Consider the following 116804-nt stretch of genomic DNA (forward strand, 5'->3'; position numbering starts at 1 on the left):
ACAGCAAGCTATTCCGAAGGTCAATATCATCAGGAAAAGAGACGATAATAAACCTTAAAAATATATAATTGTATTAACATTTTCCACAATGCAATCCAGAGGCATCTGAAAAACACCCCAGACACACTGATGAGGCCTTTGTGGACCATTTTCCACTGCTACTTTGGTAATTAAATGTAAAATTGATTAGCTTCATCCTTTACCTCAATTAAATCCAGTGATCTTGTTAATAAGGCAGCTGTGCTGGAGGACAAACCACCGAAATACCAATAAGCTTTGGTACATATCCTGTGTTTGTGCCAAAAAAAAGGAATCCTGCTGGTTTGTGTGAGAAAGGTGCAAATGAAGGATATGAAAAGAATAAGTCAGCTTGACTGCTGTAGTTTAGTGAGTGTTGTGTGGCCGCATCATAAAATCACAAAGGTCATGAAGTTCAAAGTGATACAGTGAGGGAAAAAATTATTTGAACCCCAGCTGATTTTGTAAGTTTGCCCACTAACAAAGAAATGATCAGTCTATAATTTCAATGGTAGGTGTATTTGAACAGTGAGACACAACAATGACAAAAAAAATCCAGAAAAATGCGTTTCAAAAAGAGTTATAAATTAATTTGCATTTCCACGAAGGAAAGAAGTATTTGATCCCTTCGAAAAACGTGCTTTAGTACTTGGTGGCAAAACCTTTGTTGGCAATCACAGAGGTCAGCCGTTTCTTGTAGTTGGCCACAAGGTTTGCACACATCTCAGGGGGGATTTTGGCCCACTCCTCTTTGCAGATCCTCTCCAATGTTTGGCAACTCGAACCTTCAGCTCCCTCCACGGATTTTCTATGGGATTAAGGTCTGGAGACTGACTAGGCCACTCCATGACCTTAATATGCTTCTTCTTGAGCCAGTGATTTGTTGCCTTAGCCGTGTGTTTTGGATCATTGTCATGCTGGAGTACCCAACCACGACCCTTTTCAATGCCCTGACTGAGGGAAGGAGGTTCTCACCCAACATTTGACGGTACATGGCCCCATCCATCCTCCCTTTGATGCGGTGCAATTGTCCTGTCCCCTTGGCAGAAAAACACCCCCAAAGCATAATGTTTCCACCTCCATATTTGACAGTGGGGATGGTGTTTTTGGAGTCATAGGCAGCCTTCCTCCTCCTCCAAACACAGCGAGTTGAGTTGATGCCAAAGAGCTCGATTTTGGTCTTATCTGACCACAACACTTTCACCCAGTCTTCCTCTGAATCAGTCAGATGTTCAGTGGCAAACTTCAAACGGGCCTGTAGATGGGCTTTCTTGAGCAGGGGGACCTTGCGGGCACAGCAGGATTTCAGTCCTTCACGGCGTAGTGTGTTACCAACTGTTTTTTTGGTGACTATGGTCCCAGCTGCCTTGAGGTCATTGACAAGTTCCTCCCGAGTGGTTCTTGGCTGATTCCTCACCGTTCTCATTATCATTGAAACTCCACGAGGTGAGATCTTGCATGGAGCTCCAGACCAAGGGAGATTGGCAGTTAATTTATGTTTCTTCCATTTGCGAATAATTGCACCAACTGTTGTCACCTTCTCACCCAGCTGCTTGGCGATGGTCTTGTAGCCCATTCCAGCCTTGTGTAGGTCCACAATCTTGTCCCTGACATCCTTGGAAAGCTCTTTGGTCTTGGCCATGGTGAAGAGTTTGGAATCTGGATTGATTGATTGCTTCTGTGGACAGGTCTCTTTTATACAGGTAACGAGCTGAGAGGGCTGCCAATGTCAGCTCGTCACCTGTATAAGATCCACCTGGGAGCTAGAGATCTTGCTGACGGATAGGGGATCAAATACTTATTTCCTTCATGGAAATGCAAATTAATTTATAACTCTTTTTGAAACGCATTTTTCTGGATTTTTTTTGTCATTGTTGTGTCTCACTGTTCAAATAAACCTACCATTGAAATTATAGCCTGATCATTTCTTTGTTAGTGGGCAAACTTACAAAATCAGCTGGGGTTCAAATAATTTTTTCCCTCACTGTATTTGTCAAGAATAGATGCAGCCATCGTTTTTAACAGTCAGCCTTGAGGCCCCACGAGAGGTCAAAACCATACTGCATGTCCCGCTCAACAGTCTACAAATGTAAATCTGTTCTTTTTAGGTTGCAGGAGAGATACTACATGACAGCCAGACACTGACACTGCATATACTGACCCAGAGGAGGACCATGAGAAAGGGGCCTCATGACAGATGACAGAAAACTGTGAGTCAGAGCAAAGGCAAGACATGAGCAAACACTCACTGCTGCAGGAACTGAGTATGTCACATACTGTTATTTGACATAAATAGTGGACAGTTATATTATTGCTGGTGTTTTATAGTCCGAGCTTTAGTCTGTCATGCAAACAAGGAATTTGATCATCTGTGATACGTTTAGTAGCCTCCTACTCCATTTCCTGTCAGGTTGCATCTAGTTTGACATGTAGTTGGATTTTTGTTGTCTGTTATTTTTGTCAAGGTTAAATTAACGTGCTGCTGACTTCTTCCAGTGATACAAGTCTCATCACCCCAGAGCAACCATGAAACTATCATCACCAACACAGCGGGAAGTGTCCTTTTGCAGTGCATCATTCCCCAGGACAATTTTCTGCAACTCTCACCAGGACCGAATCGCACAGAGTTTGTTAACTAAGGGGGAAATTGAATGATTTGCACTTCACAAAGTTTTACAGGCAGCTGTGTGCCACACTTTGACGTTATATCAGAGAATATGGTTGATTCTGGTCACAATAAAAGGCCTTTTCCACTGAATAATACAATAACACACTAATAAAACAATTGATTACAAGATATCCTTTTTCTTTTCTTTTTTTAAATAGAGTGTGTTTTGCACTGCATCTGAAAAATAAAAGTAATTTACTATCAGTTTGAAATAAAATCCTCTGGTGTCAGTTGTCAGTCTCTTGAGAGAGTTGGACACATATCGCTCGATGATTTCAATTCAGTCTGAGAGCCTCGCTATAGGTAATCTCCTCCTCACTCTTTTCTATTTGCCATCCAACACTATCTCAGCTGCAACCTGCAATATAGCCTCAAAATGAGAATAACTTTGAATGCAAAAGTGTTGCTGCTGCTAGGTAATCAACACAATAATACAGTAATTTATAGATACAACACCTATTTCCTGTTTGATTTTATAATCAAACGTTGCCTTGTCATTGAATGTAGTTGTATTGTTCAGTATGTGGGTGGAAGAATGTGTTTTGAAGTGAGCCCTGGATTTATTCTGAATCTATGCTATGGGTTTTAGGTGAATTTCTGATCTACGTGCTAACGTATGTGCATCTGTGTGGACCTATTAAGTATTTAGCCTACAGCCTACTGTTAAAGGTGCTGCAGCAAAAAGTTGAAACCAAACAGGACTTTAAGGTCTTCTGTGTCAATAAATAGCTCATTCAGATTCATCTTTACTTCTCTGGAACTGCAACATTTGAAAATACCTGCTTTGCCTGAGCAAGGATGGCTTACCCAACAGATGCAAACAGGAGCCATCCCGTTTACCAAATAGTTATTTGAACTACCTAAAACTGTCTATTTTAGGGTCTTTTAAATAAAGCATAAATTAAAGAAATTAGATAAAACTGAGTTTTCCCTCTCTCAGGACGACTCGTTTCTCTGTTCATGTCAAAATTAAATTAACTTATGTTATATGTTTAAACAGGAACAAAATGTAGTTCCACTCTCATGCAGTCTCAGGTAATAAAAAGTTATGTTATGCCATCTAGTGGTCAACAGTGATACTATTATTTTACTACTACTACTACTACTACTACTACTACTACTACTACTACTACTACTACTACTACCATTGATACTGTTATAATTACTATCATTGTTACTGTTACTACTACTAATCACTTTTCCCACATAGAATCCAGTTACAATCTGCAAAAATTTCAAATTTAAATTGCGTTAAAAAAGCCCAAGATCAATATAAGAACACAAGAGTGAAATTATGGATAGATGAACTTTAATATTAACATTTCTATGAGCAAATTAACCCTACATTCCCCTCAACTGGACCCAGCATCTGGTGCTCTTCCACACAGGGAATGGCAATCATGATCGTTGCTTCTGTGAAAAGTTTAACATACACACGATGACCAAATACTTGGCATCTAGGTCTATATTCCTGTAGCTTGTTTGCTACGTATCAGACAAACCAACAGACGAGCAAACAACGGGGCGGCCATTTGTTCAGGCTGTGTGCCTGGAAAGTTCAGTCTGAGTTGTGCCACTCCACCTGATAATGTTAACAGACAGGATTAACGTCAGAAGGCATTTCTTTGTTTTCTTTTCTCCTGGGATCCTCTCTTCTATGCCATGTAAAAAAACAAATAGAAACAGTAGACGAAGTGCATGAGCAGCAGACTGGTGGAGAACAGGTGGGCATAGAGATCTACTCTAAAACCACAGTGCCACCTGCTGCCTCCAGGGCTGCTTTAAGTTGCTCTGCCTCTTCTTTGGATACATTGGCCCGGATTTCTTGAGGAAGAGACTCCACTAGTTTCTTAGCCTGATGTAAGATGGACAGAGAAAATAAATAAGTTATTACAGCAGCAGCTTTTTGTGGGGCAATAACTGGTATAGATACTCAGCATTTGCCTTTTTTTCTGCACTCTAATGATGAGACTTACCTGCACCAGATTCAAGCCCTGCATGCAGTTCTTCACTTCCTTTATGAGTTTTACTTTTTCAGCAGCCTTCAATTCTGTCAATTTTACTGTGAAGTGAGTCTTCTCTTTTTTGATTGGTGCCTCCTCCTCTTCTGCGGCCTAATTTCACACAGTAGAAAAATAAATGAATGCAAATGTGTTAGAAGGTTTTGTCTACAACTATTAAATAGGATACTTCGGGGTATGAAAATTACGTGTTGTAGCAGATGGGGTTACACTTAAAGGTGTTTAAGTTACACCTTGCACTGCCCATTTTCTTGACTCTTTTCTTAAAAAAATAAAAATAAAAACTGTGAAATATATTCACCTGAGCTGCAGGTACAGCTGATGCAGCCATTGGCATCATTCCAACACTCTGAATGTTCAGAGTTTTCTAAAAACCACAAACAAAGACAATCACTCAACATGATAACACAGATGGATCTGTCACAGTGTGTGCTGGTTTTTTTTTTTTTAATTCCACAAACCTTGAGGAGCTCATTGAGGTCTGACACCTCTAACAGAGTTAGGCTGGATATGTCATTGACGAGCTGTTGGATTTTGGGGGAATACTGTTTAGGTGCGCCATCCAATGGAGGGGTTGCAATGACATCCGTGTGTGCAGGTGGACTTGTCGTAATAAGTCTAAGCGCGCACAAGGACGGTGTCTGCCGCTGGAGCTGTTGCCTGGAAAATGGAACAGTTAATTGACTGTGTTTGGTAATTAACACTGGTCCTCGTAGGCCAGGACACAAACCCTCATATAAACAGTTTTACACAGAGTGTAGATTCTGCTACATCTGACATCTTATGTCACAATGTGCCTTTACTGATTTAAATCACTGATCATATTTTACTCCACCACTTAATTTAATTCTTACTATAACTAGCATTACCATTTAGTTAGTTTGTTGGTAGCTGGATTTGGGGTTCAGGGTTTCAATCCTCATCTCCACTGGCAGACATGCCAGACAAGAACTACAAAGTCTATTTAAGTGATGCATATACATACATAGGGGCTGAACTGTGGTGTGGTTAGCAACTAGAAGGACCTCAGTTTGAATCGACCAGTCAGCCTACATGAATTTCCTCTGGGTAAATAATAATAATAATAATAATAATAATAATAATAATAATAATATTGCTAATGATACTTTATTGGTCGCCTAGGGGAAATTGTGCCTGGCAGCTGTGTTGCATTCAATGATGTACCAGTGTTGTACAGTGAGCAGCCATTGCTATCAGTTCAGGCAGTATGCTAACCTTAACCTTCAAACCTTGTTCATATTAGTGGCCACAACTCACTGTTCATCTGTACACTGCTATTCTACGTTCATCTGATGGTTATCTGACCAGCAAATACATAAATTTCAAGTTTCATCAGTCTGACCTTGGGTATAAGAGGGAAAACTGCTTAACGACACAAAGCATGAATTAACTGGTGCATGAGGTATTTACAACCCGAGTTAAAAACCGGAATAAGAGTTTCTTTAAACTAATTCAGTGTGCACAAGAATCAACGAGTTAAAGTCTATTAAATCACAGTAGTAGCTACATTACCTGCCGGCTAAAGTTACCAAGCTAGCGTTAGCTCACCTTCTTGAAACAAAGGCTTAAAACACGACTCGACTAACTGCAGACTAAACAGACCTTCAGTATTTGGACGAGCTACGGAGTTGACGGTATGTCTGTTTAGAAAAACACCGGCATTAGCCACCGTCTGTGTGTCTGCCCTTGACGAAGCAGACGATCCGACAGTGATGCACCGACACCGCTGCTCCGACGTTACGTGCCTGACTGTCCGCTGCTCGCCGACATTACTCACCGGTGTGTGGTCGCTGCAGCCCGCAGCGCGGTCCAGAGGCAGCGTCTGGTGCAGTACATGCTAATGTTAACTAACGCGGTTTATCCCGGTGTCCCTATAAAAGACAAAGCCCGTTTATCACAGCCAGGTCTCCTTCCTGCCGCTCTGCCTCAAAAGCACATGGAGTCCTCTCGACTCCTGACCTACCCACAATACACTGCGTGAACTGTTACAAACCCTACGGGTGCCCATAAAGGACATAAAAAATAAATCTGTCATATGGGAAGGGAGGATAGTAGTGGTGGAAGCTACATAGGACAAAAAATAAATAAAATTAAGGATTAAAATGTAAACACTAGAGTGCCTTGAGATGATATCTGTTGTGATTTGGCGCCATATAAATAAAATAAATTTGAATTGAATTTAAAGATGAAGATGAAGATTCACCAATAGTATGATATAAGTAAAAAAAGTTTGCAGTAAAATGTATTTTTGTTTTGTTAATATTAAAGCATCTATGTTTAAGATCAACAACTCGTTATTATTTTTAATTTTATCATGCAGTTATTTGTTTATTTATTGTTTTCCATATAGTTTTATCCATATAGCCTTTTATCTCTGACGAAACTGTAATTATGGTGACCTACAGAACTATTACACGTTGATCCGCCTCTGCAAAAGAGAGCTTGTCATGACTTTTTGAGAAAACAAGCTTTGCACAAAAAGGACATTCTATTTTGATAATGATATACTCATGCATTCTAATGCATCTAATCTTCTTGGGAAACAATATATCTGTCATACCAAATAATTATGTTTTATGAAATCCCCCTTTAACCACTCAAGTTTTAAATGTCTATAAAATTTGTAATATAGATTTATATACTGTCATGCTTTTGTTTGTCCACCAATCCCTTCTCCATACCAGCTTCTGACACTTTATTGCTCAGTCACTTTGGGCCCTCACTTAAATGGTTCTATGTGTTATGATAGCACACATTATGGTATGAAAATACTGTAAAATTCAAATGTAGTATCTGACATGATCTCTCTCTGTCTGTCTCTCTGTTTTGACTGGTTGAGTGTACTATCTGCTTCTTGCCAGTGTTTGACACTGGGGAGGAGCACATATGGAATCCTATTAACAGGTAATCTCTGCACCCATCTGCTGTTACAGTCACCCACTTCATCCATCTTCCACCAATATGCCATTTCCCCACTGGACTCTGTCAACCTGCACAAGTGAAGGTAAGAGACATCCTGTGAAAGAGAAAAATAAATGCACAGCAGGCAGCACAATGTGAGAGGATGACATGTTTTTCCGCTTCTCTTCCTCAGACCATGCTGCTTTCTCCCCAAGCCGAGAGGAACTGGGAGGGTCTATGTGCCGTGCTTGAAGATGTGTTGCAGGACCAGTCCCACAGGCATCTGTTTGCCTTAGAACTGGGCTCTGGAACGGGGCAACATGTCATACGATTTGCCCAGAAGATGCCCTTTGTCACCTGGCAGCCATCAGACATCAAAGAAGAGTCTCTGGACAGGTTTGTGTCTTACAGACACTATTTGCCAGTGGTTACTCTGTTTTGTGTGAATCAGATACATTCAACAATCTCTCAGTGTTCCTAATCAGAAGAGGGTCCTAGAATAGTGATACTGTCATTTGTGTATTAGACACCAGTCTCACTGGTGAGTGGAGAGAAAAAATAACATTGCATATGCATGACTTGTTTACAGCATCAAGGCATACATTGCTGCAACCAATGCAAAGACAGTGCTGCAACCTGTCCACCTGGATGCCAGTGAACTGTGGGAGAAATGGGCCGGCCTTTCTCGTAACTCATGTGACGTTATTGTTGCAATTAACTTACTGCACTACAGCTCTTTCAAAACAGCAAAGGTACACTTGGTCATCTAATAACAGTTGAAGAAATTTGTATTTGAGAAATAAGCTTACTCTTTAGTCCTTTTCTTTTGTTCCTAATTTTCTAAGGGTGTTTTCAGTGGAGCAGGTCAGCTCCTCAGACAAAATGGCCTTTTGATAATATACGGGGTATGTGGTTTCACATTTTATTGTGCATATAGAAATTTCCTCATGTAAATGTGACTTGCAAAATCATAGCTCAACATGCTTTAAAAGAAGACACCTTTCCATGTAAAATATGTTCCAGGTATATGCCATTAATGGCACCATTACGCCAAGTTGTAATGAACAACTGGATGCAGAGCTTCGAAAAATGTGAGCATTTTCAGTGAAGTGCTATGAGAACAGAATACATCTGCTGCAGATCAGCTGGTAGGATCTTAATAGAGTCACTTGTCTAATGTTGTGATACAGGAATCCAGACTGGGGCCTTCCAGACATCGATGTGCTGAGGCAACTGGCCTATGGTAACGGGATGCGTATGGAGAGGATGGTGAGTCACATACAGTTAATGAGATGATTTGTACTAATGATTATTTACCTATAATGCTTTTGTTTCACTTCCAGATTGAGATGGAGGAATACTATAGATGCCTGATCTTCAGAAAACTTTAAAGAAGTCCAACTACACAAAGGAGAAAAACAAACTCATTTGTATTTTCCATAGCCCAGTTAATATGGAATACTTTATTTCCACAAATAAAGGCTGTCAAATCACAGACCTTAGTCTTCTCAACCTCTGTAGAAGGATACAGGAAAAAAATAAAGCACATTGACAATAAGAACCAGATATTTATTAAATATATTTTTAAAATTACTTTAAAGTCAGACAGATCAGTATGATGGAATAAAGAACTTCACAGATGGCAACTGAAAGTTTACAGAAATTACTGACTGAGTGTAATACATACATGCAGTACATCCTGTTCGTTCTGCAAGCATTTCCACATTTCTGGAAAGCCAAGTACACTTAAGAAAAGACTGCCCACCTGTACTTAATATGTAGATGTCCTCCTGTGACAGATTACAAGCAAATGCACATGTGACTTTTTGCAGTAAGTTAAGGTCATATGCTTCTTTCAGTCTTGTTATGGTACTTTATGTTTGGCAACGCATGTCAGTCTTAAAAGGAGTTCAGGATGCTATTAGAGTTGCTAGACTGTGTTAGCGTGTATATGTTATGATTACTACTGAAGTTGTGTCATGTTTTAATCTATGAAGGTATGTTTAGTGAAGATTCCACAACCACCCAACTAATAATCTAAAACTCTTCCCAGAATGTACAATCCCTGCCACATGTTTTATGTTATCTCAGAAACTACATTAAGGACACTCAATAATCAAAATATTGCATAACAAATAAATGCCAAAACATGACTCTAGTCTGTGGGAAAAGGGATGGAACCAAAAACTACGACTGGAATGTCAAACTGTGGACCTGATGTGACTTGGCGACATTAGTTACAGGATTTTGACTGTGCTTTCTCTCCCAAGACATTATTCTTTATCCATACACCCACGACCTCTTAAACAGCACGAACAGATGTCTCTCGATCACTTCTCAAACTGTTATATTGAAATAATTCACTTACATTCCAGAAAATAATTAAAATTGAACATGCAAATTTCGCTTTAGAAAAATATGAGATAAAGGATGGTTATGTCTTCTTCCCTCCTGATTACTATCATATTCTTTTATTCTTTTTAACTTTAATACCACTGACTATTTCTGAGTTCTTCATTTAATTAAGGAAATACTAGATACATATCGGCTGGAAAGAGGGAGAAAGAGGCTTGAAGGGTCTTAGTTATGGTGTGCTCTCGCACAGCTTCACCCCGCATTCCCATATTTTGCTGGGGGAGAGGCAAGGAGAGCAACAGTTCTGCAACATCATCACAATATTTCACATTGCCACAACATCACAGCAAGGTGGAAGGTAAGAGGGAGGCATGTGTGTTTGTAGAGGGCATCAGAGTCCAAAGGGTGGGGATGGGGGACCAAATGAAGAGAGAGGGTGTAGTGTGTTAAACCCTGCAGCTGACAGCTTTCAGTCAAAGGAAATGAGCTGTGCCTCTGCGCTACCCGGCACAGCCTGAGGGGCCTGCTGCTGTGGCTGTTGCTGCTGCTGTGGGGCACCAGGGGGAGCCACCTAGCAACAAGGAAATGAGCAAGCCAAATAGTATCCTTAGTGAGGATTGAAATAACATGGTGCAGATGAAAGTAAAAATTGTTAGTTGCCATAAAGTTAATGATCAGTGATTAGCAAAGTATTAGGCTGGCATACAACTTATCTAATTTTACCACAGTATGTTGGATACGTACAGGAAGACATAATAATAACTCACCTGCTGGTACATCGGCTGCTGGCCTGGCATGTACGGCTGTTGGGGGGGCATATTGGGGTCCTGTCCTGGCAATGCTGAAATCATGTTCTGCATGTTATATGGTTGGTAGCCCATGTAAGTCATACCATTACTGGGGGCAGCCTGGGACATTGGAGGCATACTCTGCGCCTGAGAGACCACATTCTGCACAGAACAGTGGCAAATGTTACCGGGACAGTTCTTTATAATCAAACAATCAGACACTATAGTGATCAGAAACTGAAGGCGTCAATCAGACCTGGTAGCCTTGTGTGGGTGTGGGCTGATAGTTAGAGTAGGGTGGACTAGTAGTAGGTGGGGCCTGACCGGGCGGAGCTGCAGGTTGCCCATTCGTGCCTGCAGCCTGGTACATGTAAGCATTAACCATATTGGGATCTAGAGAAAAAGAACAAAGTCAGTGACAAGGAGGAGCACAGTGTTTTCATGACTGAATGTAACGACTACTAGACATCTTCCTCTTGTTGACCTCACCTGTAGCAGTGCCAGGCATGGCCTGGTACTGTGCTGGTGCAGTCTGACCTGGTTGGCTCATATAGATGTTATGCATAGGTGAACCCTCCACAGAACCAGCAGGGCTAAAGGTGCCTGGGTAGCTGGGTGGTGCACCAGGCTGATACACCACACCTCCGGCCACGTTAGGAGGCAAAGACTGCATCTGTGTAACAGCACGCATTTATTGAACAACATTTATTCCAGATGACTTCATGAAGACATAATGTGGAGTCTGATTTTAATTTTATTTAACTGGCAACATTAGTAAAAGAAATTCACTGCTGACTGAAATCACAAAGCACATAGTTATTCCTATACTGCAGTGATTCTGAATCGCATAGCCCAAGTTTCTTCAGCTTTATATGGCACTAAGTGAGTTTACCAATGTGCTACTCTCTCAATCAATCACCTATCCAGGTTTCAGTTGTGACGGGAATGAAAAAACAGTGACATCTGGCCAAAGGTTTCACAGACCTCAAATGAGACTGGGACTGCTGCTGCTTGAGATCCGAACATCTGGTTTCACTAGTTAAACTGTTTTTATGCATTACCTATTAACATATTTTAGTGCTGTGCAGAGAGGGAACTCGTGATATTTTATCGAGGGAATTCACAAACTAGTGTTGTTGGGATTATTTTAGCTTGACAGCTATACCTGGGCATAGGGCAGAGAGAATGCAGGCATCTGAGCTCTCATCTGGATTGTGTGCTTCTGCTGCTCCAGGCGCATCTGCCTCTCCTTCTCCTGCTCCTGGAGGCGCTGAATGGCCAGCTGTCTTTGCATCTCCAGGTATTCCTGCAGTTCAAAAGACAAATACTCACGAGCACTGTAATAGATATGAATCAACAGTTGCATTTTAATTGGAGAGCCTCATTTGATTACCTGTTTCTTCTGCCTCATGATCTCCAGTTTTTGTGCCAACTGGATCTGTCTCTGCCTCTCTGCTTCTTCTGCAGCACGGCGCAGCTTCTCTCTGTGTTCATCACGGAGAGCATTCAGAGCTGCTCGAGCATCACGCACCTGAGCCAATTTGTCCTGCAGTCCTTCATAGTACACTTCCAACAAAATACACAGCATGATAGTTGGATACAGAGACAGACAGATTTTTGACAGACATATGTCCCACGTACACTGGAACAGTTAACACTCACATCGCTTCTCATCGAGCTGGTTGAGAATGTCCAACAGCTGTGGATGCATGTTATTGATGGATTGGAAGAGGGAAAGCACAGCACTGTCATTGGTGATGCTGCGGCCACGCATGTGGTTGCTCTTCATGCGGTTAAGGAAAGTGGTGACTGCATTTTGCAGAGCCTTCAGAAACTGTTCATGGTTCTCCTCTGATTCACCATTCTGGTACTGCTGCTGAAGATGGGAATGACACAGAATCAAGAGAGTCACTTGTGGTTCAGGTCCAACTAGAAATAGAAAATCTTCATCTTATCTATCGATTTACTTTAAGCACAAGGTTTCAACACACCTCCACTATGCTGACTGGTTGGACAGGAACATGACTTTCAACAGGCTGATTAATCGCTGGAAGAGACTCAGCCAGGGGAACAGGGGCAGGGGCTGATGGGGTGGGACTTTTGCGAGCCTCCTCCTGTTTCTTCTCCCAGTATGTTCTGTTGAGATAACGGGCCAGCTGGAAAATGGGGACATATGAGTATTCTGAGTGTGATGCAGCATTTCCATTAATTGCCAATAATATAGAGGAAAGAGTAAAAACATAATAATTTAAAAAAAAAACAAAGTACCTCAGGGTCATCTTCAGCTGAAGGAGCAGAGGAATTCTATAGAGAACAAACATAACATATTTATTAGTCAGTAACAGAAGAAATTAAAATTATTTGTGAAATAAAATTAAATCCATTTCATGTTGTCTGAATGATTTAAGCATGTTGGGCTGTGTAAATAATTAATTTTGCCAAAGAAAACTCTTACCACAGGGGAAGTGTAGAGAGTGCTGACTGGTGGTGCTGAGGAAGTCACCGGGGTAGGATCAGCCTTGGGATACACTGGATACGAGTTCTTCTGCCTCTGCAATAAACATACTGCTATTAGCTGAAAAACTACAGCTGTTAGTTAGACTTCTCTATAAACAACCTATAAAAATATTTAAAAAAATTATAATGAGCTCTGTAACCCACCATCCGCTCTTTCTCCTCAGCCTCACTTTGGGAAAGGGCAATGGCCAGCTGCAGCTCCTCCTCCTCCTGCAGTGCTGCCTCATCTCTCTTGGGAGGCATCTTGTGAGTGAGAATAGCAATGTAAGCTTGAATGCAAACAGGAAAAACAGTAGGAAAAGGAAACCAAGAAAACAAAACCACAATTTGAAAAAAATGCTAAACTTCTAATACAGAGCAGGGCCAGGGCAAAAGCATAGTTTTCATTTGAGGAAGATTTTATATATTTGTCTCTCTTCTACATATTTATTTCAATTACAGCTAATAAATGAATTGGAAATGAATCACTTCAGCTATCTCATTTACCTACCTATAGTTTCTGAACAATTACCTGTGACTGCTGGGACAGTGGGCTGGTCAGGTACTCAGGAGGCAATTCAGCAGACCCTGTTGAGGGGGCTTTCCCCTCAGCTTTCCTAAGTGGAGGAGAAAGGGAGGGGTGGCTGGTGAGGTAGAGGGATCAGGGAAAACAGACAACTTTGTAAATGAGAAGGAGAACATGCTTTCTGAAACATCAAGAATGACAAAAAACAGAACAATATAATAAAACGTCCATAAAGTGCACATCTGTCAACTCTGCAAGATCCTCTAAATCAGGAATGACCAATCCTGGTCCTTGAGGGCCACTGTCCTGTGTGTTTTCCAACTATTCCTGCCCTACCCACTGCTTATTACCTGGCTCAACAGTATTCAGCCAGTCAGAAGCTGTAAGTGAGAGGATGGTTGGAAAACAAGACAGTGGCCCTGAAGGACCCCCTCCCCCCCAATCTAAATGGTTGCTTAAAGTTTTAAATCTAAAGCCAAATTTGGATCTGCATTTAAACATACAAACTAATCCAAAAACAAACAAATGCAGTGAATGTTAGCCCTTCTACCAACAACCTGTAGAAACTGACATTTGTATTATAGCTCCATTTAAACTACATCATCAAAATTTAGAACACTGCCCACAGTAGTGTTCCTAAGTAATGTTGATTTATAGATATGTATATTGCATATAAACACTCCATAAGAAGCATTTACTTCAGGTTCCCATATATTGTGTACCAAATTTGCTAAAATTCTACACTACTTTGGGACAGATACGGTGGTACTCTTCTGAGCCAACACAATTCACACTCTTCACTGGACTCACTTGTTTAGCAGCTCAAAGCAGGGCTCACACACACGCACTTCCTTTTCAATGCCAAACTTCGGAATGGTGGAGTACTTTGACGAACACTTGCCGCAGAAAATCTGTCCACAGGCTCGACAGTGGTGCTGGAAAAACAAGAAGATCACGTGTTCACATACAGTACTCAGACTCTACACACACAGACTCTACAGACTCTACACACACACACACACAGGAAGGAAACCATAAAACTAAAAAGTGCCCTAGTTTCAAGAAAGCTCAACCTACTTTTCTTGTCATGACTCCAAACTGGACTCTGCACCGGTGGCACTCCTCAGCATCAACCCAGTCTGGGGCCTAGACAAAGCACACATCAAATCATATGATATGACACAATAAAAATCACTGAAACTAATTACTACTCAGTAAAGAAGTCTAATGGTGACACCAGCATCTAATTATGTGGTGTGCATTTACCATACAACTCAAGCTGATTCTGATAACACACGTAAAACTAAGCTCTACTTTAGTAAATCAGGCAAAACAAAATATCTCACTCTCTCAGCGGCAAACATGGCATCGCTCTCCTTGAACTCAGGAAACACATGACCTGAGAAATAGAAATACAAACATTTGTTTAGCACACAAGCTATTAAATACATGTATTTATTGAGATTGTATTACATTCTTACTTCCCATTATGTATTACAAAAACTCCTAGTAACATATAAACATTATAACATTTAACATGACCCAGACCAAGGTAAACAGATTGAAATTAATTAAATACATTAATTAAAAATACATTAATTAATTTAAAGAATTTAATTTGATTACTGATTTAATGAGACGCTGAGGTTTCTTTCAAAAGAAAATGTATTTATTAAAAAATAAAACACAGCTCCTGTGATTTTGTGAACGTACCTTCTACTTTCATTATTTGGTAAGTGTCTTGAACCACTTTGTATTTGGGCTCATTGCGGAATGCATGAGCCCAGGCCTGGATCAGGTAAAGGATCTTGTTTCTGACATTTGGTTCCGTCTGTTTCTAGTGGAAAAAGCGCAAACCACAGTTAAAAAAACAAACAAAACAAAAAAAAAGTCTCTTCACATCTTTAAACCATCCCTGTTTTTATCTTCCTCTGTGCTGTGACAAAACATTGGTGCAACTGAGCAAACTGAACTCTACAAGTTGTGCCTGATGACGAGATTTGAGGGGGGGGAACTCCCCTGTTTGATCTGAAGAAAAAAAATCCTCCTGTCACAAGACAATGACATCATCAGGAAGTGGAAACTAACATGGACTGTTCCTGTGTCACATGGTGCAGGAATGAGCCAATCAAATATTGCTAACTCATACTGTAATACAACCAGATTAGTTCTGGAGTTAGAAGACAGGGAAAGGTAAAAATGCTTTCAGCCAAAATGGTTATATGTAAGTATAAGAGGTTAAAAGTATTATTATATCCAAACTTAACACTATGTATTTACACAAAGATGGCTAGAGGATCATATGTAACTACATAGACAACGATGACCTGATGACAAATGAAACAGTTTCAGTCAGGTTATTAACCTAAAAGTGCCAAACATTCACTTTCATTCAACTTAAATAAAAAGGTTTGTTGAATTATCCCTTTTTCATATAATTGTAAACTGAATACCGAGTTTTGGCTTGGTTTTTGGTTTTGGAAGACTGGGTTTCAAACATATTTGAAGCGGTTCCTCTGTGCTTTCAGATGTGGAAGTGAACATGATTAAATTTATTTTTTATTTATAGAAGATGAAATACCTGATCAATTAAACATTTAATAATTAGATTAAACAGATCAGATCTATATGTGTTAGAACTGCTTGAGTCAAACTTTTTTTTGCTTCAAAATAAATTTGTAGCACTGACTATAATTAAAGGTCAGATTTTATGCTGTGCCGTTTCTGTCTCTGTAAATGAAAAAGAACCAAGTGTTAAGCTCAAGATATGAATCAAATGAATGTCACCTTGAATAGCTCTTTCAGCTCCTCCATAGTTTGTTTACTCGCCACTTCATCATGGACTGTCTGGCCACAGTTCTTTACCACTGACTCCAAGACCTGAAGGGTGAGGCCACATTATTGTTCACTACGTGAAAACGTCATAGACATTTTACAAAGCAGTTTTCTTCACATAACTGTGATGCCACACACAGACAGCAACAGACTTCGAGTTGAAACAGTTTCGGATTACATATTTTAACTTTTTTTCCGCAAACGAGTCATAATTAACAACATCTCACCTCAAGTGCATACAGGGCCACATGTGGATTTTTGTCATTCAGCTTCTTCTTAATGGCTCCAATAGCATACTTAGCTCTGCAAGGAAAAAAAATTATTGCTTGATAGGATGCTTATAATTTAAGTCGCCAAAGTATAGTTGATTGATTTCTGCATTTGAAAACAAAAGCTCAAATTAGACAGCTGAATATGAATGCATCACTCACTGTGTGTCTCCTTGTCGAATGAGATCACAGATCTGTAGAATGGATTCCCAGTCAGTCTCCAGCAGCAGCTGACTTGTGGCTTTATCTGCAATTAGAACAAATTATTGCATATATATATATATATATATATATATATATATATATATATATATATATATATATATATATATATATATATATATATATATATTGTCTGATATCTATCACAGCATATTTGCTACAGTACACAAACATGTCAAACAGAATAGTTTTAATTTTAATCACTGAATATAGACTTGCTTTATGTAAGTGTTTTAAGTGCTTCAGTTCTTTAATCTGCCCAAGAGAACAGCGCCATTCATGACCCATTAGGTAGAGGATTTTTTCCCCCTGTGCTCCACTGTGCCTGTAGGTTACTTGATTGCTGCTTAAAATGTCAAACAGCAGCTCAGAGCAGGTGCCACTAACTAATGTTTATGTCATATTAACATTAATCACAGAGCAGGTAAAGTTAGTAGGCTGTTAATGTGTAAATACAAGCACATAACCCACAATCAAGGGGGACTTTTTCTGCTATGCACAGGTCTACTGGTTTATTGGGAAGTATGTAAGGATTCTGTTGATTTCATGCTTTCAAGCAGTGGTGCTTCTTCTCTGAGAAGTGTTTTCTTTCTTGGTTTCAAATGATGACACAAAACGTTACACAACATTTGTGGTAAAGATAGCTAGATAGATAGTATTGTCACTGTAACTTGTACAACAAAATTTTAAGTGTCATCGGGAACTGTGTGGTTCTACTAGGCGGAAGAGAGGGAAGCCAACAATCTTCTGAGCTGTTTTGTTTTTTAAATACACTATGAGACTAGATATTCCCACAATATTGTCTCATTACACATCACTTACTACTCATCTGATCCTTATTGTAGTGCGAGATGTGATTTTACTGAGTTAGCCAACTGTCCACTGATCCTTCAAAGCTCCAACTTCACTTAATTTGACTAACTGTATATTCAGAAATGTGGAAATACTAAGTAGCATTGTTACAAAGTCAACTTAGACCACAAAGACCTTAAGGAGGGTTTTTGCTTTGTACTTAATCTTAAGGCAGCATGTTACCAAATGTCTGCGGTTCATATTAACACATCAATGTGTAGAAAGTGCTACAAACTCGTGGTTTGTGGGATGACAACTGTTTCTTAGCCCGGGGCCCCAGGTAGGCTACTGGCATACTTTACTGATCCCCTTTTGGAGAAATCTGTGTCAATTGGAAATACAAGACTCATTTTCAACGTGATTAAACAAACTATGCATACAACCTGCTATGGTACAACCTGCCATCGTCAATTCTGTGGACTGTATTTAAACACAGCAGCTTCTGGAGGAGACAGTGTAGCTAACAGCTAACTAGTTTAGCTATGTTAGTTTATTTTAGTCTAGCAGCTATAAAACAACTTGTTGTTGACTTTAAAAAAACTTAAAAACACAGCCAGCCATAAATAATAATGCTGTGGTTTGCTGTTTTAGTTGCCATGTCATGTCATCCGTGTTACGATAATATTATTGTTGCTGGTGTCAATCACTAACTAACGTTAGCTAACTAACTAACGTTTGTGTTATAGCGTTAGCTAATCTCACAGGTTTAGCTTGACTAACATCACAAAAACAACACAGACAGAACAAGGGCAACGCAGCTTTGAATACCAATAGCGGGTGGATATGATCGTATTCGCTACTTAGCTTTAGACAGTAGCTACATTTAGGGACCCAGTCTGGGGCCTCGACACAATAGCAGCGAGTTTGTTAGCAGGCTAACTGTAACGTTAGCCGGCCCGAGAGCCACAGCCCCAGCGTCTGTCAAAACAATACGCTGGAAACATCGCACTTTGACTCATAGTTGGCTAATAAGCTACCGACTTCTAAATGTGCTGATAACTTACCCAGAAGCCTCTCAAATGTACCTCCACCTTTTCCCATGTTAGATTCAAAGTGTCACGGTCGCTGTCGGAGCGTTTTGTTTTGTCACGGTGGATATTTTCACCGACTACGTTAGCCTGTTAGCTTCTCTGCTGTCCACGGAGCACAGCTGGAGCTCCTACTTCCCACTTCCGCCACTGAATCTGCAACACGCGCAGGTTTTTCTCCATCTAGCGACCGATTCATGAAACGACAAGTTGAGAGAAGTAACAAAGGTGGAACACAGTTTTAGAGCCAATATTTTTACTTCAGTACTTCTTGTACTTCTAATAAATACCATAGGGAAATTTTGTGATAATTAACAAGGCTAGATTACTAACTGATCAACACTGTCCAGGGGTTTTATACTGTCCCAACCTCAGGTTTACTCCATATCATTAGGGGCTACATCATTTTCTTTGGCCACCAAACATAAGGTACCATAACACATTATTTTGATGATGAAATCACATGTCACAATGATATAACTGTCATTCGCATGACATTCATATGATATTTTGTAATGTAAAATGTCCACATCTGTTTATTGTTAATATGTTTTCTAACCGACTTAAAGCCAAACACTGTACCGATTATTTATAATGTAAATAGTTCAGTCATCTCGCTCCATGTTTCCCATTGCATTTGTACATTCAAATAGTTCAGACTGTCTTACTGTATTCACAGCATTTCTCTAGTAACGTTGGTAAAAGCCTGCTTAGGTCATGTATGAGTCACTACCTGGCACTTGGAACACTAATACCCATTGTTATTGTGTTGCTGTAATGCTCCATAAAGTGGCATTGTGTTACTCTGTCCACTGCTGCTTCACACACAAAAAGACAACATGATGGAGCCATGCATGACTTCACAACTATGGTCTAATCTATTGTTTACATCAGATTGATAACACATTGAAAGTCTTTAAATTCTATTTTATTTCAATTCAATGTCATATGATTTATTTTCAGTTGTGATATCCAAGAGAGGTGATGGGAATGAACATTATTGCCCATTGTGACTAATAAGTGCTTAGAGTCCATCTGTGCTAGTGTGTTTGTGTTAACTGCAAGAATATCAAATTACATTGTGAAAGTTTGATAATAGAAAGATATATTTTCTTTTTCCCTGGAACAGAGTAGCTGAGACAGGAAACAAGAGATAGAAAATAATAGATAGAGGACCACACACACACACACACACACACACACACACACACACACACAGACAACTCAACAATATGGCACCACCAGCAAATGTACGCACATCTCTATTGTTCTATTGTTCTTCTCAGCAGAATCCATGGTGGTGTTTATATAAATGAGCCAAACAAAGATTTTCCTTTTAAAACTTCTCTTTCTTCTTCTTTCAGCTGCTCTGGCGAACAGTCCAACCATTAAGATTTTTTAAAGCTCTTTTAAATTTGTACACGTAAAATTGTGGACACACAAATTCCTTCAATTGAAGATTCGGAGAATCAAAAAACTTTATTGTATTTTTCACTGACAGACACAGAAAGAAAATGTTATGTGAGGATATCAGATATGAATAAGTTCAGTTTTTCCTAAACAGCCTCCTGTGGCTTTTCAAAGAAAAAGGCATAGGCACAGGAACAACATTAAATATAAAATAATTACAAGGAGCAACATCAAGAGGACAAAAAACAGGTTTATCATTGTTTGGGGTGGAGTTGTGGGACATGAGACATTTTGGAAATTTAGACATAACCTTTAACTTGTGTGGCAGGTCCCCTACGAGGACTACTTTCTCCACTGCTGAAGGTGGGTGACCCTGGGATGCCAGGGGGACTTGACCCAGCATAAAGCAGAGACCCTCCAATGAGGAGCAAGGCTGAAGCCCCCCAGCCGATGTACAGGGCCGGACCAAGCTCACGCTTGTGTGGAGCTGCCACATGTGGGTCATAAAAATCCCTGATGATGGAGTGGGCAGTCCAGCAGATGGGCACAAGGTAGAGAAACCCTGCAATGGCAAAAAGAGCTCCAGAGATGCGAGCAATACGTGCTTTGAGGCTGTTTATGCCAATGCACTTAGTGCACTTGACTCCTAGGACCCCCATAGCCAGAGCTAGGCCACAGAGCAGAATGGAGAAGACAGTGAGGCCCCGGGCAGCTTGCATGTCACTGGGAAGAGCCAACAAGCTGTCGTACACCTTACACTGGATCTGACCTGTGCTCTGCACAATGCAATTCATCCAAAGGCCCTCCCAAATGATCTGAGCTGTCACTATGTTGTTACCAATGAAGGCAGTGACCCTCCACAGGGGGATGGCACAGACTACTAATCCACCCACCCAGCCCACAATAGACAGGATCAGGCCCAGTAACTGCATGCCCGTGGTTGCCATGGTGGAAAGTGTTTTGTAAATCTGATGGATTTGTCTTGATCAGTCTGGACCAGAGGGTACACTTATATCCCCACAAAGAAAAGCTGAAAGTACTGGAAATGTTGTGCTCCACTATTGAATCTTCAGTCTCTGGGTCGATGATGTTGAGGAATTCAGGTTAGGTTGTGCAGGGACAGGTCTCCTGAAATTCTGAGAAATAAGTAAAGTCAATCAATAAATCAATCAATCACTCAATCACATTATTAACATACAAATGAAGCACAATTTACAGATACAAATATGTCCATATACTGTTACGTCTAACAATATACACATACAGTAATGCAATAAAGTATGAAAAGATTAATGGAGACTATATTTATCATAAATATTTGAAGAAAGAAGCGCTGGCCCATGTTTAGTGGATTCCAGTGAGAACCACAGAGAATAGCCTTGTTTGACACAGCTGTGGGTGTCCAGCTACGCCTTGCTGGGTGAGTGGATTATCTCAGAAAAACATGAGGAGACAACACAAGCAGCTTTCATGAAGGCTTTTAGAGTGGGCCAGGAGGACCTGCTTCATCTATTTATCACAGCTCTCAGTATCCACATTTTTACCAGTTCTGTGAACCAAACTCTCCCTGCAGATGATCGGTCGAGAGACATTGGTAAATGTCAAAGAGATAGGAAGTGGCTGTTACATTTTCACTTTAGCTGTTACGTGTTTGAGGAGATAATAAGATATTTGATATAAGTAACTGCTTTGCAAGTGGGTAGATAACAATCATATGAATTCTTAAACTAGAACAACAAGTCCAATCAGCCCGTTAGACTGTTACAAAGACCCCCAGATCTGTACCTTAACCTTGCTACAACTAAGACCATGTGGAAAGTTGAAATAATACTAGAGATAATGTTATGAGGCAAGATCAACTGACAAGAGCCTATACATCTACCTCTAACACAGAAACTACTAAGAAGAAATATTAAATTGTGATATATAATTATTATTATCAGCATTCTTTATTTTTCCATCAGATTTCTAACCTCCACAGTCATGTTAATAATGAATATTATTAGGCTTTTTACCTGAAATGAAGTATGTTGGGCTCCTCTGCCACAGGTTAGTGTTACTGGTCCTTTGCTTGTGTAGATAAGCTGTGTGTGACTGGAGTTGTGAATGACGGTCCAGAGACTTCAGTTCAGTCCACAAGAAGGCTGGTGGGCGAAGGAGCCTCGGTCTCAGAGCTTAGGTGAACTTCAGTAATGAGCGTTGATCAGCTTCGACACCCGGGACTGGGATAGAGATGGGGTTGCCCTCGGAGAAGCCAGCACAAGTCTGTGTGGCAGTGGGCAGAAGCATGCACTTGTGTGCACGGCGGTGTCAGTGTGTGAATGCGTGAATGTGTTTGAGTGTGTCTCCCAGTGCCTGGTGTATGAGCACAATGCCCTGCTGTTTTGTGGTGCCCTCCCTACCCGCTCCTCATCAACCTCTGTCACAGCCCTGCAGCCTTTACCATCCATCCAACTCAGCCACACATTTTCTCTTTTTTGACCCTGGCTCACTTGTTCATTTATGAGAGCCTACTCTTTTCTTCTCCTTTTCAGTCTGTTTATTGGTTTCATTGAAGTTTTCAAGTGTGGCAACTTTGTCCTTATGCAACCTTTTGTTCATTGTTCTGGCAGGGAAAATGTTGTCCATTCATTGCCAATTGATTATAACATTGAAAAATATATTTATCACAGTGGATACATATCAGAAAGATAATCATTTGCAACTGTATTTATACTGTAGATTTTTAAATGCTGGATTGGCAGTGATGTTCAGATGCTGCAAAAACTGGAAGAGATTATCAATGGAGCAGCATTTTTGCCACCGTGCAGGCGACCAGGACTGAAGAATGGATGGAGCCTGTCATTGAATGTTTCTGTGAAGGTGTAAATGTGAACTCCGGATTCTGCACAGTAGAAGGAAACACGGCCTTCTGTGTAGTCCACAAACACACCCACCTTCCTGGGTCTCTGCTGCAGAGCCAACAGGGTGACGGGAGATGTGTTGGCAATGTACTGGCCCCCAGCCTTCAGGCTTAAAGTCCAGAAACCGTTAGCAGGGCAGACAGTGAACTTGCCCTTCCTGTTTATGGACTGTCTGACAACACCCAGGTTCCACTCAATCTTCTCCCCGACTTCCACCTCCCAGTAACACCTTCCACTGTCAAGAGTTTCTTTGGCCAGCACGTTGGCCACACGGTCAAACCGCTTAGGGTGGTCTGGTACCTCCTGAAGCTTGTCTGTATGTCTCACTTGCTTTCTGTCATCTGAGACAGACAGGAAAGGATGTGCTGTCTTAGCACTCAAGTTGACATCCACTAAGACAGAGGGAGAAGAAGTGTTGAATAAAGGGTCAGACATCATCGACAGAGGTGTGAAGAGAAGAGATTAAACTTTTACTTCAAGATTCCCCTTGCTTTTCTGATATCCTTTTATTTTCGTATACACCTGCAGCCTTACCTGTGTATTTCTCTATTCTCTTAAGTTCTGTTAAAAAAAAGAGCAGCCACTGTCACTGTAAGTACATTTATTGTAAAATGCCAATTTAATACATAAAAATGTGTAATACTCACCAGATTTTGAGAGCCTGTTGACTTCTAACTTGATCTTTTCCATTATGTCTGACAATGCTTGTCTAGTGACGCCAACACAAGGGTCGGTTTCTACAGTAACCTTGGACCAGTCCTTCATCTCAGAAGGGCAAATGTTGGAAACAGCGCTCTACATGACATCAACAAAGACACAAATATTTTATTAATCATTGATTTAGTGCTTCATAATCCCCGTCGTCGTCAGTAGGTGCTTACCAAATCAACTTGCTTTGTGTCGTCACTTTGATCCGCGTTTGCAGGAATCTGCGGATCAGATTCGGTGATCTCTTTCCTCAACTCGTGGATCTCCTGTTTGAGCTCTTTCACCAGTGTTTCTACTCTCTTCTCTTCCACTCTCTGTCTCTCCTCAATCGCTGTAATTACAGCTTTGTGATTCTTCTCCATTGCAAGTACCAGGGCCGAGAAGACTTTTTGGCTCTCTCGCACCTCTTTGAGGTAAAAGTTCTGGTTGGATGTCATCATCATCGTTCATCAGTAAACATTTTCAAGAATGAACATAGATTTGTATAGAATCTGTTTTATAGGAATTTTCAACATACCTTTTGAAGCTCGAGAGAATTTTTCAACCTTTCTATCTTCTGAAGCCTTTCTTGAATCATTTGCTGAACATCTACAACCTGCACATGTGCAATGGAGTTACAAGCATACATATATGTGCTGGATTTATTCCTTGTCACATTAAGTCACATATGAATGAACAACAAATGCGATAAAGTACCATGTCCTCAATAGGTGGTTTCTCTGGCCGAGTCTTCCTATAGTTCTCAGAGACATCTGCCAGAATGCGGTTGACACTGAGGTCAGGCCTGTCAGTAAACACCCTCTTACAGTGGGGGCAGTATTTGGACTGGTGTCGCTCCCAGTAGCGGCTCAGGCAGCACAAGCAGAAGCTGTGTCCACATGGTATTGTCACTGGGTTGGTGAAGATGTTTCTACAGAGTGAGCACAAGAAGTGCTTCTCAGGGAGAAGGCTGATGGTAGAGGCCATGCTGTGAAAATACCCAAAGAGTGATGTCAGTGTACAAGTGGTGTTTTTCTGTTACCTCTGTGTCTCAGCAGTGTTTTATTTAACTGGTATATCTGATAACAGAGCGTCTAAACCTTTTTTTTAAGGAAAAAAATAATGATATAGAAGAAGATTATTATATATAATTTTTTGTCATATGTGGTAAAGTTGGAGCTAGTTATATTTATATTTATTTATATATTTTTGTTATTTTGTATACAGGAAAGAAAATCTTTGATATTATATATTACAAATTCTAATTAATTCATATTCCCTCTCACATGTAGTAGAGAAGAAATGCAAAGTACCTGTAGTAATGAAATGCTACCAATAAGTTGTGTAGACATTGACAAATGATGATAAATGCAGCGTAATAAATTAAATCTAAAACATTTACACAGAACACACAACACATATTTTCAGCCAAGCACTCAGACTCTCAGGAATGGGACATTATGTTCTTAAACACAGTGACATTCTTTCCATAATATGATACAGGATGTGTGTATTTCCTACACAGTAACATTAATTTGGTGGGTGAAAGCTCCCCACATGAAGCCTAGTCTCCTGTTTTATTTTCTGACACAATGTTTTCTCTTTGACATTGTCACAGATGTCAGACTTGAAAAGAACTTATTTGTGATCAAGGACGAACAGACTAACAGAGAATGGCGGCAGCGGAGTAAAAGATGTGATGCAAATATGTGGTCAAACAGGTAGCAGCCAGATGGTTTATTACGTCATCAGAGAGCTACTACTCAACATGAAAAAACGTCTAATGAAAAACTGAAACCACTAAAATCTACTAAAATAACTCCCGAGTTTTGACTCTGTCGTATTCTGACCTTCATGTAGGAAAGAATCTGAGATTATGTAACAGGCTCATAATTGAACCAGGGGTTAGATTTAGGCCTGATAGTCAGAACATACGTAGTTTTGTCATAAATCAAATAGAAACTACTATAAAGAGGATCAAAATGTGGAGAGTCTTACCTTTACCTGCTGAACTTGTCTGGGTAGCACTGCAGTCAGCCAGCACTGCCTCTCTTTACGGTTTCATGTAATAACACGAGGAGACTGCTAATGGTTTACACTCAACAGGTGCACTAAGGTGTGTTTGCCCTGTTTGAGAAAAGGGCTGTGCTTCAGACAATGACACTCTCAGTTGAGACTCCACCCTGAATGTTATCTGAGCTGCACTTTAACCAACCAACAGCAGGGTATCAGGAAATGTTGGATTTGGTCAGCAAATGAAAGCAAGACAAACAGCGATCATGCTGTCGCAAATTTATTTAAATTGTATCAATTTACAGTTAAACATTAATGTAAAGGAACTTGTGCCTTCATGTGTCTGATCTGGTATCAAGCCAACAGAAAAGCGACATAAGCAACATTTAAGAACAAAGATCACATGCATTTTTCTTTCTCCTCATCATACTACACAACTTTCATGTTCGAGGAGTAGCAAAGAAACGATTGATAAAGATTGAGTTAAAGTTGAGTCTGGCAGGTGGGGCCACTCTGTTCTCCATATGCTTTATAGCCACCTGGGCTGTTCCGCCTGCTGATCCTCCAACTGCACCACCTATGATCCCATAAAGAACCATCCCCCCTGGCCCCTCAATAGACCCAACCAGTACTCCCATGACAGCTCCCACAACTAAACCAGTCCCCAGCCCTCTGGCCAGGGAAGTTCTGAGCCAGCCATTGTCCATCTCTGCTTTGGCTCTGATCTCAGCACCGACGTTGGCAGTGTAAGCGTCTTTCCTGTAATACAGTTCATCTGCTAGGTACTGCTTTTCCATCTCAGTCCATACCTTTTCGATCTCTGCTGCTCTCTGCTTCCTGAGTCTCTTTTCCTCCTTCTTCACGCTGTCTTCGGCTTTCTGGAAGGTTCTGCTAGAGAAGGAGCTCCCTCCTAATGAGGCCACCATCCACTCTATCTTTTGCAGCAGCTCTCTGTCTCGGTCCCGGGAGCAATCTCTCCAGTTCTTGTTGAAAAAGTGAAAGCGTCCACCATACTTTTCGATCAGTTCTCTCAGGTGCCAGTTGGTCTGCACCCTGTCTTCAAGGGCGGCTTCATCCAGATTTCCTTCACAGGCCAGAAGAACCATGCAGTGCTTTAAACAGTGTCTTCCAAACCGCTCCTTCATCAGTTTGGCCGTTCTCATGTCATTTGGGGAGATTTTCTCGATGTCAAAAGCAGCAAGAAAAGCATGGGGACCTGGGATACATAAGCACTTAGACCTTCTCAGCTCCATTTTCCTCTTGGCTCGAGATATATCTTTGTCATAGATGTTTGGTCCATTGATAAGAGCCACTCGCCTACCAGCCAGCTCTCCAGTACTCTTCCTGCTGCCAGAGATGCTGGTGACGTCTTTTGAAAACTCTTCCCTCCCAAGTATGGCATTGGTTAGCAGAAACTGAGAAGGTCCACTGCTACCAACCATCATGAGCCTCAGTTCTGTAGTAGAGCCTGTGATAACAATAAGTTCAGTCCAATTAGAAAAAGAAATAATTTTAACTGAGTGCAAAAGGGAAATGTGCACTGGTTACAGCACATGTATCATGATTTATATTTACTTCACACACTTACCCATCATGTTATACATAGGAGGGACAAAATGATTAAAACTGCCAAGATATCATCCATAAAACTGTCAAGATATCATCCATAAAACTGTCAAGATATCCCCAAAATCTGTAGGATTCTTCGAAGACAGACAGAAATACTACCCATTTCTGCCTCAGCTAACAAAAAAAGTCATTTTAATGTAATATTTGTTTAGCTTACCTTTCTTCCTTTTATCCATCTGACAGATTTGCAGCACCAATCAACTATTAATTTGGATTCTCACAAAGATTTCTAGCTTCTGTCTGGACTGAATGCATTATCATACCTCAACTGTTACTGTAAACACATCTCTATTCCTTTCCCTAATCTCTCTCTCTCTCTCTCTCTGTTTTTCTCTCTCTGCAATGATGAGGTAATTGAGCATCAGATTAAATACTGAGTGGAAAATGTCCTCAGGGTTGGAATTCGGTGGAGGCGCATTCACATTTATTGACATTTTTAATGAAATACTAAGATTATTTACATAGTAAAATACTGTGTGAATGAATATGACAAATTTTCCCATGTAAATCTAAACAAAAGAGAATTTTACTGACTAAACTTAGTTGATTTGTTTCACTGTAACAGTACATATTCATATTTATTGTCATTTGAATATTTTAAATGGGATTGCACAAGGTCACTTCACTGTCGACCCACTAGACATCGTTTTTGCTGGGGTTAAAGAAAATCAATCATTCATTAAATTAGTTTGATCCTGTGTGAGTGGAGCACAAATTTAAGTTCTAAATATAGACTGCTGTCATTATGTGCTGTTGCTGCAACAGCAAATATCACTGTTTACCTATATCATATACCTGGTCATATGTTACTGAGTATCATAAAAAGACCATGAGAAATACCTTGCATTCAGTAGTAGTAGTTTAGATAAACTGAAAACTTTTCTGATACACATAATACATCTAATATTTGACATAAGCAAACTGAAAAATGTTAGATTATAACAATAAAAAAAATCTGTTTTATGCAAATTGTTTAAGGCAATTCTCTAATTAGCCTTAAAGTAACTGTTTATATTAATTTAAAGCACTGATTGACTTTTTTTTACTGTTTCAATTATTTTTTATTTTGTATATACCCAGAGGGACTTCAAGAGTCCTGTAAGCTGCCATAAGAGACAGTAATAGCTACTTGATATCATAATTTTCTGTGTTTTATTTCTCACGGTTATCATATGAGTTGTAAATACATTTAAATCAAATATTAGGAAGACAGCGCCTCCTTGTGGTCAAATCGTTTAACACAAGAGGAAATGACGTTTCTGCATTTCCTGCATGAAGCGACATGAAAGCTGCTGGAAACACGCTGAAACTGTGTAAACAGACAAAGTGACCTGATGCTGCTTTGTCGCTTCTTTGGTCACACTGTCGACATGCAAATGCTGATACAGGTTTTCCGCTGTGATTAAATGATGGGCAACACCGACACTTAGTGAGGGAGTCAAACTAATGCTGCCCCCACAATGATCCGACGCACATCTCTCCCAGTCAGACGCGTCCTCTTTCCCAGTCTGCGCCGCTTCTCTGGGGGAGAAATAGCTGAAGATAATGAATGTGCAGACTCTGCAGACCTCACACAGCAGGCGTCCCTCTATGTGCATGTGAGCTGGCTTTTTTTTTTTTTTTTTTTTTTGCAGTATTCCTATGCAGAGATAAATGCATATCCAAGAACTGACTTATATCTGCTTTTCAGTGAAGATTTATTCTTTTTAAATGCCAACACAATGTCATGTGTAGAAGGTTTATGTTTTCATCACCTCCTCCATTCCCCAGTGGCCCTACTGTCTGAGGAGGTGTTCCTACTGCAACTTTAACAAGTACATACCCAGAGAGAACAATAACCACATCATGACCGAGTGCCTTCAGCGGGAGACTGAGACGTTGCTACGCCTCAGTCAGGTATCCAGGTACGGTGAGATGTAATTATTCAATATCGTCTGCAGTTTTCAGCGCGCGCCTTCAATAATCTCCTGTGTTTCCATTTGCAGCATCACTTCAGTATTTTTTGGTGGTGGGACTCCCAGTCTGGCTCACCCCTCAACAATTGCTGTGATCCTCGAAACAGTTTCCAGGCGGGTGAATCTATCAGATAAGGTCGAGGTTACACTTGAGGTCAACCCCACTGCATTAGGAATGTCAACGTTAGAGGACTTTTGCCAAGCTGGAGTGAACCGTTTCTCCATTGGGGTCCAGGTATATAAAATAATATTAGACCATCTAAAGAATGCATCATGTACTTTGCAGCTTTCACTCCCCCCCCCATCACTTTTTCAATCTCTCAGTCTTTGCAGGATGACGACTTGATGTTTCTGGGAAGAGACCACAATTCTCATCAGGCTTTAGAAACTATTGCAGAGGCTCAGAGGCTGTGTCCTGGGAGGGTGTCAGTGGATGTCATGTTCGGACGTCCCAGACAGACGGTTGAATCGTGGGAGACTGAGTTGACTGAGTTGTTGAGGGTCTGTGATGACCACGTGTCTTTGTACCAGCTGACAATGGAGCGAGGGACCCAGCTGTTTAAAAAAGTGCAGCAAGGGGAAGTGAGTATGCCCACTGATGACGTGACAGCAGAGATGTACCAGTGTGCCAGGGGGACTCTGCGCCAGCATGGCTTTCTGCAGTATGAGGTGTCAAACTTTGCAAGACATGTAAGCACAGTAACCGTTTACTCATTCTCCTGCTCACTTTAGGAGACAGTGATTCTTTATTAACATTAGACATTTATTTGAATGCAGGAATTCAACTAACATTTAATGGTGGCTGAAGGCTATCTTTTCAAATGAATTGCTTCATTCAGCCAAAAGTTCAAGCAATCTCCAGATACTCAGTTTAAATGACTGAAAAGCATCAAATCTTCTCTTCTGAGAGGCTGAAATGTTCAAAATAAAAAATATTGAACAGTGAATCAGTCAAAAATATTCGGAATACTAAAGGTGATTAATAAGGCATAAAAATAATTACTAGGCAATTACCGGGAAACATTGTTTCCATAGAAACATAGAAATAGAAGACAAATGAATGAATGAGAAATTATTCAAGTTCACAAATAATGAACGGCACATTTACACAGATACATTTATTCACGTCTACAGCCATGCCATCAACAGTATCAGGCTGTATTTAAACATGGTGGTGCTTTGAACTAAATGCTAACAGCAGCTACTGTCATACCCACAAAATCCATGCTAATGTTTACCGATAACGGTTACCAACTTGAGATGTTTCAGCCTGGACCGAGGTGGTGACCCAACCAACGAAAACAGTGAGCGTGTTAAACATTAAACCTGCTATGCTTTGGCACGCACCACTACATTACATGTTAGCTCATAACAGTAGACAAACTACGCAGTCATCTTTCTTTGAGTTAAGTCAAAGTTAATATGGTTGGATGTGTGCTGCTGATTTGATTTGGTGACGACATCACAATAAAACATTTCTCTTTCTCGTCTCTAGAATGCAGTGAGTCATCACAACCTGAGCTACTGGAGAGGAAGACAGTACATCGGTGTTGGCCCGGGTGATTTAATCTCTACATATAAAGCAGTGACCATGAATGTTGTACTTGTGGTTTAGTTAATTGCAATATTTTTCGTCTGGAACAGGAGCGCACGGGCGGTTTGTCCCTCTCGGGGAGGGAGGTGTCCTTCGCGAGGCCCGAACCCAGACTTTGGAGCCTGATGTGTGGATTCGTGAGGTCCAACAGAGGGGACATGGGACACGGAGGAGGATTCCCCTCCGCCATCTTGAACTGTGAGCTGTTCCACTTAGGCGTTGTGTCCTGTAATGGGCATATTTAGTTATTTCACAGCTCCGAATCTCAATCCACAAATTCTACACCCATGCGATACGTCACAGTTATGTATTAGCCAGTCCACAGAGTGTAATCTAACATAATGTGAGAAACACTGTGTTCACTCTACATGTGCTTGTTCTTTCAAACATTCTGTCCTCACGAAACTCTATCATCACTTGTCCATTTAGCTCGTGTGCACAGTCTGTTCTGACCTTGTCGTTATCAAGTCCTCTAGTCACCGTGAAGTTGTGGCATGAATGGTGTTTGTTTGGCAGATTGGAGGAGGTGTTGGTGATGGGGATGAGAATGACTGAGGGCATCAATCACAAGGTGAGGTGCACACGGTAGTGAGCACATTCTATTCTATTCAGCACAGTTTATTCATCATCAGTTAAGGCGATGTTCAATATTGAGTGCATTTTATGCACTGTGATAATATTGTTTGTGTTGTATCTAACAGCACTGGGAGTTGTTTAGTCCTCAGCTGTGCCTCCATGAAATCTTCGGTGCATCTATTGATGTCCAAGAGTTGCTACGGAGAGGACAGCTAATTCTTGATGACAGGTGATTGTCAGGACTTTGGTGCAAATGTTCGCTGGCGACAAAGATGTTCTCCTGTATAGAACTGCAAATAACATTTATTTTCATCATTATCATGAGTAGATTTGGTGATTTGTTAATAAACTATCAGTAAATAGGAGGAAATGTCCTTTATATTGACCCACATCGCACGCAAAGATTTGCCATCAGTCAAATATTTAATTTCTGAAACTCATTTTGTATTTTGTATTAGAGGTCTGCGCTGCTCCTGGAGTGGACTGGCCTTACTGGACAGCATACTGCCCGCTCTGCTGGTAGAGCTGGAAGCACAAATCGTTCAGAGATCCCAACACAGCGCTGACAAACAGACGGAGACAACCATCATCCCACGATGACAGCAGTGTTTGGTAGAGTAGCTGGCTGACAGAAGGACTGATACTCCATTGAACATGTCTTATTTACGTTTAGTGCTATTTAAATCCTTTATTTAAGCCTCTGCCATTTATATTTTATCATTATCATAACCTTAGTGACGTTCATTTCTCCTCTTTGTTACTTTTACCTTTAGCCCAAAGCACTGCAACCTGAAAAGTGTTCTTCTCTTCTCCTGTCTCTTATCTCAGCCCTAATTATAACAATCATATCAAATTAAAAACCAGGCTCCCCAGGCTTTTTATGTTATATTGTCTCTGGCAATAATAATAGCAAGATTGCAATACTGTCATAATTAAATAATTGCCTTCACACTGCTATGCATGAGACATCTTTACGCACTGTTTTGTATTTATGGCCACATTAAGTCATCTAAAGTGTTTCTCTTACTAAATTTAACTCGACCACTCTTCTGTGAGTGTCACTTTAATCGCCTCTGCTCTCTCTCCATGGTGCTGATTTCCCAGTCATGATGTCTCTCTCCTCTCGCCCACCCCTTCAATAAACCGAATGATGCTGTGACTCTGTGCTTCCTCCAAATACCGTGGTGATACATGAGTGTGTCGAGTGCTGGAGCTGAGTAACTGGCGTTGTAACACCTCGGTCCTAGATGGAAATCACAGCGTCGTGGGCGTTCAGTAGTATTAATAATAAAAATAATCGTGTCTGATATAAGGAGACGTGTAAGGTCGCTGTTTGAGTCATCTCCTGGCGTAGCTGAGCTCCCTCCCACACACGTATGGTCAGTTTTTTTTTGCATCATCATTAGAAAACAGTTGATTGCTTACGTTCATGAGCATCTACCGGTATCTGTCTGTCTCCTGTTTCTTGAATGAACCATTGTACGAATCTGAGATCAGGCTAAATGAAGCCATCAATTTGATTGCTTGAAAAAATCCAAAATACACATATGACAATTAGAAATAGTCGGTTTTTAATCACATAATAATATAATACAGTTACATACAAAAACAATTTATGAACGCACCGGTCCAGCCAGGTGCCGCAGAGTATAACTCCTTACATGATACGACATTGCAGCATACTGCTGCAATTGGTTTTGTCGAGAAGGCTCACAATTCATTGAATCTGACACTTCTCGGGTTTGTTGCGTTTGGTGCTTGATCCAAGCACCAGCCGCAGGTCGCTGGTGAAGCTCGGGCGACGCGCCAAGGGGTCCACGGCGGCACAGGGCGCGCCGTGCGTCCTGCTGCCTCTCCTGCCGCGCTGGTCGATGCACAACGACTGGTAGGTGAGGAGCGACACGATCTGATGCCGCGACGGAGTGGTTTCGTCGGGCAGTCCGCCCAGAGATGCCACAGCTCTGAACATGTCTTCCAGTCCGGCACCGTCTTTAGCCGAGGTTTCGAAGTACGGGACACCCTCGCCCAGGATTTCTGTCACCTCGGACCGTCTGACGACTCTCTGCGCGCCCAAGTCCGCTTTGTTCCCGCACGTCACGACTGACAGTCCGGCGGGATTTTTTAATTTGACTAACTTTGCCTTAGCAGTTCTGATCTCATTCAACAGTCCACAGACCTCACTGAAAGAGTCTCTGTCGTCTAAACTGAAGACAAGCAGAAAGATGTCACCTGGGAAAGAAAAAAGAGCACGGATTATTATTGAAACAGTGAAAAGTCTTTGGTGTACTGTAAAGGGACTGCAGTAATAAAGAGTATACTAATACTAAGATATACAGAATAACCACACCAGCTCACCTGTCAGGATGGATAACCTCCGTTTTGCTGGGAAGTCCCGCTCACTCGCGGCGTCCAGAAGATCAATCTGATACGCCTCGCCTCCAATATGGAACAACTTTCTGTGGAAGTCCTCGATCGTGGGCTCGTATTGCTCTTGAAAGTCTCTGCCCAAGAACCGCCGGAGGATGTTGGTTTTCCCTACTTTGGGTGCGCCAAGCACAACTATTCGGTGACAGTTCCTGGGCTTGGTCAGACCCATCTCGAGCAGATCCACGGACCTTTTTGGAAGTCGATCATTCGATACGTGCCGTTTGCCAGAACTCGCTGATCTACTTGCAACCACTCTTTTATCCTGTTGTCTCCAGCGGCCTTTAACAGTTTTGATGATGCCCAAACCTGTCTTCGATAAGCTTGAGACACTGGGATGCTGGAGCACTGTGTTGCTATGCAGGACGGGGTGCGTAACGCGCGATTGGCGATGCCCGGCGACAGAGTTGAACATCTCGAAGATGCCATCAACGGGAAGGTAGAGCTTCTCAGTTGTGTTCATCTCCGTGTTCTTTCACAGAGAGGTTAGATCTAAAAACTCACCAATCCAGTTTCTTCCCCATGTGTGCTCCGCGAAACGGTGCCGGTGTCTCTTATACACCCACACCGTGCGCAGCTCCTGCGTCACATCGCATCCTGAGAACACTTTCCTATTATAGAGGCAGAAGCAGAAGAGATCTCAGTTTAAGTGAAGAAACGAGCTCTAGAACAGTCTGGAAAAAACGCAGAGTCTAGTTTATACCTGGTATGGTGCAACCAAATGTATTTGAAACGTATTCCCAATCTTTTTAATGTTCTCCTCCGACATAAACCATCTTACAACTCTTACATCTGATCTGTTTACACCTAATTAAGCATGCCATTCTATTTTAGCACCACACATGCACTTTGTTTTGATATAGTTCTTCAAATGACAACTCTTTAGGCAGAAACTAATCATTTCTGTTGATGTCTGATCAAGTCAGTCATCAGGAGGATTTCATTAATTGGGTTCTGTCTCCTCTTTGCAAGCTGTCATATGCTGTGTCCTGTTGCTTTCATACTTTTTTATGTTCATATAGCCCTCACACTGTGCTTTCATAGTCAAAGTCACTTACAAAAACATGCCTGCACCTGCTAACATCACTGTGGATTTTGCCCTTTTGTTTTTCAGGTCAGTCAGTGCATTGTTTTCTGTGGTGATCACGACTTGCTCTGAGTGTTAGACACACATCCCTCTCTCTCCCTCTCTCTCTCTTTCTCTTTCTATGATTCATAAACCGTGATAAGTCCTCTGCAGTACTACCAGCTTCAGTTACAGTGATTTACTGTTATTTTTCTCAAAATCACATTCCAAGATTTTATAGGAACATTATAAGCCCATAAATCAAAACTTTTCTTTGTAGGCAAACATTTCCTCAGTGGATGCAGGTACATTTATAGATGGAGAGATTTACCAAAGGAACAGAGTGAAGCTGTCATACCCATACACTGATGTATTATTACAGTCTGTGTTCATGCATTTCATGACTGTAAGCTGCTGAACTGATTATTAATATCCTAGCAGCACTCTGTCACTTCATTGCACCAGTGAGGCTATGCTACAAAACTGCGGCTTGTTCTCCATTAAACCATCCTTTTCACAAACCAAGGCCACTCTGAAAGGACAGCCCACATAACAGTTTTTTCTTAGAAACCTGAAGACTGGGGTGGACAAGGACAGGCGGATTGCAATTTAACCAATTGCTTTCAGCGCTGCAGCTACAAGAAAGAAAGAAAGAAAAACATGCTGTGATGAAAAATTGTCCTTGAATTGAAATTTCACATTATGTATAGAAGACACACATTTTGTGCTTCTAACTTCTAACTTTCGAAACCTGAAAGTTTGTCTTGACAAAGACAAAGTAGAGCCAATTCAATGTGCTGCTGCTACTGAAATGTACCCCGCCGTCAGGCACAGTCATGTATCACTATTATTAATATTATCATGAAGTACCACCACTCTCACGTCATTCGGGACTAATGACAGTCAGTCGTGTAAGCACTTTCAGTTGCTCACACCCTGGCTACGTGAGCAAATATAGAAACCATTTTAGGCCCCATCACCATCCCATTAAATAATCACACACTGTGGCATCATCTTGTGACTCATGGTTTACCGAAACAACCAAAATACAGCTTGACATCTAATCCAGTCACCTGTTTGATTCCATGGGTAGATTTATACATCACTTAACACAAGTGTAATATGTAACTTATTATATGGAACCAGCAACTGGTCTCTGTGTATTTACAACGCCACACAGATGTGATAAGAACTGTTTGTTTTTTCTGTTTAGTGCTGCACAGAAATAACAGAAGCACTGCATTTACAGTAACGGTCACTAATGTGGACTGTCTCTGTCACTTGCTACTTATAAATATTAAATATTGCTGTTCTTTTGTTAAGGGCTAAATGATTTAGGGCCAAAATACATTTCTGATCTGCTGCCAGGTTATGAAACACTTTGACTTCTCAGATCATCTGAGGTGTAGCCTCTTTTTGGAGATTCAAAACAAAACAAAAAAGGAGCATTTGTTTAAGTTATGTGTCATATACCTAAAATAAACTCCCAGAAAACCTGAGTTCTTTAAAATTAGGGCTTAAGATTTTTCTGTTTGAACTGCTGCTGCACTGTTCTGTGGTATCTTATTCTGTTTGAGCAAAATTTTAAAATGCAATTTCACTTTTTTTAAGTAATATACTATGTACAGCATTTTATATTGTCCTTAATTTTAAATGTTTTTTTTTTTTATTTCTTTTTATATTTTATTTAAAGGACTTTTCATTGGCCTTGCTGATGGACGCTGACCTCACCTCCTGCCCTGTCCACTTTTAAAAATGTTATAGAGAAAGTGTAAACTCATTTGCCAGGAAATAGCTGCATAATTAGGCACTGATGTAATTCTATGATCAGCAGAAGAGGAAATAAATGATTTTCACAGAGGGGATAGCACAACACGACAAACCCATAGAGGGCGCCAAAGAGGAGCAGGTGCCATGCAAGAAAATTAAAGGATCAGGTCGTCAATTTTACACAAACCAGTTCATAAACAAATATATGTCATGACACGACCAACACAGCAGCATGTGGTACAGATATCCCCACAACGACAGCATTTCATTTTCTACTGATGCTCTTGGACACACAGCCCAAATCAGGTTTTAGATACACACATAGTAGGCTACTTGCACTTTATCTGGAAGTTGAGTCATGGCACTTAAAGTTGTTAATGGGATAAATTCATTGTTTGTTTTAGTGTTTTCTTGCTTTGGACAATAAGAAACGTGGAAAATCACCAGCCGTATCCTTTAAAGGTTTAGAGTCAATCTTCTTGAATTGACATAAAGTGATCTTACTTTTTGAAGCATCAACCTGCTTTCTGATGTTCTGCCTCTCTCACCTAAACACACACACTCACTTATAAGAAGTCCGATTTCCTCTCCAACGCAACCTCACCAATGTCAGTGGTAGGCTGGTGTTATTTATCAGTCCTCTCTCCTCCCCCTCTGTTTTCCCAAGACCTTGCCTGCATGTCTCCTCTGCGCTGACCTCATCAGGCCTTTGTTGGGAAACAAAGCATGCGGGCATCTGTTTTCAAGAAAAATAAAGACGTATAGGGTGCTGAGAGAGTGAGAGAGAGAGAGAGAGAGGGAGGAGGAGGAGGGCTCAAGGAGGTAAATGTGACCAGGGAGAGGTGAATGAAAATGAAACAGAGAGCTGCAACAAGCAAATGAACACCTCCACAATCCGACTTCAAGAAATCCCCCCTCCTTACAGCCAAGTTTTACTCTGTTGAAGTTTTTTATATCTGTACACTTTAGCCTTTCTGTCCTCTCTAAGACTCATGCCTTTGTTGTTTCAAGGTGGAGCTGGTATTTCCTGTATATCCTGCTCAGTCAGCCAGCCTCTGGCCCGCTTGCTCTCTCATGCTGTGTCTCTCATAGTTCTCATTATTCAATCATCATCATGATATCAGATCAGCCCATACTTTGAAATACAACTTGGAATTATTTGAGACTGCTCTGGACCATTCACTAAATCCAAGATTTAGGCCCCAGATGATGCATTAGGATGTGCCTTTAGACAACATCCCCATTAGTGGTGATAAATAAATAAAGAGCAACGATGAAGCTGCTGAAAAGGAAATGTGGCTCTGCGTAGAAGTCCTCTGGGATAACGTGCTCACTCTCACTCTGCAGGGAGTGTTACAGCATACCCTTTCTATAAAGGGAATAATGGCTGTTGTGGTGAGTATCACATTATCAGATACATCTTTGAGCTCCCATTGCAGAACTGTAATATCATAATTCCTGCAGTATTAAAATTTGTATGTTAATTGCAGTGATTTTGTTTTTTGCTTTCTTTTTGCGCAGTGATCTCACAGATATGATGCATTGATCAAAAGTATCTGAACAAAAGCTGGAGGCTGCCCTTAACAACGCGTTTTCCACCGACACCACACAATCTGTAATTGCTATGTTTTGCGCCTCCACTTTGTAAACCTGCGTGTGACCCCCTCTGTGCGCCCTGAGCCACCTGCTCCAGTCAGCACGGATGCGTTTCCATCAGGCAGGGAAAGGAAAGGGTTAAAATCTGACTCCGCATGCACCGGACAGGCCTCCCTCCCTCCCTCCTCTTCTCCTCTCTCTCTCTCTCTCTCTGAATGTGTGTGTGTGTGTGTGTGTGTGTGTGTTTAGGGGGCCGTACCATCTGCAAGCTGAGATCTGGGATTTTTTAACACACACTCAACTTAGTTTGCCAACAAATGAGCACCGCCTCAGTTTGAATTGTGGATTCATTCTGCACACACATCGTCCTCCTCGGATGTTTTTCCCCCTGCTGTGTTATAAATATCGCCTTTGTTTTTTGTTTTTTTTTCCATGAGTTCTCGTCTGTAGCCGAAAGCTACGGGTCGGGATATGTCGAGAGTCGGAGGCGTTGCTTCCTCCACCCAAAGCCTCTCCAAGTTGGGACCCCAGCGACGCGCTATGACATGAAGGTAAGGGAAAGTGGAGGCGGCGGACTGTGTCCTTGTGGTTCACACCTATTCCTGAGGGCTCGGTTTGAAACTTTGAAAGTCGGAATCATAGCTGAGTCACGGCTACAGACTTCACCTACCGGACCGGCCAACCCTTTTTTTTTTTTTTTTTTTTGACGCAACTTGCATGATAATGGGCCCGGTCGTCCTCGTTTGGGACAAAAAGGACATGCCAAAGAAATAAGTTCGATCAAAAACCCAGGGTGATTAAATGGCTTTCAGACATATGTAGGACATAATAAAATCGAGCTTGTAGGCCTGATCTGGGACTATTTTTCACTTTGCTTCCTACAAGTAGTGATCATCAGGGTCTGGGAATGATCTGCTCGTTTAATTAACCTTGTGTGAGTATATGTGTGAAGTGGTGAGGAGAGCACCTCCATCCCATCCCTTATTCGTGTGATCACAATTTGTTTGTGTAGATATACAGATTGTCACAAAATGTATGTATCCTCATTATGAGCATGAGAGTAATGGAGGCACCTACATCCGAATCACAAATCTGGCCAGACAAACTTTTGAATCTCCCCTTTACAGCACTGCTCTCTCTGTCATTAGCCTGATTAGGACCCCTGTCCCCTTTTAACAACTCCCATTCACAGAGAGTCCCAGTAAAAGTGCACATTAACTGACTTTCCCTCAGACATGAGTAATCCCAAGAATCAGGAAGCAGCAGGACATGATGTGACTAAATGGCAAACTAGGCTGGCACTGGTCACCAATTCAGATTTAACCTTTGGTTAGCTGTGCCGCAAACATTTTGCCTCCCACCACCACTCAACAGTTCGCTTGTAGTAGTGTTACAGAATAAGAAGCTCTCTCATAGCATGGGAAAAATTGCAGGCCAACCTAGTTCAGCCACCTTTTTTGCATAGTTTGACCAAAGATTGCTGAGGTTTTTCACAGTTAAAGACTAAAATGCTTTTAGTTTATTAGTTTATGTAGTAAACAGCGATGTCATATTCAATATTTCACTGCCTCAAGGGGTCGATACAAAGCATTTTAAAGCCCATCTTTCTCATCTTCCATCCCTTCCTATGTTTTGGCTATGCTTACTTGACTCTAAAGTGAAGGAATTGATCGCCTTTACCTTCACCCGTCTCCCTGCTTTGTTAAATAGAGGAGGCAGATTGAGGAGTGACACATTATTAGTTAAACTGATTTTGCTGCCTTGACTACATAAGATAAAGGAGTCTAAATGTCCTGGGCAAAGTGTTGGATAGCATATCGTACATTAGCTTGCATCAGTGAAATCAAATTAAAAAGCTATTAGGGATTTTTGTTTAATTACTGTAGATTTGTTTATTATATGGATTTACATGTTTTGTTACAGTTTTGTGAGTCCTCAGATTCTTTAAAGTCCTATCTGCTGCTGTGGTTTACTCAGGTTAGGAAAACAGGGGAGGTGGAGCCCCTCCTGTTTCTGATATCGGTGACTTACACATTACTACACCAGCAGGTTGTTGTCCTTAGGTTTGGAAGTAATACTTGCTTTTCAGGAAAGGAAAAATATTTTACATTAAAGTAATTCCTGTGTTGTTGCTTACTTAGGAACAATGCACTCTATGCTCTATAACAGATCTCAGGGAAAACTGAGTTAAGGTGTTGTGTTTCACATTGCTTGGAGGTGCTGAGTCGTTCCGCTATCCTTCACAACTACACAACACAGTTACTGAGGAAAATAGTGTGTGAGACGTGGGATGTAGTCACTATTAGAATTTACATATACAACATGCAGTAACACCAATAACAATACTGAGGATGTGGTGTATTTCTTATATGGGTCAAAGTTAATGAATTAATAATGAACTAAATTCATGTTTTAGACTAATAAACCATGTGCAGGTTCGGATATTTCTGTACATCTAATACGTTCGTTGTATTCATTTCCAGCAGCAATACATTTGTGGACATCATTGAGGTTGTCAAGGGAAGGGCGACTTCATCACATTATTCTTTAGAACTGATCTCAAAACAAGCCACGCTGCATAAGGTGACGCCGTGGGTTAGCCTGCTGTTAGACCTGCATCCTTTGGCACCTGTAAAACTCCACATGCCATCATGCAGACCTCATCACTCCGCCGCCAGATGAAAAACATGGTCAACAACTATACAGAGGCTGAGATCAAAGTCAGAGAGGCCACTTCCAATGACCCCTGGGGACCTCCCAGCTCCCTCATGTCTGAAATCGCAGACCTGACCTTCAATGTAGTGGCTTTCACTGAGGTTATGGGTATGATCTGGAAGCGGCTCAATGATCATGGTAAAAACTGGCGCCATGTTTATAAGGCACTGACGCTGCTGGACTACCTGATCAAAACAGGCTCTGAGCGTGTGGCCAGGGAGTGCCGGGAGAATATATACACCATACAGACACTGAGAGACTTCCAGTACATAGATCGGGATGGACGTGACCAGGGCATCAATGTCCGAGAGAAAGCCAAGCAGCTGGTGGCTCTGTTAAGGGATGAGGACAAGCTGAAGAAAGAGAGAAGCCAGGCACTGAAGACCAAAACACGCATGGCGGGGGTCACCAGTAGCTTAGGCTCTGGATCCCTGCCTCCTCCATACCCAGGAAGCCGCACTAGCCAGTCCAGTTCAGCAGGAGTCTTTGTGGATGATTCCACCAGGTGTAGAAGCTCTCCATCTTCATTTCACTGTGAGTAACTGGGACATCTCGCACATGCCAATAAACTGTGACATAATTTTACAAATCTTTTATGGAAGTGTTTCAATTGTTTTGGTCATGTGTCTGTCAGATACAATGAAATGAGTTCTTATGGATGATGAAAGTAACAGAATAATAGTGGTCCATGACTTTTCAATTTATCAATCACCTATGACTTTTCATTGTGTCAGAAAACCAAAAAAAGTCATTATGGAGACGCTGTCATTTACATAATTGTCTTCTCTGTAGCTAACATCAATCAAGCCTCACTGGTGACTTCTCACCAATGTAGATGCTATTTTATAACAAGCAGCACATTTACCATGCAAGCCTGGATGACTATGAATTGCTTGGTCACTGGGTTTTACCAGGAAGTGTTTCAGTTTTGAGCTCTATTGACAGTTGGGCATCTGCATTCCTTACATTCTGCAGTTTACAGTCACGTCAGCTAAACTGGATTTACAAAGGGACGAGGCCCTGTTTGCTCTCGAGCCAATCTAAGGTGAAACCACAACTGTATGCCAAATTTAAATATGCAATCTTGGTTATCCTCACACACTCACACAGGTGGGTTAGAGCATGTGAGGTTAATGATTTATTAACTACAGTAAAGAGTTCAAACTTGCATCAAATAGCCGTATTTAGCATTTGCTAATAATGATTGACTAAATTTGAGTTTGGTGTGTTGTGGTCCACGTATGTGTAATAGCAGTTCATTTTTGTTTTTTGCAATACTGCATAACAGCTTTGCTTCTTCCCACCCATCCTCTGGGTGAGTTAAACTAAAATAAAAGGAGGATAGTAGTTGTCTCTTGGATATTCCAGGAAATTGGTGCATGGTTGGTGTGGACACAATGCTGGTGGATGGTGTGGGTGGGGGTCAGGAGGTTGGCAGCAGCCAATTGCCACTAAGCATTCCAGTTCAGATGGAGAATATTGAGGGGCACCAGAGTGGAAACAATTGGTTTCTGAGACCTGACTTTTGCCAATGTGTGGCCTGCCGCCCTGTTTTATATCTTTGACCCACAGTCTGGCACCCACAGTGGTATACTGCCAGCTCCTACACTTCCCACCCCCAACCCCTCCTGCAAACCTGGACCTGAATCCTGGATCACACCCAGAGCATTCGGGGTAATAAGGTGGGCCCCACTCCAAACCATCCATTTCTCCCTCCCTCTACCTCCCTAACTCTGCACACAGGCGCACCATTGTTCTTAGTGCAGGCAGAATTAGGCAGACCCTGGCAAGCAATGCCAGCAAATGCCCTTAACAACAGGCAATGAAAGAAATTAACATGCAAAAGAAGTGTCAGATTTTTTTATGACCTTCAGCCCCAGGTTTTTTTTTTTTTCCCTTTCCCTTTCCCTTCTCTATTTACATTTCCTAATGTTTATGGATGCATTCTTCTGCTTTAATTTCCTTGATCAACCCCCTTCTGCCCTCCCTTCTGCTCTTCCTCATTCCCTATAGCCTCCTCTTCTTCTCCTCGACTTGCTCCAGACCTGGAGCAAGCTCGGCCCGCAACCAGTGGAGAAGAGGAGCTGCAGCTGCAGCTGGCCTTGGCTATGAGCCGAGAAGAAAGTGAAAAGGTACCTCTAAAAGAGTTAACACACACACACTCTTAGCAAAAAGCTTTTGTCCTTACAGCACATGTGCCTGACAGAAAGAGGCTTCTTAGTGGCCCTGTGGCTGACATGTTATATGATAATTTTGTGGTAAATCATTAAATGCTTGGACACTGCCATGGTGATGAAGCAGTCCTTTTGCCTCTACTAGGCTATCGTTTCCCAGAAGCCATCGCTGAAAGTGATATGATCGATTCAGTCTCTGATCTGGTCAATGATGACTCTCTGATCAATCAGTGTGAGTGACACTGAAGAGTGAGGACACTGAGTGAAAGAGTCAGGACCCAGATAAACATCCCCAGCCTTCCCTAGTCTCCATTACAAGGGCAGCTGTTGCCCTCTGTGACATCTGCTTGGCTAATAAGAGAAAATATTATTGCATAACTATTTCTACTTCAGTAATCAAACAAATCAGATGTGATTTTGATGATGACATTGAAATCCATATATTAGATCTCTGCATTACTATTTTTGAATCAGTTCAAATCATTGTCAAATCCTTCTCTTAAAGAATCACTTCAACAAAGTCAAGCGTAATTTTACCTTTCCCCTTGACTAGTCGTCCTTCTAATACCTCCTGCTTGACCCTAGCCACCTCCCCAAGTGGATTTTGATGAACAGACCCAACTCCAGATCGCTATGAGTCTCAGCAAGGAGGAGGCCCAGAAGGTATAAGTACGCTGGGACCAGGGATGACCCCTCTTTTTCATTCTTTGCCCTACAGCACATCTCATGTTGCTCTGTACACTAAAACCAACATCACAGCCAGTCTCCATCCTTCGAAGAAAAAACTGCATGTCCTACGCACTCATTCACCTTTCTAGATTTGATATGTGGCCTCCCCGAGTCACTTTTGAACAGCAAAAAGACATGCAGCTTTCTTCAGCAACTAATCAAACAAGGCTTCATTCTTCTGTTCCACCAACTGTTAAGGCTCTCTTCTTAGACAGTATAAGGAGATACTCAGCTCAGACACTCTGACCTCTTCTGATGCTGTGCCATGGTGTGGTGTGACCCCTTTACTGTGCTTGGGACCTCTATAGAGTTTGCATGCTGTGTATTTTGAGAATGCCCAAGCATTTCTTTCACTTTTGTTGATCAAATCCTCATTGCTATTCATTGCTCGGTTGACACCTCCACAGCCAGTCCAGCGCCCTGCACCTGCCACAGTGGATATGGATGAAGAAACCCAGCTCCAGTTAGCCCTGTCTCTCAGCAAAGAGGAGCACCAGCAGGTACTGTTCCTAAGGGTCACTGGGTCCACTTGGATGATTATCTTCCACTATATAATGTTTAACCCCTTTCCACATCTTCTATTTCCTTGGCTTAGTGTTTAGAAGTTGTATTTCCAAATGTCTGTTATAATATCTCTGGAAACCACTGTAATCTACCACTGTTTTACTGTCTCATCCTCATACTATGTCTTTGTCCTCCCTTTTTTTTCTCTGATTATGCTAATATGTTGTAGCACAATAGAACTGCTTTGTTAGCCACAATGATGCTCTGCAGTTTCTTCTCTTTCAACAGAGAATTTTCTGGTTTGCACCTATTGTACACATCTACCACTGGGTCATATGTTGCCTAGGAAAAATACAAAGTGCTCTTGTGTCTGTGTGCTGCAACCAAGTCATGTATATAGTATGATCTGACAATATGTTAATTTTGCCAGAAGCTGTCATGCCTAAAGGCATCCATGTGTCTGTTTCTGTTGACAGGAGCAACTCAGTCGGCAAGGAGATGAGTCAATGCTGCAAAAAGCTTTGGAGGAGAGCAAACGTGAAATGGAGGCTAAAGGCGGGGTATGTAATATATGTCAATGGGGCTGATGAAATATAATCAGTTTGAAACAGAATTTATCGACCACGGATTAAAACCAAGCCGATCAACCAACTCAGTTGAAGAAATACAGTAGCAAGAAAAAGTATGTGAACCTTTTGGAATTTTGTTGTTTTCTGCATTCATTTGTCATAAGACATGATCTGATTTCGTCTAACTCAAGAGTATTACCTAATATACTGTGACTAAAATAATTAGAACAAAAAAATTTGAATCTTCCATGTCTTTATTGAGAACAACCATAATAACCTCATAGTGTGAGTGGAAAAAAGATGTGAGCCCTAGGAATTAATAACTGGTTGACTCCCCCCTCCCCCCCCCCCCCGGCAGCAATAACCTCAACCAGGCACTTCCTGTAGCTGTGAATCAGACCTGCACATTGTTCAGGAGGAATTTTAGCCCATTCTTCCTGCAGACCTGCTTTAGCTCATATTCTTTGGACATCTCATGTCTGTGGTTCTCTTCAACTCGTTCCAGAGCATCTCTATTGGGTTGAGGACTGGCCTCTGACTTAGCCACTCCATCAGGCGGATTTTGTTTTTCTGAAGCCATTCTGTTGTGTGTTTTGGGTCATTGTCCTGTAGCATCACCCAACTTCTACAGAGTTTCAGCTGATGTACAAACACTCTCTCGTTATGCTGAAGATAAACTTGGGAATTCATCATCATGATGTTTCCTCCACTATACTTTACAGTTGGGATGTTGTTTTCATGATGATACGAGTGCCATTTTTATGCCAGATGTAGTGCTGTGTGTTCTTTCCAAATAGTTCAATATATTTTGATCAATCCACAACATTTTACCAGTACTACTGTGTAGTGTCAATGTGCTCTTTGGCAAACTTCAGGCGTGCAGCAATGTTGTTTTTAGTAAGCAGCAGCTTCCTTCGTGGTGTCCTGCTATAAACACCCTGCTTGTTCAGTGTTTTACCTACTGTAGAGTCATGAACAGCCAGTTCCAATGGCGCCTTCAAATGTTTGGCTGTCAAACGGGGTTCTTTCTTTACCTCATTGACGGTGTTTGTTGTGCTCTTAGGGTCATTTTGATGGGCCAGTCAGTCGAAGTAGCTCTTGTCCACATCTCCAAACTAATCTTCTTAACTTTTGTTAACATCTGGTTCCAATTAACTTTTTTTGAGGTCATTATTTGCACTGAAGTTTTTTTTTATTTGTTCTTAATAAAGACATGAAATATCAGATGTTTTTTGTGTTATTACTTTAGGCACATTGTATTTGTTAATACTCTTGACTTGGATGAAGATCAGATCACATTTTATGACAAAATAATGCAGAAAACCATGAAATTCAAGAGGTTCACATACTTTTTGTCACTTGCTACTGTATAGTAAACGCTCATTTCTTTCTTGTTGATTTGGTCAGACTTCCTTCATAGACCTGGTAGACGTTTTTGCATTGCCTTCCCACCTGCATCCTAGTGAGCATCACTGGAATAATACTTCACGCCAGGCAGCAGCTAGCCAGCAGGGCGCAGACTCCTGGGACTCCTTGGGTGAGCCTTGAGTTAGCTTACATCACAAAATCAGGGAATGTTTAGGCACAAGTTCAAAATTATATGTAGTAAATTTTACCAACTTTAAACAATGTTCATTCATTGAGAACAGAAATATTTATTGATAAATTTTCTTTCCTGAATTTATTTGAAATGAAGGGACACCTTTTTCATATGTACAATACATTTTGGTTTACTCAAATATGCTATGATAAGCTTACTCCTTTCTGTTTGCCATCTCTGTTATTAAAGAAGACAGCAACATCACCTCAAGAGTAGATCCTCCCTGGATGGCTCCCCCAACCTCCAACAGCCCTCCCCCACCATGGGAGCCCCCATCTGACCCCTGGCATGTCCCATCTAACAGTGTCTCCGATGCCACAGGTCGTTTATGGGCCCTACCTGCCAAAACATGTGAGCAACTATGTGCATACATGCACAGTAAAAGATAAATAGGGAAAACCACCAATATTGTTAATAAAATATTTTAATATCATTTAATTAAATTGGATTTTCATTTATTTCTACCCTCTTCAGGTGTTGATCCATTCTCAGCTCCATCTGAGAGAACAACACACAAGGGAGCTGTCAAGGAACAGTCTCCCAGAGCTGGAAGCCCATCAGGTGAACAACATTTTCCCTTACTACACCACCATTTTGTGTATTTCACATGCTTACACTTGGAACTCTCTCTCTTACCTTTTAGATGGGGATCTGTTTGATGAGGCAATGGATGGAGGTCATATCAATGGCAGAGGGGAGGGCAGTCCTGAGCCCTTTGACCTGTCACATCTAGGGGAAAGCTTGGGTGTCCCCAGTCCTCGTACATGCCGGACGCCTGAGGCATTCCTAGGCCCCGCAGCAGCTTCCTTAGTAAACCTGGAGAACTTGATCCCTGCAAATTCATCAGCGAAGACCACAAACCCCTTTTTATCAGGTATTAATTGTGTTGTTGACACTATGAAACAACAAAAAAGTAGGGGCACTAATACTGCAACTCTAGATTTAAATCAGCTTTTTAAATTTATTCTACAGTATATGTTACACAGATTGGTAATACACTTGCAAATGTGGACTTTTTAAAGACTCCTTTTATTGTTAGCTAAACCTTGGGAATGTATTTACATTGTTCTGTCTGCTTCTAACTGTAGTGATTCACTTACAGAAACATTGAGCAGTCTAAATGTTAACTGAGAAATGATAAATACAACTTGAGTAATTGGTAAATTATGGCGTTTTTGTTTCTTTCTGCACAGGCCTGAGTGCTCCTTCAGCCACCAATCCTTTTCAGGGTGAGCAGCCCAAACTAACTCTGAATCAAATGGGCTCAAGCTCCACTGGTTTTGCTCCTCCTGCCACCTCTCTTCCATACAGTGCTTCCTTGCCCCTGCCTATGAACCATCAGCCTGCCAGCCTTCCCTCGTCACTGACTCACCCCACCCAGCCTGGTCTGGACCTGCCTGGGAACCTCCCTGAGCCCTTGTTGCCCTTCTCATCAGCCAACACTCAGGGACCACAGGCTACACAGAGCAGTCAGAACCCGTTCTTATGAGGACCAACTGAACTTGATAAAATTGCTTAGAAAAAGGGGAATACCATTAGCTTATGCTCTTGAAATATGCCTCTAACTACAGATCAAACTGCAGCCCCAATGACTTGTATAGAAAGTCTTCTTAGTTGTTTTTATATTGTGCTTAAATCCATGCAAGCTAGTTCTGCTTTTCAGTGTCCTGTTCCTTGTCACTGTATGTAGGAACAAGGATAAAAGAGATAACACCTTTTTATCAGAACATATTATGTAAAATGTCTTTAAGGCCATAATGTATTACTAATTGACTTGTGTGGCAAATCTACTCAAAAGCACAGTTTGATATGATAATGTTTCCTCTCTACTTCTTCACAAACATAAAACCCAGGCAAATGTGTTACTTTTCAGTACACCAACAACTCTGCTCACTGTGACATAGTCCAGTTCCTGAAACACGACAAATAAATAATAAATAAACAGATTTCTAACTGGCAGGTTTGGCAAGACCTGTCCAATGTTAAAATGTTACTTCATGAACAGACACAGTTAACTTTGTGGAGCTTCTGTTGAACCAGAACGGATGAGAAACATATGCATACGCATTGTGCATATGCATACTTTTACTATGGTGAAAGGAATTGCTGCAGTTAGCTGAATCAAATTAGTTTGGGAAGACTATACCTGCTTAAAAATTCACTGTAACAATAATAGAATAATGTATGAATCAAGTTTTATTCATTGCTTATAAACCATTGACTGTCATGAAATATATGTTTATAATTATAACATTGCTTCATTCTTCAGCTGGTTGTAATGCTTTGCAAAATATAATTTATCTTAACAACAGTACATTTGGTATGAAATCATCATAAAACAGGCACACACCCAGTCCCACATTAAGTATGTATTGTGCACCTCATGCCCTCTGGTGGTAATAATTTGTTGCTGCTATGCTTCATGCCTCACAGTAATCAGTTTTGCAGTCCAAGCTCTTCTAGCTATTGTGTGTCCTAATTTACTACTAGTTACTTTAGAGCTTACTTTATTTCACAAAGACATTACTTATAGTTACATTTCTCCATTGGCAGAAATCCCTGCAATTCACTGTTTCTGAACTGTCTGAAATATACTTAGTGTAAGTCATCAATATAAGATGCGTTTCAGCATATAAATGGATATCCATTCAACCAGTCCATCCCACATGTTAACACTGCTATAAATACTTCTTCCTTTATCCCATTAAGTCACTACACTTTTATGGCACCAAAGATGCTGTATTACGAGCTTTCTTGTCATATGTCTTTTCCCTTTTTCAGTGAATCAAAATGGTAACATTCTTTGTGCAGTGAAAATACTGACATCTGATGTAAAAAAGCTTGAATCACTATTCAAGCAGAATATTTTTCAGGAACAAAAGGATGAGAGATCATTTGATTGGGATGGATTCCAGCCAGCTGAGCACCTCCTGAAGTCCCTGTCCAGAACGGGCACTTAGTTCCAGTGTTGTGATTGGCTGAGTAGCAGATGCAATGATGTCATCCATTCTGAACAGTGATTTTATCTCTACAAGACTCATAGTGCACGGCATATCTCTGGAAAACAATGGAATAAGAAAATACACAGTGGTTAATATTGTGTTGATGCTGCTGACTGTCACATCTTTGATGTATGACAAGTGAATATTGGGAATGATGTGTATGCTTATAGTCTCACGTCTTGTTGAAGAGAATAAGCACACTGGCACTGCGCAGAGGCTCAGCAGAGAGTACTGACAGCAGCTGGATGCAGGAGGAGGACACCTGAGCAATGTTGGCTGAGTCCACCATAAACTAAAACAAACAGAAAACTACAGTATTTAGCAAATCATTCCAACAGTTAACGTATTATCTTCCATCAGATTCTGCAAACATGGAACTTGTATATAAAAACATACAATGACGGAGGAGCAGTCACTGAAGTAACTGGGCCATATAGGGCCCATACAGCCTCCAAGCTCTCTCACTGTCACCTTCCTCTTCTTCAGTGTCAGATCAGTCAAGTTGGTTCCTACCTGTGGAGACATGAGACGTCCAGTTCAAACCCTACAAAATACAGCACTATTAAAAAATAACGTTCATTATTACTTACTGTAGGCAGAGTAGAAGGAGATGCACCCAGCTCACCAAAGTCATGCAAACATAGCTGTAAATAACATCTGTTATGAAAAAAAAAAAACTCCTCGGGATGCAGTACTTTGAGTTTATCTTATTATCATAAAATACCTCAGTGTATTACATTAACAATCTATATGGTCTACAATCTAATTTATACTTTATATGTTTAATATTCACTGACATATACTCGTATTTAGCTGTATGTTATGTTTACTAATGCTGCTATTAGCTCGACGGGCTACGCTAACTATTTAGCTAACGCTAGCCACTTATGAGACACTTCCAGTTTACAGCGCTTTTTCTGGTTTTAATCCGTTCAAATCTATCAGCTGGACACAAAGGATATTTTGTAATCGTTTCAGCAACAACGTTTTTCCGACTCCAGTTGCTCCAAGAAGTAAACACATTTCATTTCTGCTCATTTTGCTGGTAGCGAAGCGTGTGAAGCAGCCTCATTTCGCACCATGGCGACGGTCATGTGACCGTAGTAAGTCGCTGTGATACGACAACGTAGAAGTCAATCACTCTAGTCTTGTTTTTGATTGGTTAACACTCCGCCCACATGTATGAAGCGGAAGAATAACAGGATCACCATCATAACACAAGGGCTGTGGTTGGCTCAGACAACGCAACACATCAAAACGCCCCCAAACTTCAGGAGACTAAAGTTGCACGGCCTTGCTGCACCACTATATTTATCTGTCTTTAGGAAATTAACAATGGAGGCTAAATTAAAGAAGGAGTTGGGGACAACCATGCTAAAATCAACTGGTCACACAGGAGTTGGATGTATTAGCGAAGGCCAGAGCTACGATACTGACACTGGAAGAGTGTTTGTGAAGATAAATCACAAGAGTGAGGTATTGGCCATCAGCTATTTTAATTCACTACAGTGGCCTATATTTATTTCATCTCCATATTAGCTGATTTTGTGGACGTGTTGACGCAGCTCACGTTACAAGATAAGATAAGATAAGATAAGATAAGATAAGATAAGAAAACCTTTATTAGTCCCACAATGGGGAAATTGCATTTTTACAACAGCTTAAATACTAGAGTGTCAGAAAGACAGTCTGACCAAAGGAGACGAAAGACTAAACTGGCACAGTCTGAGATAAATAGGCTATGAAACCTGACAGTATAAACAGTTCAGTAATAAATAAAATATATACATGTAAGTACAGTATATGTAGCAGTGTGAGTATGTACAGTATATGGATATTACTGGAATATGGATATTACTGGAACTACTACTACAACCTCTTATATGTGTCACATAGTGTTGATCCGTGCTGGTACACTTGTTTAACAACCCCTTTACTTTTGTGTTCAGGCCAAATTAATGTTTGACGGTGAGATGGCCGGTTTGGAAGCACTTTTAAAGACAGAAACTGTTAAAGTCCCGAAGCCCGTGAAGGTGATTGAGCTTGATACAGGGGGGTGCGTATTTGTGACGGAACATCTTGACATGAGAGGTCTTAATAAGTAAGTAGTACTGTGTCAATGCCACTTTGTTCACACTAGACTGAAGGGCAACATGGATATATGGTCATGTCTAATATGAGGCTAATTGTTCTTCTTTAATTATTTATTTTATTTCCAAACACAATGTGCAGGTATTCACAGCGTCTAGGGGAGCAGCTTGCAGATCTGCATCTTCACAACAAGAAACAGTTGGAAAAATTAAATAAAGAGCAGCAGACAGTGGGTAATACACCTTAACCTTGCTTTAATACACGCTATTAAGGATACATGCACACAAATCTTTTATGCAGTCCCCATTACTGGTGAAACAGAATAACGGTTCACACACACACACACACACACACACACAAAGAAAAAGCCAGAGTTGTTTGATTGATTTATATGTACAGTATAACTTATTTGACTGTATATAGGAAAAGGAGCTGGACAGGCAGAGGCTCCTGTTGTTGAAAAATATGGCTTCAGTGTAACTACATGCTGTGGATATCTACCACAGGTAACAAAGTATATGTATCTTTACACTGGAACTTTATTGTAGTGTAGTACATTTGTCTTTAATATATTACAATCACTCTTACCAGCAGTGTCGTGGTAACCTTCTTTTTTAAAATCTTATTTCCCCAGAAAAATGAGTGGCAGGATGACTGGTTGATGTTTTACTCCCAGCAGAGGCTGCAACATCAGATTAACATGATGGAGAAATCTTATGGAGACAGAGAGGCCAGAGAACTATGGGCCAAGCTACAGGTGCACCCTGCTTTTGATGTCATCAGAAACAAAACTTACTTAACGCACTTCTATATGGCATTAATGATCTGACTGTGTCTATTATTTATAGCTGAAGATCCCTCAGTTTTTCACAGATGTGGTGATAGTCCCTGCTCTCCTCCATGGAGACTTATGGGGAGGCAATGTAGCAGAGTGTGCAGAAGGCCCAGTCATCTTTGACCCTTCTTCCTTCTATGGCCATTCAGAGTTTGAGCTGGCTATAGCAGGGATGTTCGGAGGCTTCAACAGCTCGTTTTACTCTGCTTACCATGAGAAGATTCCTAAAGCACCAGGTTTTGCAAAACGAAATCAGCTTTACCAACTCTATCACTACCTAAATAACTGGAACCACTTCGGTGGTGGTTACAGAGGCTCATCAGTAAGGATTATGAAGGACCTGCTGAAATAATTGCACTTACTGGACTCTTGCAGAAGTCTTTACAGTCTTAAACTAAAGTCAAGGATTTTGTCTAAACACACAGTGGCAAGTGGTTTCTGCATTATTTTGACATAAAACGTTATATGATCTTCATCTAAGTCAGTATTAGATGATAGATTCCCAAATTTAAAAAAAAATCTTCAGGATAATGTGAGATTGTCTGTACATCAGGTGAAACTTAGTAAAAGTTGGGAGATGCTACAGGACAATGACCCAAAACACCAGAGCATGTCCACAACAGAATGGCTTCAGAAAAACAAAACACAGCTTTTGGAGTGGCCAAGTCAAAGCCCAGACCTCAACCCAACAGAGAAGCCATGGAACGACTTGAAGAGAGCAACACACACGAGAACACAGCTAAAATAGAGCTATAAATAAATTCCTCCTAAACAATGTGCAGGACTGATCCACAGTTACAGGAAGCACCTTACTCTATCTTGTTAATATTCATGACTTGAAGATCAGATCATGTTATCATCAAATTAATGCCGAAAACAACAACATTTCTAAATGTTCACATACCTTTCCATGCCACTGTATAATGTTAACTTGACTTAGTAGCTAATTATTGCAGGGACTAAATATAGTACGTTGTATTTTCTATTGGTTTGTATAGAAAATACAGAATCAACATAAAAATCAAGTCTGCCTAATGAGCTCCATCTACACTAACCTTATTTCATGATTTAAGGGCATGTGTGGAGATATAGACAGATTTCAGATAAATACAGCTCCAAGAAGTAAACACATTTCATTTCTGCTCATTTTGCTGGTAGCGAAGCGTGTGAAGCAGCCTCATTTCGCGCCATGGCGACGGTCATGTGACCGTAGTAAGTCGCTGTGATACGACAACGTAGAAGTCAATCACTCTAGTCTTGTTTTTGATTGGTTAACACTCCGCCCACATGTATGAAGCGGAAGAATAACAGGATCACCATCATAACACAAGGGCTGTGGTTGGCTCAGACAACGCAACACATCAAAACGCCCCCAAACTTCAGGAAACTAAAGTTGCACGGCCTTGCTGCACCACTATATTTATCTGTCTTTAGGAAATTAACAATGGAGGCTAAATTAAAGAAGGAGTTGGGGACAACCATGCTAAAATCAACTGGTCACTCAGGAGGTGGATGTATTAGCGAAGGCCAGAGCTACGATACTGACACTGGAAGAGTGTTTGTGAAGATAAATCACAAGAGTGAGGTATTGGCCATCATTTCAACTATTTCACTTCACGACACTTGCCTGTGTTTATTTGATATTTGGATCAGCATATTAGCTGTTTTCGTGGATGGAAAAACACGAGTCTGTTCACGTGTGATCTGTTGAAGCAGCTAACGTCAAAACCTCTTACAGTATATGTGTCACATAGTGTTGATCCGTGCTGGTACACTTGTTTAACAACCCCTTACTTTTGTGTATTCAGGCCAAATTAATGTTTGACGGTGAGATGGCCGGTTTGGAAGCAATTTTAAAGACAGAAACTGTTAAAGTCCCGAAGCCCGTGAAGGTGATTGAGCTTGATACAGGGGGGTGCGTATTTGTGATGGAACATGTCGACATGAGAGGTCTTAATAAGTAAGTAGTACTGTGTCAATGCCACTGTGAGCACACTAGACTGAAGGGCAACATTTATATATGGTCATGTCTAATATAAGGCTAATTGTTCTTCTTTAATTATTTCCAAACACAATGTGCAGGTATTCACAGCGTCTAGGGGAGCAGCTTGCAGATCTGCATCTTCACAACAAGAAACAGTTGGAAAAATTAAATAAAGAGCAGCAGACAGTGGGTAATACACCTTAACCTTGCTTTAATACACGCTATGAAGGATACATGCACACAAATCTTTTATGCAGTCCCCATCAATGGTGAAACAAAGACACACACACACACAAAATAAAAGCCTTAGTTGTTTGATTGATTAATATGTACAGTATAACTTATTTGACTGTATTTAGGAAAAGGAGCTGGACAGGCAGAGGCTCCTGTTGTTGAAAAATATGGCTTCAGTGTAACTACATGCTGTGGATATCTACCACAGGTAACAAAGTATATGTATCTTTACACTGGAACATTATTGTAGTGTAGTACATTTGTCTTCACTATATTGCAATCATATAAAACTTTCTTTTTTATGTCATCTCCCCAGAAAAATGAGTGGCAGGATGACTGGTTGATGTTTTACTCCCAGCAGAGGCTACAGCATCAGATTAATATGATGGAGAAATCTTATGGAGACAGAGAGGCCAGAGAACTATGGGCCAAGCTACAGGTGCACCCTGCTTTTGATGTCATCAGAAACAAAACTTACTTAACGCACTTCTATACGGCATTAATGATCTGACTGTGTCTGTTATTTATAGCTGAAGATCCCTCAGTTTTTCACAGATGTGGTGATAGTCCCTGCTCTCCTCCATGGAGACTTATGGGGAGGCAATGTAGCAGAGTGTGCAGAAGGCCCAGTCATCTTTGACCCTTCTTCCTTCTATGGCCATTCAGAGTTTGAGCTGGCTATAGCAGGGATGTTCGGAGGCTTCAACAGCTCGTTTTACTCTGCTTACCATGAGAAGATTCCTAAAGCACCAGGTTTTGCAAAACGACATCAGCTTTACCAACTCTATCACTACCTAAATCACTGGAACCACTTCGGTGGTGGTTACAGAGGCTCATCAGTAAGGATTATGAAGGACCTGCTGAAATAATTGCACTTAATGGACTCTTGCAGAAATCTTTACAGTCTTAAATTGAAGTTAAGGATTTTGTCTAAACACACAGTGGGAAGTGGTTTCTGCATTATTTTGACATAAAACGTTATATGATCTTCATCTAAGTCAGTATTAGATGATAGATTCCCAAATTTAAAAAAAAATCTTCAGGATAATGTGAGATTGTCTGTACATCAGGTGAAACTTAGTAAAAGTTAGGAGATGCTACAGGACAATGAACCAACACACCAGAGCATGTCCACAACAGAATGGCTTCAGAAAAACAAAACACAGCTTTTGGAGTGGGCAAGTCAAAGCCCAGACCTCAACCCGAAAGAAAGGCTAGGGAACGACTTGAAGAGAGCCACACACATTAGAATGATAGAAAATAGACAGAGCTAAAGCAGTTCTGCAGGAAAAATTGACTAAAATTCCTCCTGAACAATGTGCAGGTCTGATCCAAAGCAACAGGAAGCGCCTGACTGAGTTTACTACCTATTGTTAGAACTCTTGACTTAGATGAAGATCAGATCCTGTTTTATGAGAAATGCCGAAAACAACTAAATTCCTAAAGGTTCACATACTTTTCCTTGCCATACTATAGTGTTAACTTTGCTAAACTTAGCTAATAATTGCAGGGACTAAATATAGAATGTTGTAATTTTCATTGAACAACAATACTAAGAAGTTTGATGAGTTTCTTGGTACACTACAAACATGCCTGTGTTTCACTGGCACCTGAATTAATTATACAACTGCAAAAAGAAAGTTAGATGTTTATTCAGTACAACCATCTCTATTATAATAGCTTGACTCCTGAAGACTGGCAAACTACTGTACATAAATTGCAAAATGTTGCAGTACATCAATTGATACGTTACAATATTGCTGTCAACTGGCTAACTGACAATAAATTCTGGGATGATCCAGTGCATAGTGTGTGTATGTGTTTTCTTTCTTTCTTTCTTTCTTTTTTTTTGACAAAATAGAGCTCAGTTATATTAATAGGCTTATTTGTGCACATATATTATTGTGCCACCCACAAACAGGAACATATAAATAAAAGAAAAATAGATAAAAATAAATACTAATTGACAAAAACAAAGACGCTGGAAAATGCGTATTGTATGCCAATAGTTACATATATTTGGTATACTGTTAGTAAACTTGTGATTTTTAATACATTATGATATCATCATCCTCCATTGTTTATTATGAATCGCTGTCGTGACGTATCACGTGGTATGCTATACACGGAAACCTTCTCGCTTACCGTACTTACCGGGGCGGGGCGCGAATTCAATGACTACACATTTTGCTAGAGCATCATAACAGAGAAGAAATAAGAAATTGTTTGGTTAATTCAACTTAACGTTTTAAGTTTAATGATTTGCTGATCACGTCTGTGTCGTAGATATATGGTAAAAAAAAAAATCGTCTCCTGTGCTATATTTCTTTATTCCTGGTTATTTTGCTAGGCATAAATGCTAACGTTTGCTAGCTAACTTAACTGGTCCATAAAATAACGTCATAACAACAAAAGCAGATTAACGCTGCCCTTAGACCCTACGGCAACTAAGACACTCTTCGTAGGCTAATTAAATGGCCTTAACCGAGACAGAGAATGGACTTTCCGGAGGTGAAGAAGGCGAATCGGACGTTATTGTCAACACTTGTGTCCTGGGAGGCTTCAGTGAGAGCAGCGAGACCCGAGCTCTGCTCTCCAGCCTGCCGGAAGTTCACGGGGCCGCGGCGACAAGCGAGTCCACCACACAGAGGTTCTTGGGTGAGTCATCTGCACATTAACGACAAATCAGTCATTAAATAAGAGATTTTTATTGGTGGTGTGATAGGGTTCTTTTAGCTCTAACTCTGTCTTTTCTCTACCCCACAGTCATAATGAACAGATACCAAGAGCAGCCTCATCTGCTGGACCCACATCTAGGTACATTACTATTAGAATCCAGTAGCGTGGAGTCATTTGGAGAATACCTTCATAATAAAAACAAAACCTCTCTCTTTAATTTTTCGAATTTGTGTCAGAATGGATGATGGACATATTACTGGATTTTGTGAGGAGTGAACAATCGCCCCCTTCACTGGTTCATATGAGCTTCAGGTTTCTCTACATCATCTGTAAGGTTGGTAAAGCAGAGAACCAGCATGTCAAAAACCATCAAGCTGCAATCATGCTGAAATCATCAACAATTCATATTTGTTGTGTGCGTGTGTCTGTAATTGGCAATCCTTCTTGGTGACACAGGTTCCGTGATGTTTGTGTTTATTTATTTTTTTCTGACTAGGTAAGAGGCCATAAAATCTTCCTGCAGCTTCTACCTCATGAGGTGGCAGATGTCCAACCAGTTCTAGACCTGCTGTCCAGACAGGATCCCAAAGACTCTGAGGTGAGACTTGTGTCACTTCTCCGGGCTAATAATTGGCACATAATCTTTGAGGTTGTCTTTACTAGTAGAATGTTTCCCTCATTCCAGACATGGGAAACTCGGTACATGCTGTTGCTGTGGCTGTCCATGACCTGCCTCATACCCTTTGACCTTTCTCGTCTGGATGGTAATCTGGAGTCAGATGGTAGCAAACCCAGAGAGCCCATTATGGACCGCATTCTAGAAATTGCAAAGGCAGGTTTCAGGGCTTGTGTATTTTTTGTATTTTGTTCAACTTCAATTCAATGATTTGACATGTTATTACACAGTATAAATAACAGTTGTTTGTTTTTTTTTCCAGTCTTACCTGGTCGTCAGTGACACTCCCAGAGATGCTGCATCTGTACTGGTTTCAAAGTAAGAGCACAAACCCAATGTAGATTATTATTTTGTATTTTCAGTACTGTATTTCATACCACAAACAGTAATGCTCTTAAAAACAAGTTTCAGTATTGCAGTTGCCTTTTACACACACTACTCCCTTTTATGCCATCTGTTAGAAACCCTGGTTTTTAATAAAGCATTATATTAAACACTAAGGTGCAGAATGTCATCACCACAATTTATGATTTATTATTTATTAAAATTTTTAATTTCCAAATATCAACAGTGCACAATGTAGTCCTCCTGTTTTACAGCTCTTTTATTAAGAAAACAATATTGTCCATAATAATGTAATATTTTGTATTGTGTGTCACAAGCAGTGCTCAAACCATTAGGATAATAGGTAGTTTGAAGATAGGAAGTGCAATGAAAACAATTATAAATGTAAAGTGGTTTAAACCAAAATATTGTACATTTTGTACCTCCACCATCATCTTGCTCTGTGCACTAAATGTATGAATTGCACATAGAAGATCTACATTAGACTGTAGACTGTAGAGTTACATTGTGTAACAATATTAATTATGCACTGTAATTACTTATCTTGTCAAGAGAGGGCGAAATTGTTCTGTCTTCACAGGTGTGCACCTGTTTATCCATTTTAACATTTAGCTGCTGTCTTCTCTCATTGTGCATGACCTTACAGGTTTATGACACGCCCCGATGTGAAACAGAAGCGCCTTGGAGACTTTTTGGACTGGAGCCTCACCACTATATCCCAGACCAATGTCCAGTCAATGAGAGATATTATGGTGCTGGATGGTGCTCTACAGTCTCTGGTAAATGCAGACAGTGATACGGCAAAACATTAAATCCTTGTGGTGGATAGGGGTTAGCGGAGCATTCTGACCCATCTGTGGCTTGAGATCCTCATATGTAGCAAGTTGTAATGCACTGTGTGTCCTTGACACCTATCGTTTATGGCCTGTATTAAATTATTATCATGCTGACCACTTTCCACCACAACACTCAATTTGATTAGATTTGATTTTGTGGCTCTCAGGGACCATGTTGTTGCGTTCACACCTGTTTCACCAAAGTAGGTGTGCTCTGCTGTATTAAAACCTGTTGAAGATAGTTTACAAGAGCTGACATGACTGGTATGCTTTACACAATACCTGTGGTTTTGGCAGGTGTGTAATGCACCTGCTGCATGTGTGGGATTTGCAGCTTCATGTGACCTGTGTCAGTCTAATCCACTGCTTTAAGCTAAACGGTTCTTTAGCGAACTAAAATGTGGTTGAGGGTATTTAGTTCCAGTGAATTTCACTCTCTCTGCATGATGCCCTTCACATTAAACCTGTTCTCATTGCAGCTTTTTATTAAGAATTGGGGATGGGAGGTTTAAATCACATCCTGTCAGCTAACGTAGTGTATTGCAGCCCTCAAGCAAGAACATTACATTCTTGTCTTTGGCACATAAACTTACTTAACATGTTTAGAAAGCTTGCCTTTGTTCTTGATGTTATATGAAACTGGTCTCCTGCCTATGTGGTGCTTAGGGCATTCAAAACTAGCTTTGTGTGTTCAGTCAACAAGCCCACAGGTCTTTTTTTGGGTGTAGATTGAAGGTGTGCTATGAAAAAAGGATTCAACGGCAAAAGAAAACCAATTTGAAATTACTTACAGAGAGCCATGTGTATTTTTTTGGACTTTGCTTGTGAAATGCATATTTCAAAATGTGTGATGCGTTGCCAAATGTTACCACTCTCACTTGTCTTGTTGCAGCATCTTAGATTGAATTGGTCAACTTATTTGTTTCCTGCAGGCAAAGCTTTTCAAACACGGAAAACGAAATGATCTTCTACAGTATGGTGGGTTTTCTTTTTAAATGTAATATCTATCTTCAGTAAAGCAATGGATGAATATTACATTAATATGTATTTAATTCTGATGAGTTGGTCTTGCAGGCTGCTTAACCAGAAAGCAGCAACTCAGCTTGCCACAGCCTGACTGTAATATATAATTGGATCTGTAATATAATTTAGAATAGATAATGGCAGCAGGGTGACATAGTCTTCAGTACTTCTTGACTATAGGACATATTAGAGTATGTCCTTGTCATTTGCCTGTGGTCACAGTGGTATTTATGTTCACAAGTCAATATCTCATGCCAGTGGGCAGATATTTAAATAGGTCAGGTCTCATTTCAATAGCACAGTAACAGAGCCTTCAGATGAATGAATGTCATCTCTGTGTGTTTAGTCATAGCCAGCATAGTGAGAATAGTTTCCAGTCAAAGGGCATTGCAAACTTGCAGAAATGTGTTTCATAGCCTCTAGCCAGGTATCTCACACATTATGTATATTTCTGTGTGTACTTATTCCTTTATTTATTTCTATAATTAAATTGTACTTTTACAATATGTAATAACTCTTATTATTTTTTTCTTCATGTATCGAACAGCTCCTACAATTCTGCAGTGTCTGGAGAAGAAACATTTGTTTGAGAGCAGCCAGGCCATGCTGAGGAAGCTTGGTGTCAAGCTGATCCAGAGGCTGGGCCTCACCTTTCTGAAGCCACGTCTGGCTAGTTGGAGGTCAGACATGTTGCCATCCAATATCCAGACTTAAAAAAACGTGTCAATACTGAAATGAAGTGATTCCCACAACCAGTTAGGACTTTGCATTTAGTAGCTTGATATCAGGCGTTTTCATATCATAGGCGTAACTATCATGTCATATTTTGTTGTTCTCAGTTAGACCTAGTTGTGTCACACAGCAGTGCAGAGCTTTTTGTCATAATAAAATGTTTATGTGCATGTATTCAGGTACCAGAGAGGCAGCCGCTCCTTAGCAGCAAACCTTTCCATGTCCCAACCTACTACAGCGACTGATGCTGTGACTCCTGAAGCTGAGACACAAGAACAGGAGGAAGACTATGATATACCTGAAGAAGTAGAGACTGTCATTGGTCAGTTTCAGCACCCAGTCAGTGTAATACATTTCAGAATATTGCAATACCCGTACTCAGGACATAACATTTGAATGTCTTTTTTTACAGAGTATCTGCTGGTGGGACTAAAAGATAAGGAAACAATTGTGCGCTGGTCTGCAGCAAAAGGGTAACAGTCTGTCCTTATATCATTTAGCAAACCTCTGCTGTTGATAACAAGTCATCCTTGTTGCTACATGTCTTGCATTTACTTATGTCAAATACACCTCCTCTGAAAGTGTATGTGTTACAGTATTTGTGTATGTTATTTTAAAATTTCAGCATTGGGAGGGTGACTGGGAGGCTTCCCAAGGAGCTGGCAGATGATGTTGTTGAATCAGTGATGGACTGCTTCAGGTAGGTTCATGCTGCGGGCATACTGGCTCTGTCTATCAATCACACTAAGCTTTTTTTAAATGTAGTTTTTAGTTTTTTTTCTCAAAATACCCGTCTTACAGGGACAGTCACATAGTGCAACATGTTACAGTATGTTACAATGTGTTTTGACTTGTACTGTATGTGTTTTTTTTTCTAAGCTTCCAGGAAACAGACAATGCTTGGCATGGAGGCTGCCTGGCACTGGCTGAACTGGGTAGGAGAGGCTTGCTGCTGCCTTCCAGATTGCCAGATGGTATGTATTCACAAGTTCATGCTGAAATACTTATAGGATTGGGCTATTGTAAGCAGGTCAGGTTTTGTTATTTCTTTATTCAGCGTATTTACATTTACAGTATATTACATCACCTTCAATTTTTTAAAATTTCTACATTACAAAAACTGTTCCTGGTAGAATAATAAAATCTTTCAGTGCTTAACATTTCAACATTATTGTTCAATTTAATCTTTTTAAGTTGAGGCTTGCATGCATGGCGCTTTTTTATCAAATATAAAACTATTAACAGGGTTCAGTTTTTAGCAGCAACGAAGCCTTCTCCTCAAAAGCCGTCCTGGTGCTTTTGCTCTCTTGTTTGGTTTATGGCAGTTATTTTCAGCCTGGCCACTGCTTGCTCTTTTCAAACCCTTTGACCTGGTGTGCTTGGTTTTCTCTGGAGAGCCAGGACTTGTAGCGTCCGATGAATCCTTTGGAGGCCTGTCTGCAGTGCTGAGGTCACATGAAGAAGCAACAGAGCTTGCAATAGCCAGCTGACAGAGTGCCAGTGCTGCGGTCTGCCTCTGGTCACATGGTTCTTCATCCGGCTCGATGTCTGCTTTTTGCTGAAGAGCTTCTGCAGTGCTGCTGTGGGAGGCACGAAGACTGAGATTCAGAGGCAGCTCATCCCCCGTTAATTTATTTGTGTCTGAGCACATCGGTCTGTGGTCTGAGGGACTTTTTCCTTTGTCCTTGTTTCTAGTTGAGAGGTTGAGGGGGGCCAGGTGTTCCGTGCTGTCCTCATCAACGTGTTTTGTTGTTTCAGGACATGGCTCCGTAACAGGGACGGATGAACATATGCTGCTCTCACCTGATCTGAAACAGAACAAAGCAAAAACTTAAAGGACTGGCACTCATTACTGCAAATATAGCATATTGTAGCTCCATTAACCCAACAAATAAACCTATTTGATTTAAACAAATTGATGAAAAATAACAAATAAGAAAATGTGTTTACTTACCCTGTATCTGCATGCAGAGACTCTTCCTGTCTTAGGTCACTTTTGATGGGTTGCACAGCGGCATGTGTGGGTCGCATTTGGGTGGTTGTCTGTAACTCACCCATGTTGGTGTAATGTGGGGCTTCTGTCTCTCTCTGGATGCTGTGTGCTTGACTGGGTCTGTCAGGGGATCCCAAGGCTGAACAGCCCTCTATAGGGCTTAGCCTGGTTGCTTTGTCTCCACTTTGCCCATTGTTGCTCTGCTCTTGTGTGGATGTGTTGAGAGTGGTGCGTGGATGCATGTACACGTCATAGTCTTTGGGGCCAAGGTTCTGGCCATATAAATCCAAAGGAATATATCGGGGTCCTGTAATTGGCATTGAGAGCTCATGTGGCCTGTACAGGGTATAATGCAGAGGAGGGCCTGGGTGAATAGGGTGGCAGTATCTGTATGTGTATGGTGGAAAGAGAGTATGCGGCGGGGTAAGGGGTTGTGGTACCACAGGCCTCTGGGGATCCAGAAACTCTGGCCGGAAAGAAGAAGAGTTTGGCTGGTGATTTCCTGGGAGGTAGTATGACGGATAAAGCGGCCGGTCTGGCAGGAGATAAGGAGAGTATTCAGGAACCATGGGAGGGGGGAATGGTTTTAAAGGAATGGATGGTGAAATTGTGCCCCATGGAAAGCTTGGGTGGTTGAAAGTGGGAGCAGGAGTTTGCGAATCCTCTGAATGCTGCTCGGATGGCTTAAAGGCTTCTGCTCCGTCACGGTTGGGTGTGACAGGAGAGAAGGCAGATGGGCGTGGCAGAGTCTTGGCCTCATTGCCCTCCCCGTTCTCTCCCTCTGTATCTGTATTGGGTTTGGTCTCACTCTGGCTGTCCTTATTGACCGGGCTTTCACACCCAACGTCTACTTCTTCTGTGTCATCCCGGCTCTCAGCTTTGTTTTCCTCAGCTTCCTGTTGCCTTGGTGTGTTGTTCCCAACTTCTGGTACGGGGCTCGGACAATCCTTAGATTTGACAGGGATTCCCTTCGTTACAGCCTTTACCTGTCTGGCTGTTTGCCCATTTTTCTGTGACACCAGGGAGATTGAGTTTTTACATAAGTTGTACTTCATGTGGTTGAAGAGATGGGACTTTTCATTGCAAGTGAAAGGACACTGGAAACACTGATACTTGAAGGGCTTGCCTGGCGGTCGGGGAATGTAGTGTGGCCGTTTTGGCTTGCGTTCCTGAATAGTCTCCATCTTGATTTTAATATGTGTTTTCTAAAAGAAAAATACAGCAAATTATAGTTGAACAGTTAGTAGTTGTTCAGCTTTTCTTGGGTAATGTTACACTATAGCATGTAAGAGCAACTCGTGTATCATGGTGTGCTTTGTACCAGATTCACTGAGTAAAGTCACTGAGGCTAATAGTGTTGTCTAACTGGTTCGGGAGTTTTTCTAGCAGTGTTTCTTTAGCTGCTTGCCTGCAAAATCTCTAGGAACACAAAAGCCAGCACCCTTAGGCTAATGTATTTCTGTAAGTGTTCATCAAAACTGTGAAAAAGTTAAATATGTAAAAATGTACCTGTGTGTTTGCATAGGTGTATTTGTGTCTTAGTGTGGTTTTGGTTGATTGGCATTAGCCGACAAACATCTTTTCTTATCTTGCCTGTTCACCTGTCTATCACTCCGCTCATCTCTTCTGTAAAGTCAGAGCGCCGTTAAGGCACAAGGTGGGCAGGTGTTGGGCAACTAGGCACTTACTAACACAGCCCTGGAGGGCATGCAGAGACTTGCTTTCACTCCCAACCTTACTAAACTCAGTGCTGTCGGCGTGGGAACCACCTGCTTCCCATGGCTACACCTGCAGGATGCACTCATCTTTTGATGAGCTAATGCGGTCTGGAGATTCAGTATGAGAAATAATACTTGATTCATCTTATGCGCATCAGTAACTGAAATGAAACATCACCTAAAGCTGTGAGTTAAGGGTTGTTGGGCGCTGCTTCGAAGAACCTGCTTGTCATGCACTGTCGCAAGAAGTTGTCACTCAAGTTTCTGTCCAACTGCAGTAGCATGCAAAGCCACTCCCTTCTTAAGAATTGAAATTGACTCGAAAATGCTTTTTTTTAACATTTTCATTATTTAATATAAAAGCCTTTTAATTTTTCTAATATTCTTTGTAAAACAGTTGCATTAAGACTGAATGACTAATGACTGAAAACAGGGGATGGACATGTTATTTACAGGCCAGTCTGTGTTTTTTGTCAAAATATCTTCTTTAGTGATCAGGTACTTTCAGTGTTATAGCTGTAACTAAAATCTGTAAGTAATAACTTTTCCTCTCTTGGGAGAGACGACAGGTAAAAGACAGCTTGTACCAAGCCTACAAACTACTGAACGAACCAGTCTTTTAAACCAGTCTTTCTCAAAAATGCAGAAAGGCTTAGCGATGTAAATAACGAAAAGTAATTTAACACCATGTTCTTATTAATGAAGGAAAGAAGTAAAAAGAAAAATTTACCTGCTCTGGTTCTAGCAACAGCGTCTCTTCCTATTCGGCTTGCATAGATCCACTCCACACTCCACAGCCAGCGTTGGTGTCTTGTCACGATGTTGGCTGCAATCCGTACTCAGAATGTGATGGTGCATGTGTGTGCCGTATTTGGTGATGTTAGTTGTGTGGTAAGGTGTTGTCTCTGTAGTGGGTGGAGCTTAAGCCTAAACAGCAGCGCCCTCAGGCAACATCGATGTACCTGATATTAGTCAAGCCTCAAGCGATGATTTACATGTTGGGTTGGGGTGGGGGCTTTTAGTCCTTCCTTCTTCCTGCTTCATATCTGTCTGTTGTGGAAATGACCACAAGAACTCATTCTACAGCCACTGTGGGAAAAAAAAAGCATAAAGTTTCATCTGAAGTTCAGTGACACACTGGCAGGACCAGCGTTGCATTTGCATTTTAGCAGCTACTTTCATGCTGCTTTCATTGAGTTTCATCCCACTTCTCTCATGTGAGTTTAAAGAAGATAATACAGACTTGTAATAATGAGTTATCATTGTTTGTCATCACTGTTTGTCTTGCAGTGGGAAAGAAAAAATTAGTAAGAAGCTGGATTGCATTCAGTTTGGCTACAAAATTCCTGAACTGTAAACTTCCATTACCTCGCGCTGCACGTAATATTATGGAGGATTATTGGAGTTTTAAAAACAGCCATTTATATTTCTGCCATAGATTCTCTTTAAATGCATGCCAAATGAAGGTATACAGTATATTTAACTTTAAATGTGTATAATACAGTATTGCTACAGATAACATTTGTCTTATCTGTCAATCTTATTAATGTTTAGCTGTTTTGTTTTTTGTTTTTTCTTGGGGCAGACCTCTCATTTCATTCTGTTGTTTTCTTGCAGTTGTGCCACTCATCATCAAGTCCCTCACCTATGAGGAAAAGAGGGGAGCCTGCAGTGTTGGTTCCAATGTGCGTGACGCAGCCTGCTATGTGTGTTGGTCTTTTGCCAGGGCTTATGAACCCAAAGAGCTGGAGCCTTTTGTCTCTCAGATAGCCAGGTACCTCTCCTCTCGTTTCCCGTCCCATCATAATTATAGGTTATTGAAAACCACACCAATTTTATGTATCATGACTGTGTCAAGGTTATAAGGCTGAGTCAGTTCTTGATAATTACTAATTTCACCTGTAATAATATAATATTATCTTGTATTACTTTGACAGTTGTTGTATTTAGATGCTTTACTTTGTCCACGATATTTATATTGATAAGGCCAAATAGACTATTTAAGAGAAATGCATCTTTGCATTTTTTTTAGCTTGCATCACATTGTGAATTTGCATAAAAGGTGCATAGTTTGCCTCTAAGGAGCTGTTTACTGCCTCAAACCAGTTTTTCTGTGCTACATCAATCTTGGGTGGCCCCACACACCCAACAGATATCTGTGTGCTTTTCATGTCTCTACACATTAAAATAGGCTGAAGTACATCCATATATCCTAATCATTCAGATACACTGTATGCCAAGACAATGGCATCAAAAAGAAATCAAATTTAAGACAACTGCTTCAGAGGTGATTAATTGTAATGGTGTTTATGTATGACGATCATTACATATAATCACTTCCCTGTTATGTTAATTGTCATCAGAAACTTTCACAGCTTCTATACGCAGCTTATGCAATAAAGTCTAAAGGCTTTAATATAAAACAGATTAGAGTGCCAGTATGAGAATCACAAAGTAACCTTGAAAGTAATGGGTAAGGTGACGTACAGTATGCTCAGTCTTTGTCAACAGTAACGGTTTCCTCCTCCTTGGATCTATCTTCTCAGTGTGCATGTAGAGACCTGTGGCCTCTGACTGTGCAGACCAGCTCTGCAGTGTCAGTTTGAACCCCTGCAACTACCATTATCATCATCAGTCGCGACAACACCCTCCCTTTTTCTAGCCTACAGGATTGCCAGGTTTCGCCTGTTGCTGTAGGTTTCGGTCCCCGTTTGGCAGCAGTGCTCAGACAAGCTGGTTCCTGCTCTGTTCACAGCTTGATGGCATTAACAGAAATCACACTTTTGGGAATATTGGACTTGTGGCCACACACATATACATAGAGTTGTATCTGTGCGTACACAGTTGCATTCACATACATAGACTACTTATTAGTGTAGCAGCCTCACACATCTTTCGCAGTATCCTTTAGGCCAATATCCAGTGTACAATCAGGAGCCCTCAGGGCAAGGCCAGTTAGTAAAGTCAAATTAGAGCAGTTAGTAAAGCTCCAGGCCTGACTCTTTTTATTTGTAGAGAGGGAACATGGGTGGAGACAAAAGCAGACTAAAGCAGTTAGTCTCAGGCTGTCAGCAGTGAGTGGTTTGGCTTCAACACAGCTACCCCTATTGAGCCTTTACTGATCCTACTATCCGTGAGGGATGTTCAGGTCGAAACACAATCACACACATATTCTGGTTGGGTCTATCTGCTGTGAAATAAATTGTATGTTAATATGTGTTAGTTTTTCCAAGCTGCAGAAAGATTTGAAAAAGAAAAGCATCACACACAACAAGAACAGTGGACTTGAGAATTGTCAAAAAAGTGTCAAAAAACAACAACAAAAAACAAAGAAGCATGCTTGTTTTTTTTTCTGTTTTTTTTACTTTACTAAAAAGCCTTAAACCTTATATTCTAAGATTATGGAAAACGCTTTGCTTCATATGTTCTTTAGTATGTTTATAGACAGACAGAACAGTTCTAGGTACGTCTTTTAATGTGACTCCGCACTTTCTCTCTGCAGTGCTCTGCTGATCACAGCAGTCTTCGATCGAAATGTCAACTGCCGCAGAGCTGCCTCTGTAAGTTCACCGATTATCATCCTATGATCACTTGACTGAGAGATATACACTTACATGACTAAAGGTCTTTTTTGTCTTATTTCGTCCCAGGCCGCCTTCCAGGAGAATGTTGGCAGACAGGTTTGTGACAGCAGCACTGACTACATCTACATTGTGACTAACTGAATTACTGTGATTTGAAGTTTATTTGCTGCCAAATGCCCATGCCTTGCTCAAACTTGCCTTGTTAGTGAGAACTTTTGAAGCAAAGAAACTGCCTCTGAGTATGACTCTAGGGCACCAGCAATCACCCAGTTTCTCCCAGTTTTGTAATATTAAATCTCTCATAAAAACTGAGGTCATTACTAACCAAATAATCTATTTCCCATCTCAAAACCTTTTGCTCAGAGTTGAACTGTTTGTGTATTTATTATTTAGTCCACTGAAAATGTCTTAGCTGCTTGATGCTTTTTTGTGTCTCAATAGGGGACATTTCCTCATGGTATTGACATATTAACTGCAGCAGATTACTATGCTGTTGGGAATCTCAACAACTGCTATCTGAACATTAGGTAAGAAACAGTGGATTCACATTGTCAGTTCTTAAGAGCTTGTCCACACTGTTGCATTCACACACTTGGAGATAAAGCAGCTGAACATTGGTCACACAGCACGACAACAAAAAGACTGATGGCATAAAAGAGAGGAGTTAAATGCCACTGACTTTTCGTGTAGTCATCGAGAATTGACTTAAATGCTTAGGTGTGTACAGTACACTTACTAGAGAAACCTAAACACGTAAGCTTGCCACAGATAGAGTCCCATCCTCCCTCACTGACACACACAGATTTCAGTTGTGTCAATTATACGCACAAATATTTTAGGTCCAAAATCAAGTCCAACATCATGGCTGAGCTTGTGGCCAAATTAAATCCTGTCATTGTCCCACTAGTTGAAAAAAAATTATACAGTGGCAAAAAGAGTATACAAGCCTTGTCATAGAATGTGATCCCATTTTCATCTAAGTCAAGAGCATTGACAAATATAATGTGCCTAAAATAATAATACCAAAAAAAAAATCATGATATTTTATCTTTCTTGAATAAAAACTTCATAGTGCTTTTGGAAAAACTATGTGAACTCTTGAAATTAATATGTTGTTGAAAATCCACTTTATATATATTAAACTAATAAGAAGACTAAATTAAGGTGATGCTAGCATCTGACTCCAGTTAGCTTTTCTGAGGTCATTATTCCAAGGGTTCACTTACTTTTTCAACTAGCACTATGTCGTTTTTATGGTTGTTCTCAATGAACACATGAAAGATCAGAATTGGTTTGTGTTATTCTTTTAGGCACATCATAGTTGTTAATACTCTTGACCTAGATGACGTTCTGATAAAGTTTTATGACAAACTAATGCAGAAACGTATGAAAATTCCACATACTATTTTTGCCACTGTAAATTTGGTCAATTTAACGTTGTGTGTCATGTGTCATTACATGATTTTTGGTTATTAAAAGTGCCCAGAAATGTGCAGTTTTTGAAGAAAAACAACCAGATAGTTCTAAATATTACGTAGTTTGTCAATGGTAGTGTTGGACTAAATCTTTAAATCTCTTTAAAATACTGATTTTGACAATAGCACCTTAATATGTAGCTTGAAGCTCCTAAATATGTAATATATAATATTTTCCTAATCTATATTTAAATCCTGGATAGGTATGGGCTCCACAAAGTTGCTTGAGTAACATGCTCTGTTTATATTATACTGTGATTTTGTATCCGTATAGTCCCCCGACACATTAGTAATGAAACGTGTCCATCAAAACCAACAAAGAAAAGCTCAAATTGTCACCTTTGGCGGAAATGTGTTACCTGTATAACAGCAAAAATAAAGAAGGAAGTTAGCCTCTGGATATTACTGACTATAGAACTGCAAATAAGGAGATGGTATAAAAATGCATATATACTGTAAATACTGTACATAGGTACGTCAGAGCTGGTGTTTATTCTCTTTTTTTTGTTGTTGTCCTTACAGTGTTTATATAGCGAGTTTTCCAGAGTACACTAAGGCCATCATAGACCATTTAGTAGTCATGAAGATCAACCACTGGGATGGGTAGGTACTACTATTTTCCTGCTCATATAATGCCAGTAAATATGAAGTGCAGCCCTGTTAATATGTGTTAAACAGTATATATATTGTGTATATATATATATATATATATATATATATATATATATATATATATATTTTTTTTTTTTTTTTTTTTTTTTTTTTTTTTTTTGCAGTGTTATCCGAGAGCTTGCCACTAAAGCTCTTCACAACATGACTCCTCAAGCACCTGATTATATGGCAACAACAGGTAAAAAATATCACTTGACCACTTCCTCGGGTAATGTGGAACTTTCAAGAGACAAATGTCTTTTGGAAATAGACATTAAATAAATATTATTGATGAGCAGATATACCCTCCTCTTTCTTCCATGTTGGTTACAGTCCTGCCGCAGCTGTTGCCAGTAGCAGTAGGTATGGACCTCCATGGTCGCCACGGAGCCATTCTGGCATGTGCAGAGATAACGCATGCTCTGTACAAACTGGGTGTTCAGACCAACAGGTAAGGCAAGAAGAGGCAGCTCTATTCATACAGTACTTTTCAAACAGAAAGGTTACATTGAAAACAATTAGGACCAAATAAGATAATAATAAGAAGGTGAAAAAGACTAAATACAATACATCAAATAAAACACAAGTAGACGAATATAATGGAAAGCCAGAAACAAATATACAGGACAGTTACAGTGCAACAATAAGTTGTAATTTACACCTAATGCAACAGGGGAGTTCTTAGTTCAGATTGAGACGTGGTTATTATCATGGCTAAATGGTCAGACGTCAGAACTATGTACAATATTTTGATATTAGTCAATGTACTCATTTCCTCTTGCTCCAGCTGAATAAGATAACGTTTTTTAACCTGTCAGTTAGCTCGTTGTAGCTTATTATACCTACAGTAACTATAGTGCTTTATGTTCTTGTGTTTGTCCTGCAGGTCTGTGGTGGACATTGTTTCTCCAGAATGCGTGGATGCACTAAAAAACATTCACATGACGGTAAGTGAACCTTCAAGAGTAAACCTGTTGCTTTTTACTGAATTGTGTTTAAAATGTCCACTGTTGCTGATTTTCTGTTTATGGACGCATTTGCAGCTCCATGACAGAAAACAGTACAGGTACGCAGAACCTATCAATTTAACTTTCACGTATTAGTGTAATAGTAAGAAATATTTAATAATAATAATAAAACATTTTTAGCATTATATTAAAATTATGTTTTTATGTCTAGGGGTTTTGGTGGAGAACTAATGAGGCCTGCAGGTAAGAAAATACATGTAATGTTTTTTAATGGCACTATTAAGGACATTGCTCTTTCTCCGAATACAGTAGGTATTGATTAATTGTGTCTTTTTTTTCAACAGTGTGTGGTCTCATTGAAAAACTGTCCCTCTCCAAAATGCCTTTTAAGAATGACTCTGTCATTAGTAAGTTATTATTTTAAAGTGTCTGTAATACTTTTCATTTCAGTCAGCATCAGAGTCAAAGGTTATCTAATGTTGCGCCATTGTGTTTCAGCTGGCTGGCAGTGGCTTATTGACGACACCATAAAAACTCTTTATCTCATTTCTAGTGGAGCAAAGGATAGCATGATGGTAAGCCTAATATTTCATAAGCTAATGGCATGAATCAAGGATAATTTAATTTCTCCTTTTTACTTGCCAAGTAAATTCTAAAAGTGGCTGCTCTTCAGAAGAAGACCTACCTCTTGAGAAAGTACTGCTCTCAAATTAGAAGGACTGCATGTTAGTAATAACAGTCACTGATCTTCCTTCTGTTTCTGCAGTTTGCAGTGGTGTCAGCTTTGTCTGCTTTATGTGAGGAGTACTACCAGGTCCAGCCAGGCCAGGCTGACTCACAGATGCAAGGCAGGTTGCATATAGTCTTCCTTTTTTTTCATTAGTTATGCTGTATATCTTAATTTGAAATTAATGTCCACATTTCGCTATCTGTGTCCACATGTGTAGATGTCCTGGTATCTCAGTACATCGAAGGGCTGAAGAGTCCACAGATGCTCACTCGTTGTGGATCTGCTCTTGCCCTTGGTTGCCTGCCACAATTTATGATCCATAACAAACTGAAGCAGGTGGGTTTAAAGTGTGTGTACATTTTCAATCCGTTTGACAACTCACTTTCTCAGTGTTTAGGACTTAATTGGTGGTGTATCTGTGTGTATTTGTTAGATCCTCCAAGGCCTCCAGCAGATGTGCGCTGTCAGCCAGAGAGAAGGGAATTTTACAGAGGCAAGGAGAGATGCAGTCACAGCCATTTCTCAGTGAGTGTTTATGGACATCTTAAGTTTCCCATATTGACTTTCAATGTATATTTAATGATTCAGACTTTGTGTCTTAAAGGCCCTTCTGCTCTTCTCTTTGTCTCGCCTGTCTGCTAGTCTATAATGCTAAAATAAACATTCGACTCACTGTACCTGCAGGACCTGAACGACGTGTCCATGCATCTGTTTCTCTAAAAAGAAACAAATGGGCAAAATCTTATTGAATCTCATTTCACCAGTCTGTGTGATATCTTCCTTATTGGCCCTTTGAGTATTATTAACTATTTGATTTTTTTTTTTTTTTGTTCTCCATCAGAGTATGTGTAAAGGCAGGTGTTTGTGCCCAAGGCTCCCCAGACTCTGTTGTGTGCTCGGAGAATGTAGCTGAGGTGTATGGCACCCTGCTTGAAAGCATAAATGACTTCACAACAGACAGCAGAGGGGACGTAGGGGCCTGGTGAGTTCATGTTCTCATTAATATACATATGTATATATACAAAGTTGCGGCCCACAAACGCACACATGATGGTTTAATTTGCCTTAGAGATTAGGAATGGTTTCTTGTCTGTGGGCTTTGGCGTTTTCTGTCCCTTCACCTAGGGACACAAAGACTATGACATGCATGCCTGTTTCACTGCTAGCCTCGGGCCATGCTTACTGACACTCTAGGAATGTCACCGGGCTTCTCACTTGTCCTCAGAACATGGGATGGGCTGCTTTTTTTTTCAGACTGCAGTAGTCTTTATCTTTACATCATTAGTTCCTTTGAATCTGTCTCCTCCTTGTTTTTGACATTTTGATCACTCCTGTCCAGACCACATCCACTCAGGGCCACATTTGAATCTCATTTTCTTTTCATTAGAACATAATTGGTCTAAACTAATAAACCGTTCAACGAAAATGGTTGACATTAGGCCAATAACCAAGAATTCCTCTGCTCGTCTTTGTGCAGCTGTGGGTGTGACTTTTGAATGAATGCCCTGATTAACATTTCACATAAACAAACTGTGCCCTGCAGTCATGGGGCTAATTTGACTATAAAACTGCCAAATCCAGCGATGTTGTGTGTCTTTTGCCAACTTATTTTTGTATTTGTTTGTACTGTATGCGTCATTCATCAAGTGCATAAGAAGTTTATTTTCAGTGAGTTTCTAATTTAATCAAGCAAAACCACAATGCCCCCGGAGTGTAAAGTAGGTTCAAGTCTATGTCATTGCAAATACAAAGTCTAAACTCTATCCGTCACTTTGCCCAGGGTGAGAGAAGCAGCAATGACTAGTCTGATGGACGTGACTACACTGGTAGCTGCCAGTGCTCCAGACATTCTTTCACCAGACATGTGAGTATGAATCTTAAAATCCACATTACACTAACTTGGTAAACAACAGTTGGTCTCAGACGTGTTATATTTTTGTGGGCTTGGTCACTTTAATATCTCAAACTGTAGCTACAATACCTAAGCAAACTAAGGTAAGTTTTGTAAAGTTGCATCCTGGATGGATTTCATAAGACCAAAACATTTTTTTGTTAATTCCTGCTCTTCTCTGTACAGAGTGAAGTGTTTGATGTGCTGCCTGGCCCAGCAGGCAGCAGAGAAGATTGACCGCTACAGAGCCCACGCTGGCAAGATCCTGCTTTGCCTCCTTCATAGCACAGAGCCTGCAATACCTCACATCCCCCACAAAGAGGAGCTGCTGGCCATTTTTCCTGTGTAAGTTACTCCTGCCCGCAACTTGGAGTTCATCCAGCAGCATTACAGAGCTGTAACAATTGCAGTGATTCTAACCTGTTTGTTTTTGTGTGTGTGGTGGATAAGTAAAAAGCTAGAGGTGGGACATTTGATGTACAATAACTTAATATTTATTCATCTTTGACTTCAGTTCCTATGTCTTTCAGCGAGACCACAACCAGTCTGAACTGGAATGCTCCATCCCAGGCTTTCCAGTATATCACCCAGCTGCTGGGTCTGCCTCAGTATCAGTACCACACCCTGCTGGGCGTGACTGTGTCTGTGGGAGGCATCACTGAGTCCACCGTAGGTCATGACTCATATACCATGGGTTTTGCAGTTGTTAGACAGTCTGTGATAACAAGCACGGACATTCTGCTGTCACCTCGCAGTGTCCTTAAGCCTAACAAAGATGCTCAGTTTTCTTTTACTTTGTCACCTGTGCTAATACTTTTTTTTTAGGTAGGTAGAAGTGATTAAGGACATACTTCATGGAGTTTAAGGAGAAATATGGTTTATATTAACATTTTAAGAATATTGTAAAAGAAAAATAACTTTTTTGGACAGCAATGTGCTGCTTTCATTTTTTTATGCAATATCAATGATGAGGCAAAGTCAACTCTTGGTTGTCATTAGTTAGGGTCAACGTGGACCAACAGGGGGAGCTATGTGTCAAATGTAGCCTGACTTTAACATTTTTTATATATAAATATCAAAGATATCACCAGGGTGTGTTACATTGACTTATCTCCACCCTGTCCCTGCTTGCAACACTGGCAGTAATGTGAGCTTCGAGCATCGATCCAAATTTCAGATCCAGAAAATTTGATCTGACTAGTTCCTCTTGAAACTGGCAAGTTAGAATTTTCCATCAGTTGCATCTTTGTATTGCAGCACTGAATAACAGCTTAAAAGGATGTCTGCTGCTTTCCACTCCTGACCTTAAGTTCAACATCACTTGTGAGCCTCAGCTGGGGCCCCAATCTGGGCTTGATCAAGTATTCCTCCTTTCCAATCTGTAAAAAAAAAAAGGTTGTGTCTGCTAAGATTTGTGATGGTTAGGTTATTTTTAACTTTTAGCATTATTCGATATAATAAAGAAAAATAGATTTAAAGCCTGTAATAACAGCAATGACTCAGTAAAGCTGAATTCATCTGCCAATGAAGGCTGTAAACATATTCCCTTGGAGATGATCTGGCTCTCGTCTTGCTTTTACCTCCTGCTCTTCCAGCATTTCTTTGCCACAGATACATCCGCAGAGACTGGATAGAGTGATATGTTTGTACAGGGTTGGATGCAGGAAACCGAGCCAAGACTGCATCAGTACATGGGCCAAGATTACCATTCTCACACCACAGGCACACATTCACACAGGCCAGAGAAAGATGCAGCATCCACTGACTTTCCAGGAATCGCCTCGAACACTAGCCTCAACACAGTGATAGCATTCAGTACGACCCTGCGAAAAGTTTCTCCAACATCTGTACCACTGACCTCTAAATAATAGAAATAACCTTTAACCACGAAAACACGACAAAACAATGCATTTAGGCATTGATGATGAAATCAGACATGAAGTTTCCATGTCACTTTATCTATAGCATTGCTGTGGTGTTACACATGTCAATGTTTGTCACTTGCTTTCCTGCAGTCTGATAATATCGTCATACTTGTTTAGCAAGGCCCCTATAGATTCACACTTATTCACTTCTAAGGAAATGCCACTTTTTATATTCCTTGTAGTTAAACTAGTTATTTGCTTGCAGAGTACACAATTTAACAACATGGCAGTGCCCTCATACAAGAAATCATAAACCTTTTGCAAATCTTTGCACCTTGCTACACTAGTAATTAACCAGGTCTACAGTGGTTGTGTGTAAACAATCATAGCTAGCGCACAGCCTTTTTTTCTGTGTGTGTGTGTTTTGGTGTACTCTATGTTTATTGCTGCTCTCTGCTGCTTCTGTTCAGGTGCATTTTTCTTCCCAGTCATTGTTTGACTATCTTAAAGGGATCCAGAGCAATAGTGCTGCTCTGACGCAGTTTGGAGATACATTGCTGAGGATTTTTAAAGACAATCTTCGCAATGACAGGTACATACACACACAAGCACACACACACACACACACACACACACATGCCTTTGCTACATTTATTCCATGAGATTATGAATATGAAGAATAATGACTTAAGACAAAAACTTTAAAATGGCACATTCTTTTAGGGTGTCCATCCCTTTCCTTAAGATGCTCAACCAGATGCTGGCTAACAGCTGCTTTGAAATATTCACCACGCAAGAGAAGTAAGTGTTGCAACAGCTTTGTAGAAAAAAAAATAGGAGATAATATCTGTGAGGGCTATAATTTTTCTCTTTGTTTTCTAAGTCATCAGTTCTGTGTGGATCTTCTGACTCTTTGCAAAGAGTTCAAGAAGTCCAAAGATATTTCCAAGCTACGTGGCTGTATAGCTGTGTAAGTTTTTATCCATTCAACAAATATACAAATAATATACTGTACCGAGGCAGAAGAACCCACCCATGTTGACTGTGCTGAGTGTTGTTTCCCAGCTTCTGTGGACTGATCCAGTTCCCTGGTGAAGTGAGGAAAAAGGTTTTATCCCAGCTGCTGATACTACTCTGTCATTCCTTTCCTGTGGTAAGTTCACAGTACAGGAATACCCATAACCCATCCTGAGTTATTTAAAAAATGCAGCACTCTGGTTCATGGTAAAATGAAAATGCCAGTAAGATTTCTCTTTGGCCTGCTCGAATTTCCAGTAACATTTTTGTAATTTTCAGCTGTTTGTAGCCATGCCTGTGAGTTGACTCTGAAATTGGCATCCAGAATGACCCAGTCGGAGATATCTCAGTATTAAATACATATTAGATTAATCGCCCTAAAATGTTGTAGAAATATTGTAGAAATATGAAATATTAACAGTTCTATACCAGCAGTGGGTTGACAACACTCAACAGAAAATAACCGAACTGTTCCTGTCTTAAACCTGTAGCTAAGAAAAACCACAGCAAGCGAGATGTATGAGATGCTTCTAACCTACGATGATGTCGTAGATCCAGAGGTGTTGGATGATGTCATGACCCTACTAAGTGATACTAATTGGTTAGTGGTCCCATTGGTTGCAGTTATAAAACAGTCTGTAATAGTAACATTTATTCACTGTGTATGTGAAATGTTGTCTGTCTCAGGGAGGATGATCTTAACACAGTCCGGTCGCAAAGGAATCAGCTTTGTGATTTGCTGGGAGTCGCAAGGCCACAGGTTGTCGTGAAGGTAACCATTAAATTGACATTTATTATAGCTTCATTACCTTATTGGCTTTATTTAATCATAACCACGCTCTTTCATCAACAGAAAGCTGTCATCTAGTATCTGTGTAAACCAGCAGAAAATGATGAAGGTGGACACAATCCTTTAGAGATTTAGGAACTGCTCTCCTGAAGGCGGTCCTGTATCACTTGGTCTTTCCATCTGCCAAAAACATCACATGCAATGAGTCACAATCTGACGATGTTATATGATAATAAATGAACAGAAACAATCGTTTCCTTTACCCCTGTCCTGTTATTACTTTTTGACAGATGCTGCACATTAGAAACAGACTGTTTTAAACATAAACATTCAGCACACTGTAAGTCACTTGTATTTACTTTATTAGCAGTGTTTTGCTCTTGTGGTTTTTTTCCTGATGAAGGTCTGAGGACTGCAACACTATTAATAAAGTGAAAAATTGTAACTATAAACACATCTTTAAAGCTTTCCTTTTAGTTTTCTGTGTATATCACCTTTCTCACGTCACACTCTAGTTGGAAGTGGTTTTGATACAGTTGTTTACTAGTGACCTGGAACAAAAAAGACTGGTGAAACCGAAACTACAGTTTGCGAACGCTCCAGGGAAACGGTTGACATTTAGACACTCAAACCGTGAAACGCCACTGGGTCCTTGCTTCCCTTCGAGTCCAATGCAGACCTACTTTTTCTGCATCACTGGAGGTGTGAGGGGCTGGAGGAGTCCCAGGCCTGATAGTGGAGCCTCCCTGGTTTCCTGTGGAACAGAACCCGTTGTGTCACCACCAGTTCAGGCTTTGTCATTAGAGTCTGATAGTGTCTGCATTGTGCTTCCTCGTCACACACTGACAAAGCTGCAATTGTTGCATTATTTTAGAATGAGGTGGTTTCCGATTGTTCATCCCACATTGCAATAAGTTCCTAGGCTAGTAATCATTAAAATGCACTACATTCTTTCTGTAATATGATTGATTTAACTAGATTCATACTTTCACATGGAAGCTGAAACTAATTTGATCCTCATAAAACTGGGTAGAAAATATCTCTGTAATTTTTATCCCATATGTTTTGGCTCTTTTAATTCTCTGTGTGTGTGATGCCACATCGTGAGTAAGATCTGACCATCGTTGCCACACTTTTTTTTTTTTTTCCCCCTGCTTTTTTTCCGGTTATCTTTTAACAGTCAGTAATTATGAAGCCATTGGCTTTCATTCATACAGCTTTGAAGTGGGTCTCCACTAGCCTTTCATTTTAATGATAAATAATATTGGATGTTAACATACACCATCAGTCACAACTTTAAATCCACCTGGTGGTTTTGTTGCATGGGTTCTCTGGCCATTCTGTCACTACAGAGGCCTCATACGCAGCAAGCTGCAATGCACTGTGTTCTGACACCTGTGTGTCATGACCAACATTACATTTTTCCCATGATGAGAATCGTCGTATTGCTGTCCTGTCTCATAACTGCTGACTTTGTGTCTCTGACAAGTGGCTTTTCTAGCCTCTCACAACTCTCAGTAACAAGGCCACATTCAGCCTTGCCCTCCATGGGTTTTGTTAAATTTGTCGTAGTAGCTCAATATTGCTGCAGCCCATAATACGACTTTAATTAATTCTCAGCCAGATGGAAATTCCTGTAGTTGCTAATGAAAGAAATGATGTGTTTCTCCCGAGGTGGATTGATGGTAAAGCGAGCAGCTTTGCTACAGTGCTCAGGGTGGAGAGGAATGCTAATAATTCTTAAAGGCTTACAGTTTGCCACCAGTAGCCATGGCAATTCTTCACATACAATGGTGGCCTTTTAGAGAAGTGGCGAGGGGAGGGGGGGGCTGTTCCCTCATTGACTCAATTGGTGTGATATTAGGAAAGACCTTCTTGCACTTTCCACTGTTGTGGTTATTATGATTAAGTGGTGCCCATGCAGTTTGCCTGAGTTAAGAGTTATGGATGGGAGAGGGTGATAGGGTTTTGTGACAATCAGATTCATATAAAGCATGATTGGGTTTTCTACAGCACCGGTAGTGCACTGCAGTAATGTTGTTTGTGTGTCTCTATCCAAGCGTCCTTGTGAACTCAAATAAATTGTACGTACATGTACTTGTTGCATGATCTCTCACAGATCATTGCAGCATTTTCCTATTATACAGCACGTTAGAGAACTTTCAGAGCTCATGATTTTGATTATGGTTCGTCCTTGTTTTGTGAGTCATGAAGACAACGTGACTGTTTGTGCAGTTTTACCATTAAATCTGGCGTCGTTATAGAGACAACAGTGTGTTTCTAATTTTTCTCATGATCCACTCATTGGTATCAAGCATCACAGAAGCTCTCCTAATCAAAATCACTTCCCCTTTCGCAATCAGTAACTCAACTGTGGTGGACACAGAGGCAAGTGTTCAACTAACTGCCCTTATGATAACCCTTTGTTCTTTCATAGCTTTTTCTCTAGCTGTAGAGATGTTGTATATATGTGGGTTAAAAGCAGTTACAGCTCATCTAAACACACAATGGACAAAATACAGAAAGACTAAAATATTCAATGCTTTTATATGAAAAGTGGACTTTTGTGTAGCAGTTGTGCTATGATGGACAATATTGGTAAACACTGTGGTATATGTAAGTTATATTCCACTGATGATATAAATGTTGTAATTTAAGTAAATTTATAACCACAGATAAGAGAAATAATTTATATTTTCATTTATATAGATCATATATGAACAGTTATACTTGCACAATATAAATCCATTGTGCAGTGGATTTCTCAGTTGAACCCCCTTATAAAGGTGCTACACTTCAGCGTGTATATGTTCTATATACTGAAGTTTTTGCTGTATTGTCAGTATGGCCAAGCCCTAAGATGGAGCTGTTGTCTGCACACACAGTTTATTATTCCCAGGTGTTAGTCCTGCTGGGATTTCCTGAGTATGGCCTGGACACCTGGTGTAACAGCAACAACCTTCCTCCAGCTTGTTAGTTGGGTTCATTAGTGCAGCTCAGGCCTTAATTGCCCCCAATTTATGGAGTGGAGGCCCTGTTGAGCAGCTGTTACAACTAGATTTGCTAGACTACTTACATCCCTCCAAATGTGACTTGAACATATTATTATAAATTACTGACTGAGTTTTAAGCTGAAGCTAGTTTGAAGTTTGAAGCTATAGCAGAAAAACACTAATTTATATAGTGTGTTGATTGACAGTGGTCAGTGGAAGCTGTCCCAAACCCATATGTAATGTTTATATAAAGGCAGCAGCACACATTTTATGTGCTTGGACATGTCTTGCTCCACAATCAATGGTTAAGTAAAACACTCTGGGCACAGCCTCTGCTGAAAAAGAGGTTGAAAAGAAAAGCAATATACACAGTACTGCAATTTATGTACATCATGCATCTACAACTATAACAAAAGCTTAAAAATTTTGGATTTGGAGAAAACTAAGTTTAGGTAGGATCGACTGAATATGATAATTATATGACTGATAGAAATAGCAGAAGTGCTATAATTATGAATATGACAGCTGATGTGGGCTCCCTTCAGGAAACCACAGTCTTTATAAGTTTCCAAAGAGCCATAATCAGCAGCACACCAGGCATGCGCTCTCTGCCTAGGAAATTACTATGTTGTTTGGAATTATAGTCATTTGGAATTGGGGGCAGCTGGATATGTTTGGGTATATGGGTTAATTGCTCAGCCTGTGTCATTTTATAGACCACAGGTTAATGGGCAGTGTGTTTTTATATCGGCAGCACACAGATAATTTAGCTAATTGAATGGAGAGGTCATATTTATGTGTTGACCTCTGTAACTTTGTTACTATGCATTGTGAGGATTCTGAGTATGTCTTGTTTTCACCATTTCCCTAAAGGCATTTGCCAACATTACAACAATATTCAAGTAGTTTCTGCAAATCTGGCAACGTTAATTAGACCTATCAAACAGATTCCTGGGCTCATGTTTTCAGAGGACTGTTCTGGTCAGAGAGTAGCCAGCCTCCAATTAGCTTTCCTTCCTTATCACTGTTGTCTTGGAAGAGTCTGACAGCTGTTATCAGCTCTAGCACCTCCCAGATTCCTCATTCGCTATTCAGTATTTAGCATTATCATGCGCCTATAATTTATGTTCCCAGCGCATTGGTGTGTACTTGTACTTGTGTGCACGTGCACATGTGCATTATCGATCTGACCTGCGAGGGACACGTGCGCTTGTGTTATTGAGCAAGGGAGCAGGAGGGGAGGTTGTCAGCCCGCCGCTCTGTTTGGGTTAAAATAATATCAAGAGGCCTGCTGAGTTCCTTCTGGCCTTCTGGGAAATGTCTTCCTCCGTACTGTGTCTGATGAAAGAAGCTCGGGCTGCTTACTTAACATCGCTCTGGGTTGTTAAGGTCTTTCTGTCAGATAAGGTTCGTTGTTATTTTCTTCTCAGTAGTCTGGTTAGGCTGATAATAAGACTAAATTTAGCCTTAAAAATACACACTTTTTATTATGCCTCCTTAAATCTCTTTGCATTTTTTTATGAAATGTGTTGCTTTCTTTCTATTCTTTTGCCAATCCATCTCATCTCTTATTCGGATACTATCCTCATACGTCTTTGGTCGTGGAGCGTGCAGTTAGTTTCAGTCTCGGTCCAGTTAAGATGTACCTCCTCTTCCTGTCATCACTCTGGCCTCAGATGAACCTCAGAATGTCTCAAGATTATGTTTGTGAGCCTGTGTGCTGCTGCTGTGTGTAAATCTGTGCTCAGAGAGTGACTTCATGGAGACAGCTCAGACGTCAGGGGTCTGACTCGCCTCTTGCCTGGATGTTGGCCAGAATGAGCTCATCCGTGACAGTAAGTCCAGCTGCTCAGTCGTGGGAGTGCTGTTCTTTCTCGACCTCTGCATGGTGCCACGAACCCAGGAGCAGGCTAGTGTGAGGATGGGGGTTAGTGTGAGTGTGACACCATTCCCAGAAGCTCCGGCAGGGACTGACCACTGGCAGCCTGCCGCCCTCTCGGCGCCTGCTAAGCAACACGGCCTCAGCCCTCCGATGTTCCCTACAGAGAGGCCCAGTTTGATCTGGACGCACGCCAGCGCTGAGCAGTGGGGGCATGGTCAGGTCAACTCTCAGGGGTGGTCCTATAGTCTGCGTGTGTGAACATATTTGTATGTGTGATGTATTTGGAGCCATAATGATCAGCTTGTGTTTTGTTTATGTGTGATTCTATTATTTTTGCTTCAGCGTTAAGCCTTCGGGCGGTTAGATCTCCCTGTCTTTGTTGCGCTCCCACTGTGTCTTGGGAATAGAGAGGAGGACAGCACATAAACGATTATGGTTCCAATTCATTCATCTATTTCTATGAAGATAAATGCTGATGAGCTTCTGGTCCTGGGGGAAAGTTGTTTTAGTAAGTGGACAGAGAAATTTGCTAGTTTCAGCATACTGCGAGTCTTGGAGTGGAGACTTTTACTATCAGTAATATCAGCTTGAGTTGAAGATCTCTGGAGCATATAAAATATCCCAGAAAGATAGCCCTAGGGGGGAGGATAGCTCTACTGAGCTGTGTGCAATTCTGTCAGTGAGATTATTCTGTCACTCTTGGCTAACACAGTCAATCTGGTTTCAATCTGTGGCAAAGCACATGAGCATTGGGGCAGCCAAAGGTCAGAACCTGAGAAGGACTCATATCTCTTTGCTCGCTCTCCTCTCATCCTCCCGCTCCTGATCTCGTGTTCCCCCCGTGGACACCTCCTCCAACCCCGCACCCGCGCCTACCCGAGTTCAGCATTTGGAATCCATTATCCAAGCCAGCCAGAGTTTTCTGATAATTAAAAGGAGACTCTGTCCAACGTTCCCTCTCAGATTAACGGCGGTTCCATGGGATCAGCCAGGGGGGAGGGCAAACACAGCAGGGAATCAGGTGAGACTCCAGGGTCTTTTGGGAGATTTATTTAATTTAACGCATTTATTTATGGAGATTAAGGGTGGAGAAGAGGTGTTGTTCTGGGGAGCAATGTCGAGTAGCACAGGGCCGTGGTTCGCAAAAAAAAAACAAAAAAAAGAAAGAAAGAAAATGAAAAGCCACCAGAAACATCTGTCCCATAGCATACGTCCTATTCTGGGTCTTTGGGTCAGCTCTGGAACCAGTTGGATCAGGTCACAATGTTTTTTCAGGGGGCACTGTGATTGCAGCTTGTTGCTACACTATCATCAAACCAACCTACCAGAAGTGCACTTGGTCCAACTGTGTCCATTCCACATCTGTGAAACTATATTTGACAGTGCTGGCTTTTAAGTTTTAGATCTTGGCTTAAAACAGGTATTTATATATAATTATCTTCTTCACAGTTGATAAAAATCAGTAGTTAGTTTTGTTTGCAATCTGAATCAACATGAAATCTCTGTTCAAATACAATTAATCAGCTAAATTAATTCATCAATAATGTCAACTACAGTCAATGGGAAGAAGTTATGCTGAAGAAGCACTGGCCAGATGCAACAGAAGAGATATCGCAACTAATGCCATGTCAGTTATGATGATTTTAAAAACATATAGATGAATCAGATAGCACCAGTTCGCAGGAACGGCGTCAGTTTCAGGTTATATGAGTCATACGTTTTTCCATATCTGTGAGGAGATCTGTTGGCCTAAAGCGTGTGGTCACAGATTACTATTGTGCAGCACATGGAGCAACACAGAGTTTGCACAAACCTTTCTGATCAGAATTAAAGGTTAGCAATTAGCATTGTGAACTAAGTCATAGGGAGTCACTAGTTTGTGGTTGGAGCATGTGATGAGGCTGCAGCACTAAGTGTACTAATGACACTGCAGCAAAGGTTGGTCTCTTAAGGGCAGTTTAATAACCGTGTCTTGAACTTATCATGTGCACACAGATGGGCATTTCATAACTGCAAGGCCCGAAGATCATCACACGACTCTCAAATCAGATGATATGGTGGCTTATAAACTCTTTTTGTCTTTCGTTGGCAGCTTCTTCACAGTTTTATTCTGCAGTCATATGATGCAAGAGTCTGCCACCAGAGTTCTGCGAGGTAATTTTTCAATATGCATTTTGCTTAATTCCGCTGCATCCTGGTTATGGAGTGATATGTGTGTTTTTGAGGTTTTGAAGCCGTTGCTTTTAACAGTGGTAAAGTCACGCAGTTTCAGAATTAGTGAAATGTTTTCGAAAAGAAGCATGTTCATGGACGTCAAGAGCACATCAAGGCCATTTATAGGCCAAATTGTTTTTGTGGTTAGGGTGCATCCGTTACACCATGCTATTAGAGGTAGCAAAACTCAAATCTGACTTAAAAGCTGACCTCAGTCTGATGTCAGTCCTTTTCACAGATCAATAATTTTATTTGTTTGTCTGTATAAGAAGCGTTTTAACATCTGAAATGTGGTTGTGGCCAGTCTTGTTTGGTTAACCCCAGTGAGACAGATCAGTGTCTTGCTGTCATTGTAGGAATTGCCTTGTCTTTTAGCAGCAGTCCAAATTACAAGCTGGAATCTGCAACCTACAGGTGGTTGAAGTAAATGCTGTTTATGCAGCGTAATCTGTGCATCCTTTGAAATCTTTCAGCTGTTCATGCCTAATTTCCAACCAACCTCCAGTGAACACACTAACCAGACCTGTCCATCTGGGCCAGATGGGTGTTAACATGAAAAATATCACCCTCGTGACAGCCTCACCATCACTCACAATTGTGAATAGAGTAACCAAACATGTTTAACACGTGTAAACCAGCACTGTGAACTGGATGTTTGGAGATACTGAGCCAATCGTAACATTAATTTCAAAGCCTCTGCCTCTTCTGTTGTTGGAATCTACACATTAAAGGACACTGTGTGTGTGTACAAGCACGTGCGCATGTGTTTGTGTTGACATTCAGATGTAAGGAATGTCTTTGAAATACAGTAGAAAACCACATGTTGGCAATGCAAGACTTTTTGCAGGGGAGAGGGGCCCCTGACTGAGTGATGCCATGCCTCTCTCCCCCACATGGCAGGCCCGCTGCTGTGGCGATGGGTCGACCATCAGCCTAATAACAAGCTGCTGCTATGCTCCAGTCAGAGGAACACAGCCCTCCACGCAGGCCAGCCGCCCTCCTCTCAGTTTCTCTATTTTAGGAGCCAAGCCGAGGGGGGTGGAATTACACTTCAATATACTTAATCATTTCCATCAGTGATGTGGGATACGGAGCAGGGACTGAACTTTTTCTGCCACATGGGCTGTTTCCATGAAGCACATTCACTATCCACATTAATACTCTTATCCCAAACAGTTTAGCGGAGATCACCACACAACAAGCATTCGCAACCAAAAGCCTTTGAAAACGTCTGTGATTTACGTCACTCATGCTTTAACCCGCTAAGAGTGGTGCAGCATGTGCAAACTAATTCTAGTGCTGAGGAAAGAGAGGAGAGGGCGGAGATTTGGGATGAGTAGATGGAGGAAAAAAAAGGACAGTGGATGCGGTTGCAGTGGTCTACCAGCAACTGTCATCCTAAATGAGTGACTCAGCTCGAGGATGTGGCTTTTGACATAGTGTAAAGGAAGTGTGCGCATGGCACTAAACTGATTAACTGTTCATCAAAAACTTCCCTGTGCGTTGAAATGCACATTAAAGCACTATTGATGGTTATATTTGCTTTTCCCTTGTTCTTTGCGACCCCCACAATTTTCCTCTGAGGCTATTCTGACAGATAACCAAGAATAAATAAAAGATGTAAGATTCTCCCTTTGAAACGGTCATCCCTCTTGTCCTCTCATCTATGTGGTTAAGGAGGGGCAAAGGAAGGAAAAAGTGTGCGCAGGAGCACAGGCGAGCATGCACGCTGTTGGGAAGATCACAAAGACTTTGGCGGGGAGGGAGGCTTGTGATGTGGCAGCCTGCTCACACACATGGCCGCCATCCTCTGTCTCTGGTTGGCAACAGTGGAGTACGGCTCACCAGAAAGCCCCTGCCGTACCGCATGACACAAAAGGTACTTTAAAGACTGTGGTCGATGTGTTTTATCACTACCCCGGGGTTGTTGCCACTGCCCTGGAGTAAGATGAGACATGACAAAGTGAATGTGAGTGCGTTACGTGGAACTTAGATCGAGATCTCCAAGTCTGACGTATTAAATGGCACTGTTGTATCACAAGATGGAAAACAAGGCCAAATGATTCTTAGATCACAAGGTGGGGGTGAATGGTTCCATGAATAGAAGAAGGGACTATTACTGCACATGTAAAATGATCTACAGTATTACATGAGGTGAAAACAAGCACAATCCCAATCATGACAAGCCTTTAAAATGAACTTTTTTTTATCTTTGAAGTGCTCTAGGGGTATTTAAGCCAACCCACAGGTTTGGTTCCATTGACAAAAAGCCAGTGGGATTTTTCCGTTGGCAGTGGTGATGTTTAATCTTCCCAACAACCTCTATAGTCTCATTTTGCCACCTGTTAACTGTTTTTTTAAAAACATACAAACTAAAGAAAATCATGAGTAGGATATTTAGTGATGTATTTTAAACCATTAAATAAAACATGAAAATGTTAACAAAAAAATATAAAAAATGCTCTAATAGTTATCAGGATTATCTGACGTGCACAAATGTTAGCTGCTTATCGAGTTTTTGAACTTTCTATTATGACATATGAGGCTTTAAAAAACACTTAAATTCACTGGAATCTCATTAGAGTCCAGTTCGTTTCACATTGTCAGCAACAAATATATTGATTTATTTATTAAAGAACAGTTTGACTGTATTTTATTAGATTATTCAGTAGCTAAAAGTAAAATAAAAACAGTTGAAGTAGTAATTAAATAACTTTAGCTATTTAAATTATTTGCCAAAAGCAATGGACATATGGAAAAAATCTTACCGAGGTCATTTGTAAGTTTAATCAGAAGCATTTAAAATGAATGGGTGTGTCATTAACATCGAGTTTAGAGTAGATGTCCCCTGAGGAGCAGTAGCCATAATATGACTCTGCTGTTTACAGTCTGTTATGGCCTTGGACTCATCCCTTCGTCACCGACTCCTTCCATCAAATCCTTTATTTATTAAACAGCCCCACCACCTGCCTGTGAAAGAGGAATGTGTGTGCTGTCAGGGCCGAAGAACCGCTACTGCGGATGCCAGTTTCTGTCTCCGTTTTAAAGGAGACAGGAGAGGGAGAGGCAGTGAAAGGTTAACCGCTGGACTGCTGCGGTTAAAGGCCTGCCTTACCGGACTGTGCAGCCTGCTGGTTCTCTCATTAGCCGGCGTCTTTTTCCTTCCAAAATCATACTTTCCCCCTCATTCCGTTGCAATGTGCCAGTGGGTTATTGCCTGGAATACTGAAATAGCCTGTGTCTTGTTTTATTTGTCAGGCATTCAGTGAGAATTCCCCCTCCAACCCACAGCTGGCTCAGGAATGTCCTGTGACTCCCCTCTCAAGTCTCCACTCACTTCATCACCTCCCTATCCCCTCACTCTTTAGTTTTCCCTTTCTCCCGCACTCTGCACATTTTATCTCTTTCCCTCATTGTGTCCCACCCTGGCTGCTCGTCTTTTCGGGGATGGTAGTCAGGAAGGGCCTGACATGGGGAAAAGAGTCGATCAGTCCCGTTCAGTTCAAAGTTCACAAAGTGCTTGATGCAAACACAAAGAGATAGGATCACATATGGCTAAATTGGATTTGCTTACTGCGTCTCCGTTGCTTGCTTTTATTATTTCTCTCTGTCCCTGGTGCTTTTCTTTTGTAGCTGTGTCCCATTATGAAACTGTTTTCTTCTCTATATGTCTTCTCTGCATGTTAATGCCCAAAATGTGTAGCCTTAAATAAAGTTTAACACACATATGCTAATTAGAAGTGTGCCAAATCATACCATCCACAATAATACGTTTACTTTTTTACATTTTCAAAAGTATCAAATATGAGTGTATCAGATACAGAATGACGCGTGATGCGTTTACACTTGCTAGCACACATTTTTCCCCAGGTTGATTTGTCCCACGAAGTACACCATTTCATTTTAAAATCAAGTCTAAAGCCTGAAGCAGACTGAAAATGGGACTAACATAAAAGTGCCGTCGTAGAAATCGTTCCCTTTTCACCTTGGATTAGTTTCTTTCAGAGAGTTTGTGCTGTGTATCTTTTCAAAAAAGAAAAGAAAGAAAGGAAAGAGGTCTTTCCTGTCACCATACAGTTAAAATCCGTGAGCCAGTCAGCATTCTCTCTGGAGGAGAAATCAAATTGCATTTATGTATACGCAGATTTCCAGTAACCAGGTTTACATTTAAACGCCTTTCCCTGATTACTTGAGAAAGCTGCTTTTTCTGAGTAACCTGAAGTGTTACTCAGTGCTTGTACGCACAGTCTCTGTCAGTACTTTGTGGAAAAAAGGGGATGGAAAATGTCCTTGATTTTTTTGCACTATTAATTCTGCTGCCTGCAAGTTGCAATCACCAACGAAAAGTTACATCTTTCTAAATCATTATTATAAATCATATATAAATCAATATTTATATATCATTATCACAGATTTCTGGTTAAATATCGTGTAATTTTAAGGATATCGTTCACCCCTAACGTATGCATGTTTGTACAATGATGTGTATCATACAATGACGTTAGAAGGCAGTTTTTCATCCAGCCTTTTCAGATCAGACTGTTTCCGATGACATGTTGGATTTAGGCCCTATTTGGTTATTGTTTTAGAGCTATTTTCATCTCCACTTCCCCTTGAGAGAAATAGTTGGTTTTTTAGCTCACGAATACTTCGCTGCTCAGTACTCCCCAGGTAGTTGCTATTTTTGTCTACCTTTACAGCCAAGCACTGTAAAGTTGCAGGCCAGAAATCCAGAAATGCTCCCTTCTTTTTCTTTATGGTTTTACACTTTTGTTACAAGCACGCTTAATTTAACATACAATAAAGAACAATGTTTAAATATGCATTTAACGGCAAAAGATATCCCCCCAAAAAATCTGCCTCGAGTACGATTTGTCACGAACCGTTCATCCAGAGGAATGTCTCAGGAGATGTATGGCAGCCTGGTTTGCTGTAAATCCTCCATAGTAAACTATTTTGTCTGTTCAAATAAATACCTTTGACATGTCACAGAAGCAAGCGCTTGCTCCTTGGCAAGCTACCTGCATTCATCTCTGCAGAATGCAGCAGCTGGTCTATTAAGACTAAGAGATTACTCATGGGGGTGATACTCAGCAAGTTTCGCTGTTATGAACTACAACCAAAACCTGTGACCCCGTCTGTTTCCAATGAGTTATAGTATAGGACTGCAGTCTCCTTCATTTTCCACTTCTCACATGGGAAACAAATGCATCGTTGTTTGGGACACAGAGACTGCAGTAGATGGAGGTTTATGGATGGGGTTAGGTCAATGTTAAGGTGGTTATGTGAATGCGTTCTTGTCTTCTGAACATACAGCGTCTGAGTGAGTAGTCGTCGTTGCTATATTGTGAATTTCAGACCCGTTTTTCAATGTTTTTTTTTTCCTACCTCTTGTTTCTCAGCTGTTGAAAAAAAAAAGTCTGTCATGCAATAGCATCTTTCAGAGCCCACAACTACACCCACTGTTTCCAGCCCTCTTTCAGCTCAGCCTGAACCAAAAATGAGTCATCTCTATGTAAAGAAATTCCTCAGAATGGTTTACAATTCCTCCACAGAAAATCACTTAATACAATTATGAATGGACCCCTCCAGTAAATAAAGGGTGCTTGTGAGCTTTTGTGGACTCTTGGTATTCCAGCTCCCATCACTATGCCATGAATCCATTGTTCAGCCCTCTGTCTCCCAAATAAAACAGCAGAGAAGACCGGCATGAATAACACTGCATCTAATGCCTCATGAAATATACATTGGGTGCTATGCTTTCAGAGTGATCTGCAAAGCTTTCTTGCACATCATCCTCCATGATTCATATGTGTTCTGCTTTTGAGAGAGAGAGAGAGAGAGAGAGAGAGAGAGAAAAGGCTTGCAGCCGATCTGCGGAGGTGGAAGCACTTGTTGATGCTGAAGCTAAAGTGAACCAGATGTAGAGGATGGGATACGCTGCGTTGCTCTGCACTGAGGTCATATGTGGGCCTTGTTTTGGCAGTGATGCACAATGTTGCACACTCACGCTGGTGTAAACTTTGAAGACAAAAAAGGAAGTGTTTTGTGCAGGTGTGGAAAAAAAAATTTCCCTTCCTGTGAATGTGTTGAGCGATCTCAAAGCAGAAAGCGTGAAAAACTGAAAGAAGATGATTTGATGTTTTTGAAATTGAGCTCAGTGAGGTACATACTTGACATCGGAAGCTGCTTAGTCTTTTGGCAGAGACACTGGCACATTTCTGTTCCATATTCTGAGAAATATTTAGTTTGAGTTTAATGCAGTCCTGCCAGCTAAAGCCTTCACTGTGTTAAACCTGCCAATCATAAAGCACCACTCGTTTAATAATTACGAAGTATATCTAAATTTCTTATTCATAAATTGCTCTCTCCACTTGTTAAATAGAAGAAGAGTTTAAATTTCTTTGTATCTATATGATCCCAGACAGATACATGGAACCAGGTCGCCACTGCAGCAAGGCTTTATTCCTCCATGCTCTCCATGAGGAAAGAGGTAAACACAAGACCTAGAGTTCAGAACAAGACATCCAGCGGGGTTCGAGCTGCCCTAACTTGCCTTATGCATACATATGAGTCAATGTATAAACACAGCACACACACACACAACACAGACTGGAATGTCAAGATGACAAATAGTATGTCTGGCTTGAGACTCACAGTTCCTACTTTTTCGTATGCAAATGCTGTTTTGGGTGAGCTTTGCATATTTAACGTTTCCAAATGCGTCTGCAGAGATTTTGGCACATGGGATGCTCTGGTGGTTTGTACACTAAACATTAACCCTTAACATTAGGTTAAAGCCTTGGATTGCTTCAAAAATAAGAAATAATATGTAAAATGTTAGTTATTATTTAGCTGATACCATTATTTGTACCCATGACCTGACTGTACATACTGTAAATCAAACAGTAAAGAGTTGTGGAGGATTTGTTTGCACCTTTCCACAAAAACAAGCTATTTACATGGAGAAAAGAAGTCCCTCTGCTGTTTGCTATCATCCTGTGTACTACGCTGTACAGACAAAGAGAACGAGAGCTTCAAAGATGCGCTGCTGGTTACTATTATTGTTGTCCAGACCATTTTAATTTGTTGAACAAATTTTTATGTTTTGTTCAGTCAAAGATCAAAAGAAATGTCTGATTTAGCATTTCTTTTTTTTTTTTTATTCATTTTCTTTTTCAATTTTGTCTGTTTCTAGTTATTTTGTGGTTTTACTGACTTCAACTGTCTTTTAAAAGAGAAAAGAAAAAAAAGCTCCAAAAAATAACCATCACTTTTTTAATTTAGTTACAAGACAGTAAAATGGATTTCCTGACATTTCTCCTCTGTTTTACACGTTTGCTGTTTTCCTGTGCTACACATACCGTTGTCATTTGTTTTTGTTTTTGGGGATTTAAGTAGCGAATCATTCCCCAGTCAGCAGGGATGCAAATTCACATCCTCAAGGTAACTCGTAACAAACCCAGAGTCTACTGTGTCTCTCGAGCAGCCTGTCTGGCACTCTTCTATGCTTGGCCTGTTGTTTGGTATGTAGGGAATTGCCGAGAGAAGAAAGTAGGTGAAGAGCTGGTGGCTGCATCGTATGAGATGAATACACACAGGTTTGTAACGCTCAGTGAAAATGAGCACAAAATGCAAGACAGCAAGTCATGACTGGAAAGTGTCCTGTGGTCACACTGTACTCAATTAATCTTTTAACTTATATAGGGTATTAAATAACCTTTTACTATATATGGTAGTTATTTGGTAGCATAAAAGGTTGGAGAAGAAAAAAGCTTTAGACAGCATCAGACTTTAGTATGTAAGGACATGGCCATTTTTCTGGAGGTAGCATGTGAATTCGATTCATATCAGATTTGCTAGGACATCATTTAAAACTGGTCTAACAAAATAAAAGGCTTTAAGTCAGTTGACAAAAAAAAGAAAGTTTGCCATATTCACAAAATAGCATCCTCTTATCGAATTCTTCGCACGTCTAGTTCCCAGTGAACAACGTGCAGGTTCATTCTTAGACTCATAGAAGGGGGCCCTCGCTGTCCTAGTGCATTGTTGGAGGCCGCAGGCATGCTTGAACACATCAGCCGAGGATCAGATTGCTTTTGTTGGGCCGGTCCCAGGTCCATGCTGCTCCTCATGACATCAAAGGACCATGTCAGTGTGTGTTAGCGAAGATGAGAAGCGGCACAAGCGCAGCTCGGCCGAGTGTGATCAACAGGGGTCACGGTGCACCCGAAGGACAACGCTGTGTTGTCTTAGCAGGCGAGAGAGTCACACAGCTCTGACAAAACACCCAAGCACAGGAGCTGAGGTACTGTGCAGTACAAGAGGGAGCCATTTATACTGTGTGCAGCACTGTGGGGCAGTTGGATATGCAGGTGATGATTCGGGTTAGGTAGAGATAAATGGGAGGTGGAAAGGGACATTGTCGAGGCATGAGAACCTGTCTGCATATAGACTAATGGGAAACTTACCGTACAAAGGGGTCAAACGAGACAAAACAATTATGAGAACTGCGGGAGGCGGCTCCAATGTGAGGCAGAGCCAGCTTCATCTCCTGTACAGGCCACTGTACTGAATATATGTTCAACATTCAGGGATTTGATAAGAGTTACAATAGGACAGAGGTGAAGCAGGTTGGGAGAGGATGGTGGAGGTCAGAAGTCACCACACAGGAGGAAAAACATCCTCCCTCATACTCCCAAAAATCACATCCCCTGATGCTGTTGCAGCCTGATCTGAACATCCTCTCCCCGGTGCAAACACAGCAACTCTTCCTACATACCTAGTTTGTTACGAATAACATGGCACAGAACAGCAAAAACACTGTAAAAATGTTTGGATTGTGATGTCTGACAGAAATGTCTGTTATGTTTGAGGGTATTTACACACTGTGTAGATGAAGAGCAGGGGGACAGGAGGATGACATGCTTGTATGATATTTTTATAAGTTGTTGTTGCTGTGGCGTGAAAACCACTCCACTCTAAAACTAAACCGCTCGGTGATTTTCATCCAAAAGAATGATTACATGTTCTTGCGTTAATTGAAGAGACTACTATGAACTAGCGGCTTTAAAAACAAACTGAACGGGATCAAAAAAACACAGCAGCCGAGCTAAAAATATAATCATTTTTGGTATTTGTCTTTTTTTTTTAAGTTGCTTTCTTGGAGGTGTGGGGGTTTTTAGCCCACAGTCACACATCAAAGACCTGAACACAGATAGTCCTTACATGTTTTTCTCAGCGCTCTTCACAGGGATTGGACGACTCTCTGTGCAGACTGCAGGTATTGTCAGTCAGACAGAGGCTGCAACCAGTTTTTGTTTGAGGTGACAACACCTCGTGCACAGAGAGAGAGAGGTGTTTTATCGGCAGGTGTGACTCCTGACCTGCCTCTGTCAACACATCAAGGCCCGACGTCTTAACTCGGGCATGGGGGGACATGCTGCACCGCCACAGGCTTTGTCTGCTCACCTGCTCACATGGATACAATATCCACTTTAAAGAGCAGCAGCAGTGCCCACTCAACTGTTCTCAACTCTCCGGCTCTTGTAAGCTGTTTATTCTTTGACAAGTTAAACGCCACAGAAAATGCTGCAAACGATTGAACATTAAGTGCGTAATCTCTCACAGAGATATGACACACAGTTGTGTAGCGGGCCGCCCTGTCGTGAGTAATGAGGAGGAGACTGATCGTAAATGACTTGTTGATCTTCAGTTGAATTTTTTTTTTTTTCACTGGAGATGATGTCAAAGCCCAGACATCTATTGGCAACACACCAGTGAATTTCCTTAATTTATTTTCTGGACAGCGAGCTTAATCTTTACACAATGATAACATTCCTGGCAAACCTCCTGGAAGACACATACACGCGCCTGCACACTTTCATTCAACCGGCAGATGATTCCAGATGTTTCCTAAACGGATGAAAGTCAGGGAAGCTCCTCACAGACCTGCTCTAGACTCAACTAAGAGCTGGAAGCTGACAAGCCACCCAGGCTTCCATACTGTTTCCTCCTGACTGGCCACTCCCAGCCGCAGGCCTGTAGTAGTGATTTATCTCTCCAGGATGTGGCAGGCGCGTGGGGAGGACGAGGGGGCTGACATCCCTATCATTAAATACAAAGGCCCATGATAAGAGACAGAGAAAGAATAAAATAAACAGAGCCAAAAAGAGAAGCCCGGTGTCAGAGAATTTAGTCGTACTCATTTCAGCATGTTTATTTCTTTAGCATTTGATTGGCCTGATTTTTTTGGCAATATCACCCCAGTGGAAAAATAATTACTCATTTGGGGCTTCAGATTGGCAGCAAAGAATTATTAAACTTCTCCAGTGAGCTGTTCTTTCGTCACAGATCACTGATCCACATTGTGGACATTGAAAGTTATTAAATCCGTCACTCCTGCCCCGCGGATGCTTGTGGTCTGGACGTTGGCTTACACAGACACACGTGAAAATACAAACAGGAGCTTATTCAGGCTCCAGCCACAGACTCAGGTGCGCGAGCCACCCACGTTTTTCTTTATTATATCTGATTAATACAACATCACTGAAAGCCACAGGCCCCTCAAAATGTCACTGAGAGTCAAAAGTGGGTGTGTTTTTCACCTGAATAGGAAGATTGTAACAATTATGGTGTTACCACAGGACATACAATGGTCCCATTGTACCATGTACAATTCCCCTGGCTGCTACTGGATCCGAGGCTTGGTGAAAAGAGAGCGGGACAGGGTTGAGGTGCAGAGCGAACCCACTGCTGAATTGCTGGCTTTGTTTGGAGACATATCCTGGGATTTTGATCATACAGTTGAAATGACTAGGGCTCAAAGCTGCTTAGCTTTGCTTGTGGTCTGGGCTGCGCGACGCGTCATACACATGTGCAAGCACGTTTAATCTTGCCGTCGACACTGTTGACATCTCCTTACTTTGGCAAACAGTCCCACGTTTAGTTCCAGGAACACGATGCAGTTAAACAACATCACAAATAGTTTACAATACATATTATATCATGGAAACTGTGTAAATATGTATATATATATATATATAGATATATATATATCAAAATGAATGTGTGTAATTGGTCGTCATTCACAGCTGCTCATTCAGCTGTCTGTACACCTGCACCTGCGTAGACGCATGTCTCATCATGACGAAGTCTTCTATGTTTCAACAGGTGTCTAACACAATAACATGAACTCCTTTACGTGAGGGTATATTCAGCAAATGGGTACACGCATTGTGTAACAGCATATCTTCAAGAAATATATATTTATCTATACATATATATACACTATACTATATATATACACTATACTATATATATACTGTATATATATGTGTGTGTGTGTGTGTGTGTGTATCTGTTTCCACATGCAGCTTCATAAGACCTTTGACTTGCTGAAGTGTGTCTACACAGTCAGGCATGTGACCCTGGGAGTGTGTGTGGCGTGTGCCAGCCTTCAGTAAATGGGACAGTGCTCTAGATGTGTGTGTCTCCGTCAGAAATACAAACCGGCCGGACGACTTACTGATCCAACCCTGTAGTGCTGTGTGTTTGTGTGCGTCAGGCGCCGAGCTACTTAGCTGGGCTAAGCTATGCAGGCAAACACTGAAGTAGAGTGCAGAGAAGCACAAAGCACCCTCCATCCCTGACTCGGAGGATACCTCAACTGATCCCACAGCTGATTTGGCAGCGACGCTCAATCACATCAACCACTTTCAGTGCCATCTAGGTTACTCAATATAAAGGTTTTCTCTGCATTCAACACCAGCTGCTTAAACCTGAAATATTCTTTGGATGTGGACAGGGCCTTTCATCATCTTCTCAAACTCATGTGAGTTCCCTAATCGGTGATTTCATCCACTGTATATACATTTTTTAAAAAATGACTAGACTATCCTTCTGTACACCTCAGAAACTAGTAGTACTTGGAGGCCATTTCCATCAAAGCTCTCTGGATACTTGCTCAAAATGGCTCTTCATTTCACCACAGCCTCTGTTGGCAGAGTGCCTGGCATGACCTCAGGCTGAACGTAGAAGATACAGACCTAACAGGTTATATGTGTGTTGCTCCATGTTCTTTATTGCAGTCGTGCTTCATGTCTTGGCATGCCCTCATTGTTTTTTCTTACGTGAGACCACAAAAACAAAAAGAGATTTGAGTGTTTAGCAATCACTTGGCACCGAGCTGCACTAAGCTGTGTACTTGTTTTTCTTACATGTTCCTCATTAGATCGATGGTCCCTTTACAGCGCACCGAAGAACAACAAGATGATGAGAAGTAGTAATGGTATACCCTGGGACAACCAGCGATTCTAACAAAACATACGTGCATGTGTGTGTGTATTCTTTCCACACTGTTCATTTAAGTACCTTAAATGAACAGTACCAGTCCTTTAAAACATGACTGAAAGACTGAAGGTTTCAGTGTTTTGGTGAGGTAATGATTAAACATCTGCCCCAGAGTCCAGGGAGACCAAATTAAATAAGTTAGTGAAACCTAATTTAATATTCTGCACTTTAACTCAAGTTCAGAGCTGACAGCAGACAAATGATAACTTTTGGTGACACAGAACATACTTCACGGTATGTGTTAGACGTTTGTGTAGGTACAATTTCAACATTTGATTTGAAGTAGATTAATAGTCATTATGAAACCACATGTGCACCAATGTTACATAGGAGATGGTATTGCAAGATAAACACCAACAAAAGCTGTGATGTAAAAAATAAGGTGAGAAAAAAAAGAGGGTCTTGTGGAGCGAAATTAAGAAGCGACAGATGAGGTGTGTATCACCGCCACATCCGACCACAGTAATGTCAGAAGTGTGGGTCTTCAAATCCGCTTCTCTGCTTATGAAGAATGACATCCATTCAGGGAGGTGCCAGAGGATCTTAGAGGCCCCTCTATATCAGCACTTTAAGATTCAGACCACTGGGTAACAATTTCCATAAAGAGGCATCATGTTTGGTTTATGCAAAGATTTGACTGATTTGTTTTTGTTCTAGTTTGTTGGTTGGTTCTTCAGGCAAATCATGTGCTAATATAAACCTCTGCATGTGGATGGACACAATAGGCGAACTGTTCTCCTCTCCTGCATTTCCTTTCCTCGATTTCTCTCATTGTGTAAACACATGAGTCTGCTAATGCACTGAAGAGAGCTGTGCCTGAAATTGTTTATACACAGTGTATGTTTTCATATTTTTATATAAAAAATTCATGAAACCATCTGACTGCTATTAAACAGGTTGAAACTTTTCCAATGCCATGGCAGGATTTTTCACTTGTTTCATGGAAATAAGCTCTTAAAACTCGACTAAACTGCTCAGTAGAATGAAGCCAAATAGACAAAAATGAAAATAAAATCACAACCTCAATCATCACTTGAAAAACAAATTCCTGGAGCTTGATCTGCACTGGCAGATTGCAGCTTCTCTGATTGAACACAGACAAAACCCCCCTCAATGTTAAAATTCCATTAAAAAGAATCTGTTTTGCAAACTCTACTTTTTGAAAAGTGCAGCACAGAGACTGGCACAGCATATAAATATCGTATCGTTGAATATCAGATAGTAATTCGTTTAAATGTTCTACTGCAATGTTCGAGAGAGTCTGATCCAGAGCATTGCGCAAAATGATGCCAAGTTAGATACAAGGGGCTGATCTCCCTGTGTGAGCACAGAACTTGAGAATCAACAAAGGACCGCGCTCCCGCTTCTCCCCCCCCGCCACCACAGTCTGTGAGTCTATCACGGCTGTCACCCAGCATAAGTGAGTCTAATGGCTGAGGCTTTTTGTGTGTAGCATCCTGCGCTGATCGAGCAAACTGAAGAATGAGTACACCCATCAAGGAAAGTCTCATGTCTTAGGGCCATGAAGGAGAAGGAGGGATGGGGGCCAAAGCACTTTCTCCACAGGAACCCTTGGGATTTAAATCACTGAGGCTAATCTGGAGAGCGGAAGTTGTCATAGAAAAAGGGTTTTTTCCTTCAGAGTCAGATTGTACTTGAATAGTTGTCCCTGTCTTCCTCTATCCTGCAATGTTACGTTCTTTATGCTTGGTTGCTGATTTGCTAATCTCTGCGCCCCACAACCACCTGGATCTGCAGGCCTAATCCATATGTGATCTCTGAAATTCCAAAAAGGCTGACCAGAGTTGAGTTCACTTTTATTGTGCAGCTTTCATAAGAGTTGTCCACCTGCCAGAGGGTGAGCGCCCCGTCAAAATGAGCTCTGACCCAAATTCTTCTTACGAGCCCTCGGTGCTGCAGTTTCTCAGGTTTCTGTGTACTGCTGAGAGCGGGATACGAAGGAGCTGATAGCGTGGTGTGGAGAACAGCTTGAAGGCATCAAGGGCTGATTCGGCATGGACGTGAGCATGTTGCTGTGTCGAGGCCTTGGAAATATCTAATCTCCTCTGTCACCCCTCACAGGCCTGCTACAGATACGGCACAAGGATCACAACCATGACATTTTCAGCCTTTATGCACTGGAGTCTTTTTTTCCACAGTATTTTAATGTGCACCATCAGGGCTGAAACAAAAAACAGGCTTTGTCTTCATGGCCTTCCAAAACTTCAGGGAATTTTGAGTGAGATGCACCAGTTGCTGCATACTTCAAATATGTCACTTTCCTCCCATATATTTTCACACTGACTGGATGTATAGACATTACTACTACAAAGTCCAGAAGTGACGACTGACACATGGGGGCTGCAGACCAGGAATGTACACAATGATCATCACCATGTTGTTTAAACAGGAGAGAAATACTGACAAAGTAATGCAAGGTGATACAAACACCATGTCTGTCTTCAGACGTGGCTGGCACTTCGAAATGACAGGGCTCTTGTTTACTAAGAGGAATGTGGACACGGGTTTGAGCTCAGCTGCATTTCTGACAGTCTGGAAAGTAGCCAGAGAGGGATGATGACAGGCGGACGGCCTCCCGATGGTATCAGCACCCAGCAATCTGCTTACGCATACCACAAGGTATCGGACATGCTTGTATGACTTCAGTTCACACTTTATCTGCACAAGATAGCAGGCCAAATGACACAGGACATGGGACGAGCTCTGAGAAAGAGTAGCAGTATTTGGTATTCATCAAACTAGTCCGATGGGAAGATTGTGGAAAATGTTTTCACTGACTAACCTATGTTGAAATATAGACCAACCCTGGATCCTTGTTTTTGCCACAGTGAAAAAACTAATGAGGAAATAGAATTAAACGAAGAGGTGACAGAGAGGACAATGACTAGTACACACTCACACACACTCACACACACTCACACATAAATAAAAGTCACATCCTGTCAGCAGCCTCATCTACTTTATGACTGCTTTTTCACCTGGGGGCTACCTCCGGGCATAAAAGTGAATCACACTCAGCAAGAGTTTGGGACAACAGGGCTGACAAAACAGCCCCTTCCCCCGAAACTCCACTGCCCTCCCCACACACCCCAAACCCCTTTAACTCCACTTGTTTTCTACTCAACTGTCACAAGCTACATAACACATATTTACCAAACACACCTAATCCTCTAATTTGAACTGTACCCGACTGCTTCACCATTCAGTGTCAGGGTTCCTCTGCCAATTTTTCAATCTAACACCAACATCAGGAGCGCACCTTATGATTAACTGTCTGTTTTCCAGTCTCCTGTTATCTGTCACTGATTTCTTTCTTTCCTCTCCTCCCCCGCCGCTCATGTTCCACACTCCCCTCCCACTACCAGTGAAACTTCTGACAGGTGGAGGGTGAGAGCTAAACCTGCTTCCTTTAAGCTGCAATAAGAGAGAAAAGAAAACTGTTGCAGCAAGTGATCAAGCAACTGGAATAACAAGATGTGAACAAATGCACTCCTAGTTGCGTAACTTGCAGCCACTCGAACTGGGTTTCAACTACTGGGCAAAAGCTACTTATAATCTAATTTTCATGATATCTCAAAATGATGAGAACATATTTCAGGTTTAAAAGTAAAAAAAAAACTTGAGCATCATCAATGTTGTTTTCTAATGACAGTTTTGAATATGTATTCATTCAAGAATAAAGAAAATAAATCATAACAATCCCAGTATGCATATAAAATACAATTAATCTCCCTTTATACAGTTGATTTTGCCTGGTATCCATTAACTTATTGCACTTTTCACATACACTAGTTTTCTCTAAGGCCTATAAACAGACTGTAATGACTAAAAATTTGTAAAATCCTCCTTTAAATATATATCAAGGACTCAGAACACAAGATGTGTAATTCACAGACATCATTAAGAAGCTCTTACTGGTGTAGCTCTGGTGTAACAGTGCAGGTGTTATTGTGGTGGCTCCGTCAGACATCGTGTCCAAACACGCCTTGCGGTTCTGTTACCTCATCAACTCACAGACAGTCTGCAGTAAGGCAAGGACAACTCAGTAACCGGGGCACACACACACACACACACACACACACCAGCCAGGCTTCTAATCCAGATTACACAAACAATACCAAAAAGTTGCTCAATGCACATGTCTGGAAAATGGATGAGAGTTTGTACGGTTTTATCAGCGAGGGGGATATATCTGGAGTTTGTGGCTCCCTTTGGCGGCATGCGACCCAAGCCAGGACATGTACAGTACCGTGCATGTCAGGTCAGTAATCCACACATGCCGATCACAAACCAGCCACAAGCAATTCCAAGTCCCAAGAAACCAGAGAAGAAAAGTAGCAGTTACAAACTCCTCTGGTTTTCCTCGTCAGACGGGTTTCTTTCCCATGCCAAGCACCATCCACTCATAAAACATCTTGTTTCATAAGAAATGTTGATTAAGATCTATTGGAGTGACGAGCATTTTATGTTTACAGATGCATTCGGTGGTAACGGTGCAGCAACAAGAGAGTTACTGCAACTTTTTGGTGCACTCGTAAACAGAAGCGACATGTAAACAGTGAAGTTCTCTGGGACTTGTCTAAAGTTATAGATCGACGGTCAAACTAAAGTAAAGTCGGACGCTCTGATATGACTCTTTGACCTGAGAACTGTCTGGAATCCATGGCTTGTGTCTTTGTGCTGTGGTTTAACAGAATCCCACTCATTTTATAAAGGAGCTATTGCAGAATAAATTTTAAATCATGCAGCCACTGTGACATTATTCACAATTTAAGCATAAAACCACCAATATTTAACATAAAACAACATCGGAATTTGTGTTAAATTACTACCACTAATAACTTTCATTCTTGCGTTTTTGATGTGGGTTTTCTTGTCTGACCAAGAAATCAGCTGAACGTAAATAGTAATAAATATGCCCCAAGATGTTAGTACAATACTGCCACTTTCTGTGCCCCCCTACAAATGAATGAATCATATGACTACATACAGCAAATCAATTGTGGTTTTATGGCAATTGCTAATGTACTGTTTATAACACATAACACAAACAAGCATCACTTTTTCGCCCTTAAATGTCAGTATTTTGTGCAGTTGCTGAATAATATTTCACAGCGCAGTGAAAAAGAGCAAAATTAACATGATTACAAGTTCTTATGATGAAGTGATCATAAAGTAATTTTTTAGATTGGTACAATCATGCAAAGCGTTCAGTTATTATTATTACTCTTATTATTATTAGTAGTAGTATTAGTAGTAGTAGTAGTAGAAGTAGAAGTAGTAATTGTGGAAATATTTCTTTGCCATATTTGTCACCTTTATAAGTTTGTCAAACTACTGGGATCCTGATTTGTGTGTTTATCCAACTAATTCAATACTATTTAAAGTATATTTTTTTCTTAGTGGAGTGCTTGTATTTTGTCTTTTAACTAGATTTTAGAGTATATAGTACTTCAACTTGAGTAAATAATTTGAAGTGGTACTGGCACTTGTAATATAATATTTTACGGCAAGTACTTGTACTTGAGCACTGAGTTTTGTTTTCTGCCACCTGTGGTCACATTAGTGTTTGTGAACACATTAAATAGTGAATTTCATCACTGACCTCTCTATAGAAGGCTACTGACGAAATTACACTTCGAACAACACCTCACGCGAATGTTTTAGTAGCATGCCGTGAGACACTCGGAGTTCGGAGCCGCGGCTGGGCACCTGAAGGCAGCACCGTGCTGTGGCTGGGCTGTGACGTGGAGAGCGATCAGAGCTGCAGAGACGCAGTCGGAGCTGAACTCACTCCACAGTTGACGGAGATCTGTCAGCATCGTGCGCCTCCACCGACTTTGAATAAGCGCTTTTATCCGGCTGAAGCTTCCGGGGAGCAGCACGGAGCGGACCGGGGGCACATGGAAACGACATGTAGCTGGAGACACGGCGCTGCGTTTGTGGATTTTCACCGCGTTTCACTCGCAAAGTGAGCGGCGACATAAACATGCTGAGCCCGATCCCGGCCTCCCTGCTGCCTCTTCTCCTCATCTGTCGGATTTCTCTGTGCCAGTACTCCAGCGACCTGTGCAGCTGGAAGGGCAGGTGAGGTTCAATATCAGCTTGAAAAAAAAAAAAAAAAAAATCAGATTAAAAAAAGAGTTGTTTAATACAGTTTGATAAAGAAGAGAGTAACGTGAAGGAAGAGCCAGTCATAATAAAGTAGAGCAATAAAAACTGCACGGATTCAGTCTGTTTATGATGGTATTTCACTGACAAATACATCAGTCTGATAGAAACAGATTTATTAATGACACATACTGCACGACTGAGCAAAAACATTCACAAATGTACCATTATGTGGAATGTTTTGACCTTTGGGGCTTAAATTGAAACTGAATTATACATTAAAATATAATTTGTTACTTTATTTAATGATCACATATAGGTTGAAAACCTGAGATGGCTTCGTTACTTTCATATATAATTTTAAATACGTGTGTCTCAGGGTTAAAAATGCTGAAATACTCCAATCCGCAATTGTTGTAATCCTAAGAGCTTAAAATATTTTTACCATTTTCTTCAACAGATTCTTAAAACCTCAGGCATCACATGCTGGAAAGTTTTTAGCTCCCATCAAACATCTGCTGGAAACTGTTTTGCACTTGAGAAGCTGTGCCTCAAATAGTGTGGTTTTGTTTTTCATCCTCCGCTCAGGAGGGGTAGGCGATATTCAGGACTTTGAGCTCTCAACCAATAATCTGTTGTTCATTAGCGAGACTCTTGACTAATCTCCTTTAATTGCATGCAGAAGTGATGAAGTTAGAAAGGACTTAATTAGAGGCATGCTGAGTAGAGCCTGGTTATGGGGCTTGGGCTGCATATGCTCCGCATGTGCCATGGGTTACTTTAGATCTATGGCAAATTTGAATTTCAGCATCTCATTTTCAGGAAACTGGGCGTTTCTTCTCCGGAGTCAAACCACTAGCTTGGCATGCACATCCTGGTTGACTGCTGATGGCTTACTGCCTCTGGCTTTGCCACAGAATGACTGACAGACTGGATTTTTCAAACCCTGACCAGGCATTAAGTTCTGGAGGGAGTCATTTGGTCATGCTGGCGCCAGAGTCCGAAGTGCTGCCCGGACAAGTCTCTTCCAGTCTCTTTGGTGGCTTGAAAGCAAGGGGAGGTTCAGTGCGTGACCTGCATTTGCACTTGCATGCAGCAGGCCCGGCTACTGTTGCTGCTGTTGTCTGCCCAGAAGCCCCTGTGTCCCTCTATTCATCCACTTCTGCTCCCAAACTCTTCCCAAAGGCATCATGCCAGTGGTGCATTTTGCCAAAGCTGTGGGAGAAACAATGTGGTGAGGGGAGTGTGTGTTGGAGCTGAGGTCATTTCGGCAGCTTTGGCTCGTGACTGGTCATGCAGCCAGTCTTGCGCACAGACAGCCCTTAATGCTTTAGAAGGAATGCGGTCTAACGTCCTCAAAGTCCGTCAGAGGTCCTCACCTTGGTCACTTCATTCAGTTTTTTACAGTACGTTTTTTGCTGTATTGAAAGGAAAAGAGTTCAACATTGGTTTAAAACTCATCTCTACAAACACGGCTTTCATTCTGTGTTTTTTGTAGGTCGACAAAAAAAACAACAACTTGACAATGATACTTTAAGGCGTCCATAGCTGATCTCTGCTCACCTCTTTCTGTTTCTTTTCCTCCAGTGGTCTGACCCATGAGGGCCATGCCAGGGATGTGGAGCAGGTGTACCTGCGTTGCTCCCAAGGTTACCTGGAGTGGCTCTATCCCACGGGGGCCATCATCGTCAACCTCCGACCCAACACGGTCTCTCCTGCTGCCGCCCGCCTCTCTGTCTGCATCAAACCTTCCACAGAGTCCAGTGGCACCAACATCTACCTGGACCGTAACGGCAAGCTGCGGTTACTGCTGCGTGAGCAGGACCAGGCTCGGGGCAAAGTGCACTGCTTTAGCATCCAGGAGGGCTCGCTCTTCATCGAGACCATCCCACACATGGATATCAGCCGGAGGATCACGGCGTTCCAGTACGAGCTAGTCAGCGACAGGCTGGGAGCAGAGGCTTACTCACAGGGTGGTAAGATGCTCTCCTTTGTACGTCTTCTGTAAGGTAGTATTAGTGGTAAACCTGTAGATAATTACCTTGTATTTAGTCTAAGTAGCTATTATAAAGGTCCGCAGGCTTGCTCATGAATGATTCCCTCCAGGACTGGGTTCCTTTGTGCTTTGTCCCTGTGCTGTGTGCTGTGCACTAAATGCAGCCATCTACTGGTGGAAACATTTATTAAGTTGGGCTCTAATAGTAGGAAACTTACCATTTGCTCCAGCTTTGAATATGGAAATGCTAACAATGAAGCCAAAGTCCATTTTTCTGGTAGAACAGTGTGTACATTTTGGGTTTGGGAAGAACATATTTCTTCTAAAACTTAAACGTTCACTGTGACTTTCAAAACCCGAAACCTTTTAATGCTTTAAAATTCAAATCATTTCACAACTATCCACACATGCCTTGAGAATGATACACAGCTCTGAACTGTTTTTTTATGGCTTAATGTGTGGAGGGGCACAGCCAAGCACAGGCCCTCCATTGAAAAACAGCCATCTATTTTCATGCTGCGTACCTGCCAAACCTGCACAGTTTCCAGCTGTGCAACTGTGCAAGCAACTGTTTTTTTTCCCACCTCAAGCAAAATATGAGCAGTATCGGGACCACATCTGTTTTTACGGCTCTCCAGGTTCACATATCCACATCCTGCGTCATCATCTGGCGCAGTTGGGAGAGAGGGGAAGGGAGAGAGTTAAATGCAGACGGGAGTGAGCGTGGACTTGTTTTGACCACATTAGTGCGCTCTGCCCAGCCCTGTAGTTTAATCTGGTGCTGTGATGTGGTGTGAGATATCGCAAGGGGTGATTCACAAAGACAGTGGTCTTGTGTCATCTGAAGGGTGGACTGGTGGATTGATTGCCCCTTTGCTTCGTCTCATCTTTGCTGTTTCTTCAATCTTGCCTCTCCCTTCCTCTTCTCTGACCTGCTGTTCTGGGATTGAGTTGCTCACCATCGACCTGGAATGTATCTCCAACCAGATGTTGGGAGGAACATCATGGAGCATATAGACTCCCCCCCCCCCCCCTCCACTCCTTCTTTTCGAGCTGTCACTCCCTCAGCTTCTCCTTTCAGCTCACTTAAATTATTCTCCCTTTTCTTCCCCTGTGTCTCACTATTTCCTACCTCTTAATTTCTTTTTGTCTATTTATCATTCGAGTATTTTGTTTTTCATTTCTCTTGCCTTCATATATCTTCCCTCGCTCTTCCTGGCTGTTTGAAGTGGGTTTTTGTCTGTGCCGAGTGGTATTAGCATGTTGTGCTCCATTACAGTGGAATGCATCAGGGCCCAGATGTTGCTGGGACTCTATAGTGTGCCCCTCCACTCCTCCTTTACCGCTCCTCCCATCCGTCATCCCTCTCTGCTCCTGTGAAGTGGTTCTGATCAGAGTGGCGCTGCATGCGTATGGGCCAGAGAGAGATGCTGACTCGGCTCTCAGCCCATTCCTGTGGTTCTGTTTCATGTCTGACATGTGAGCCCTGCTCAGCTCTGCTTAGGAGGAAAGAAAAAAAACCCTCCTGGATTTAGGCCTCGGCTCACTTCTCTGTCTGATGCTATGGCAGCACGTAGGCTCACTTCAAAGGGCCTTTGCGCTGCGCTCCAGGCTCTGGGCGAGGTCAGCTGCTCTGAAGTCTCCTGATTCTCCAGCTGTTCATAAGCTGTCCGAGCTTGTGGCTGTTTGACCTCTGATCTCTCTCTGACAATGCAGCAGTGCTTCGTGTTACTACACAAGCTGACCTAAGACATGCTCACCCCTCACCCTTATACCCTTAACTTCAGACGAGTCAGCTAAAAATAAGCTCCAGCTCCTAAAGATGGCAGAGGGTAAAAGCGTCTCGTGTTGGACATTCTAACACTAAGGAAAACCGCAGCAAGTCTAGGACTACTAAAGGTGTTTTGGTCAGGCCAGGCAGAGGACCACCTGAGTCAACTAAACACTTACAGGCTACTCGCGTTTAGGGCCCTTTATGCTACTGTAAGACACTTTGGAGAAGGGCAGGATTGTTGCTGCTCTACAGCCACCACGGAAAGGTGAAATCTAGCCTGGGGCAGGCTGGGGACCTGGTTAGAGGCCTTTTCATTTAATTCAGTGTTTAACTTTCAATTATTTAGCCCTCTAGTTATGAAGCAGTGCCTTCTCTTGGCTTATGTTCAAATAAAGATGAGGTTATGAAGAAGGCTTCTGTATAAATGGCAAATTTTTATCTTTCTTATTGTAATTGTGCCGACTGTTTCAGTCCCAGCAGACCTGCTCAAGTGGTAAAAGAGTTTAACATCTCCTTATTTCTCTGCTTGTTATACTTTGACAAACAAGGACCGTTTGTCATGAAGTGTCAAGAGGTTCCTGTTTTGGTTGAGAAAAACAGTTTCCTTGAGCTTTTTCCACTTTTGACAAGCAAAGATTACATTTTGTTCCATCAGACTCCCACTCTGCCATTTTTACAATAATAATTATCAGGTTCGTGACCGCAGTTTTGTGTGTGCCTACAACCACAGTTAAATAAAAAGTTGTGAACTTCTCAGCAAGGTTTTTTTTTTTATCATGAGCTTTCCTGTTTCTGATTGTAGTGCTTTTCCAATTTGCAAACTAATCCGCACTCTTTATTTCCATTTAGCACCCTGTAAACCCTGCAGTGACGCTGAGATGCTTCTAGCGGTCTGCACCAGTGACTTTGGTAAGTAACAGTGTTGTTTTGAAGAACTCTAGGTTTCCTGCTGTTGTACGGTGGCTGAGAAATGTCCAATGAATACACCATCATGTGTAGCATGACAGACAGCTGTTACCAGTCGCTGAATTTGCTTTCCTGCTTGTTGTTTCCAGTGGCACGGGGCAGCGTTAAGAAGGTAGAGAAGGAAGAGGAGCACTCGTCTATAACTGTGGAGATCAGTCGCCTCTACAGACAAAAGACTCAGATCTTTGCATCTGGTGGTGTGAGGGTACGGAAGTGGACTGGCCACATCAAGATGCCCCTGCAGTGTGGGGTGAAGTCTGGTGAAGGTGACTTCCTCTTCACCGGGACAGTGAGGTTTGGGGAGGCCTGGATGGGCTGTGCCCCGCGCTACAAAGACTTTCTACGGTTGTATCATGCAGCGCAACAGCGGGGAGCCAACCCCTGTCACGTGGACACTGACTGAGCGATTTACCTGCCCGCTCTGGGACAGGTCCTTAACGTGTGGGGAAGAAAGTTGAACAGTGTTTATGCTGAGGAGCGAAAAGACTGAGAGACTGGCCCAGTGGCAGAGCCTCGCTCCTTTCCTGCTGCCTTGTGACTCTGTGAAAACAAAGAACGGAGCTCCTGAATGTTGCCAAGCAGCACGATTGCTGGACTCTTTTTCTCAGAGAATGTGTTCCAGCTGCCTTTTTCTTTTGCAAACGAGGAACTAGCAGGTTTTAAATGTAGCAAACTCCATTTGGTTTTTATGTGTATAAAATGTGAATGAACATTGTATATTTTGAAGCTCTGCATGCTTTGTAAAAAGCTTGATGTACAGTTCTGAAGTTATTTCTTATGACAGAAATGTAAAAAAGTGAAAGCCAACTATTTTTTATTTTGTTTAAAAAATGATTTACAATGTAATGCCTGGTTTCATGTGCTTTTCAGGCTGTACAGTTGTAAAAAACAAACCAAAAACAGCAAAATCTTTTTTTTTTTTTTTTGCCCTTGAGAATAAAAGCTTTTATTCCCTGGAAAGTGTGAAATAAGTAATTCTCAAATATCTAACAGGGGAATTGTAACATTTGGGCTTGCAGTTATAAAGCGTCAGTGAGCTTCACTAAAGGGATGATTTGCTTCTATGCTCTGTTTTTTGTAATTAGTGTATATATATTTTTAGCCCTAATTATGTTAAAGCTAATTTATTTTGACACTAAGACTATAAACCAAACCAAATATTGGCTGTACATAGACGTGGTGGGTAATATCAGATCACACAAATAATCACAGTGGCCCAAACAGGGTGTTTCTTTTTATTTTTCCATATTTCTGTTGGAATAAAACCTCCCTCATATGATGTCCATTAGCTTCCTCTTCAAGGTTCAACTCAGCCTTGAGCAGGGACTGTCTGCCAGTGGTACAGAGAGATTGATATCAGAAAGTTGTGGTGGATTCCACTGCATTGGTTCCTGTGTTGATGGGGGTGGCTGTGTGTCAAGGTCAATGTGAAAGGCTTCTTTGTTCCAGCGCAGCAGCCTGGTATGAGAGAGAGGTCTGAAGACAGACCTGAATACGGCGCTCTGACTGGGCACGCTGCAGAAAGCAGCACTCTCAAACCACACTCCAAATTTTGATTGGCACATCAATTCTGCTCGAGCTCGCAGTTTAAATGAAGGCTTTTCATTTTCATCACCTCAAGTAAAACACAAGGAACCCATCGTGTTATTGGAGCTCTTTCTGTGGTACCAGACACCAGACAATGCAGCCTGCGAGCCTGGCCCGTTAAGATGACATCCAATTTATAGGCCAGGCTCTTTTAGTCTGCCTTGTCACTTAAACGGAAATGCACGTAGAATGTCTTTCAGTAAGTTATATACGTAGACAAATGTTTTTCCAGACAGTGCAACGCATTGAATTGAATGTCTGAATTCCAGCTGAAAGGCAGCGGTCCTGAAATTGCTCACTGGGAAATGCAAACAGAGTTTCTATGGTAACGATAACATACTGTGAACCTTCTCATTCTGGCTTTAAGACTAGGAGCTTTGGAGGAGGAGGAGGAGGGAGAGGAAGAGGGTCAATGGGCATTAATTGGCTGTTGAATTTTTCACTTTTCCAGCTGTCCTGGTTGTCAGACCTCCCTCTCTCCTTCTACTCTGGACAATACCTGCTGCTACTACACAGACATATTCAGGTTATTTCAGTATTTAGATTTATTCAATGAATCAAGTCACATCTCAAGCAAAAATGCCAAAAACAGTTCCAGCTTCTGACATGGATATTCATCCATCCATCTGTTAGTCTTGTACAATACTGCAGCGATGTGCAATTGTATGTGCCAAATAGCTTTGGCACATACAATTAAACATCTGAGGCTGTTAAGATAAAAATTATTTTCTTTATAGACATGCCCTTGTGCTCTAGAAAACTAGATTGTGCCTATTCATTATTGGCTTCATGTATTCATCAAGTCATAGCACTAATTTATCAGTGAAGAGTTTAAGATAAAACATTATCAGCGCTCTATGAACTATGCAAAAAACGCTCGAGCAGTTAGAAATCTTGTTGCTGGTGCTAAACTTATGATGATTAGCCCCGCCCCCCCCAAAAAAGACGTTTCTTTTGATAAATAAAAAGATCAAGCTCTCTGTCACAATTAATTTTGTGTGCTGACACTTGTTACTGAAAAAAGCAGTTTATTTCTGGGCTTTTACAAAATATGAGAAATAAAAAACATCTTCAGCAGATTCAGTTCAGTTCTCCAGTAGGACTTAGTCTTAGCGTCTTTGATTATAGCTAATTCAGTTAAGATAAAAATGTAATATGCACACGTGGTCAATTGCACGTTTATGGGTAAGGTCTTTTTTTTTTTGTAAATGTTTCGTTGTAGAAGAATCAATCAGCCTAAATCAGACATGAATGTGTGGAGTCTGTATGATGTAAGAAGTCGCTGCATGGTCATCCCGTGGGAGGAATTAAAAAAGAGAAAAAGGCTACTGTTGAAAACTGCAGCCACTGCAAAGTGCACAGTCACTTGGCAGAAAGACGGGCAGTCGAGTTAAAGAGCAGAAGGACCCCAGCAGAGAGAAGAGGCCTGCGAGCTCAGTGTAGCGGCTAATATTTTATGCCTCTTTGGGAAGTGCTGGAATGTGGGGAATGTGTTGACTTCACACACGCGTGCCCAGCCTCCCCCAGCGCTGCTGCCTTGATTAGCCGGAATCAATGGAGTCTCTGTGGTTTTGTCGGTGTGTGTATGTGTGTGTTGGTGTGCACGCCTGCACTGTGCGCGCGGCCCTAACCCCAGCACACACAAACACAACGCCCTAGCAGTGGCCACAACTCACACTCTGCAGCTGCAGTCCCAACACCTCCAATCCGACACAATGCTGCACAGAGACTTTACACGTTTTAATCTTAAAATCAGCAGCAATTCACCAGAGTAGATTGCACATTTCTAACTGGTGTGTGTTTGTGAAATCAGTATGAGGGCAAGAACCCTAAAATGTAGTTTTATCTAAATTTGAATGAAATGCCTTGCACCCACCTCCTTCCCCCTGCTTCTCTCAGTGAGGTGGTATGGCGGGATTTGCGGACAAAGTGTTGGGTGTCTTATAGCAAAAAAGTGATGGTGGGTTCACAGCATGAGCCTGCATGTCTCAATATCAGGTATCAGAGGGGATCAGGAATTATATGGTCACATTTACATTTAGTCATTTGGCAGACGCTTTTATCCAAAGCAACTTACAAGTGAGATACAAGGTACAAAGCGGGGCCAGTGTATGGAGGTCTTGTCTAAGGTCCTCTGCAGGAGGTAGGCCTGGTTTCCTTCATGGAGGGCGGCAATCTTACCACTACACTATCCAGCCGTTCCAACTAAGTAAATAGTTAGTGTGTGTGAAAGAGACCAGGCACAGTCTTAATCAGACAGGTCGGAGATCACACGTCTCTGATTATGGGATCACATTTAGTGAAAAACATACAGTACCAACAGCTAAAGACTTCTGATGACCACAGCTGATGTCTGTGTGCTTCAGTCTGCTCCTGCAAGAGTGTCTCCTTCCCTTTGTCCTGCATCATGCTCTTTCCTCAAAGAGTAAATGTGTGTAGCTGCCTGTCAGCTCACATGGCCCCCAGAGACCATGTCGGGGGGCCCCTGTTCATTCAGCAAACACGCCGACGTCTTCCAAAGTCGGGGGTGATCTTTCTGCACGGAGTTACTGGGAGCCCCAGTGCTCAGCAGCTCAATAACTGAGCAGAATTTGGCTCAGAGGACATCAAGCAAACACACTGCAAATGGCACTTTTATTTGCTTGTCTTCGTGTCCCCTCCCCCCAACAGCCTTCATTTACTGGGATCTGCAGTGCCATTTCCAGGAGCCCCATGGCAACAGCCAACCTTGTCAATGGGGGGGACAACTTTCTCATGATGTCACCATGCTATGGGAATCGGTGGTCTGTGGAATGAACCTCTCATTGAGCCGTCAGCATCTCGGTGGACATAATATTTCCTTACACACAGATGTCACAGATGTTGACACGATGACACAAACTTTAAATTTTGGCGTAAAGCTTGACCCTGAACTACTGTTGCATCCTCATTGTTTTGTTTCATCAGTTTTAACTTGATAACGTGGCAATCCTGTTTTCTTTTATTATCATATGAAATGATACGATGCATTATGGGTGGACCGTTAAAGAAATCACAATAACAAAAGCTCCTCCTCTCACTGCGGCTTTCTTAACTTCATCTTGGCTTTGAATGAGCGTGTTGTTGCATGCTCTATACAACCTGTCATTCATCAACACTTGCTTCTTGCCTGATCGGGATCCGCCTGTGCTACTTTGCTGTCAGGCCTCTCAAACTCACTGCCAAGACAGCAAATCTGCTGCTTACACAGTCCAATAAGCACCGGTGGCTTTGCCTTGTTGATGGACTCCTCCTTGGTAACCAGACCAAGCCCCTGTGACCTCTGACCTCTGACCAGGGTTGTGACCTTTGGAAGACAGGAGGTAAAATGGTTCATGTCTAAATTCAGCCATTAGAATCTGGAGGAGACAGGGGCGGTGCCCTCTTGCCTCTAAAGGAAACTCACATCTTTGGGCATTGTGAGCAGACAAAGATCATCAGCCGATGGCGGGACGGGAAGTGTAGAGCGTGATGGATTGCGTAATTGAACGTATGGCATTTGATGGATGTCTAAATGAGGAGCATAATAGGTAGTGTGATGGACAGGTAGGAAGCAAACACTTAGATTTTCACACAGGAGCGGATGTGAGCTGTTGGCTTTTGGGTCACAGAACGTCCCAAAATGATTGATTGCTTCTTGAAAGAGCTCAACTCAGATAGAGATGCAATTTGCTCGAGTCAGCAACCATCAGGATCCAAATAAAATATTTTCAAATGGCAAATGTTACTTTGTAAGCTTTAATGAGATGAACTCTGCAGGCAGACATCACTGTGTATGCTTACATGTGTGACCTTTGCCATAAAGTGAATAGCTGTGAAGTAATTGGGTATGATTCTTTAACATATACCACACCATCTCATGTGAAGCATGGATAAAAAGCATTGCGCTTTCTCTCTGTCACTCTTCTAAGTAAGATTTTCCTTAGATCTGGACAGGAGCAGGGGGATTTCATTAAAATCATTACTGGTTGTAAACCTATGGTGCTGAGTTCTGAGCTGTGACAGGAGTTATCAAGTGCTGCCAACAGCTGAACGGTCAGCTGGAAAAATATGGCTGAGTCGAGGGAAAGTGGAGCAGCAGGGGGGGTCACACACTCGTGCATGTAGCTGTTTCTCATAGTAGCACAGCACAGGTGACAGCCGGTGACCCTTAATCAGAGTTCAGGACCCTGCTAAGTTTTTACGTGCCTGCTTGATTAGTGCACAGCGGCAGTGCCAAGAAATTAAAATCAAACTACAGCTTTGCTTTTTAAGCCTGTGAGAATAAATAACAGACAAGAACACAGCTAAAGCAGAATAAAACCATGCCATTTTTTATTACATGACACCACAAACATGAGAAATACAGAAAATATAAACCTAAACCTTTATTTCATCCCCTTTGACTCACAGCCAGCATCAATTCCTTGCTCCACTTGCAGCGTTTCCAATCGGAGTTTCAAGCAGCTTCTTGAGAAAGCTGTTGTGGAGCCGCTGGTGCTCATGTTGCACCACAGTCACGTGAAGTTTACCCAGGAGCAGACTGACGAGACAAGTGCTCGATGGCATGACATAATGTGTGGAGTTTGGTAGGATTATCACCGTTCTGCTGTGGAATGCATGGAGCGTCTCTGGGGGATAAACCATAGGAACCTCACGTTGTGCCGACAGGGAACTTTTCCTTCGTTCAGTTATTTAAAAAATGTAAATCTGCTGATATAAAGACTCTTTTTTTCCTTCACCTCCTGCTGCTCAGATTAACATAGACCTTTAGTAAGTAAAACTAAAAGTAAATGTAAATATGCTCTCTTAAATTTTTACTAAAACCTCCTTTTATCACTTTGAATTAATCAGTTTTACAAGTAAGTGAGAAAGTGACTTTCTCCAACAGGGCACGGTTGGAAAGTGGTTCAGTTAGGAACACATTTCTGACAGATGCTGCCCCCAACAGGAAGAAAGCCTTTTGTACCTGCTCCACGCATCATGTCCTTGCCACACATGGTGAATCCTAACAAAGAGCATGTTGAGGCGAGAGCACCTTTGTCTACCTGTCACTGTCATGTCTGCACTAATGAACCACTTATGTACAGTATTAGCCCACAAACCCGAGCTGTAACAGCACAGCGAGCGCACAGAAAAGTCTTTCCGCTATCCCACGGGGACTGCTCACATTTCCAGCCGTTGTGAAATGTAGATTTATGCCGTAGTCATAACAAAGCCTGAACAAGACTGACACTGCATGATAAAGGATGCATAAAAGGACTGAGTCCATATGAGACATGCTACAGGATCTACACACTGATGGATGAAGTGATTTTGTCTGATGCATCAATTAAATTGTGTGTGAGGCCATGACGACATACACGACACGAGTAAATACAAAATAAAGAGCACTACTGCTCTACCAATGCAGAAAACTGACAACTACAGTCTCTGCCCCAAAGACAACACTGACCCCACGAGGGAGGGGAAACCATCCTCTGTTTTCTGCTGAGTGATCTGGCCGAGCCTGTACTTATAAACTCATCAGTGTATCCACAAGGGTTCGATTTTCAGTGAGTGTTGGAGGGTTTTTCATTCCAAATTTAGAAAGAAAACACAGTCCAACAGATCATGTTCAGTTCACGACACTTGGAAAGAAATCCAGTAATAAAATAACAAGTTGCATGTGAGGGATCTGTGAGGTTGTTTAGAATGGGCCTGTGAACAGTGATGACCTTTAAGTCACTTAACGGATCATAAAAGTAGTAGTGCCACATTTTAAGGATTTACTGTTGCGAATCGTTTCATTTCTTTTCCTCGTTTAATACAGTTCTTACAGTGGTAAATCATTTTATAATGTCTTTAATGTGCCAAACTACACTTGTATACATGTAGTGTACTGACAGTCCTCAGTAGAAGATATATGGTTACATAGAGTCCCGTAAAATTTGCCAGTGACCGTTTTCTCTTGTGGATTTGCTGTTCTGCGTTCAGTTGACCAGCAAAACTCATTTATCCCCATTGTTTGTGACAGTAATCTACTTTTTCTTCTTTTTATGATGCATATATTGTGATAAGGTGCTAAAATGTAAAATGAAATGTGCTAAAATACAAATTTCTGCATTGCCAAAGAGCATTTAAAGCGGTGGTCCCCGACCCTGCACCTCAAGGCTCACTGTCCTGCTTGTTTTTCCAGCTGTGCCACCCACTGCTCATTACCTGGATCAGGTGTTTTCAGGTGATCTGTGTTTTTAGGGTCAGGTGTGGAGGGAAAACCTTCGTTGTTGTATGTGTAGAATTATGAGCGTTTACTTCCCTCTAGTGGCCACATCAGGAACTGCGCCGGCAAACTCAAACTGGCTTCACTGATCTCTCTCAGAGCTCCAGGATGCTGGAAGCTGAAGAGACCTGGGGCCGTTGTTAGGGGGGACACATGTTAACATAACTGGCCTGGTTTTAGAAATTGTCACAAAACTGAGATCTTTGTTTTCTTGCCTCTTCACTTCCATGAACCCTTATCACAAACCTAGAAAAGGATCAGTCACAAGGAGCTCACTCGGATGGTTTAAGTATTAATGCAGCTGCATGTAAATAATTCTCTTTATAGAATAAGTGCTGCTATAGTTTGAGCATTTTGCTGATGGAAAGTTGGAACAGATACAAGTCATCATCACCAAACTGTGTTACTGTGTTGGGTGATGTAAACACATTTCTAATGAGAATGAACACAAATATTATCTCTGCATGATCTCGACTGTGTGTTCTCACTGTCATTTAGTGGTTTAGTGAACATTTCTCTGTCCTTCCACCATTTCATTCTCTTGCTTTGGTTGCTAGAGAACTTTGGCTCCCTGCTTGGAGGGATGATTATAGCAGTGCATGGTATCACACTGGTCT

General features: G+C 41.3%; 15 protein-coding genes across 22 annotated transcripts; 7 read left to right on the forward strand and 8 right to left on the reverse strand.

The window, feature by feature from the left end:
* Window positions 1–3973: 3973 nt before the first annotated feature.
* On the reverse strand, window positions 3974–6699 carry mrpl12 (mitochondrial ribosomal protein L12). The gene is made up of 5 exons (XM_026360183.1): window positions 6506–6699; window positions 5169–5367; window positions 5009–5074; window positions 4663–4800; window positions 3974–4541 (listed from the first exon to the last, which is right to left on the reverse strand). The coding sequence occupies exons 1-5, from the start codon at window positions 6562–6564 to the stop codon at window positions 4425–4427; spliced, it is 579 nt and encodes a 192-aa protein (XP_026215968.1). The 5' UTR covers window positions 6565–6699; the 3' UTR covers window positions 3974–4424.
* Window positions 6700–7825: 1126 nt separating this feature from the next.
* Window positions 7826–9020, forward strand: zgc:103625 (methyltransferase-like 26 B). Its single transcript, XM_026361148.1, has 6 exons — window positions 7826–8025; window positions 8219–8381; window positions 8475–8534; window positions 8653–8720; window positions 8820–8898; window positions 8973–9020. Exons 1-6 carry the CDS (start codon window positions 7826–7828, stop codon window positions 9018–9020), a joined length of 618 nt encoding a protein of 205 aa, XP_026216933.1.
* A 47-nt stretch (window positions 9021–9067) lies between these two features.
* hgs (hepatocyte growth factor-regulated tyrosine kinase substrate) lies at window positions 9068–19141 on the reverse strand. 5 transcript variants are annotated; one of them, XM_026348054.1, is made up of 20 exons: window positions 18977–19141; window positions 17061–17145; window positions 16857–16932; window positions 16582–16674; window positions 15508–15631; window positions 15141–15193; window positions 14872–14940; window positions 14605–14729; window positions 13801–13912; window positions 13434–13532; window positions 13228–13323; window positions 13041–13076; window positions 12764–12928; window positions 12435–12648; window positions 12166–12338; window positions 11938–12078; window positions 11262–11445; window positions 11029–11165; window positions 10752–10934; window positions 9068–10555 (listed from the first exon to the last, which is right to left on the reverse strand). In XM_026348054.1, exons 1-20 carry the CDS (start codon window positions 19011–19013, stop codon window positions 10454–10456), a joined length of 2304 nt encoding a protein of 767 aa, XP_026203839.1. In that variant the 5' UTR covers window positions 19014–19141; the 3' UTR covers window positions 9068–10453. The 5 variants fall into 5 exon arrangements, with proteins under 5 accessions (XP_026203839.1, XP_026203858.1, XP_026203874.1 ...); XM_026348073.1 differs by having other exon boundaries at window positions 10419–10555; window positions 15508–15625; XM_026348089.1 differs by having other exon boundaries at window positions 10419–10555; window positions 12435–12645; window positions 13801–13885.
* A 1312-nt stretch (window positions 19142–20453) lies between these two features.
* cldnk (claudin k) lies at window positions 20454–21384 on the reverse strand. Its single transcript, XM_026348106.2, has one exon. It carries the CDS (start codon window positions 21355–21357, stop codon window positions 20710–20712), a length of 648 nt encoding a protein of 215 aa, XP_026203891.1. The 5' UTR covers window positions 21358–21384; the 3' UTR covers window positions 20454–20709.
* A 1744-nt stretch (window positions 21385–23128) lies between these two features.
* btr02 (bloodthirsty-related gene family, member 2) lies at window positions 23129–26127 on the reverse strand. The gene is made up of 7 exons (XM_026348098.1): window positions 25999–26127; window positions 24718–24988; window positions 24539–24616; window positions 24195–24443; window positions 23961–24108; window positions 23848–23874; window positions 23129–23705 (listed from the first exon to the last, which is right to left on the reverse strand). The coding sequence occupies exons 2-7, from the start codon at window positions 24985–24987 to the stop codon at window positions 23161–23163; spliced, it is 1317 nt and encodes a 438-aa protein (XP_026203883.1). The 5' UTR covers window position 24988; window positions 25999–26127; the 3' UTR covers window positions 23129–23160.
* Window positions 26128–26453: 326 nt separating this feature from the next.
* Window positions 26454–27839, reverse strand: LOC113157459 (GTPase IMAP family member 9; the record flags this gene model as incomplete). The annotated part of the gene is made up of 2 exons (XM_026352967.1): window positions 26454–27481; window positions 27800–27839. Coding segments are annotated over 2 exons (1068 nt in total), but the record flags the coding sequence as incomplete, so codon positions are not given.
* Window positions 27840–28924: 1085 nt separating this feature from the next.
* rsad1 (radical S-adenosyl methionine domain containing 1) lies at window positions 28925–33125 on the forward strand. Of its 2 annotated transcripts, none has more exons than XM_026338847.1 (9): window positions 28925–29240; window positions 29413–29546; window positions 29628–29832; window positions 29922–30287; window positions 31093–31156; window positions 31242–31389; window positions 31621–31762; window positions 31893–31996; window positions 32226–33125. In XM_026338847.1, exons 1-9 carry the CDS (start codon window positions 29103–29105, stop codon window positions 32365–32367), a joined length of 1443 nt encoding a protein of 480 aa, XP_026194632.1. In that variant the 5' UTR covers window positions 28925–29102; the 3' UTR covers window positions 32368–33125. The 2 variants fall into 2 exon arrangements, with proteins under 2 accessions (XP_026194632.1, XP_026194717.1); XM_026338932.1 differs by having other exon boundaries at window positions 31708–31762; window positions 32226–33058.
* Window positions 33126–33305: 180 nt separating this feature from the next.
* rasd2 (RASD family member 2) lies at window positions 33306–38131 on the reverse strand. Its single transcript, XM_026339175.1, has 2 exons — window positions 34123–38131; window positions 33306–33996 (listed from the first exon to the last, which is right to left on the reverse strand). The coding sequence occupies exons 1-2, from the start codon at window positions 34652–34654 to the stop codon at window positions 33485–33487; spliced, it is 1044 nt and encodes a 347-aa protein (XP_026194960.1). The 5' UTR covers window positions 34655–38131; the 3' UTR covers window positions 33306–33484.
* Window positions 38132–38280: 149 nt separating this feature from the next.
* epn3a (epsin 3a) lies at window positions 38281–49182 on the forward strand. Of its 3 annotated transcripts, XM_026378950.1 has the most exons (12): window positions 38281–38422; window positions 38549–39174; window positions 41107–41872; window positions 43352–43470; window positions 44098–44175; window positions 44649–44741; window positions 45222–45305; window positions 46722–46851; window positions 47104–47265; window positions 47389–47475; window positions 47558–47788; window positions 48108–49182. In XM_026378950.1, the coding sequence occupies exons 3-12, from the start codon at window positions 41275–41277 to the stop codon at window positions 48401–48403; spliced, it is 1878 nt and encodes a 625-aa protein (XP_026234735.1). In that variant the 5' UTR covers window positions 38281–38422; window positions 38549–39174; window positions 41107–41274; the 3' UTR covers window positions 48404–49182. The 3 variants fall into 3 exon arrangements, with proteins under 3 accessions (XP_026234735.1, XP_026234817.1, XP_026234900.1); XM_026379032.1 differs by lacking the exon at window positions 38281–38422 and having other exon boundaries at window positions 38918–39174; window positions 41110–41872; XM_026379115.1 differs by lacking the exons at window positions 38281–38422; window positions 44098–44175 and having other exon boundaries at window positions 38919–39174.
* arl16 (ADP-ribosylation factor-like 16) lies at window positions 49093–51021 on the reverse strand. Its single transcript, XM_026339311.1, has 5 exons — window positions 50879–51021; window positions 50507–50562; window positions 50313–50429; window positions 50093–50208; window positions 49093–49971 (listed from the first exon to the last, which is right to left on the reverse strand). The coding sequence occupies exons 1-5, from the start codon at window positions 50952–50954 to the stop codon at window positions 49806–49808; spliced, it is 531 nt and encodes a 176-aa protein (XP_026195096.1). The 5' UTR covers window positions 50955–51021; the 3' UTR covers window positions 49093–49805.
* A 79-nt stretch (window positions 51022–51100) lies between these two features.
* LOC113147786 (ketosamine-3-kinase-like) lies at window positions 51101–53194 on the forward strand. The gene is made up of 6 exons (XM_026339055.1): window positions 51101–51392; window positions 51866–52017; window positions 52149–52240; window positions 52431–52513; window positions 52642–52764; window positions 52856–53194. The coding sequence occupies exons 1-6, from the start codon at window positions 51252–51254 to the stop codon at window positions 53192–53194; spliced, it is 930 nt and encodes a 309-aa protein (XP_026194840.1). The 5' UTR covers window positions 51101–51251.
* A 958-nt stretch (window positions 53195–54152) lies between these two features.
* On the forward strand, window positions 54153–56256 carry LOC113165900 (ketosamine-3-kinase-like). Its single transcript, XM_026365738.2, has 6 exons — window positions 54153–54427; window positions 54651–54802; window positions 54925–55016; window positions 55186–55268; window positions 55377–55499; window positions 55591–56256. Exons 1-6 carry the CDS (start codon window positions 54287–54289, stop codon window positions 55927–55929), a joined length of 930 nt encoding a protein of 309 aa, XP_026221523.1. The 5' UTR covers window positions 54153–54286; the 3' UTR covers window positions 55930–56256.
* A 967-nt stretch (window positions 56257–57223) lies between these two features.
* tbcd (tubulin folding cofactor D) lies at window positions 57224–78295 on the forward strand. The gene is made up of 39 exons (XM_026352147.1): window positions 57224–57718; window positions 57827–57877; window positions 57976–58073; window positions 58236–58337; window positions 58425–58571; window positions 58678–58733; window positions 59407–59539; window positions 60529–60574; window positions 61167–61299; window positions 61531–61673; window positions 61764–61824; window positions 61977–62051; window positions 62231–62325; window positions 66680–66836; window positions 68565–68622; window positions 68713–68742; window positions 69088–69173; window positions 70644–70724; window positions 70898–70971; window positions 71106–71223; window positions 71659–71719; window positions 71816–71838; window positions 71952–71983; window positions 72085–72147; window positions 72239–72315; window positions 72507–72588; window positions 72688–72806; window positions 72904–72995; window positions 73312–73452; window positions 74251–74334; window positions 74548–74706; window positions 74892–75030; window positions 76697–76818; window positions 76950–77027; window positions 77110–77196; window positions 77292–77379; window positions 77735–77844; window positions 77931–78015; window positions 78097–78295. The coding sequence occupies exons 1-39, from the start codon at window positions 57535–57537 to the stop codon at window positions 78109–78111; spliced, it is 3585 nt and encodes a 1194-aa protein (XP_026207932.1). The 5' UTR covers window positions 57224–57534; the 3' UTR covers window positions 78112–78295.
* Window positions 62383–65946, reverse strand: znf750 (zinc finger protein 750). The gene is made up of 3 exons (XM_026352159.1): window positions 65793–65946; window positions 63306–64549; window positions 62383–63159 (listed from the first exon to the last, which is right to left on the reverse strand). The coding sequence occupies exons 2-3, from the start codon at window positions 64526–64528 to the stop codon at window positions 62607–62609; spliced, it is 1776 nt and encodes a 591-aa protein (XP_026207944.1). The 5' UTR covers window positions 64529–64549; window positions 65793–65946; the 3' UTR covers window positions 62383–62606.
* A 24962-nt stretch (window positions 78296–103257) lies between the features above and the next one.
* On the forward strand, window positions 103258–109295 carry metrnla (meteorin like, glial cell differentiation regulator a). Its single transcript, XM_026360426.1, has 4 exons — window positions 103258–103581; window positions 105193–105581; window positions 108225–108284; window positions 108431–109295. The coding sequence occupies exons 1-4, from the start codon at window positions 103484–103486 to the stop codon at window positions 108742–108744; spliced, it is 861 nt and encodes a 286-aa protein (XP_026216211.1). The 5' UTR covers window positions 103258–103483; the 3' UTR covers window positions 108745–109295.
* The last annotated feature ends 7509 nt before the right edge of the window (window positions 109296–116804 follow it).

This window comes from Anabas testudineus, chromosome 8, assembly GCF_900324465.2.
Source record: "Anabas testudineus chromosome 8, fAnaTes1.2, whole genome shotgun sequence".
Lineage (NCBI taxonomy): Eukaryota > Metazoa > Chordata > Actinopteri > Anabantiformes > Anabantidae > Anabas > Anabas testudineus.

Coding starts and splice junctions, on each gene's coding strand:
- mrpl12 (XM_026360183.1), bottom strand. CDS start 6,564: ATGTACTGCACCAGACGCTGCCTCTGGACCGCGCTGCGGGCTGCAGCG. Junction 5,075..5,168: donor ACCTCAATGAGCTCCTCAAG/GTTTGTGGAATT, acceptor TGTGGTTTTTAG/AAAACTCTGAACATTCAGAG. Junction 4,542..4,662: donor AGGGCTTGAATCTGGTGCAG/GTAAGTCTCATC, acceptor ATCTTACATCAG/GCTAAGAAACTAGTGGAGTC.
- zgc:103625 (XM_026361148.1), top strand. CDS start 7,826: ATGCTGCTTTCTCCCCAAGCCGAGAGGAACTGGGAGGGTCTATGTGCC. Junction 8,026..8,218: donor AAAGAAGAGTCTCTGGACAG/GTTTGTGTCTTA, acceptor ACTTGTTTACAG/CATCAAGGCATACATTGCTG. Junction 8,899..8,972: donor GGATGCGTATGGAGAGGATG/GTGAGTCACATA, acceptor TTTCACTTCCAG/ATTGAGATGGAGGAATACTA.
- hgs (XM_026348054.1), bottom strand. CDS start 19,013: ATGGGAAAAGGTGGAGGTACATTTGAGAGGCTTCTGG. Junction 13,533..13,800: donor CACTGTCCCAGCAGTCACAG/GTAATTGTTCAG, acceptor CTCACTCACAAG/ATGCCTCCCAAGAGAGATGA. Junction 12,339..12,434: donor CCAGCTCGATGAGAAGCGAT/GTGAGTGTTAAC, acceptor TTTTGTTGGAAG/TGTACTATGAAGGACTGCAG.
- cldnk (XM_026348106.2), bottom strand. CDS start 21,357: ATGGCAACCACGGGCATGCAGTTACTGGGCCTGATCCTGTCTATTGTG.
- btr02 (XM_026348098.1), bottom strand. CDS start 24,987: ATGGCCTCTACCATCAGCCTTCTCCCTGAGAAGCACTTCTTGTGCTCA. Junction 24,444..24,538: donor ATTCTCTCGAGCTTCAAAAG/GTATGTTGAAAA, acceptor ACATCCAACCAG/AACTTTTACCTCAAAGAGGT. Junction 23,706..23,847: donor GAGAATAGAGAAATACACAG/GTAAGGCTGCAG, acceptor CCTCTGTCTTAG/TGGATGTCAACTTGAGTGCT.
- rsad1 (XM_026338847.1), top strand. CDS start 29,103: ATGATCCGACGCACATCTCTCCCAGTCAGACGCGTCCTCTTTCCCAGT. Junction 29,547..29,627: donor CGCCTCAGTCAGGTATCCAG/GTACGGTGAGAT, acceptor TTCCATTTGCAG/CATCACTTCAGTATTTTTTG. Junction 31,390..31,620: donor CCCCTCCGCCATCTTGAACT/GTGAGCTGTTCC, acceptor TTGTCCATTTAG/CTCGTGTGCACAGTCTGTTC.
- rasd2 (XM_026339175.1), bottom strand. CDS start 34,654: ATGAACACAACTGAGAAGCTCTACCTTCCCGTTGATGGCATCTTCGAG. Junction 33,997..34,122: donor GAGGTTATCCATCCTGACAG/GTGAGCTGGTGT, acceptor TTTCTTTCCCAG/GTGACATCTTTCTGCTTGTC.
- epn3a (XM_026378950.1), top strand. CDS start 41,275: ATGCAGACCTCATCACTCCGCCGCCAGATGAAAAACATGGTCAACAAC. Junction 44,176..44,648: donor GCAAGGAGGAGGCCCAGAAG/GTATAAGTACGC, acceptor ACACCTCCACAG/CCAGTCCAGCGCCCTGCACC. Junction 45,306..46,721: donor AAATGGAGGCTAAAGGCGGG/GTATGTAATATA, acceptor TGATTTGGTCAG/ACTTCCTTCATAGACCTGGT.
- arl16 (XM_026339311.1), bottom strand. CDS start 50,954: ATGAGCAGAAATGAAATGTGTTTACTTCTTGGAGCAACTGGAGTCGGA. Junction 50,563..50,878: donor GTTGCTGAAACGATTACAAA/ATATCCTTTGTG, acceptor GATGTTATTTAC/AGCTATGTTTGCATGACTTT. Junction 49,972..50,092: donor CTTATTCTCTTCAACAAGAC/GTGAGACTATAA, acceptor ATTGTTTTCCAG/AGATATGCCGTGCACTATGA.
- LOC113147786 (XM_026339055.1), top strand. CDS start 51,252: ATGGAGGCTAAATTAAAGAAGGAGTTGGGGACAACCATGCTAAAATCA. Junction 52,018..52,148: donor GACATGAGAGGTCTTAATAA/GTAAGTAGTACT, acceptor CACAATGTGCAG/GTATTCACAGCGTCTAGGGG. Junction 52,765..52,855: donor AACTATGGGCCAAGCTACAG/GTGCACCCTGCT, acceptor TATTATTTATAG/CTGAAGATCCCTCAGTTTTT.
- LOC113165900 (XM_026365738.2), top strand. CDS start 54,287: ATGGAGGCTAAATTAAAGAAGGAGTTGGGGACAACCATGCTAAAATCA. Junction 54,803..54,924: donor GACATGAGAGGTCTTAATAA/GTAAGTAGTACT, acceptor CACAATGTGCAG/GTATTCACAGCGTCTAGGGG. Junction 55,269..55,376: donor GCTGTGGATATCTACCACAG/GTAACAAAGTAT, acceptor TCATCTCCCCAG/AAAAATGAGTGGCAGGATGA.
- tbcd (XM_026352147.1), top strand. CDS start 57,535: ATGGCCTTAACCGAGACAGAGAATGGACTTTCCGGAGGTGAAGAAGGC. Junction 58,734..59,406: donor GCATCTGTACTGGTTTCAAA/GTAAGAGCACAA, acceptor ATGACCTTACAG/GTTTATGACACGCCCCGATG. Junction 72,996..73,311: donor GCAGTCACAGCCATTTCTCA/GTGAGTGTTTAT, acceptor GTTCTCCATCAG/AGTATGTGTAAAGGCAGGTG.
- znf750 (XM_026352159.1), bottom strand. CDS start 64,528: ATGGAGACTATTCAGGAACGCAAGCCAAAACGGCCACACTACATTCCC. Junction 63,160..63,305: donor TCTCTGCATGCAGATACAGG/GTAAGTAAACAC, acceptor GTTCTGTTTCAG/ATCAGGTGAGAGCAGCATAT.
- metrnla (XM_026360426.1), top strand. CDS start 103,484: ATGCTGAGCCCGATCCCGGCCTCCCTGCTGCCTCTTCTCCTCATCTGT. Junction 103,582..105,192: donor CTGTGCAGCTGGAAGGGCAG/GTGAGGTTCAAT, acceptor CTTTTCCTCCAG/TGGTCTGACCCATGAGGGCC. Junction 105,582..108,224: donor AGAGGCTTACTCACAGGGTG/GTAAGATGCTCT, acceptor ATTTCCATTTAG/CACCCTGTAAACCCTGCAGT.